Source organism: Salvelinus namaycush, chromosome 37, assembly GCF_016432855.1.
Source record: "Salvelinus namaycush isolate Seneca chromosome 37, SaNama_1.0, whole genome shotgun sequence".
Taxonomy (NCBI): Eukaryota; Metazoa; Chordata; class Actinopteri; order Salmoniformes; family Salmonidae; genus Salvelinus; species Salvelinus namaycush.
This window is the reverse complement of record NC_052343.1, coordinates 19,974,324-20,096,219: the sequence shown is the minus strand read 5'-3', so window position 1 is coordinate 20,096,219 and position 121,896 is coordinate 19,974,324. Positions and strand designations below refer to the sequence as shown.

The following is a 121,896-nucleotide window of genomic DNA, read 5'->3' as shown; positions in this document are numbered from 1 at the left end:
GCTGTATATGCACATCCTCAAACTAAAGTATGAACATTTTGTTCAAAAAATTCAACTACTTTCTGTTATGTGTACCAGCACTAGTAAGGGTGGGTACTACTTTGTGGCACTATGCCACCTAGGGAAAAACTGCCAAGAAAATAGTTAAGGGCAGTTCTGTTGTTTTCTGAAAAGAAATCAGACAATGATGAACCATTATCTAATAAAGAATACACTTGCTAAAATGGACTGCTACACACATTCATAAACTACCTCCTAAAGGAAGGAAGGACATTGCTTCTTATTACGGTACCAATAGTATGCTCCATATTGTCACTTAAAACAATAAATAGGCTACATTTTGTGTAAAATAACAATTTCTATAGAACAATATTAGGAAATGGAACAGAATGACTGATGACACATTTATTACACATTCTCAGACACAATGTTTTAAGTGACAAAAAAACACAAAAAGAAATTAAAATCCTGGAAAATAACACCCCCAAAATAAAATCCTCTGATAAACAAGTGACAATAATATAGGCCTATAAAACAATTAAAACTGGTCCAGCTTGTTTTCTTATTACTGCATTGAGCCAACAGTAGCAACCCATTTTCATTGGTAAAGCAGTCTAACCAAAAAGATTTGTCTAAAACCGCTCAAACATTACTCAGCTTAAATAGCACATCATTCTTACAAGCATACAATGCTTTGTCATTACATGAAATTGTATCTAGGTTTACATGGAAACTAAATCATCTGTTTAAAAACACAGATCAGCAAGAGACACTATGCTGGCTGATTCTTGAATTTGATAGGCTTATGGCTGACAATGCACAGCGGAATGTACTGTTGTCCATTTGCATTTGCATGGCATCCGAAGGGTTATAGCTACAGCAAGTGAGCCATTTCAATATGTAGCTTTGAGAAGCATAATAACCAACTTATGCTTTATCATAGTAACCATACACCAATGTATTATTGGACCACTACATTTAAAGTTATAGGACATACGTACTCTCGCATTGTCGTTTTGTACCACTACAGTTGAAGTGGAAAGACACATAAGCGGCAATATAATCAATTTAATATTACATACTTTAACATTCTCAGATCAGCAGGTGCCACTCTGACAGCAGGTAAGGTAAGTGTGATCCTGTAATGATTATGTACACTATACACCAGGGTTGGGCTCAATTTAATTTCAATTCAGGAAGTAAACTGAAATTCCTATTCCAATTAAACATGTTCTCAATGCTTTTCAATGAGAATACAATTGTGAATTGGATTTTACTTCCTGAATTGAATTTATATGGAATTGGCCCCAATCCTGCTACTAAACACCCCGTCTCTTATGCTGCCTTACCACAGGTCATTATAACTTGACTTGGGGCTAGTGCTACAGAACAGCCAATAATCAAAGGATAAATAATATAGAGAAAGATTGTGTAAGAGAGGTCAACAGTTCACATTCCCACCCAGACACACTAAAACAAAGAAATCGTCATAGGGGACAAGTGGCATTTAAAATCCCCAATGCCCCATGAGACTTTGGTTCGTTTAAATGCCCAGTTCAGTCAAAAACTATATTTTCCCGTGTTTAATATATATTTCCAGGTTGGAATAATACGGTGAAATTATAATGCTCTTCTAGTGTTAGAAAATACTGAAATTTCAGCCTGTTTTGGTGGGATGGAATTTTGACCTGCCTGGCGACATCACCAGACGGTAAAAATGAGTTAATAGATGAATAAGAAAGATTTCCAAACCTCTCTGCCAATAACAGCTAGTTCAGTTTACCCCTCCCCTAAAACCATTCCCAGACAATTATTTTCTTTTCGATCATTTTAATTGAAAACAATAACAGTAAGGTACTTAGCTGTTACCCAGAAATGATTTGATATTGAGATAAAAATGTCTGCATTTGGATGTTTAAATCCATGCTTCATTATTAGCCTAGGTCTGGGCCTCCCAGTCTACTGGTCAAAGACAGATCCTACTCACTATAGTATATAGTTTGATGCTCTCTCACACCTTTTAGTTGTCAGAAACTAATGAGGATTTGTCTTTCCAGCTGTTTCATGAAGCTTTCCATCCCTGGGAAGACTAGACAGCCAGACAGACAAACATTCCTCAGAGGAATCCTCATGTGAAACCCTTTGAGGGTCTGTCTGTGCACTCAGAAGTGCAGTGAGCGAGAATAGTATGGCCAGTTACAATGGCATTAATGGTGGTGGGACACCATAACTAAAGTTCCCTATTGAAACAGTACATCCCATTCTCTCCCCAACTATTGGCCAGCTAGAACATTCTCTCAACAACCATTGGCCAGCTAGCACATTCTCTATCTGACTGTTGGCCAGCTAGAACATTCTCTCCCCAATCACTGGCCAGCTAGCACCTTCTCTCCATGACTATTGGTGAGCTAGTTTTGGGATCATGGCTTGGGCTGGGCCGTCAGACAGCTGACATATTGGGTGCCAGTGGCTATCACACTAAGACACCACGTTCAGATCGACCCTTCAGGGGCAATGACACTGAAACAATATGGCAACCAACAGAGCAAATATGACATGATGTAGCTAGAAGGCGACAAATCAACAAAACAACAACAAAAAAGGCAAGATTTTTTTAAAGTAGTTCCCGTGTCAAGGTTGCTATGGCAACAACAGCAGTGCCAGTTCATATGCATTCCGTGCAGAGGGGTAACTGTGTTACCGTAGTGGGGTATTATAAAATCAGACAGTTTTCAGCTTATACAGTCAGTCTATGGACAAGGGTAGGGTAGGGATCTTCCCCAGCCCCAGCCCAAACAATGTGCTTAGTGGTGTGGACAGCAGCAGGCCAGTGCAGAGCGAGTCCCTGTATGCTTCACAGCCCTACATCATACACCTGGCCTTTCTCTCACCCCACCCTCCTCCTCCTCCTCCTCCTCTTCCTCATGCCGTTGGCTCAGTAATCAGTACAGGCTCCAGGCCCGCTGATGCGGAGGGAACGATGATGAAGAAGAGTGGGATGAAGTGGACGAGGAGAAGTCTGTGGGGCGTAGCTGCTTTCCACACGCACACATTCAGTCCATCTTCTCCTTCTGGACCAGCTTGGGCGCGTCTACAAACTCCCGACCGTTGAAGAGGATGACGCCGGCCGTCACGAAGCTAGCTGTGCCCCAGAACAGCACATACGCCAGGGTCTCCGTCCACGTGTCACCTGAGGGGGGACACTGAGGGTCACTACGGGTCATAACTAAGTACCGAAAAAGTTCCCATTGATAGCACATACTTGCCTAGTCAATACCAGTTTAGTACAAGTGGAAACAGTATTGTAAAATGAAGTACTGCAAAATGTGTTTATGGACCAAATCCTAACTTGAGATCGGTGCAGGTGTAACTAGAAATGTCAAACAAATTCCATGCCCCTAGTAGAATTCAATGCAGAATTGACAAGGGAGTCCACTGCGGTCTTACCAGCCATGAGGAGGCAGATGATACACATGGAGAATGCCACAACCATGATAATGGGCAACTAGATGGGGAGAGGGGAAACAGGAGTTAAATAAGATAACGGAATCTCAATCTACCGCTTGTGACTGAAACCAACACATATTGTAGCCAATATACATAGCACTGATCAAGCCTAGCCAATCAGATCTCACCGTGAGGAACTTCCAGTCTTTGGTCTCGTGAAGGGGTGTGGTCATGTCTGCCTCGTCAATGGCATAGTTACCCAGGAACAGATCAATAGAGTCCTGATGATCAGGAGAGATGTCTCAATTATCAGTTACCACACACACGTCAAGGATTTACAAAAACATGACTAATAACTGGCGCACACGCACACTAGACACACACCTGTCTGAAGCCGTCTGAGAAGTTGTTCTTGTAGTATCTGATCATGGAGTTCCAGCCGTCCATCACCAGCCCCCATTGTGTCCTCTTCCCTGTTCTGAGACATAAGCAACGCTTCAGTCATCCCTGTCATAATCATCTCTCACACATTCTACAAATAATCATCATCATCGTCATCCTCCACCCTTTCCTGAGCACGCTCTTACTCAGTTGTCTTCCTGGTTATCACAAAGGTCACAAGCAAAACATCCTACTCCTCCCTGTTCTTAGGGCACCAGTCCATTCAATACTCATCAGCAAAACCAGTACGATGTTCTGATGTAGTTCATAGCCAATAATGCATGGCCAATTTCATGGGTGTGGGGTGTGACTGACAGTGGGATGGTACTGTGCCAGCAGAAAGACAACTAGTTCTCTGTCATTGTATAATGAACAAGTTCTATTGGAATCCATAATATCCTCCTACAGCCAGGTGAACTCAGTGACTTCCTGATGGAATGGAGTGCGTTTCTATGAAGAGAGCTAGTCCTTTGCCTTAGTTCGCTAATCACTAGATTAGCAAGAAACACGTGAGCCCTTCTCTCTCACCTTGTGAAGTCTGTCTTCAAGGCCCCTGTGCCAGCATACTGCTTGGCACACGCATTGGCATTGTCTGCCCACGCTGCAGCGAGCAAGGGTGAGAGAGGAAGAAAGAGAAATAAACAGATTTAGTCAGTGGAAAAAGGGGAGGATTTCAATCATGTTAAACCATAGTGTTGGAATAATCTCATAAGGAAGACAATGCTTTGCTCGTGCTGGCAGAGGGGTAGGAAAGTGTGCAGATTTCAGCTGAGGATCACCATTTTTGTAGATCTTCTCGAAGTCGGCCTGATCTTCAATTCTCTGGCCCATGTGGAGAACTCCCAGTCGCTGCAGATAAACAAAGATGTTTGGTGAGATACTGCAGTGGCCTGACTACAGGGGGCAAGGCGGAACCAAGATGGTCGCCATCAGATTTAGCACTGTTGTTCACCCGAAAGACCTTGATGCAACTTCCCCTTCATCACCCTGTGGGTCAACCAGCAGCCTAACTACTACACTATTAATAGATGTTTCAATGACAGTTTAACCCACAGTGCTAAAACAGTTTAATAAAAAACACAATGGTACCTGAAGTATTTATTGTACCTGGGTGAGATGAGACCTGACCTTTTCACAGCCCACATAGGGTCAGATAGCTAAACAGCCCACAGTCAAAGTCCACAGAGACAGCAGCTTTAGTCAGAGGCCTTCAACAGAGTTTGGGTTTTCCAGTCTCTGTTTTGTCTGTTTGTTGCTCATTTGCAAATATGGGTCAAGTGAGTCAAGGTAGTATAAGTTGTGAAACGTATAACTTTGTCAAGTCAAAAGGTCTATGTTAGGTCAAAATGGACGAGCTCCTCATAAAATGTACTTTCCATTAAGATTTCTACCATTGCTTTTACAGAATGTAAAAGGGGAGGCTAGGTCTACACCTTTATTGAACTGTAAAACTAAAACTCCTGAGGTAGAACACAGAGGAACATGACATTACTCATTATGTCAAAGACACAGAGAGAGAGAGTGAGTCTAGATGTGGTGAAAGTGTATAGATCAGGAATGTCAAACTCATTCCATGGAGGGCCTAGTGTCTGCTGGTTTTGTTTTTATCCTTTCAATTAATACCTAGACAACCAGGTGAGGGGAGTTCCTTACTAATCAATGACCTAAATTCATCAATCAAGGACAAGGGAGGAGAGAACCCGCTGCCACTTGGCCCTCCGTGGAATGAGTTTGACACCTGTGGTTTAGATGGATGTGGTAGAAGTGTCTAGAACTAGTGGGAGTGTCTATATATTGGACATGTCTAGTCCGTGTGGGCGTGTCTGGTTGGTGGTTCCCACCTCCAGCTGTGACTGCAGTGAGCGTCGTGCCAGCAGACTCTGGATGACGTTGGTACGGTCTAGACAGTCCATGCAGTTACTGCGGAACATCCCTTCCTGTTGCACCAGAACGTTCCCATCCACATCAACCAGGAAGTACCTGACCAACCAATCAAACTATTTGATTCCTATTTGATTTTACAATAACATTTGTCACAAAACAAATCAGCAAACCACAGACAGAGATGAACACAAAGTACACAAACTCATCTCACCGGCCATGCAGACTAAATACTTACCCATACTCATCCTGCATCTCTGTCACCATATCGACTAATAACTGCAGGCGATGCCACCTCATCCGACTGCATTCCTTGTGGAAGTCAAACGCTATGTACCTAGAGGTGCACGGTACAGGGAGAAAAGTTATGTAAAATCCAATTAAATCATTTTCTTTAAGGGGTTATTTGGAGTTCCATTGGCTTTAGACAGAATGTTCACCCCTAAAAAGAAATACATGAATGACGTTAGAAGAAGACGGGCATAGTGGGATCAGAATGAATGATGGGGAAAAGCTATAGTCCTTACTTGACCATGCCGTTGCCCAAGCTGGACACCATTTTGTCAAAGGCCTGTTCCAATTGCTTCTCTGTGCCTTTCTGGTCTATCAGATTTAAAATCACTTGCTTTCCATAAATAATGATCTGCGAGTCAAAATGCCTTTGGAAGCCATCCAGCTGTGAAAGCAGGACAAGACAATAAAAGGTAAGAAAGACTTGACTCAGTATAGTAATACTCAATATCACATACCTCTACTGTATTTAAATGACTACTACTACTACTGTACATTAAAATGTTTTTACATTTGAACATTAAATATGAAAAATTATATGAATATTGTAACAGGTAGCTTACATGGTCGATGGTTTTACTGATCTGAGGTTTTGGTTTGTACTTGAGGTTGGGTCTTTGGGACCAGTAGAAGGGGATGGAGCCTCGGGTCTGTACGAATGAGGCCTTGCCCCCGCTGTACTGGACAATCTGCTCTGTCTCCACAAAGTTAGCTGCATGACCCTCTGAGTCAATGCCTGATGGACCAAATAGACATTATGTAATGATCCGTCTGAGTGAGGAGTGTTTGACAGTAAAAATATAAAGAAGTGGACAGGCCAATATTATCTGCAAAGGGCTGGAGTGTGTGCAGGGTTTTGTTCCAACCCAGCTGTAAAAAACCTGATTCCACTAATCAAAATATTGATTGAAGACCCAGCAAGCATATAACATTCTGAGAACCATATGTTTCTTAGAGCTTAGCGAGAGTGTGGTTGTCCTATGGTTTAGCAAAAAATCTTCCCACAACTATCTGGGAATGGTGCAGGATAGTTCATTGCATTGGAACATTCTCAGCACATTTAAGGAACGACAAAAAAATAAATAATAATAATGTTATTTACTTGGTATTTCATTACCGTAACAGAACATTTACTAAAAGTTCAAACATGGTTACATTGACTTTCAATGTTTGTAATGTTCTAGGAATGTTCTCCAAGTAGTTTGACACTGGGAATAATTCTAATCTAAAATGAACAATTTTGTATTTGTTAGAAAAATATATGGCATGCTAGCTCCATCCTGGTGGCGCAGTGGACTAATTCCATGGATCGAGAACAGAAGAGCATAACTTTGAATCTAACTGACGCCATGCCACAATAAAATAAAATAAACGTTTGAATGATTAATTTTAAGCATATGAATTTCGATGTGTTACATCTGTGCACAAAGCAGTTAACCCAAACTAAGATAGCAGTGTTAAAAGCCCTATTGAAATATTTGCTTAGAACGTTAATAAAACTTGGTAAAAGACCAAGTCCATATTATGGCAAGAACAGCTCAGTTAAGCAAAGAGAAACAACAGTCCATCAATACTTTAAGACATGAAGGACAGTCAATACGGAACGTTTCAAGAACTTTGTGCAGTCGCTATGATGAAACTGGCTCTCATGAGGACCGCCACAGGTAAGGGAAATAAGGAAGGTAAGGAAGACCCAGAGTTACCTCTGCTGCAGAGGATAAGTTCATTAGAGTTAACAGCCTCAGAAATTGCAGCCCAAATAAATACTTCAGAGTTCAAGTAACAGACACATCTCAACATAAACTGTTCAGAGGACACCGCGTGAATCAGGCCTTCATGGTCGAATTGCTCCAAAGAAACTACTACTAAAAGACATCAATAAGAAGGAGACATGCTTGAGCCAAGAAACACAAGCAATGGACATTAGACCGGTGGAAATCTGTCCTTTGGTCTGATGAGTCCAAATTTTAGACTTTTGGTTCCAACCGATGTGTCTTTGTGAGACGTAGAGTAGGTGAACGGATTATCTCTGCATGTGTTGTTCCCACTGTGAAGCATGGAGGAGGAGGTGTGATGGTGCTTTGCTGGTGACACTGTCTGTGATTTATTTAGTATTCAAGGCACACTTAACCAGCATGGCTACCACAGCATTCTGCAGCGATACGCCATCCCATCTGGTTTGCGCTTAGTGGGACTATCGTTTGTTTTTCAACAGGACAATGACCCTGTTGTGGGAACTCCTTCAAGACTGTTGGAAAAGCATTCCTCATGAAGCTTGTTGAGAGAATGTCAAGAGTGTGCAAAGCTGTCGTCAAGGCAAAGGGTGGCTACTTTGAAGAATCTAAAATATATTTTGAATTGTTTAACACTTTTTTGGTTACTACATGATTCCATATGTGTTATTTCATAGTTTTGATGTCTTCACTATTATTCTACAAAAAAGAAAAACCCTTGAAAGAGTAGACGTGTCCAAACTTTTGACTGGTGGATGTGGAGTCAGTCACCTCTGACGTAGTAACGCACTCCAGCCCTGAAGCAGCTCCGCCTGGAGATGATGTTCCAGTCAAAGATCTTCCCATTGATGCAGCAGGACTTCATAATGATGACTGCACAACACATGGTTAGGGACAACACGGTCTTAACCTTTAAAGCCTAACTTTACCTCCTGAATTCAACCTTTCTCTGCATCCTTTTCAGAAAATGTTTTGGAGTTGGGACTGTTGTGATGCTTAGAAATGTGGGCTCCATCACAATATGTCAATGGATCCACTTTCCATTCATTGTCTGTGAATACAATATCCCTAATTTCCCAATTATAATGCGACGTATATGAATCTCTAGCTCCCCCTTGTGGCTAAAGGAGAAAACCGCAAGTTAACTTCTATTGATATTCATGGTCTGTCAAACAGTTTTCAAGTATTTCTCAGGGAAAAGAATGACAAGACTAATCCAGAGTAATGGGCTCTACATCCAGTCACTCAGACCGCTAAACCCCATGCAAAATATGAACGTAAAAATTACCATGTGATCTAGTGTGCTCCCATCACATCGAGGGTAGATTTCCAACCAATGACAGATTACAGGGTTTAAACTGCAATGCTGTTTAACAGTTCAGTCACTCTAAACAACCGCCCCGTAAATGACATCTCTCACATGGGTAATATCTGTTGTCTTACAGGAAGTGGTAATGAGTTCTTCCTGTTTATGAGAATTGAAAAGGAGGGAAAAGTCTTCATCTGGAGTTTGTAACAAAAAAAACCCTGAAAGGATACAGCCGTGGACAACTGGGAAAGCAAACCTGTGCAGCTGTCAAGAGAAGAACAGAGACAATGCAGTTTAGAAAGATCATAAGATCTGTACTGGAGCGTATTCATTTTATATTTACCACAAGTGGTTAACACGTGTCAGTTCTGTCCTTACCTCTGGCTGTGGCATGAATTCTCTCAACAGATGACCATTCCACACAAACCGTTGATCTGCCTAAAATGAGGGCAAGAAAACAACACATCTTTATCATACCATTCAACTTGTTTCCACATGCCCTGCATAGGAAATGTCTGCATCTGTACAGGACACAAGTACAAACACATTACTCGTGTTTTCATAAATGTATCTCCAAATGGAAACATGTTTTTACATTATTTTCCTCCCTCATACAGTTGAAGTCAGAAGTTTACATACACTTAGGTTGGAGTCATTAAAACTCATTTTTCAACCACTCCATACATTTATTATTTACGAACTAAAGTTTTGGCAAGTCAGGTAGGACATCTACTTTGTGCATGACACAAGTAATTTTTCCAACAATTGTTTACAGACAGATTATTTCACTGTATCACAATTCCAGTGGGTCAGAAGTTAACATACACTAAGTTGACTGTGCCTTTAAACAGCTTGGAAAATTCCAGAAAGTGATGTCATGGTTTTAGAAGCTTCTGATAGGCTAATTGACATCATTTGAGTCAGTCGGAGGTGTACCTGTGGATGCATTTCAAGGCCTACCTTCAAACTCAGTGCCTTTGTTGACATCATGGGAAAATCAAAAGAAATCAGCCAAGACCTCAGAAAGAAAACATTGTAGACCTCGACAAGTCTGGTTCATCCTTGGGAGCAATATTCAAACACCTGAAGGTACCACGTTCATCTGTACAAACAGTAGTACGCAAGTATAAACACCACGCAGCCATCATACCGCTCAGAAAGGAGGCGTGTTCTGTCTCCTAGAGATTAACGTACTTTGGTGCGAAAAGTGCAAATCAATCCCAGAACAACAGCAAAGGACCTTGTGAAGATGCTGGAGGAAACCTGTACAAAAGTACCTATATCCACAGTAAAACGAGTCCTATATCGACATAACCTGAATCGCCGCTGAGCAAGGAAGAAGCCACTGCTCCAAAACCGCCATAAAAAAGCCAGACTACGGTTTGCAACTGCACATGGGGACAAAGATCATACTTTTTGGAGAAATGTCCTCTGGTCTAATGAAACAAATTAGAACTGTTTGGCCATAACGACCTTCGCTTTGTTTGGAGAAAAATGGGGGAGGCTTGCAAGCCGAAGAACACCATCCCAACCGTGAAGCACGGGGGTGGCAGTATCATGTTGTGGGGGTGCTTTGCTGCAGGAGTGACTCGTGCACTTCACAAAATAGATGGCATCATGAGGAAGGAAAATTGTGGATATTGAAGCAACATCTCAAGACATCAGTCGAAGTTAAAGCTTGGTCGCAAATGGGTCTTCCAAATGGACAATGACCCCAAGCATACTTCCAAAGTTGTGACAAAATGGCTTAAGGACAACAAAGTCAAGGAATTAGAGTGGCCATCACAAAGCCCTGACCTCAATCCCATAGAAAATATGTGGGCACAACTGAAAAAGCGTGTGTGAGCAAGGAAGCCTACAAACCTGACTCAGTTACACCAGCTCTGTCAGGAGGAATGGGACAAAATTCACCCAACTTATTGTGGGAAGCTTGTGGAAGGCTACTCGAAACGTTTGACCCAAGTTAAACAATTTTAAGGCAATGCTACCAAATACTAATTGAGTGTATGTAAACTTTTGACCCACTGGGAATGTGATGAAAGAAATAAAATCTGAAATAAATAATTATATTATTCTGACATTTCACATTCTTAAAATAAAGTGGTGGTCCGAACTGACCTAAGACAGAGAATTTTTACTTGGATTAAATGCCAGGAATTGTGAAAAACTGAGTTTAAAATGTATTTGGGTAAGGTGTATGTAAACTTCCAACTTCAACTGTATATATATATCCATCCCCTCATTCTCTCACCCTTTCCAGCAGGCTCATCTCCTGGAACTCAGGGCTGGTGTTGGCAAGTCTCTGCAGAGTGTGGGTCAGGTCATAGTCTGTAGCAAAGTAGAAGCCGTCTGTGAGCAGAACACTGTTGATCATGGACAGGAAGGCTTTGTTGTCCTGCATCTGATGGGGTCAGAGGTGAAAGATGGGTCAGGAGGCAGGTTGAACAAGGAAAGCACAGAGGTCAAAGGTGAGAGGTCAGGAGGCAGGTTGAAGAAGGAAAGCAAAACAGAAGTTAGGTGGAACAGTGGTTAGAAAGTATCAGATGACCACTATATTTCTAAAATAATATATACAATGAATCTAAACTGATATCCTATAAATATATACTATAAATAACATATCCTCCAACAGTAATTCAACTAGAAGCGAACATAGAGATGCCCACTAATAGAGAAACACTTGTCTAGACTTGGGGACAGAACAGAGTGTTCTTGTAACAGCTACATGATGATGATGATAGTCTGAAAGCAGTACTTGTTCTGTCTGTGAGAAGGGGTCTCGTTCTCTGACTGATAGACAGCTTTGCCCTTCACATACACTCGACTGTCTACAGACACACTGTCTGTCGTTGACCGGCTCCATAGCCAATTCAACACAGGGCATCTATGTCAGCACAGATGCCTAGCATTCTCTGTCCAATATGCTGCTTTCGTATTGGTCACATACAGTAATGAAGGAAAGTGACTTCTGCAGCTAGCAAATAACCCAGAGTATCAGGCTAGGGTTTTTGACTGGTCAACATCCACATCAAAACAACCCACTGTCATTAACAAGAAATCATTGTGAAACGCTCTCTTCTTGGCCTGAAACATCCAGTCATGTTGAGCTTGGGTGCTTGTGGGCTGGCACTGGGGCCCCAACTCACACCTCCCTACCTGGTTGTCTGTCAGGTGCAGCACAGTCTTCTTGTAAGAGATAACATCAAAGTCCATAGCCTTCCACACGGCATGGCCCAACAGGTCACCCACCTTCTTCTTCTTTGTGATAATGATGAGGTACGTGCCTGGGGAGGGTAGGCAGAGGGGCACAGGTGTTGCTAAAGTAAACACTCACCGAGTTGAGAACATTTGTGTGTAATACACAGGTAAAGTCTTCTCAATGGATCATTTCACTGGAGAGTCTGAACTGACTCACGTTGAAAGAGTGCAAGATTGAACCTACCTGCCACCAGACGGATAGTTCCCATGATCCCACATATTGGCCTGGTGACCGCATGAGGAGGAATGTCCTTCCTCACTAGAGGGACAGAGACAAATAATCATACTTTTAAAAACATTTTAGTAACTTAGCAGACACGCTTATCCAGAGCGACTTACAGTAGTGAGTGCATACATTTTCATATTTTCTTTGTACTGGTCTCCCATGGGGATCAAACCTACAACTCTGCTGTTGCAAGTACAGTGATCTACCAACTGAGCCACATAATTTTTTCATTGCCTTTATGATCACAAACCACCATTCGCTCATCTTTTCAGTTACGACTGGAACGAGCTGCAACAAACACTCAAACTGAACAGTTATCTCAATCTCTTCATTCAAAGACTCAATCATGGACACTTACTGACAGTTGTGGCTGCTTTGCGTGGTGTATTGTTTCCTCTACCTTCTTGCCCTTTGTGCGGTTGTCTGTGCCCAACAATGTTTGTACCCTGCTTTGTGCTGCTACCATGTTGTGTTGCTACCATGCTGTGTGTCATCTTAGGTCTCTCTTTATGTAGTGTTGTCTCTCGTCGTGATGTGTGTTTTGTCTTATATTTTTATTAAATGTAATTTTAATCCCATCCCCACAGGAGGCCTTTTGGTAGGCCACCATTGTAAATAAGAATTTGTTCTTACCTGACATTCCTAGTTAAATAAAATAAATATAAAGTGGACTTTGGTCAGCATAAGACAGTATCATGTCATGATGAACGAGCACAAACACAGCCTACTCAACATACCGGTGAGGATCATTTCTGTGGACACCCTGTCAATGGACAATACATCATTGGTGCCGTCATCACAAGCCTCAATGTAAAACTTCTCTGGGGTAGTGTGCCTTTGGGGGAGAGTGGGCACAGAGGATGGAGATACAAAATCAGTGACCTTGATAGACGAACATCTGGCAAGGTGAATCCCGCCTTATACAAAGGGAAACCATTGGCTTGATTTGGCAAAGCTCAACTTAGTGGCTAACGTCACCACAAGCTAGCTCACACATACTAGCTGGCTCAATGGGCTAACTAACGCTAACAGCTAAGCTAACTGTATTTTTTAGCTAGCTAGCTGCTTCATCAACAAGATCGATTGCATTCTACCACTCATTAAATCGAAAGGCAGATAGCTAGATAAGTACTGTTATGGACAACACAACTACACATCATTGACATAACTGTAAACTATCTACAATACTGTAAACTGAAACAAATCCCGCATACGAATGTCTCCAGCCTGTAATTGGAGTTGAACGTTAGCTAAATAGCTTATCATCTGCTAGCTAGCGCTAGACGTACACCTATGGCAATTTTCTCTCATCAGAATATGGCAATTTTTTTCAGAAAAGTTGTAGTAGTTAGCTTCTGAAAATAAAAGTCTGAAAACGATATATATTTTCAAGACTTACAGGTTGAATTTCTCGTAGGCGGTCGCCATCTTTAGAGGAGGTCTGACCTAGTGACGTACCAATGAATGTGCACATTGTATATTATTGCTGGACCGGAGTTCACGTCCAGGGTCAGACATTTAGCGTCGTAGTACATTTGCAAACTATGATAAAGTACAGGCAGCAACTTATTATGTAGCACACACAAATACATTAGTTGATCAAAGTTACCGTTTAATAATCGTACTATTATTGTACGAACCCTCATATCATGAAAGCTTTATAAGCCGACAGTCCCACAGCAATTGTAAGCGGGCTAGTGGCGCAATGGATAACGCGTCTGACTACGGATCAGAAGATTCTAGGTTCGACTCCTGGCTAGCTCGGTTCATTTTTCTCTCCGGATCTTCTTGGATCTTTTTATTCTTCGAAGATTAAGCTATAGGTTGTTTGTTTGTTGTCATGATGAAGGAAGACATTATTCTTTGTTTCGATGCTATCATGAGTTGTTGATTGAGTTCTACTCTTGGCTGATTCGGACCTTTTCCTCGCCAAGGGGCTACTGCATATTTGATTCTGCACTGCTGCGAGTTTATTGAAAAAACAGCGCTGTCTGGTCTAACGTTACTGCTCATATTACAGTTGTTCAAACTTTTGTATTCATGTTTTTGTGTGTCCTAATAGCCTTAAAAGGACAATCAGCAGTTGCTATATCCATACATTTATGCTCTGTATCCATTGATTATTGAAGAATATCATTTATAAGTGCCTCATAAATTTTGTTTAACTGTCGTACCCCATCAGAACCAAAAATATAAGCTTGTTTTTTTCAAAAAATGTTTTTTTAAGTAAATGTGAATGAACACTGTATAACCTCAAAACATGGGGGAAAAAAAACTAATTTTGCATCCATAGCTTTGTCTATGGATAGGAATTACATTTCTCCAGCCCAATCCATCAATTTTTTACTGAAACAGTGGTGGAGAGGACTTTGTTGTCGTTGCAACTGCTGATTTCCCCTTTAAGGCTACATTTATTTGGATTATCCTAAATACCCGTGTAAAGATATACCTACTACAGGTGTGCAAAAGGTTTTGTTGTATATAGGATACTTGTTCATGAAGAAGAGACAGACAATTTGACAGGCTATTACAATGCATTTTTTAATATATATATATATTTCATATGGACATCTCTCAAATCATTTTTAAATACAGTAAGCCACTGGAATACAAATGAGTAATGATCATGGGAATTTTTTAAAACAAGCATAAATATAATAAATCATGAAATATGATAGACTCAACCTACTAAAACAGAATAATTTAGAGTCACTTTTTTATCACTGCAAACCAAAATGGGTTCAGGGCATTCGGGGGTTTATTGGAATAGAATAAACCTAGTTATCTATTTACTTAGGTGGTAATTGTGTGCAGGGATTTTGGAAACATTGTTGACTCGGACATAACTGCCATATTTGGGTTAATAATGCAATAGAAAGTATATTCTAGAAGTGGTGTATTAGCCCATTATCAGTTTTGGGAACAGAACATCCAGGGTTCATTTAACAATAGAAATGTAATACAACATAATTCCCACTGACATGGAATAATAAAGGACCATGTACAGTTTGTGTATTAAATTGCTAACTTTGACTTTAGACACTGCCTACATATTAGCAATGCATGTATTTCTAGTATAAAATGTAATGGAAACACACCATAACCCACACACAGAGACATACAACAAAACTGAGCAATTTCTCTATTAAGCCATGCAAACTATTTCTACTGTATCAGTATCTACAAATACATTGATTCAAACTGAGCAACTGAAATTGGTGGCACACAAAGGGGAAAATGAAGATCAGGATATTTACACAAGCACATGAAATGTATATTTATTTACACACAATGCACCTAATTGAGACTATGAATTGTATTGTTATAATTCCATGCTTAATTGTCTTGGTATCAGTCATTAAAATATAACTGTGCTTTGGCATTTAAATATATATATATATTTAAAATAAAAAGTTTGTTATTTCCAGATTATTAACATTCGTGTCAGATGAAAGTTCAACACTTTACAACTAATAAACAATGTTTTCAATAGAGAAATTGATTTTTACATAAAAAATAATAACAGGTCATTTACAAGCACACTCCCACACACGCACTCAATCAATCAACAAATCGCACAATTAACGCTTACAGAGACCTCACTTACATCAGGGATGTACAGTAAAGGCATACTTTATCATCCAAACCATTATAGACAGATTTTTGGGGCAGATTGGTTATGGTTGGTTATTGGCAGTTAGTTCAGAGGGCCACCTGGTGGCACCAGGTTCTATCCTAAAACTAGAACTGGTGCTGGTAGGAGGCAGCGGTGGGCGAGGCGCAGCCCGGCTCGATGTGCTTCAGGTGGCAGGCGTGGCAGAGGAGGTGGCCGTCCAGCGGGTAGCAGCGGTGCCCCTCCTCGTCGTTCAGCTCCATCTGACAGTCCTACAGACCAACACAGAGGGATGAGGAAGATAAATAGGAAAAGCCTATAAAATAAATCTAATAACACTTGAACATTACCCCAAAAGGTGATTGTGATTCCATCTACATCTATCCGATTCTATGGGATCTGAACTGCAAAATTTGCATTCAAAACACTGGTTTAAAATACACATTTGTCTATATCCCAGAGGTATAGCTATCTATGCCAGCAAGGTGAATTGTGGGCCATTCTATCCTCCAATCTTTGAGAACAAAACCTTGTCAAAGGCGAAATAACTTGAAGGGATTCTTAAATCCCCTTGAATTGCCCAGCAGGCTTGACAGACTAAACACTGTATGAGAAGGGCAGTGGGTATCCTCTTGTCCTCTCTCCACTCCTATTAATTGTTTAACTGGCTTCCACAGTGGAGCTATTCAGAGAGACAGATCCTCAAAAGCTCTCGTCTCCACACGGCTCACTGCTGTTTGTTTTCAAGTGCTCTCAGAACTCCATATGTCAATCAAATGCTGTTGAGGCGGGAGTCAGGAGAAGAGGCACTTGAGGAGAATCAGACAGTTGACGAGCGAAGCAAATTAACATGTGCTTGAGCTCCTCTTTCTAGCTCGCAATTAATACCAAGACTGTAATTAAGCACTGGGACCACCTTGTCTATGATCTGTGTGCAGTAAATAGCTTTCCAGAATATGTGACCATACGAAGTGAGACTATTCTCCTGACACTTTGATTTTCCTTTAAAATTCTGTTTACTTTATGAGGACTAATCTCAGAACCCATAACCAAATCTCTCTAACGTTTATTTTAAAAGACTAAATGATGACATAACTATGGAGTTCTTGATATGATGAGAAGGCTGACATATGGTATAGGATCTACCCCCTGGTATTTAAGCATATTCATGTGGAGAAATAATGAGGCATTTTATAGTGGATATACTTACTAAGATGACAGCTTGTCTTGTCACCAACAACACAGAACATCCAGTCTCTACAAGGATATAGGGAAAACAACAAGGAAATAGAAAAGGGAATTTGTATCTTAATGTTTACCCACTTCACAGTGATAGCACTCCACGTGGTAGTCTGTATCCATGGATACCACTCGGATGGTTTCATCAGAGCCCTGTGGAGACAAACAGACAGCCTTTTCAGTGTCCACTGAACTAGAGTAGCTATCAGTATAGGCTGGATCAGTTCATTTAAAACAGTTAAACATGGCGTGCATGGCCCGGACAACTCTCCATTTTCTCCTGCGGCCAATGTCAGGTGTGGGAGAAACATGTGACAGGTGGTTCTGTTCAGTGGACTTTTAAAATTATATATAAAAATGTAGACATTTAGCAGCCTCTCTGATCCAGAGCGATTGACAGTTAGTGCATCTTAAGATAGTTGAGACCATAGAGATCTTATTAAATGATTCTATACAACCACTTATCACAGTCATAGTATGTACATTTTTCATCAGTAGTTATCAGCAAAGTTGTTTTGTTTGTTGGTGTATGGACAAAACCATAAGTAGATGTTGGCAGTAACAGAGTGCATTCAATTCAGAGCACTTTTCATCTTCTGCAGGTGCAGGTGACAGTGGGAAATGCATCAGCCAATCAGAGTCCTGTAACCAAAGACATCCTATTCAAATGAGATTCCATAGGTCGTTATCAGAAAAGCGTTCAGAGCGTTTGATTTTTTTTATTTTTTATTTTTTATTATTTCACCTTTATTTAACCAGGTAGGCTAGTTGAGAACATTTTGATTCGCCTGCTGGGGGGCAAGGAGCCACCCAGCTCACTAAAAGCATTGACAACTACTGTACATGGTGTTGTTAAGGGATTGTTAAATAAATGTTAGAACTATTTGGTTTTAATATCATCACCTTGAAGAGTATAGTCAGAACTACACATTTCAGATTATTTCACATTTAGCTCTATCAAAGTTATACAGCAAGTAACTGCATGTTTTTCATGATAAAGAAACATCAATTGATCATGTATTTTCAGATTTGTGAGGGTAGCCGATCCATTTGGCATGTAGCTAGCTGTTGAAAAGGGTTAATGTTGCCTAACTTCACTAGGTAGGCCTACGTTGGTTGGAGAAAAAAGTACATTTGGTCTACTTAGCACTATGTTTAGCCAACTGTACAACGTTTCTACCGGTAGCTTGCAAAGTAAACATTATCAGCTAACAATAGGCTTACATCAGCAAATGTGCCCTTCTGCTGCTTGAAAAGCAGAGCCCACAAAGGATGGGAAATTAACCTAAACCTCTCATTCTTGTAAGGTATAATTCACTTATATTTTAGATCACTCAAATATCCAATTAATGGTGGACAATATTGAGAGATATCATGAGGCTACCCTCCTTGCCCCCCAACAGACAAATCAAACGCTCTGCACCTTATTGTGACGTTTCATTGATAACGACCTACAGTATTGAGATGCTGAGATCGTTAGATAGCCTACAGTACATTTGTTTTTTAATGCTGAGCGTCCATCGATAAAAATATCCCTTTGCAATATATGCCTCTGTCCATTGCTTTTTCATTTAGCCTGATTATTTTTAGGTACAGTAAGCTAATTACTGATGATATATCAACCAGCAGGCAAGCTAATTAGGCTTTGTCCTGACATCCATAGATGTCCTTTTACATCCAACCTTTACAAACTACAGCATTTGAAATAGGCCAAGATTGGCAAGATGGTAGTTGTGTAGAAACTTGTCCTTTGGCCAACACCAGCATTCTGAACAGTACTGTGAACCTTCACCTGAGAAAACAGCCAGGTGTCAAAGACCAAGGCTAAACCAACAGGCAGCATTTGACAGACAGTCTGGGTTCAGCCTGTGACAGCTTCAGAGGGCAGGTACTACAGCTGGAATGTTCCGTATATATCAGACTTTCACCAATTATTACCATCATCACACAAGCTATTCATCATGGACATGTGGTTATATACCATTGTTATGTGATAATGAAGTAAGGCTTGTCAGAATTGACATTGATAGAATTAACTATTCGGCTAACTGACTTCTTATATTCTATATCAGCCAGACACAATCAGCAGGAGGGTATATGGAAGATTTTCAGCTATCTATCAACTCATTTAAAACCAGTTATACACATTAAATAAAGCTATTCTAAACTCTCCCCCTTGTACTGCACTGTGGTCCCTTCTACAAACCATCTGCTAGTATGCATGAATTTATCTGGCCTTTTTCATAACAAAGTACATGCACGTGCAAAACAAACCACCCCGCTGCTCTGAATTCTACCCTTATAGCCTCAGTGAGGAGGGGCAACATTCCTGTAGAGTCAACTCTAATTTTGGACATTTTTTTAAGAGGGAGGGATAATGTTTAGGGTAACAGTCATGCACTGAGTGAGGCGTAGGCTGCAGTGCCTGCATCTGAACCACACACCAAAAAATGCAAACACCCCTCCCAAAACCACCCCACGTAACCCTACACACAGAGGTCTCCAATAGAAGCCCAGCCCTGAATCTACACCTCAATGGATAGTGTCCTAGTAGGGCTTCTGGTTCAAATAGTGCTCTTTCAAATACTTTGATAGTTTGATTGAGCCTGAATGGAGTGCCAGATCGTCTGGGTTTGCTCTTTTGGGACTATTCCAGTGGTTCCATTGCACCAGCTCAATCAACCACTAAATAAATAAATAAAATGTTTGGGGGGGGGGGGGGGAGTCTGCTGACCAGTGTGTAACTATGGTAGCCATTACAACAAGAGATGTTCCCAGGTCTGTTATAAGGTTGGTTTATTGTTTCAGCCCAGACCTTAGACTGAGTAAATAGCTGTGAAAATTGATGTCTTCCTGAATCCTGAGTGTAGCTTGCTTGGCTCAGGAGAGAGCGTGTAACATCTGCTTCCAACTCACTCTCAAACACGTAGATCCCCTGAACGCAGCTCACTTTCCAGCCCACTCTCTCAAACACATAGATCCCCTGAACGCAGCTCACTCTCCAGATCCCAATCACCTGAATTCTGATCACCTGTTCACACACCTGTATGTCATTATCACACACTATTTAGTTCAGTTCTTTGCACCCCATCATTGTGAGCTATTGTTTGTTTTGTGACACACTTCTATTCGGAGCGCTGGGTTTCCGTGATTTACTCCTTCCATGTCTGATAGTTTTTGTCTATTCCCTGCCTGTACTTTAGCCTATTGGATTTCCTGTTATCAACCTATTGCCTGATCTCCCGGACGACGTTACTAGCCTTTTCCCTGCCTGTACTGTTGCCTTTTTGGACCCCCTGTGTATGACCTTCTGCCTGCTCCTGGACCCAGCTACCTGCCTCCTCCTGTGGTCTTTTACAAACACACAACTGCTGCGCCCTGCGCTTGAAACCAGCTCTATCTCTCATCGTGTTCATTACAGAGCGAGACTTCAGAGACGAGTTCCAAATGTTTAAAGAGGGAAAGCTGATCATCATGCCTGAGATCCCTTTCAAGTCCCTCTACATCCAAACAATTGCTTAAAGGGATACCTGCTCGTGTGCAACATGTTAAAACACAGCACACCCCTTCCTCCTCCTGCACTAGAGCCTGACCTAGGAGAGTAGCATACTTGATCGTTTGCTATTGCCTCAGTAGGATACTTGATCGTTTGCTTCTGCCACAGTAGGATACTTGATCGTTTGCTTCTGCCACAGTAGGATACTTGATCGTTTGCTATGCCAGAGAAACTCTCTCCTCACATCCTGTCTCAGGTTCAACACTGGAGTTGGTTATCAATCTTTACCCTGAGGGAATCAGGTCAGGGGTTGCAATGTGACTGTCTATATCGACATGGGATGGGAGTGGAAGTGTTTGCATCGTAAACCATAATATATGCCTGAACATTTTGATTATCATTCATCATTACTACGGACAGGAGTTCTTCCTGTTGAAGTCACTTTGCAGACAGGAACCATTCCAGGCCCTGTTAATTATACTATTAGTCAACCGATCGTTTTAGTATTTTTATCATACATGACATGAAGATGATCAGAAAAACATCTATTTTATGGTTGTATACGTGTAAGTCCTTAGGCTATTACTTGAAGATGTTGTGTTCAAAGACAGCTTACCTCTGAAGGCAGAATGGGCTGGTTACATGCTGCACATTTGGGGGCCAAGACCCTGAGAAAACGAGAGAACAAGAAGATAAATCAATTGATAGAAATAATAACAGTTTCAGACTGAAAATATACGTCTGGTTTATATTGGTTCCCTACAGAAAGACCACCAGGCTTGATATAGATACAGCACTTGTATATGTTACTCTTTTTTCTGGTTAATACTTCTAACCCTTCTTCCTCTCTGTCACGCTCATTGTTGTAAGAATGGGCGGACCAAGGCGCAGCGTACTTAGAGTTCCACATGTTTAATAAATATGAAACTCCCCAAAAACAATACAAAAGAAAAACGAAACGTTCTGGGCTGCTCACAGGCAGCTACACAAAAACAAGATCCCACAAACAACAGGTTGGAAAAGGCTGCCTAAATATGATCCCCAATCAGAGACAACGATAGACAGCTGCCTCTGATTGGGAACCATACCAGGCCAACAAAGAAATAGAAAACATAGATTGCTCACCCTAGTCACACCCTGACCTAACCAAATAGAGAATTAAAAGGATCTCTAAGGTCAGGGCGTGACACTCTCTTTCACCAGTCCCCCCTTTGCCCCTTCTCTCCTCCTTTGCCCTTTCTCTCCCCTTCAGTGTGTGTGTGTATGAGAGCGTTGAGACTGCTAAGGAGAGGTGGTGAGTCTCCAGGTCTGCAGATGTGCTGGCTCAGCCTCACACGTGATTCAACCAATCCAGAAAAATACATTCATTCTTTCCCCACACAAACAGACACACACACCGTGTGCAGCTGGCTGGCACCTGAATGTCTGAGTCTGTAAAACAAAGGTCCTCTCAGTGTAGTGGGCATGACTAGGTCTGATTGAGAAACCACACACATTTCTTGTCCTAGATATATGCGTAATAGGGTATCCGTAATAAATTCCTGTTTATCCTGGACTCTGTGCAGTATTTATATGAGATTTATAGTGTTAATAGCCCAGTGTAACACCACTGACTTTGAATTGCGTTAAAAGGATAGTTCACCCAAATTACAAAATTACACATAGTTTCCTTATCCTGTAAGCAGTCTATGGACAAGGTATAACAGCAATCCATGCTTTGGTTTAGTTTCATTGGCACTGTTTCCACATGCTAACGTTTTAGCATTTGTGGCACAAATACCATTCAAGTCATGGGACCAATTTTAGCATTTTTGGGCATCATGTTCAAAGCATCTATAAGTGACTTTGTTGAGGATGCTGGTTTGAATCCCAGAGCCGACTAGGTGAAAAATCTGGTGGTGCGACCTTGAGCAAGGCACTTAAACCAAATTTCTCTTGTAAGTCGCTAAAATGTAGTCATTTTTATTTTTTATTTTACATTTTTATTGAACCTTTATTTAACTAGACAAGTCAGTTAAGAACACATTAATATTTACAATGACGGCCTACCCCGGCCAAACCCGGACGACACTACGGGACTCCCAATCATGGCCGGTTGTGATCAGTCTGGAATCGAACCAGGGTCTGTAGTGATGCCTCTAGCCCTGAGATGCAGTACCTTAGACCGCTGCGCCACTCGGGAGCCAAATGATGATTCGGACATGATGCACAAAAAATGCAAATATACGGTTTCATGACTTCAATGGGATTGGTGCCACGAATGCTAAAATGTTAGCATGTGGAAGCAGTGCCAGGGAAACTAAACAAAAGCATTGACTGATGTCATTCCTTGTCCATAGACTGCCTATAGATTAAGGAAACCAATGTGTCATTTTGTAATTTGGGTGAACTATCCCTTTAATCAAAGCAACAGTATGCTAGAGAATGAATGCTAGTGACGATTCACCATGAATAGGCGGGAAAAGACATCTGGTGGCTTCAGTACAGTGAGCTCTGATTGCTCTAACATAAGGCCCATGGCTCTTAGTTTCCACATGGTTCTGTCAGTATACTGGGCGGTTGCCCTGGTCTGGCCTGGTCGGCTGCTGTGGATTCCATTGTGACCAGATTCTTGATTCAGTGTGTTTGTTGTGCTTGGCTGAGGTGACCCCATGCTGCTACTCCTTTTGCTCTTCCACAGGAGACTCAGCTCTTCCTACCTAACATCTCCTCTCTCCCCCTTCCTCTCCACGTGGCAAAAACCTGATCCTTCTATGTCCAAATGGAACTGCCGCTGACTTCTGTTATAGCAACATGACTTCAGGCCTTATTGTTAGCGCCAGTTAAACTAATATGTTTATGTTTTGCAGTGTTCATAACGGTTGTACCCACATACCTGTGGTAGTCTTTGACACAGTAAATCTTGTTCTCTGTGTCCACAGTGAAGGGCACTCCGTCCAGACTGTCGTTACAGATGACGCAACGGAAACAGCCAGGGTGGTAGGACTTCCCAAGGGCCTGCAGGATCTATAGAGGTGGAGGGGGAGAGATAGAAAGAGAGGAGAGAGAGAGAGAGAGAGAGAGAGAGAGAGAGAGAGAGAGAGAGAGAGAGAGAGAGAGAGAGAGAGAGAGAAAGAAAGAGAGAAGGGGAGAGGGAGAGAGAGAGAGAGAAGGGGGTGGAGAAGGAGAGAGACAGAGAGAATGGGTGAGGGAGAGAGACAGAGAGAGAGAGAGAGAGAGAGAGAGAGAAGGGGGTGGAGAAGGAGAGAAACAGAGAGAATGGGTGAGGGAGAGAGAGACAGAGAGAGAGAGAGAGAGAGAGAGAAGGGGCGACGGAGAAAGAAACAGAGAGAGAAGGGGATCGAGAGAGCAAGAGAATGGGAGTGAAAGAGAGAGAGAATTTCAATGCGTTATCATATCGAACAAGTAGTGGATCGCTGATCACTCATCCATGGAGCATAGAGTTGATTGTCTTACAGTGAGTTAGTAGCTCAGGGAAGCAGTGTGTTGGAGAGAGAGACAGTGATAATAGGAAAACAGATCTGTCCCCCCCTGCTACAGCTCTGTATGGTTAACATGCGTAAAGCCATGTCATGGTAAATCCTTCATGTGTTACTACACCTGCTGATGACTACTGAACTTGGGTTTTATATTCTCTCTGTGTCCTGGTTTTACCCTAGTGTGTGTGTGTGTGTGTGTGTGTGTGTGTGTGTGTGTGTGTGTGTGTGTGTGTGTGTGTGTGTGTGTGTGTGTGTGTGTGTGTGTGTGTGTGTGTGTGTGTGTGTGTGTGTGTGTGCGTGCGCATGTCCTGAAACCACCACTTCCTCCTAAGCTTTCTCCAGATGTGCCCACAGGAAGTTCTCTGAAGGAGGAGTGACTCCATGTTTCTGCTGCCCAACACACTGATGGAGGGCACACACACACACACACACACACACACACACACACACACACACACACACACACACACACACACACACACACACACACACACACACACACACACACACACACACACACACACACACACACACACAGGGGCAGCAGAAACACTCACCATATCCATGATCAGATGTCCGCAAGCGTTACACTTGTCTGCAGATTGCTGGAATCCAGAATACTGGAACAGGCAGAGGAGAGGGGAGGACAGTGAGGTTACGGCTGCTACATCATCTCATAGGAAACTGCTTGCATCTTAGACTGACTCCTAGTCTTCTTCTCATATGAGCCCAGTCCACCTCATATGATACATGGGGGAATTCTCCCACATCAACTTAATGTTTAATTAGGGATAAATACAACCATGTCCAGAAATAGTCCTCTAATACCAGGCGAGATAAGTTAGACTCATTAGCAGCACAAAGACAGTAGGACAAACTGTAATGTAATGGAGCATGTTGTTGTGACAGCGCAGCAGAGGTAAACATGGATCCTCCTGCTTGTCCTTCTCTATACAAGGTGTCACTGTGCAATGCCCAGGGGCGTATGCCTCTAAAACATGGATAAGTACAAGCTCCAGTTACCCAACCCCCTCCCTAATGCCCCTACAGGAGTAAACTGATCCAGAATCTCTTAGAAACTTGAACCTGGCCCACGAGGTGAAGAAATTAAATGTAAACTATAATCTGGAGTCCAGAGGTCACGGTCACATATAGTCACGGTAGCACACGGTGGAAGACACATATCTGCTGTCAGAAATATAGATAATACCCTACTCACATACTGCTAAACTATGCAGGGTTCGAGATACAGTATCCAGACGGACTACTTACCAGAAAGTCCTCTTCACAGAACACCTTCCCACCGACGTAGTAAAATGCTTTCCCCCGTAGCCTTCTGCCTGGGACGAAGAACAGAGAGATGGGCTTTTAGAGTATAAACTTAACTGAAACAACACTCAACAATTTGGGCTGGGCCCAACCATGGGATCAAACTGTTTGACCATGATTAGACCAAAGAGTACTTTTACCAAATTGCAGCAGATCACACGGGAGGCATCTGGGAGTATTCGGAGAGATGTGTGAACTCCATATGAAATCCTAGCCTGGTCTCAGATCTTCTCGACCGCACAAACTGATCTGTGACCAGGCTAATGAGCCCTATACATCTCTCCTAAGCGCTGTGGTAACTTATTTCAGTTCAAAGGCTCCAGAACGTCAGACAGAATCCATTAAGTCTTGCTAATTCCCAGACACCAACTCAAATAAACACTGAGTCTAATACTGTAGCAGCCTCTTGATTTAATCTGCTTCAGAGAGAGACTGGCCTGGTTGGGCAGCTTTCTGCTGCACTGGGAACTACAGGGAATACATCTGGGGCATCGCTGAGACAATCACTAGCACATGAGGAGAAAATGGTGTGATTGAATACAATGACTAAACAGAGCGTAACTGATTAAAACAGAGTTCTCTAATGGTTTGCTTCACGTGGCAAAGAGAGAGAGAGACCCAGGCCTCAGGCCCAGAGGCAGCGCTAGCTCTTCTTCTTTCCTGCTTTCTGTCTGTTCTCTCCAAGATCGCTCCACACACCGAGAGCACTTCCTGTCTGTCTTTCTGTCTGAATCCCCCATAATATACCCCCTTCTCCCCTCCCCTCCCTCCATTCCTACAGCCCATCCCACAGGAAGGGGAAACATTCCACACATGTTCAGGGAGGAGGTGAAGGAGGGAGGGGGGAGGGAGGGGTTAACACTAGTGAATGGTAGCCTTCTTCATCTCCTGTCTGCCACAGAGCTATTAGCTACACATGTTAGACTAATCAAAAATGTCGAAAGGCGAGTAGAGAGATGGTGCTAAAACAATCACTAACTGCTAAAAGAATCACTAACCAATTAGGAATTAATATGTTTTATTCACAGGTCTCATTGTCAGAAAATGGCTGGCTGAGGGAATGGGGGTCTTAACACAACAGGCCTGGGATGGAGAGAAGAGCAGAGCACCGGTTGCAATGATACCAGTGGTGACCTGAACATGGCATTGAGGAGGCAGCAGAATTCAGACAAACAGCTAGGGCACATTGTAGCGAAACCTTTTGCAATGGAAAACGGACATGTGTGTTCTTATTGACAGTTCAGGTAGTTTTGTCCAATAAGAACACTGAAGTTCAGGTAGTACCTTCCCGTTTCCCTGAGTTAAGGGTTTCTCCCCTACTGAACATGACCCTAGTGACCCCTTCCCCCAGGGAAAATAAGGAAAGATAAGACTTTCCACTGATTCCTCCTCTCTGGTACTTTAACTCTAAATCCGTGATAAACCCAGAACCCACATTATCCTAAAAACATCTAATGCCATGTGGGACCCTCTCAGGGGTAACAACAATAGACACTAAATCACAGTAGAGCTCCTGAAAGCCCACAGCAGCCATCTGAAGGGTTTGATCCTCTTACGGACATGGATAGAGCCAAACAATGAGACATCCTGTACTGTACTTCTATCAAGGCTTTGAACCTACGCATGCAGTAGCATTATGAAACTGGCCAAGCTTCCTGACAAAACTCGGAACTAACGGTCTTATCATGTACAACATTTAATTGAATTACATTGAACTGATTTGAATGGAATGTAACATTCCTTTGTAATAAGTGCCATATGACATGCCTATCCTCCTTGTACTTCAGTGGGATTAACTGACAATATCAAGGTCAGAAAGGCAATCGTTACAACAACAAAAAGACAACCATCTCTGCATCAGGAAAAGGTGCAAAACTGTCCCTTGAATAATCATAATTTAATAACCCTATTTTCCCCTTCATTTCCCTCAGGAACGAAGAAAAGAGTGATGGGTGGAATGGGGGATGCACACTTCTTCACATTCCTGTCTTTTTGGAGAGAAAGAGAGAGAGAGAGCGCGAGAGAGAGAGAGAGAGAGAGAGAGAGAGAGAGAGAGAGAGAGAGAGAGAGAGAGAGAAAAGGCAGGGAGCCTTGTGAGAAGATAAGATGAATGAATGTCAGAAGAAGACTGTGCTGACTGTAATGACAGAGTTCCAGAAGAATGAAGACTATGTCCCCCCTAATATAAATAATAAATGCCTCAGAGACAGAAAACACACAGGCCTGGGCTGTTTTCTAGTGAAAACCTTCTTTAATACCTCAAGGTTGATTCTAAGATCTATCTGTCCACTTCTCCAACACCTTTCATTAACTATGTATAAGTCTGTCTATTACTGTACTATAAACACTAGCAACCTATGAAGACAATCACAAGAGCTACGTGAGAAATGCACAGATCAGATGCCATCACAGCAAAAGAGAATGGACCACATTTCACATGTGCTGAAAACATTCATAATACCCATAACCCACTCTTCCTTAGAAAAGCTGTAATAGTTCTCAAAAAGCATGTGAAATAATGTTTATTTAGTTGAATCCTTTCTAATACTTATTTCCCCAGCACAACAACATGTGTCCAATAGGGCCTATAAGTGTTAATTTGGAGGAAATTGTTACTCACAGCAATGTCCTCCCTTACCTCAATCACATTTATCAGATGTAGAGTGTGGACACAGGGACAGGGTAGGGTGTTTTAGCTTCACAAACTATCCACCATCTAAGAGAGACAGCATTCAAACCACAGCAGTTTTCAGATCACTAACGTCTCCTCCAATCCATGTTTGTGTTCTATAACGACAGAAGATTAATTGGAGAGGCTGATGTTGTAAGGTGGGTTGGGATTGGTTGGGCTAAGGACACAACAATTACACTTCTGTTCTCACAGAAAACCACATCCCCTCCAGTCTCACCTCAGCCAGATGCTCTAGTCCACACACACACTACGCTACTCTCCGCTTGATCAAATCATGCCGAATCAAGTTCCTTGGGAAAAGCTGGGAGATGACAGCCTAACTGTGTGTCGTGAGGGCAGATTTAGACTCTACGTTTGTGAGAACAGGGCCTCTTTATTGAGGGAGACGTGGCAAAGACAACACTTACTTAGACGCAAATATCTCTAGTCGTGCTGGCATTAAAGGTGTTCCATTCTCTCTGGTCCAAAGGTGTGAGCATGATGAGTATTTGAATGAGAATGACGGTGCAAAATAAATAAAGGTCTTAAAAGGAAAATAAAACATTACAATTCATGGTGGCGAAAATATCTTAGGCCTCACGGCGACCAAAACCACTTGCTGCCCATGTCATTTCCCATCCAGTGCGCTTCCCAGCCGTCCAGTCTGCTGATCTGCCCTGAGGTTGAGATGTGTAATCCCCTACAATCCTTCACTATCATTCTCACCTACTCTGGTCTTTAGCGTCCTGCTGGAGCTTTGCTGTCTCTGCTCACCTTCTGGTTTCGTTGCTCCTTCTAACAGCCCATTGACTTGACCAACAGATTATTGTCATAGACTACCTGGAAGCCCACTCTATAGCCCACTTTACTTGACCTGGCAGCCCTTCTCCTCTTTTACAAGCCCATATCTCCCCTGGGTGAAGGGGAGTTCTGAAGGGGGTTGAGTGGTGTTTTGGGCTGCTGTGTGCTGGTGCTTTAAACAGGCATGCTTGTGACCATTCTAGAAGAGTCAATAATTAGCTGCTTTTAGCGTCTTCTGTATTAGACATGCAGCTTGAACTATCCTCCTACCTAACAAAGGATGCACCCCCTGTCTCCCCCCTACCTTCCCCTTTAAGTATTTTAAGTTCAGGGTCATAAAGATTCTGTTATGCAGCAAAAGAACCATGAAGGTGGTAGAAGGCCGTTGTTGTTGTTGTTGTTGTTTGTGTGTGTGTGTGTGTGTGTGTGTGTGTGTGTGTGTGTGTGTGTGTGTGTGTGTGTGTGTGTGTGTGTGTGTGTGTGTGTGTGTGTGTGTGTGTGTGTGTGTGTGTGTGTGTGTGTGTGTGTGTGTGTTCCGGCGTAGATGGAACTTGACAGTGGGTGGTAGGTAGTTCTGAATGGTCCTCCTGTCCTGCTCCGTGCACCCCTACCTCCCTGGATCCAGCTGGCATAACACCAGTCTGTGTCCTCTCCTCGGACTCCCACCCGGAGGAGCCGGTGGAGCCGGCCGCAGCCTCTGTGCCCTCAGATGGAGAAGGGTATGGGAGGTATGTAGTCAGTGTGTATCCACCTAACTCCCCCCAGTTTAGACCCTACCAGCCTCCCTAACTCTCTCCATTCCGTGGCTCTTCTTTTTAGTGCCTCACACACACCCACACGGTTGGGCAGATAAAGGACAACACAGGGTGTGTTAATCAGCGAAGGTAGAGCATGAGCTTTCAGGTCAGGGGTCAGGAGGCCTCACACTGCCCTCTAATGGGCATGGGCGGAGGTCAGAGATCATCTCCGCAGGGGGATTATAATTGGTCGACTCATCTATAGATACCAGAGCAGCAACCATCTAGACAGGATGGCTCTGGAATCCCTCTGAAGTTCTAGTAAGGAGATCACAGTGAAAACACATCTATGAGAGAAGCCAAGGTCAGGGGAGGTGCGGAGACAGACGGGCAAGGGCAGGGGGAAGCAAATTTGGTGCAGCCAGGGAACCATCCAAGCTGAACATCACTAAATCAGTGAGACACTGAACCATAAAGTTGGTGAACTACTGAATCACTGATTCTAAGAATCCCTGAGTAACTGAATCACATCGATTGATTTGATGAATCAATGAGCCACTAAACTGCATCTGTGGTGATCTAGCTTCATGTCCCAGGGTCTGTGTGTTCTGATGTGGCATTCTCTTCTCATTGTGTGGGCTGAAGGAGAGACTGACACAACACGAAACTAAACACCACAGTTCCTTGGTTGTAATCATGGAGCTGACGGTGTGTGTATATGTGTGCAGTATTGTGTGTGTGCCTGGGGCGGGGGATGAGTGTCGGAGAGATGTGACAGTTCCATTTTGTAGAACAGGAACTCAGCATACAATACAACTCATAGCAACATGATCTGACATGAGCTGCATGGGAGCCTGTTCAACACACTGGGTGGACTAGGTCAGGGTTTCCCAAACTCGGTCCTGGGGCCCCCACGTCTGGGTGCACGTTGTGGTTTTTGCCCTAGCACTACACAGCTGATTCAAACTACCAACTGATCAATAAGTTTTGATTATTTGAATCATGTGCACTCAGAGTCACCTAGGACCGAGTTTGGCAAACTCTGGACTAGGTGACTAGTGTGTGTATGTGTGTGTGTGTGTGTGTGTGTGTGTGTGTGTGTGTGTGTGTGTGTGTGTGTGTGTGTGTGTGTGTGTGTGTGTGTGTGTGTGTGTGTGTGTGTGTGCGCGCGCGCGCACACGCATGCACGCACGTGCTTACATGCATGTACACAAAAGGTGAGGAAAGAGTGAGTGAGGCAGGTTGGGTTTGTGTATATAGATCAGTAGGTTTGGGGGATGGCTGGCGTGGTCGTAGCAGTGGTCATAGTAGTGGTAGTGGTCGTAGCAGTGGTAGTGGTCGTAGTAGTGGTAGTGGTCGTAGCAGTGGTAGTGGTCGTAGTAGTGGTTGTGGTCGTAGTAGTGGTAGTAGTGGTGGTAGTGGTCGTAGCAGTGGCAGTGGTCGTAGTAGTGGTAGTGGTCGTAGTAGTGGTAGTGGTCGTGGTAGTGGTCGTAGTAGTGGTTGTGGTCGTAGTAGTGGTCGTAGTAGTGGTAGTGGTCGTAGCAGTGGCAGTGGTCGTAGTAGTGGTAGTGGTCGTAGTAGTGGTAGTGGTCGTGGTAGTGGTCGTAGTAGTGGTTGTGGTCGTAGTAGTGGTAGTGGTCGTAGTAGTGGTCGTGGTAGTGGTCATAGTAGTGGTAGTAGTAGTGGTGGTGGTCGTAGTAGTGGTAGAGGTCGTGGTCGTGGTAGAGGTCGTGGTAGTGGCCGTGGTAGTGGTCATTGTCGTAGTAGTGGTAGTGGTCGTAGTAGTGGTAGTGGTTGTAGTAGTGGTCGTGGTAGTGGTTGTACTAGTGGTAGTGGTCGTAGTAGTGGTAGTGGTCGTAGTGGTAGTAGTAGTAGTGGTAGTGGTCGTAGTAGTGGTCGTAGTAGTGGTAGTGGTCGTAGCAGTGGTAGTGGTCGTGGCAGTGGTCATAGTAGTGGTAGTGGTAGTAGTAGTGGTAGTGGTCGTAGTAGTGGTAGTGGTCGTAGTAGTGGTAGTGGTCGTGGTAGTGGTAGTGGTCGTAGTAGTGGTAGTGGTCGTAGTAGTGGTAGTAGTAGTGGTAGTGGTCGTAGTAGTGGCAGTGGTCATAGTAGTGGTCATAGTAGTGGTCGTGGTAGTGGTAGTGGTCGTAGCAGTGGTAGTGGTCATGGCAGTGGTCATAGTAGTGGTCATAGTAGTGGTAGTGGTAGTAGTAGTGGTAGTGGTCGTAGTAGTGGTAGTAGTAGTGGTAGAGGTCGTGGTAGTGGTCGTGGTAGTGGTCGTAGTAGTGGTAGTGGTCATAGTAGTGGTAGTAGTAGTGGTAGAGGTCGTGGTAGTGGTCGTGGTAGTGGTAGTGGTCGTAGTAGAGGTAGTGGTCGTGGTAGTAGTGGTAGTGGTAGTGGTCGTAGTAGTGGTAGTGGTAGTGGTCGTAGTAGTGGTAGTGGTCGTAGTAGTGGTAGTGGTCGTAGTAGTGGTAGTGGTCGTAGTAGTGGTAGTAGTAGTGGTAGTGGTCGTAGTAGTGTCAGTGGTCATAGTAGTGGTCATAGTAGTGGTTGTGGTAGTGGTCCTAGTAGTGGTAGTAGTAGTGGTAGTGGTCGTAGTAGTGGTCGTAGTAGTGGTAGTGGTCGTAGTAGTAGTGGTAGTGGTCGTAGTAGTGGTAGTGGTCGTGGTAGTGGTCGTAGTAGTGGTAGTGGTCATAGTAGTGGTAGTAGGAGTGGTGGTGGTCGTAGTAGTGGTAGAGGTCGTGGTAGTGGTCGTGGTAGTGGTCGTGGTCGTAGTAGTGGTCGTAGTAGTGGTAGTGGTCGTAGTAGTGGTAGTGGTCGTAGTAGTGGTCGTGGTCGTAGTAGTGGTCGTAGTAGTGGTAGTGGTCGTAGTAGTGGTAGTGGTCGTAGTAGTGGTAGTGGTCGTAGTAGTGGTAGTGGTAGTGGTCGTTGTAGTGGTAGCAGTAGAGGTAGTGGTCTTGGTAGTGGTCGTAGTAGTGGTAGTGGCCATAGTAGTGGTCGTAGTAGTGGTAGTGGTCGTAGTAGTGGTAGAGGTCGTGGTAGTGGTCGTGGTAGTGGTCACAGTAGTGGTAGTGGTCGTAGTAGTGGTCGTCGTAGTAGTAGTAGTGGTAGTGGTCGTAGTAGTGGTAGTGGTCGTAGTAGTAGTAGTGGTCGTAGTAGTGGCAGTGGTCATAGTAGTGGTAGTGGTCGTGGTAGTGGTTGTAGTAGTGGTAGTGGTCATGGTAGTGGTCGTGGTCGTAGTAGTGTTAGTGGTCGTGGTAGTGGCCGTGATAGTGTCGTAGTAGTGGTAGTGGTCGTAGTAGTGGTCGTGGTCGTAGTAGTGGTCGTGGTAATAGTAATGGTAGTGGTCGTAGTAGTGGTAGTGGTCGTAGTCGTGGTAGTGGTAATGGTAGTGGTCGTGGTAGTGTCCATGGTCCTGGTAGTGGTCGTAGTAGTGGTAGTGGCCGTGATAGTGTTGTAGTAGTGGTCGTAGTGGTAGTGGTCGTGGTCGTAGTAGTGGTAGTGGTCGTAGTAGTGGTAGTGGTAGTGGTCGTAGTAGTGGTCGTAGTAGTTGTTCTGGTAGTGGTCGTAGTAGTGGTAGTGGTAGTGGTAGTGGCCGTGGTAGTGGTCGTGGTAGTGGTCGTGGTAGTGGTAGTGGTGGTGTTAGTGGTCGTAATAGTGGTGGTGGTAGTGGTCGTAGTAGTGGTCGTAGTAGTTGTTCTGGTAGTGGTCGTAGTAGTGGTAGTGGTAGTGGCCGTGGTAGTGGTCGTGGTAGTGGTCGTGGTAGTGGTAGTGGTGGTGTTAGTGGTCGTAATAGTGGTGGTGGTAGTGGTCGTAGTAGTGGTCGTAGTAGATGCCGAATTTTAGATGCTGCCCTCTTGGCCGCAGAGACAATATGTTGCTGTTTTATAGATCATTTCCTGCAATTCTACACATTTTGTCATGGGAAAGGGGAAGGAAAGAGGATATCTAGTCAGTTGTACAACTGAATGCATTCAACTGAAATGTGTCTTCTGCATTTAACCCAACCCCTCTGAATCAGAGAGGTGCGGATGGCTGCCTTAATCAAAATGCTGAGAGACAAATGTGCAATTTTAAAGCTAATTTCCTAGCTAAGTTCTTATGCTATCTGAGTAACTATAACGTTATAACAAAATCAATGGGGGCCCCATGCCATGCCATTTTTAGAATTTTAGGCTTTTCCTGTCTAGTTTTATTTTGGCTGATTGTTAGTTCTCAAAAGATGATCATATAAAAAAATGTATAGCTCCATTATATTTTCTACATACTTTATATCTGGTTTAAGTCGTTTAAATTAACACAGAATACAATTTACCATCCATTAAAAAAATATATAAAATAGTTTTAATCATTATAAAATGTTAATTCTATATATTTTTTTTTATATATATATATATATATATTTTTTTTTTATACATATATATTAATATAGGGGGGGAAGTGGTAGGTTACTTACTTCAGGTGAAGTATGTCATGTTAGAGGTAAGGAGAGAGGAGGTGAGGTAGACAGGGTTTACTGTAGTAGTACTTACTGCAGGTGAAGTATGTCATGTTAGAGGTAAGGAGAGAGGAGGTGAGGTAGACAGGGTTTACTGTAGTAGTACTTACTGCAGGTGAAGTATGTCATGTTAGAGGTAAGGAGAGAGGAGGTGAGGTAGACAGGGTTTACTGTAGTAGTACTTACTGCAGGTGAAGTATGTCATGTTAGAGGTAAGGAGAGAGTAGGTGAGGTAGACAGGGTTTACTGTAGTAGTACTTACTGCAGGTGAAGTATGTCATGTTAGAGGTAAGGAGAGAGGAGGTGAGGTAGACAGGGTTTACTGTAGTAGTACTTACTGCAGGTGAAGTATGTCATGTTAGAGGTAAGGAGAGAGTAGGTGAGGTAGACAGGGTTTACTGTAGTAGTACTTACTGCAGGTGAAGTATGTCATGTTAGAGGTAAGGAGAGAGTAGGTGAGGTAGACAGGGTTTACTGTAGTCGTACTTACTGCAGGTAAAGTATGTCATGTTAGAGGTAAGGAGAGAGTAGGTGAGGTAGACAGGGTTTACTGTAGTAGTACTTACTGCAGGCGCTGCAGGTGAAGCAGACATCATGATAGAGGCTTCCCATAGCCTGGCAGGCCTCAGTGGCTCCATACACTGCCTTGTTACACTTCACACAGCTCCCTGGAACACAACACAACAGCCAGGTCAGAGACATGAACACACACACATTGTGCCACCATCATGTACTTTGGCACCACTACTGTCTCAGTCTTAAGCAGTTGTCCTGTTAGAATAGAAAGTTAGAATTGTACGCATTCCATAACATGAATAAAAACAGTCTGATTAAGAGGCTGGATCCATAACAAGCAGCCTGACAAAACCAGACACAAACAATGGAATGAAAAAGGCCTAACAACAGTCAAAAGAAATGAGTTAGCCATGCTGTATCATTGAAAGGGGAAATATATTCCAATCTGCTTGTTTGGTTTGGCTCTGGGCTAGAGGAGTCTGTCACATGAACACAGTGATAAAAGACCTGTTCCTACCAAACGCTGCTCCCTGCACACACTGCTGCTAGACAGACGGCACACACACACACACACACACACACACACACACACACACACACACACACACACACACACACACACACACACACACACACACACACACACACACACACACACACACACACACACACACACACACACACACACACTTCAGACAGACTGAAAGACACAAACACAAACGTCCCTTTCGCCCTCCCCTTTATAGACCACCAGTCAGACAGGACAGGAAGTGAGAGGTTGGTGGTAGAGACAGACAGACAAGAGAAGGAGAGAGAAAGGAGTGAGAGAAAGAGGAGAAAGGGATAGAAAAGTAAGAGACTGTAATGCAAGTTGGAGAGCTGTCCCAGCTGGTGTGTATACCTGTGGTGGGTGAGGTTCAGTAGTTCATATGGGCCAACTGTGTTGTCACCCAGAACATGAACATGCCATGTCTTAATCAATGTATAATGTTGGGTCTTCACAGCCAGTGGTTTGTTCTGTCACCATCTTCAATCATGCATGTGCATGCTGCAGTGCATAGCAACGTACACACACACAGCTAATCATGCAGTATAATCTAGTCAGCTGACAGGCAGCGGAGGTGGAACGTTCCATAGACTGATAGAGAGTGTGAGAGAGCGAGAGAAAGAAAGACAGAAAGAGTGAGAGAAAGAACGAGAAAGAGAATGAGAGAGAGTCCAGTGAAAATAGAAAGAGCTCTTGTGTCATGTGTCCTCTGAGGTGTTTTGTGTGGTGTGGCCTTCTGACTGAGCTGAGAGGTTGGCAGTGTGCTGAGAGCTGAGAGAGATGTGGTAACAGAACAACATGAGCCCACAGCAGCATGGCCTGGCACTGTGCTGAAACAACAGTGTGTTACACACACAACATTCCCCAGGGGGACGAAGTCCACGCCAGGGACAGTACCGCCTCGCCTGGCCACTCACAAAGAAGCTTCTGTCTCTGGCCTGCTCTCCTGCAGACAGACATCACCAGGCACTACGTCTGTACGCCTCCCCTAACCCACTGACAGCATCCCCAATGCTCCCCTACTCCCTACATTGGGAATAGGGGACCATTTGCAACACATCCACTGTCAGCCACAGACAAGAGACAACATTAAGTTTCACCTTTTCATACTGACACACAATATAGAGCTATACACACAATATAGAGCTATTGTAACGCTCGTCGTTGGAATGAGGTGAGGACCAAAGCGCAGCGTGGTAAGTGTTCATCATTATATTTATTAAACATAGAACACTAAACAAAATAACAAAGGAGAACGAAACGCAACAGTTCTGTAAGGTGACATCCACTACACAGAAAATATAATCACCCACAAAACACAATGAAAAACAGGCTACCTAAATATGGCTACTAATCAGAGACAACGACTGACACCTGCCTCTGATTGAGAACCATACTAGGCCAAACGCATAGAAATAGAACAATAGAACAAAACATAGAAAAAACAACATAGACTGCCCACCCCAACTCACGCCCTGACCAAACTAAAATAAAGACATAACAAAGGAACTAAGGTCAGAACGTGACAGCTATACACACAATATAGAGCTATACACACAATATAGAGCTATACACACAATATAGAGCTATACACACAATATAGAGCTATACACAGTTTATTATGTACACCACCATGTTCACAAAAATGGATCGCTCCTACAGACAGTGAGTCACGTGGCCGTGGCTTACTATATAAAGCAGGCAGACAGGCAGATAGGCATTCAGTTACTGTTTGATCGAATGGGCAAAACGAGTGACCTAAGCGACTTTGAGCGTGTTATGATCATCGAAGCCAGGCGCGCCGGTTCCAGTATCTCAGAACGGCCGGTCTCCTGGGCTTTTCACGCAGGACAGTGTCTAGGGTTTACCGAGAATGGTGCGACAAACAGTCAGCAACAGTCCTGTGGGAGAAAACAGCTCGTTGATGAAAGGTCGAAGGAGAATGGCAAGAATTGTGTAAGCAAAGAGGCGGGCCACAAATAGCGGCGCAGTACAACAGTGGTGTGAAGAACGCCATCTCGCAACGCACAATTCGTCGGTCCTTGTCATGGATGGGCTATTGCAGCAGACGACCACACAGGCTTCCTCTCCTATCAGCTAAAAACAAGAATAAGCGGCGGCTCCAGTGGGCACACGATCACCAACACTAGACAATTTAGGAGTGGAAAAACATCAATCCCGGTTCCTGTTGCGTCATGCTGATGGCAGTGTCAGGATTTGGTGTAAGCAGCATGACTCCATGGCCCCATCCAGCCTGGTGTTAATGGTACAGGCTGGTGGTGTTAATGGTACAGGCTGGTGGTGTTAATGGTACAGGTTGGTGGTGTTAATGGTACAGGTTGGTGGTGTTAATGGTACAGGCTGGTGGTGTTAATGGTACAGGCTGGTGGTGTAATGGTACAGGCTGGTGGTGTTAATGGTACAGGCTGGTGGTTTTAATGGTACAGGCTGGTGGTGTTAATGGTACAGGCTGGTGGTGTTAATGGTACAGGCTGGTGGTGTTAATGGTACAGGCTGGTGGTGTTAATGGTACAGGCTGGTGGTGTAATGGTACAGGCTGGTGGTGTTAATGGTACAGGCTGGTGGTGTTAATGGTACAGGCTGGTGGTGTTAATGGTACAGGCTGGTGGTGTTAATGGTACAGGCTGGTGGTGTAATGGTACAGGCTGGTGGTGTTAATGGTACAGGCTGGTGGTGTTGATGGTACAGGCTGGTGGTGTAATGGTACAGGGTGGTGGTGTAATGGTACAGGCTGGTGGTGTTAATGGTACAGGCTGGTGGTGTTAATGGTACAGGCTGGTGGTGTTAATGGTACAGGCTGGTGGTGTAATTGTACAGGCTGGTGGTGTAATGGTACAGGCTGGTGGTGTTAATGGTACAGGCTGGTGGTGTTAATGGTACAGGCTGGTGGTGTTAATGGTACAGGCTGGTGGTGTTAATGGTACAGGCTGGTGGTGTTAATGGTACAGGCTGGTGGTGTTAATGGTACAGACTGGTGGTGTAATTCTACAGGCTGGTGGTGTAATTGTACAGGCTGGTGGTGTTAATGGTACAGGCTGGTGGTGTAGTTGTACAGGCTGGTGGTGTAATTGTACAGGCTGGTGGTGTTAATGGTACAGGCTGGTGGTATCATTGTATAGGCTGGTGGTGTAATTGTACAGGCTGGTGGTGTTAATGGTACAGGCTGGTGGTGTAATTGTACAGGCTGGTGGTGTAATTGTACAGGCAGGTGGTGTAATTGTACAGGCTGGTGGTGTAATGGTACAGGCTGGTGGTGTAATGGTACAGGCTGGTGGTGTAATGGTACAGGCTGGTGGTGTTAATGGTACAGGCTGGTGGTGTAATGGCACAGGCTGGTGGTGTAATGGTACAGGCTGGTGGTGTAATGGTACAGGCTGGTGGTGTAATGGTACAGGCTGGTGGTGTAATGGTGTGGGGAATGTTTTCCTTTCACACGATTAGGTCCCTTGAAACCAATTGAGCAACATTTCCATGCCCTGGAGAATTCAGGCTGTTCTGAAGGCAAAGGGGGGTCCGACCCGGTACTAGATGGGTGTACCTAATAAACTGAATGTACACGGAGTATACAACACATTAGAAACACCTGCTCTTTCCATGACATAGACTGACCATGTGAATCCAGGTAAAAACTATGATCCCTTATTGATGTCACTTATTAAATCCACTTCAATCAGTGTAGATGAAGGGGAGGAGACAGGTTAAAGAAGGATTTTTGAGACACGGATTGTGTATGTGTTCCATTCAGAGGGTGAATGTGTCACGCCCTGATCTGTTTCACCTGTCCTTGTGCTTGTCCTTGTGACAGTTCGTCCTGTTTGTCAAGCTTACCAGCATTTGTCCTGTCAGCTCCTGTCTCTTCCCATCCCTGAGCCTGCCTGCCGTCCTGTACCTTTGCCCCTACTCTGGATTACCGACCTCTGCCTGCCTTGACCTGTCGTTTGTCTGCCCTTGTTGTTACAATAAACATTGTTACTTCACACAGTCTGCACTTGGGTCTTACCTTGATACCTGATAGAATGGGCAAGACAGAAGATTGAAGTGCCTTTGAACGGGGTATGGTAGTAGGTGCCAGGCGCATCGGTTTGTGTCAATAACTGCAACACTGCTGGGTTTTTCCACGCTCAAGAATGGTCCACCACCGAAAGGACATCAAGCCAACTTGACACAACTGTGGGAAGCATTTGAGTCAACATGGGTCAGCATCCCTGTGGAACGCTTTCAACACCTTGTAGAGTCCATGCCCCAACGAATTGAGGCTGTTTTAAGTGTATATACTCAATTGAATCAACATCTCCTGTTAACTACAACACAGTCCTCTAGTCTGGCCTTATAACCTATGACTAGCTTTAAGCCATATGTCCTGCCTATCATGACTCTCAGAAACTGTAACACAATACAGGAATACCTCTGATACTGTAACACAATACAGGAATACCTCTGATACTGTAACACAATATAGGAATACCTCTGATACTGTAACACAATATAGGAATACCTCTGATACTGTAACACAATACAGGAATACCTCTGATACTGTAACACAATATAGGAATACCTCTGATACTGTAACACAATATAGGAATACCTCTGATACTGTAACACAATACAGGAATACCTCTGATACTGTAACACAATATAGGAATACCTCTGATACTGTAACACAATATAGGAATACCTCTGATACTGTAACACAATATAGGAATACCTCTGATACTGTAACACAATATAGGAATACCTCTGATACTGTAACACAATATAGGAATACCTCTGATACTGTAACACAATACAGGAATACCTCTGATACTGTAACACAATATAGGAATACCTCTGATACTGTAACACAATATAGGAATACCTCTGATACTGTAACACAATATAGGAATACCTCTGATACTGTAACACAATATAGGAATACCTCTGATACTGTAAAACAATATAGGAATACCTCTGATACTGTAACACAATACAGGAATACCTCTGATACTGTAAAACAATATAGGAACACCTCTGATACTGTAACACAATATAGGAACACCTCTGATACTGTAACACAATATAGGAATACCTCTGATACTGTAACACAATATAGGAATACCTCTGATACTGTAACACAATATAGGAATACCTCTGATACTGTAACACAATATAGGAATACCTCTGATACTGTAACACAATATAGGAATACCTCTGATACTGTAACACAATATAGGAATACCTCTGATACTGTAACACAATATAGGAATACCTCTGATACTTTAACACAATATAGGAATACCTCTGATACTGTAACACAATATAGGAATACCTCTGATACTGTAACACAATACAGGAATACCTGTGATACTGTAACACAATATAGGAATACCTCTGATACTGTAAAACAATATAGGAATACCTGTGATACTGTAACACAATACAGGAATACCTCTGATACTGTAAAACAATATAGGAATAACTCTCATACTGTAACACAATATAGGAATACCTCTGATACTGTAACACAATATAGGAATACCTCTGATACTGTAACACAATATAGGAATACCTCTGATACTGTAACACAATATAGGAATACCTCTGATACTGTAACACAATATAGGAATACCTGTGATACTGTAACACAATACAGGAATACCTTTGATACTGTAACACAATACAGGAATACCTCTGATACTGTAACACAATACAGGAATACCTCTGATACTGTGGAATACCTCTGATACTGTAACACAATACAGGAATACCTCTGATACTGTAAAACAATATAGGAATACCTCTGATACTGTAAAACAATATAGGAATGAGCTATATACACACCTTATTGAATTAACCCTCCCCTCAAAATGACAATAAACCACTGTAGCCTACAACACACCACATCTACCTATCCCCTTATATCACAATGTCTGGAGATCCTACTCCTCTCATCATGTGTTCCTCCCTCCTCTCCTCTCCTCTTCCTCTACCCCTCCTCCTCCTCTTCCTCTACCCCTCCTCTCTTCTCCTCTTCCTCTACCCCTCCTCTCCTCTCCTCCAAAATCTGGCCTCAACCCTGGAATTCTAGGTTAAATCCATCATTAGACAGACTGACAGACAGTCAGTTCTACTGTATGGACTCAACAGGGTTGGGTTTGTTTAGCTCAACTTTGGTTTTACTTGGTGACTTTTCAAAACTGAGAATTGTATTATTTTCTACCAGAGTTGAAAGTCACAGCTGTTGTTTGTAATGCACATGCCATTGAAACTATAAAATGCACTGAAAAGTAAGAGGAATACATAAACAACCAAACAAACTGGTTCCTGTTTAGGACAAACATTCTTAGGTAAAGAAGCAACATTTTCCTCCCTGATTACAGTCCCATATTCCAAAACCCCTGTGATTTTATAGGGGAGTGCTTTCTTTAACGGTTACGACGGCATGGGTGAGGGGGGAATGGAATCAAAACACAGAGCCAAAACTTCACCCCCCATCCTCCCCCTCACCTCACCCCCCAAACACCAGCCCAGCAGCCCAGCAGTCAAAACGTCTACTGCTTCCCAACGGCTCACAACAAACACCAGCCCAGCAGCCCAGCTGTCAAAACGTCTACTGCTTCCCAACGGCTCACAACAAACACCAGCCCAGCAGCCCAGCTGTCAAAACGTCTACTGCTTCCCAACGGCTCACAACAAGCCTCTTCATAAACCTCCACAATCTCTGACAGGAGCTTCATATTATGGTAGATGACTTGTCATGTTAGAGGCCAAATAAGACTACTGCACTTAGTAATAGTCCTTATGGTAGTACTAGTTATTGTTTTGTGTGTATATCATATGGCAGTATTAGAATCCAAGGCTAGGACATTATGAAATCACATCAACACTGGTCCCACCCAAAACAGCAGCCTAACATCACAAGAACATTATCTCACTACACTAACACACATTTACTTATACAACCAATCAAACACTGAAGCAAGGCCCCAGGCCCAGACACAGAGAGAGATAAAGAGGGAGGAGAGAGAGGAGAGATGCACACACACACACACACACAAAGGCTTCCTGCAGGACTTGTCAGGGGTACAGATTGAGTGCCAAAGCAGAAGCCAAGACACCCTGGGAAGAGTTAAGGCAAACTGTCCAGTCCACAGACAGACTACATCCTGATAGGAGAAAGCCATCCTTAATCACAACACAATACAAACCACTCAACCTCTACTATCTCTGTGTGTGTGTGTGTGTGTGTGTGTGTGTGTGTGTGTGTGTGTGTGTGTGTGTGTGTGTGTGTGTGTGTGTGTGTGTGTGTGTGTGTGTGTGTGTGTGTGTGTGTGTCCATGCGTGCGTGCGTGTGTGGGGACAGTGATCCCCTCCACCCTCTGTCCTGTCCCACCACTCACCCTTTCTGTCTGACCTCCCACCCATAAATCTGATCTCCGCTCTGCCTCTCTTTCCCTGCTCTACATCTCGCCCTCTCTCTCTTACAGCCAAAGGCGCACCAAAAGGTTCTATAAATTAGCCCGAAGTACCTTCTGCTAATCTAATCATTTATGAAACTAAGTGTGCTCCCCACCCGCTCTTTATATTCCTCAGCCCCGTCCCGTCCTCCAGACATTCCTCTGTGTTCCCCTGGTGCAGCCGTTTGGCACCACACTCAGTTTCCCAGACATCTAGCTGCAGCTCTGCCAATCAGAACAGAGAGTATATGATATGAGAGACCCCAGCCCTAGCTGGCTGGAATTCACTAGGCATGGATCTGAAATGGCACCCTATCCCCTATACAGTGCACTACTATATGGGCCCTGGTCACAAGTAGTGCACTAAATTGGCAATAGGGTATCATTTTGGAGGTGACCCATATGAGCCTTTAGGATGGCCACATTAATCTCCCTTTTACATGAACCTACTAAATCACTAGGTATATGCCCCCAGTATAATATGGCTTACATACTTAATAGTCTATCGTCACATTGGTAAATAATATACTGTATCATACAAATTAGGCAATCCTTTAATAAATGACACCAAATATTGAACTGATAACCCTGGAATTGAACATCATTCCCATAGTATTATGGTTCTTCATTTAGCCATAGGTTAGCTTGGTAAAGAGGAGTAGCTCAACACAATCTGGCCGTAATGACCATATACTCTTATAAACTTCACCCGACACAGCCACCCCTCGGCGCCTGGTTCCTCTCTAGGTTTCTTCCTAGGACCCTGGCTTTCCAGGGAGTTTCTCCTAGCCACTGTGCTTGCTCTTTGAGTATCCAGACCTATGGATCAGGCTGAGAGAATACTCCTCTCCTTTCAGTGGAAAAAGCAGGTCAGGGATGGAGCTTCTCATTCAGTTCAGTATGTAGACCAGGCCAGGAACTGCATCTGTCTGTCACGCAGGCTATTTTCTGGCACGACAGCATGACGCAGAAAATGAGTGTGTGCTGGGTGTGTGTGCTGTGAGCGTGTCAGCATTACAGTATTGTCATACACAAAGGTTCTACCATCTTCCACTGCGGCCCCCCACAGGAATCTCTATAACATGTTAACATGTGTGCTTATGAATCTGTGTGGGTGTGTTCAGCATGACAGCAACATGCCCCAGAACATCTTCCCTTACATACTGAATGAGTGGACTCTGGGACGGGGTTTGAATTACAATCCTGACTGACATCGTTCCTGCAGGAAATTCCTTTTACGAGGCGGCAGTGAGATGCTTTATGACCCAAGGACAAGTGCACTCTCTCTCTCTCTCTCTCTCTCTCTCTCTCTCTCTCTCTCTCTCTCTCTCTCTCTCTCTCTCTCTCTCTCTCTCTCTCTCTCTCTCTCTCTCTCTCTCTCTCTCTCTCTCTCTCTCTCTCTCCCTCTCCCTCTCCCTCTCCCTCTCCCTCCTCATACTAACTGTATGTATGAAAATGTAGCTTATTAAGGACCACCTTATAGCTACTGCATTTGACAGTATCTGGTGTTTGGGAACTCTCCTGGACGTCCCGTTTTGATGACTGGCCTTGCCTCAACATGCCGAACCCAAGCATCCATGTGAACTAAACTTTCTCCCAAATCAACATTGTCAGTCACACACAAGTCTTAATTATGACTGTACATACATGGTAGTACATACTTCGGACAAGGAGTCATAACCTTGTCATAACCTATGACAACTAGCGTCTGTAGTTTTTCCTGAAAGGGTCATCTGGTGAGGAGGAAAAACTCCTGGCCTTACCTACAGGACATAGTATACCGTACGCATATTTTCCATGGGTACCGTGTCAGTGTGAGTAACAGGACTAGCCTGGAACTGGGGTCTCAGAGCAGAGTAATAAATACCTTGTCAGCAGTTTATAACTGCAGCACACAGAGTACAGGTCTGGTACGGTACAACAGTACAGCAGTATAGCTGGGGGAAAGACAGCCAAGCACTTATCTTCTCTCCCTTATTTCCAGATAACAATTTCCAGAGAGCGCGCAAACTGGGTGCTGCGTGGCACTAGCTTAAAAAAAGGATCAGAAAGCAATGCTCTTGGGCCATTTACGAATCTGTTTCTGCTGACCAGTTGAATTCCTCCTCCTGCCCTACCTCTTTCTCTCTTCTCCTCCTCCTGCCCTACCTCTTTCTCTCTTCTCCTCCTCCTGCCCTACCTCCTTCTCTCTTCTCCTCCTGCCCTACCTCTTTCTCTCTTCTCCTCCTCCTGCCCTACCTCTTTCTCTCTTCTCCTCCTCCTGCCCTACCTCTTTCTCTCTTCTCCTCCTCCTGCCCTACCTCTTTCTCTCTTCTCCTCCTCCTGCCCTACCTCCTTCTCTCTTCTCCTCCTGCCCTACCTCTTTCTCTCTTCTCCTCCTGACCTACATCTTTCTCTCTTCTCCTGCCTTACCTCTTTCTCTCTTCTCCTCCTCCTGCCCTACCTCTTTCTCTCTTCTCCTCCTGCCCTACCTCTTTCTCTCTTCTCCTCCTGCCCTACCTCTTTCTCTCTTCTCCTCCTCCTGCCCTACCTCTTTCTCTCTTCTCCTCCTGCCCTACCTCTTTCTCTCTTCTCCTCCTGACCTACATCTTTCTCTCTTCTCCTCCTGCCCTACCGCTTTCTCTCTTCTCCTCCTGACCTAGCTCTTTCTCTCTTCTCCTGCCCTACCTCTTTCTCTCTTCTCCTCCTGCCCTACCTCTTTCTCTCTTCTGCTCCTGCCCTAGCTCTTTCTCTCTTCTCCTGCCTTACCTCTTTATCTCTTCTCCTCCTGCCCTAGCTCTTTCTCTCTTCTCCTCCTGACCTAACTCTTTCTCTCTTCTCCTGCCTTACCTCTTTCTCTCTTCTCCTCCTGCCCTACCTCTTTCTCTCTCTCTCACTCTCCTTTTCCTCTTTCTTTCTTAACCAGTTATATATTAATCTGTACTTAAACTAAAGAGACTGATGTCATGTATCCTAGGGCAGCTACAGGCTACATGGAAAAACACTAACAGGTGCTGTTATTCAGTTGTCATTGTCTGTATTCCCCAGACTGTGGCTGCATACAAAAGGTGTGTGTGTGTGTGTGTGCCTGTGTGACTTTGTGTGTGTGTGGATGCATGTGCGTGTGCGTGCATGCACATGGTGGTTTAGAGCAAGAATGTGCAAGTCCGGGTCTGTGCTCGGCCATGTGATGATGTTATTTGGAAAGACTGAGTCAAACAGCCAAACACATGACAAGAGAATGGATGTGATCGGGGAGAGAATGGGGATGTGATCGGGGAGAGAACGGATGTGATCGGGGAGAGAACGGATGTGATCGGGGAGAGAACGGATGTGATCGAGGAGAGAACAGAGAACGGATGTGATCGGGGAGAGAACGGATGTTATCGGGGAGAGAAGGGATGTGATCGAGGAGAGAACGGATGTTATCGGGGAGAGAACGGATGTGATCGGGGAGAGAACGGATGTGATCGGGGAGAGAACGGATGTTATCGGGGAGAGAACGGATGTGATCGGGGAGAGAACGGATGTTATCGGGGAGAGAATGGATGTGATCGGGGAGAGAAGGGATGTTATCGGGGAGAGAACGGATGTTATTGGGGAGAGAACGGATGTTATCGGGGAGAGAAGGGATGTGATCGAGGAGAGAACGGATGTTATCGGGGAGAGAACGGATGTGATCGGGGAGAGAACGGATGTGATCGGGGAGAGAAGGGATGTGATCGGGGAGAGAAGGGATGTTATCGGGGAGAGAACGGATGTTATCGGGGAGAGAACGGATGCGACGGGGAGAAAACGGATGTGATCGGGGAGAGAAGGGATGTGATCGGGGAGAGAACGGATGTTATCGGGGAGAGAACGGATGCGACGGGGAGAAAACGGATGTGATCGGGGAGAGAACGGATGTTATCGGGGAGAGAACGGATGTGATCGGGGAGAGAATGGATGTGACGGGGAGAGAACGGATGTTATCGGGGAGAGAAGGGATGTGATCGAGGAGAGAAGGGATGTGATCGGGGAGAGAACGGATGTTATCGGGGAGAGAACGGATGTTATCGGGGAGAGAACGGATGTGACGGGGAGAGAACGGATGTGATCGGGGAGAGAACGGATGTTATCGGGGAGAGAACGGATGTGATCGGGGAGAGAATGGATGTGACGGGGAGAGAACGAATGTTATCGGGGAGAGAAGGGATGTGATCGGGGAGAGAAGGGATGTGATCGGGGAGAGAACGGATGTTATCGGGGAGAGAACGGATGTTATCGGGGAGAGAAGGGATGTGATCGGGGAGAGAAAGGATGTGACGGGGAGAGAATGGATGTTATCGGGGAGAGAACGGATGTGATCGGGGAGAGAACGGATGTGACGGGGAGAGAATGGATGTGACGGGGAGAGAATGGATGTTATCGGGGAGAGAACGGATGTGATCGGGGAGAGAACGGATGTGATCGGGGAGAGAAGGGGTGTGATCGGGGAGAGAATGGATGTGACGGGGAGAGAACGGATGTTTTACATACAATGACGAAAGCGCAGCGCTGATCTAACAAAAAGCATCCTGCATTCTGTTACTAATGAATTTAGTTATTGATGTGTCCTCCACTTAATCCACCAGGCTTATTACAGCTGAGAGGAGAAGACAACCTTCTCCTGGTTGGCCCTGGGCCGAGCCTCAGTCGGAACGATTAAAGACATTATTACAGCTGAGAGGAGAAGACAACCTTCTCCTGGTTGGCCCTGGGCCGAGCCTCAGCCGGAACTATTAAAGACATTATTACAGCTGAGAGGAGAAGACAACCTTCTCCTGGTTGGCCCTGGGCCGAGCCTCAGTCGGAACTATTAAAGACATTATTACAGCTGAGAGGAGAAGACAACCTTCTCCTGGTTGGCCCTGGGCCGAGCCTCAGCCGGAACTATTAAAGACATTATTACAGCTGAGAGGAGAAGACAACCTTCTCCTGGTTGGCCCTGGGCCGAGCCTCAGTCGGAACTATTAAAAACATTATTACAGCTGAGAGGAGAAGACAACTTTCTCCTGGTTGGCCCTGGGCCGAGCCTCAGTCGGAACTATTAAAGACATTATTACAGCTGAGAGGAGAAGACAACCTTCTCCTGGTTGGCCCTGGGCCGAGCCTCAGTCGGAACTATTAAAGACATTATTACAGCTGAGAGGAGAAGACAACCTTCTCCTGGTTGGCCCTGGGCCGAGCCTCAGTCGGAACTATTAAAGACATTATTATTACTGAGAGGAGAAGACAACCTTCTCCTGGTTGGCCCTGGGCCGAGCCTCAGCCGGAACTATTAAAGACATTATTATTACTGAGAGGAGAAGACAACCTTCTCCTGGTTGGCCCTGGGCCGAGCCTCAGTCGGAACTATTAAAGACATTATTACAGCTGAGAGGAGAAGACAACCTTCTCCTGGTTGGCCCTGGGCCGAGCCTCAGTCGGAACTATTAAAGACATTATTACAGCTGAGAGGAGAAGACAACCTTCTCCTGGTTGGCCCTGGGCCGAGCCTCAGTCGGAACGATTAAAGACATTATTACAGCTGAGAGGAGAAGACAACCTTCTCCTGGTTGGCCCTGGGCCGAGCCTCAGTCGGAACTATTAAAAACATTATTACAGCTGAGAGGAGAAGACAACTTTCTCCTGGTTGGCCCTGGGCCGAGCCTCAGTCGGAACTATTAAAGACATTATTACAGCTGAGAGGAGAAGACAACCTTCTCCTGGTTGGCCCTGGGCCGAGCCTCAGTCGGAACGATTAAAGACATTATTACAGCTGAGAGGAGAAGACAACCTTCTCCTGGTTGGCCCTGGGCCGAGCCTCAGTCGGAACTATTAAAGACATTATTACAGCTGAGAGGAGAAGACAACCTTCTCCTGGTTGGCCCTGGGCCGAGCCTCAGCCGGAACTATTAAAGACATTATTATTACTGAGAGGTAGGCGGGCGGGTGGCAGTCAGTGACATACACAGACGGGAGGATTTAAGAAGAACGAGAAGAAACAAATTAGACAATTATTCATTCTAGACTAAAAGACGGAGAAGAGAATAGAAGAGAGGCCTCTGGCTAAACGCTCTGTCTGTCTGTCAAGTTCAATACTGAACAACAGTATGAGCCATGATGATCAGAAACATACACAGACTGGCCGCTAGGACGCCCTCACAACTATTCCACTTGATCCGGCATGAGCAAACCAAAACATACACACGCATACACAAAGATAAGGTTAAATGAACGAGGTGAAAAGTTTTGAACAGTGGGCCATTTTCGCACTCAGTGACCCACACAGAGACATAATGAATTTGATTAAAGAGAGACACCAGGTCGATCAAAATGTCAAACTAAGCTTACCGAAGTAGTCTGCCTTTGGCTGGGCGTCCATCTCCTTCTCCAGACGCTTGGTCAGGGCTTCTAATTTGATCTCGGCGGCAGACGGCCCCTGCTCCGGCTGAACATGGAGAGTCTGGCTGGGCAGTTTGAGAGCTCTGGGGGTGCTGGGGGCTTCAGACTGGGGTTGGGATTGGAGTTGGCATGCCTCACCACCAGAGGACAGCTGGCTGTCTAGGCCAGAGGGCACATCCACCCCCATGGCCACTTGCCTGCCCTGCGCCTGGCCTACACCTTGACCCTGGCCAAAGCTTCTAGAGACACTGATTCCAGAGGGAGAGGCAGAGGCAGGGAAGTAAGCTCCAGCTGTGGCTTTGGGCTGGGCTGCCTCAGTTGGGGGTGCAGGTGGGGCTGGGACAGCCACTTGAGCAGGGGTGGGGCTGGGGGTGAAAGCCACAGGACTCTGAGAGAGCCCGTTCTGGTCTAGATTTCCATGGTTGGCTGTTGATCTTGGGCTCATAGAGGATGCTGCTGAGTAAGGGCCTGTTGGCGGTGTAACAGGGGCAAGTTGGGGAGACAGCTGCTGGTACAGGTCAGCTCCACCAGTGAAGGCACTCAGAGGGAGCGGTGCTAACAGGTCTGGGTTCCCCAAGCTCCGCATCCAGTCTGCTGCAGCCCCAGCATCAGCCACCGTGGGGGGTCTCTGCTGCACTAGTAGGGTGGCAGCCTTGCTCTGGTGCAGTCTAGTGGGGCTCGGAGACTGTAGGCTGTCGGAGAAGGAGGGATATGGTGAGTGGTGTGGGGGCTGCTGAGATGGGCTAAACATAAGGCCTGATGATCCACCAGGGCTGGAGGATCCTGAGGAGGCCTGGCCACCCCTGGAGGAGTAGGAGGCCGAAGTGCCCGAGGGACTGGCAGGGTGACCAGAAGCAAGTGTGTGTGTGTTCCCAGGGCTGATGGGACTCAAGGCGTGGTGGTAAGAATGCGGCTCAAAACGCTCCTTGTTATCGTAATTGTTTCCGTAGCCGTATGACTGTTGACTGGGTGAATGGTGTTTCAGAGCGTCATTGGGCGCGTACTGACTCGCGCCACTGGCGGTGCCTGGCATAGGGCCAGAGAGTATGGGAGGCTTGGCTGCAGCTTCTCCTGCCTGTCTGTAGCTATTGATAGGCGGCCTGTCTTTGGTGTAAAACGTGTTGTCTGCCGCTCTGTTTTGACCCCCGTTCATTCTCACTACCAAATTGTTTTTGGCAATTTCCTCTTGCTGTTTCTGTATGTGGATTTTTGTCATTTTGGAGGCAAAAACTCTCCTGGTTTCTTCAAAGTCGGAGTTGTTCCGTGCATCCTTCTTCATTCGGAACAACCCGTCCCTAGATGCCTCATACATATTGAGGTCTTCTAAAAACTTACTTGCCTCAAGATCCAAATCGTCGTATTTATCCATCTTGAAATGAATTACAAAATGTGTATAAACTATGATCTGATGTAAGGTTCGAGCCACAACTTTCACAAAAAAACGTTCTGTCCAATTTTTTTTTAAGTAGGCTAGCCAATAAAAACAACGTTAAACACAGTAAACAATTGAAACGAAAATATTAAATACAAACCCTCGTTACTCCCAAAGTAAAATATTACCGCAGTCTACTGTCCAGTCCAGGCAGCGGAGAGAGAGCACTGTCACGCGGTATTCTGACGTGGAGATCCCAACCCGAAGTTAAAGTACAGTTTCTCCCGTAATGTGTCAGCTATCCCGCGGAAGCAATTATGCCTAGGCCTACTCCGGAATGGACAAAGATCCGAATAATAGCGAGAAGAAGCTCCGTCCTTTCCTCCGTGAGCCAGCTGACTCTGCTCGCAACAGGATACTGTCTGGTTATAAAGTCAGATCAGATAGCCTACGACCCAGCCTGCACCCCCTTTCCGAACTTCACTATGGCGCTCACAGCCGAAGCCTCCATTCAAAAACGTTGTTTGCAACTTTGTAGCGAGTGAATAGGTTCCAAACTTTTCCTGCAAGTTGCTGAACAAATTCCACCTTGGTCCTCTCACAACGCCAACTAAGCTCGCCTATAATTAAACGGTTATTACAAGTGCGTAGGCATAACACTGAACTAAAGCAAACCTCTTGATCCGAGGGTGGATAGTGTGGAGTCGACCGTGGGATTAGGGTGCGCTGTTTGATTTTAAAGGCGCAGTGTTCACTTCATTCTGGGGTAGATTTTTTCATGATATCCGGACCCCCAGATAACTCAAGGCACATAGCATAACAACCATTCACCTTTAGGCTATGTTCTTTTTTATCACACATTGTTTATTGATAAGTTTACTTTATACCCACAATCTCTTTGGCTACCTTGTTGGTGCAGGACCAACTGAATTCAAGTTAATTATGAATCAACAGTGTAATAGCTAAGGAATCATGTAGGGCTACAAAGTGTGATTTGCAATCTAAATTAGTATTATAGTCCCTATAAAAAAAATTGTCCACATATGGTTCATGTGGATTTATATGTTCAGATGACTCAAGTTCATATGATGTGCTGACAGATGCATATCGGCTGCTTTGACATGTTCACATACATGTTTTTAACAGATGTTATTGCGGGTGTTGCGAAATGCTTGTGTTTCTAGCTCCAACAGTAAAGGAATGGAATTAAGAAAATAGAAATATTTGGACGAGCAATGTCGGAGCGGCATAGACTAAAATACAGTAGAATATAATAAAATACAGTATATACATATGAGATGAGTAATGCAAAATATGTAAACATTACTAACTGTGTGTGGAAAAGGAGGGGGGGTTCTTTCTCAAACTGACAAGTTGGGATACATCTGTATTTTTCTGTGTCCTTGGTGGGGAGTTTAAGTACTGTGTATGAATCCCAATGTCTGTGGAGCCGAGCTGTATACATAGAAGCATGGAGACTGTGAGAGGGTGGTTGGCTGTCTCAAAAGAGAATGTTTATAAGGCACCGTCAGTAACCATCTGTACATTAATTAGGAAACAGTCACCACAAACAGCCATCCTCAAAAAGGAGCTGAGTACACTTGTTTATAACGTTCTCATGCAAATACCCACCAACAACAGACAGGCACTAGTTTGAGCTAATTAAGATTGTGATTGAAATCTTGTTGGAGAAAATCATGTTGTTTTACTGCTCGGATTAATCAGCTCTAACAATTAAAATATGGATATTTATTAAGGCAGAGCTCTCCCTTCCCAGCAAATGGTACAGTTTCTGGCAACAACCATTAGCGGTGCGTGGGTAAAATCACTGGGAAAGCCAAGCCATAATAGGTTGTTTGCTCTATAACCTGTTAGTTCATATGCCTTGACACCGTGAAATATACGCCTAAGGCCGAGACAATAAGAAGACACAATGGCAAAATAAATTCAACAACACATTTGTTTCATCACAAAACCAGAGAGCAACCTCTGTCCGGTGAAGTCCACAAAGCATATTGCATGTAACAAACAGTTACATGACCTACAGCATGGTCAAGCAAGTTAATGTTTCCCACATTTTCGGACCACTAAACAACTATTGATTTAGAACCACTGAGAGTTACTGCAGGTCCCAAAGAAAACAGGAGCTGCCTCCACTTTTCCAGCAACATTTTAACATCAACATTTCAACATCAAATCACCTATGTGTGTGTGTGTGTGTGTGTGTGTGTGTGTGTGTGTGTGTGTGTGTGTGTGCGTGCGTGCGTGCGTGCGTGCGTGCGTGCGTGCGTGCGTGTGTGTGTGTGTGTGTGCATTCGTGCAAGTAGAAAAAACATGTCGACTCACCCTACTTGTAGAAAAATGCCATCCTCCTCTCTTTCATGTTGACAAAATCGTCTATGACTCTGTCGTACAGTACACAGTTTTAGTTTTTGTTGTCCTAGACTACCTGGCTAAAATGCTTGCTCACTAGCCTAACTTCCTTTCATGGAGAACGAAAGGGCCAGCTAGTTAACATTAGCCTACTACATCTAGCTACATATTCAACTTCCATCCTCTCAGGCCAGGGGCACAATGTACGAATTTTTGGTTGGATCAGAATTACCGTTATAATCATTGGCCAGTATGGAGAAATAAGTAAAACCTCAAGTCCAAATCTCTATCTCCATCCATGGCTAATTTAGGAAAGGGACAATTTTATCTACAGTAGCTAGCTAGCCATCAGGACAACAACACAACGAGATACAACAATTTAAGTTGTTTCTGTCAATTACATTTTGCTCTCAATGTGATGTGATTGGTGTGAAGCCAAATCCAAACTGGCTTCACTTGACACTTCTTTTTGGTGCGCCAAGACCATTCACAGTTGAGCTCACTCAGTTTAGCGCAACTCTGATTGGCTCTTATTTTATGTCATACTATTTTTGACCAGACAGCATCAGATAGATGAGTTACACATACAGAGACAAAGGGGGACTGTTTCGGATGCTTTCTCCGGTGAGATACAGTACATTCAGCCTCTTGCGAATTTAAGGAAAATTATGAAACACAGAGAGACTCATTTGTTTTTTAGGAAACCTGGGTTCCCTTGGCTTTCATGAATACACGCCACTGGCAACAACAGAGATTGTCACGCCCTGACCGTAGAGATCTTTTATTCTCTATGTTTGGTTGGTCAGGGTGTGACTCGGGTGGGAAACTCTATGTTCTGTGTTTCTATGTTTTGGCCGGGTATGGTTCTCAATCAGGGACAGCTGTCTATCGTTGTCTCTGATTGGGAATCATACTTAGGCAGCCTTTTTTCCTGTTGTATTTGGTGGGTAGTTGTCTTTGTTAGTGGCCTGTATAGCCCTAGTAAGCTTCACGTTCATTTTTGTTGTTTCTTGTTTTGTTGGCGACATTTATAATAAAGAGAAATGTACGCTTACCACGCTGCACCTTGGTCCGATCATTTCGACGATCGTGACAGAGATGTTACGTTTTCATTTGGAAAAGATGAAATTAGCAATAGAACTGAGACCTAATTTCATAATGTATGTACAGTTAAAAACATGAAATTGGAATGTAAAAGAACTTGAGCCAACCTGCTCCAAGTGATGTGTTGCTATGGAGAGGTAAACAACAGAATAACTCTGGCTTAATGTGGTCCTTTACCCTTGAGCCAACCTGCTCCAAGGGATGTGTTGCTATGGAGAGGTAAACAACAGAATAACTGTGGCTTGATGTGGTCCTTTACCCTTGAGCCAACCTGCTCCAAGTGATGTGTTGCTATGGAGAGGTAAACAACAGAATAACTGTGGCTTAATGTGGTCCTTTACCATACATACCAATGCTTTAGCTTTATCATCAAAACAATTAAATATAACAAACAAACCTCCTTGGATTACCAAATTACCCGATTTAGTTCAGTCTCTGAGAGAATTAGCCAGCTCCTGTATGTTTTTAGCCTCGTACAACCACACTGATTTGGTGAGCTTATATATACAGTTTGCCAGATCAGTCTGGTTGTACCAGGCTAGTATGTTTTATCCCCTTCAAACAATTAAGCAGGCTGGAATCAGCCTAGTGAAATGGAGAATGCTTGTGTGACTAGCCCTCATACTCCACCCTTTAGTTTCCACCAAGTCAAGCTTGGGGCGGGGGAAACTTTCAAAACCATTAAAGACTATGTTAATGTATGCCTTCTGTAAGTCTTTGGAGAGGGCCTGCTGCTAGGTTTGTGGTCTTCCTCTGGTAGTTGAGTCACAGAGGAATATTGTTGCCTATTTAATGACTTACAGTAGCCATGGAAACAGCTGCGCTGATGAAGGTGTCAAATGTCTCGGGGGCTATTGCTAACACAATCAAATGTGTGTTCAGGGGAATTTCGGTCTGAACTGTGTCAATATACTGTATGATAACTGGGCAATGAAATGTATTTATGTGAGCATAAAGTAATACCTGACTTTTTTTTTAATCACTATTGACTATCACAAGCCTTCCTCTGAGACACTAGCTATGTCTCCATTAAATTATCTAGAGATTTTTTTGTCAACATTTAGAAAGTTTGCATAGAAAATAGATGCGACAATTGCCTGCTAGGGTGCTTTTCCATTTAACTATCTTGTGTGTCGATAAAAACAGCTGGACGTAATGACGTCATACCTAAAAAATGATCTTGCAAAAACCTATATTGTCGAATAAAAATGTAGTGGTTGAAGTGTTTCCATTGCCCATTTAGGCAAATTGCGCATTAATAAATTGCCACAGCCCATATGTCCTGACACCTGTTTCATGTCTAGGTAGCCCGCGAAAGTCAGCATGGATAGAATGCAATAAGTGACTATATTTGCCATATTCTAATGTCTCAATGGCCCGTGCCATTGTGAAACTTGCAAATCTGAAATAATTGGATTGTGAAACTTCCCGGCCAACCAGAAAAGCAAAGCGATTCAGGCAGTCTTGAAAGTCAGGACAATCCTTCTCCTGCAAAGCAAATGTGTTTAGCAAGCAGTAGACTAGGCATTTAGAATTGAATGTGGAGTTTATAGTTAGGCTACCTGACATCACGTGCCCCGCGTACCTTTAGAATTATTCGTCAATCATCATTTATTATAAAAACAACATTTTCATCGTCATTTGTTTAAAAGAAGTTATAAATAAATCCACCCGTCGAACGTATAAAACTGTTTTCGATCTTTAAATATTTATATATCTGCCGTTTCCATTAGATGGCGCAATGATTATTATATATTGTTTTTACAATACTTTTGTCGAATAAACCTGGGTCAATGGAAACCTGCCTAGTGTCTCTCTCCTCCACGAAGGCAGTGGGCAGGGAGCTCAAAACACCATGAGAAAACTGCTGAAGTTGGCTAGCAAGTGTGTCCATTTCACTACATTTGTGTGATATTCAGTGTGGATTCCAGGCTAGAACACTTGTGGATCCAGAGAGAGAATGTAACTGCGAAGGAGCAATAACAACACAGAGAGAAAGGGGAGGGAATCAGGTGGCTGATAACGATTCACAACCATCTCCCTCATATCCCACACAGCCCTGAGTCATGCCTCAGCAGTGTGAAACAAAACACACCACATGTGCCAAAAGAGAAACACTGATAGGACTGAATGAGAGTAGCTAGAATGTATCTTTCTCTCCTTCCCTATCTCTCTTTCCTTTCTCTCCATTTTGTTCTCTCTGATGACATCACCAGTAAAGAGAGTACTAGCCAGGTTGTGTTCTGTTATTTCACTTGTAACACCATGAGAATAAAACATGTTTGCACCTTCTCATAAAACAGCTATGGTGTCTGTCAACTAAAAAATAAATCAAGTACTCAGTTCAGCTTGAGTCATTTTCAACAAGAGGTCATAACTGTTTATAACTGCTGATTACTGCTAGTCTGGCTGACACCTAACTCAAAGTCTTCTTCACTTCAGTCTGGGAAGGCTCCATGATGTTGTAGGCAAGATGAGTCGATAATGAAGGGGGCTGTGCTTTTTTACTGATTGGCTCGCCTTTGTGTTTCTCACTCAAACACCCACAAGGGCAGCTACACACAGCCCACAAGCCCCACCCCATTTTCAATACAACTTTTGGATTTTCAAATCCAAACAATGAGAGTTTTCAACCCCTCAGGGGGAAAAAACTGTTTGAGAGAACCAATCAAAGCTCAAGCCAGCTTCTGCATTAACAACGGCTCCTGTCCTGTTCAGACCAGTGTGTCACAGCTCTCCCTCGCATCAGCCTGACAACATTACTGCAACATTAGGATAACACCTGCTTATTACTGCTCGAAACTGCACCATTTAGGGTATCTCAGCCAGTCATTATCAGCTAATAAGTATCCAACTTAAAATCGAGTGAAAACGCTTTCACCAAGCCAATTCCGTCAAATCAGCTGCAACTACTTCAAGGATTGTGGGGGAATTGTTTTCTAAAAGGGCCTTTGGTCCTTAGCTCATCCCTTAATTCCTGGTCATTTTTCTAACTTCCTGTTATTCTGTCTCTCCTGTGAGGAATTTCCTGTCCACCTGATGGTCAGAGATACACATGGAATGTCCAGGGGGTCTGCGTCAAAGGTCAGGGGCTCACTGAGGCAGAAAGGCTTCCTATAGTACACCGCTCAGCCTCTGCCATTCTTTAAAAGCAACCATCTTCCCCCTTCCCCTATATTAATCCGTCTCCCTTATTCCCTGTAATTTAAATGTTCCACCTGATCACATTTCACACTGTCTGACCGTGTCAAATCTAAAACAACAACATCAGAATAGAATGACAGACAGGCTTCTCCTTCTCTGAGCTGACCCAGAGTTTCAGACCATACATTATAAGGTCTGTTTATCAATTACATACATACAATGTCACCTTGAACATTCACACAGTAGAGGCCACAGTAGGAGACAAAAGGAGTAACATCAAAACAGGCATAAGGCTATACAATTCATATAAAAGGACCATAGAAGGTCAGGGTGGAACAAGAGATGGGTACTGACAGACTGATCTTGAGACTGGCACATCACATAGAGTCCGGTAATCAAATGACAACTTCCTGATTGCTCAGAACGCATGTCTAATCCTGCTGAAGGGAGCTGTCCATTTTGTGGTGGACCCTTTAAATTGCTACTGGAATAAAACATCCTGCCAGCAACATGATCTGAGTGACTCACTTAGAACCAGTAATGGGTCTAGTCAGTAGATGTTAGACAGAAAACTCTGTGCTCAGTCACTGGGGTATACATGACAGGGAAGGAGAGTCCCATTTACAAGCCATGAGGTGGCTCACTGATAGATGATGTTAATGACCGGTAATGAATGGGCTGTGGTAAGGGAAGACTGGATTCAAATATCTTGTGTCCTCTTCACTTCATGTACCTCTGTCCCATTCCTATGACCTCATCAATCCAACTCAGCCGCAACCTGTATCCAATGGCCAATACACTGATGACATCATCAGTCAGACCAGAATACCAGCTGTGATTCCAGACGCCAGTCAAATTCCTCTATGTTCTCGTAACACAGTTACAGACTGGAATCAACACCTTTCAGTCTGTTCTCTGGTCTGGCTGACTCACCCTGTCCTGAGTCCTGTCTTATCTGTCCCTGTCCCTGCTGCAGTCTGTCTCAACAACATACATGGAGTTCTGTGTGGTTATGGAATTAGTGTTCTGAATGGAACGTGATTGTGTTCCCACTGAGGCCAGAGGTCCTGGTTCTGGAATGTTCCTCAGCACTTCTGTTCAAACTGGAAGCCACTGATGGAGGCCAACATGAGTGGGACCTAATCACACCACAATATCAGCATGTATCAGTGGACTCTACGTGGCTTAACCCTCACTCACCTGTTGAATAGCTGGGGACAGATGTTAGAGATACACTGGAGCCATATCACCTCGTAACCATGCATGACCGTATATTAACAAGGTGACTTCAGATTGCAAAACAACTCTCTGCACTGGAGTAGGGTCTGGTGTCACCATGGTGACAAGGGGAAAGTGATACACATGTCATTCAGTCTGAAAACACTTCCAGTCTCAGTGTATGACTCCTGGTATCACATCTGACAGACGGATGTTTTATTGCACTCATCAGCTTTTCATGATGCTAGTTTCAGCACTCTGTTCTGTAGGCTCTATAGCACATACTATGTGAGCACAAACACCACACTTTCATCTTCAGCTTTATACATTTCATAAAAGATCAGACCAAATGCTAAATATATCATTTTATTCACAAAGATGTTTTTTTGTTGTTGTTTTTTTTACAAAAATGTCTGTTGATACTAGTTACTGTTTTAATTTACAAATAGTCTTTCATCCTTCCGTTCACATGATGTCCCCGCCTTCAAGTCTGTGAGTGGCTGTGGTCTTCTGATTGACATGACAGTCCACCAATCAGCATCCAGAGTTGAGTGGTCACTCCTCTATGAGGAAGTTGATGAGGGCGGTCCTAGGGAACAGAATGGCCTTCTTGATGGTCCGGTATCCTAGGAGATGCTGTCCCAGCTCGCTCCCCAGAACCAGTGCCCGTACCTGCTCCGTATCCTGGGCCACCTGTTGAGGCACCAACACCTTGTTGTTGATCTGAGAGGTGAAAGGGAGAGATGGAAGGAAGGAGAGAAAACCCAAAAGGTTAAGAGTACAAACCTGAATACTTTGACCTCCATCCCATAAAACACTCTACATCGCTAGTTAACATTGAGTGAGAGCAAACTTTGGTCCAGACATATTAAATAATGTACACTGACTGAGACAACTCTTAGTGGAGGCTGTGGCTGCATCGAAAGCGCTCGAATTACATCAGGGACTATAGAACATGCATATGCCTTTCCTCCACTCCTTTCAGTAAACTGTGTGTGTAACCTGAGCTGTCTAAAAACAACCAGCTTGTGGTGAAAATGGGCTGGGCAGTCAGATCCTCTACAGCCGAGTAGGAGGAACCTTTATTCCTCATTTCCAGTCTTTGTATGTTTGTGTATCAGTGTGTGTGTCTGTTTGGGTCAAGCCTAAGCTTTCTCCCAATTGTGAGTGTGTGTATTATGTGTGTGCGTATGGGATCTGTATATTTGTGTGTGTTAAGATATGCTCATAATTAGTCAGTGCATGTGTGTACTTTTGTGTGTGTGTGAGAGAGAGAGCAAAAGAGAGAGAGAGTGCGTGTTGGCCTGCTCTGTGGGCCTTACCCAGGCCTCAGTCTGTCAGAGTCCCAGTGAGATGGAGGTTAGCAGCGCTAGGCTGAGGAAACACACATCAAGGCCTCAGATTGTCAGAGTCCCAGTGAGATGGAGGTTAGCAGCGCTAGGCTGAGGAAACACACATCAAGGCCTCAGTCTGTCAGAGTCCCAGTGAGATGGAGGTTAGCAGCGCTAGGCTGAGGAAACACACATCAAGGCCTCAGATTGTCAGAGTCCCAGTGAGATGGAGGTTAGCAGCGCTAGGCTGAGGAAACACACATCAAGGCCTCAGATTGTCAGAGTCCCAGTGAGATGGAGGTTAGCAGCGCTAGGCTGAGGAAACACACATCAAGGCCTCAGATTGTCAGAGTCCCAGTGAGATGGAGGTTAGCAGCGCTAGGCTGAGGAAACACACATCAAGGCCTCAGATTGTCAGAGTCCCAGTGAGATGGAGGTTAGCAGCGCTAGGCTGAGGAAACACACATCAAGGCCTCAGATTGTCAGAGTCCCAGTGAGATGGAGGTTAGCAGCGCTAGGCTGAGGAAACACACATCAAGGCCTCAGATTGTCAGAGTCCCAGTGAGATGGAGGTTAGCAGCGCTAGGCTGAGGAAACACACATCAAGGCCTCAGATTGTCAGAGTCCCAGTGAGATGGAGGTTAGCAGCGCTAGGCTGAGGAAACACACATCAAGGCCTCAGTCTGTCAGAGTCCCAGTGAGATGGAGGTTAGCAGCGCTAGGCTGAGGAAACACACATCAAGGCCTCAGATTGTCAGAGTCCCAGTGAGATGGAGGTTAGCAGCGCTAGGCTGAGGAAACACACATCAAGGCCTCAGATTGTCAGAGTCCCAGTGAGATGGAGGTTAGCAGCGCTAGGCTGAGGAAACACACATCAAGGCCTCAGATTGTCAGAGTCCCAGTGAGATGGAGGTTAGCAGCGCTAGGCTGAGGAAACACACATCAAGGCCTCAGATTGTCAGAGTCCCAGTGAGATGGAGGTTAGCAGCGCTAGGCTGAGGAAACACACATCAAGGCCTCAGATTGTCAGAGTCCCAGTGAGATGGAGGTTAGCAGCGCTAGGCTGAGGAAACACACATCAAGGCCTCAGATTGTCAGAGTCCCAGTGAGATGGAGGTTAGCAGCGCTAGGCTGAGGAAACACACATCAAGGCCTCAGATTGTCAGAGTCCCAGTGAGATGGAGGTTAGCAGCGCTAGGCTGAGGAAACACACATCAAGGCCTCAGATTGTCAGAGTCCCAGTGAGATGGAGGTTAGCAGCGCTAGGCTGAGGAAACACACATCAAGGCCTCAGACCAGATCCCAACCAACACCAGCATCATCATACAGGTGCCAAAGGGTCAATGGGAGAAATAGTATATGTGTGCGTGTGTTACTCTGTCTGTGTGTGGGGGATGACCGTGGAAAGGTAAACGGTTGTGTGTCCTTAATGTGTGTTAATGTCTTTCCTTAATGAGTGTTTGAAAGGATTACAGCTCCCTCATGGGACAGGCCATAAGAGGAGGAAACCATCTACTTCAGATGAGCGCAGTCTTTAGCTGGCTATTATCCATTATCGGAGTCAATGTTTAGAGATGTGTGTGTGTGTGTGTGTGTGTGTGTGTGTGTGTGTGTGTGTGTGTGTGTGTGTGTGTGTGTGTGTGTGAGGACTTTGATTCCCCCCAGCAGGGATCTCTCAGAGACTGATCTTTGAACAGCTGACTCTGTGACCCCGCCCACCACAGCTGGACTGCCTGCTGATTGCCTAGGCACCCTGGGCTGCACGCACAGACACACACACACACACACACACACTTTCCCTCTCAAGCCATATGATCATAGGCTTTGTGTAAATTACAGACAGTGAGCACATGAATGGGGCTACGGCTGTTTTGGTTCAAGGGAGTGTGAGTGCCATTTTGAGTATACACAAGAGTATGTCTGTGAGTGTGTGGCATTTTCTTTCAGTCTGTATCATTTTCTGTAGGGGTGTGTGCCTTGGCATGTGTATGGGCATGTGTGTGTGAGTGAAAGGGGAGTGAGTGTGTGAGAGGTGTGTGTGTGTCAAATCAAAACATTGTTTAGTTGTTGCGTACACAGATCAGCAGATGTTAAAGCAGGTGCAGGGAAATGCTTGTGTTTCTAGCTCCAGCAGTGCAGTAAGTTTCTACAAACACACAAACAATCCCCCCCAACAAGAAGAAACAAGTCTGGAATATAAACACGTGGTGTGCATAGACAGTATGAACAATATACAGTGTATAAGTAGGAAGGTATGTTCAGCAGTAGTTATATGGATGAGATATGTTGAGAATACAGTATGTACTGATAAAGTAAGTCATCAACTAGCTTCATTTCTCAGCGATCAAAATAAATGATTTCAGAACAATACGATTTCAGAACAATAAACATTATATAAACATTATTTAAGTGACCACTGTTTAATGACTATGTACATAGGGCAGAAGTCTCTAAGGTGCAGGGTACAAATCTGTCATTCTTCCCGAGCAAGGCAGTTAACCCACTGGTCCCCGGGCACCGAAGACGTGGATGTCGATTAAGGAAGCCCCCCCCCCCCCCCCCTGCATCTCTCTGATTCAGAGGGGTTGGGTTAAATGCAGAAGACACATTTCAGTTGAAGGCCTTCAGTTGTACAACTGACTAGGTATGCCCCTTTCCCTTGAGTACCGGGTGGTAGTGTGCGTTTGACAGCCTCACCCGTACATCCAGCTCCAGGGGTCTCCAGGTACAGAGGGTCTGGGGTGGGCCAGGGCTGCTGCAGCACGTCTTCTCCGCGGTAGAGGAGAGGGCTCAGGGGGTTCCTCACCTGGCTCAGCCCTGAATGGAGGGGAAGACAACAAGTCACAAACTAGCAATCAACCAATTATATTTAATTTTTTATAGCCCTTTATAGTACTTTACAGACACTCAGCCTACACGCTCCAAGCGTCAGCCACTACATAACTTCACCACACTGACTGACCATCTCACCACTGTGATCTCTATGGTCATGCCTCATGTAATAGGGGACATTCATAACTTTTCAAAACTCTAGGAAAGCTGTCAAGAGCTCCCTACAGATTGAGGATTAACAACAGTCCTTCTGTTTGCCCACCCACCGCCTCCTTACACTAATGTGGGGGGATCCACAGGGGGCTTCCATGAAGGATATTAACTTACTCTAGTCCTTTCTGTCTATGAGGGAGAGATGAAGAGAGATAGAGAGAAAGTGAGCGGGCGAGAACCACACACACAGTTTATCTTGTCCATGTTCATCCCTCAAATTCCCTGACTGTGGCTATCAGCAAAAGGATGTTGCCTTTTCCTGCCTTTTCCCAAAAAGGCCCTACTCCCGATCCCAGCCCCCCGCTCCTTCCAGCCCCTACTCTCAGCCCCCTAGCCCCTACTCCCAGCCCCCTAGCTCCTACTCCCAGCCCCCTAGCTCCTACTCCCAGCCCCCTAGCTCCTACTCTCAGCCCCAAGTCCTTCTAGCTCCCAAGCTCCTACTCCCAGCACCCAGCCCAGATGTTCAGCCCCCTAGTACCAGCCCCTCAATAGAGGGCTTGTTTCTGTGTGTTTGACAATAGGGGGATGTTCTACTGGACAGTACAGGAGACACTTCCTCTTCCGGCTATTTTTATACCATCAGGTCACATGGGTCAGCCTTTGTCCTGACTCAGCATCAGCTACATTGTTCATGTGATAGGGCTGGGGATTCTCAGTTTGGGTCAGGGGATATTTGGTCACAATCACATTCTGGAGGAGATTCCTGTGAAATTATTGTGTACTGAACTCGTAGACCTTGACTTTGCATAGCTTTTCATGTCAATTTTGGTTCGTCAACTCAGATTCTTGAAGTATTCACATGGGTACACCACACACAAACAAATTATCTCAATGGACTCTGATGACATCACCAGGGCGTTGCAGAGCGTTGTGTGTGTTAGATAAGAGGCCCCATCAAGATGACACCCTGAGGTAACTTCCTGTTGGATTCTTTCCAAACCCACATCATCATTCGAGACGGTCCTCTCATCTCCTCTCCAGTCGGTCTCTGTTTCACTAGAAGTGTAGCAGACTATTAGTTTTCCCTCTCTGGAATGGGATCGTCATAGCAACACATCATGTGACACCACATGTGACACATCATTCATCTTTTGATACAAACAAATATCATTCATATTATTGTCCATTATTTATTTATTAATTCATTCATTCCCTCAATGTGTGTGCCCAGAGTTCGGAGGCCAGGTGTGGGTCCATGGGACACAGCGTGGACAGAGCCTTCTCAAACTCCACGCTGTGCTGCAGCATGCGAGACGACACGTTCTGAGAGGGACAGAGAAAGATGTCAGAGATCAGATTGAATGCACGCACACACACACACACACACACAATGACACGGTGTCCACTCACAGAGAGTGTGTTGGTGAGTCCCATGAGTCGAGAGATGGCTGCATTCAGGAGGAAGTCCTCTGTGAAGTGAACTGTAAACACAAGACAGGTTGGTCACAGTGGCATCCTAACCAGCCATACCGTCTCTCTCTCTCTTTCTGTGTGTGTCTCTCTCTCGCTCTCTGTGTGTCTCTCTCGCTCTCTCTTTCTCTCTCTCTCTCTGTGTGTGAGTGTGTCTCTATCTCTGTGTGTGAGTGTGTCTCCCTCTCTCTGTGTGAGTGTTTGTCTCCCTCTCTCTGTGTGAGTCTGTATGTCTGTATGTGTTTCTGTGTATGTGTCTCTATCTGTATGTGTGTGTCTCTGTGTGTCTGTGTGTGTGTCTCTCTCTCTCTCTGTGTGTCTCTCTTTCTCTGTGTCTGTGTGTGTGTTTTTCTCTCTTTGCGAGTGTGTGTGTCTCTCTCTCTCTGTGTGTCTGTGTGTGTATCTGTGTGTGTGTGTCTGTGTGTCTCTCTCTCTGGGTGTGTGTGTCTGTGTCTCTGTGTGTGTGTGTGTCTCTCTCTCTGTGTGTGTGTGTGTGTGTGTCTCTGTGTGTGTGTGTGAGTGTGTCTCTGTGTGTGTGTCTCTGTGTATGTGTGTGTGAGTGTGTCTCTCTGTGTGTGTGTGTGTCTCTGTGTGTGTGTGTGTGTGTGTGTCTCTCTCTGTGTGTGTGTGAGTGTGTGTGTGTGTGTGTGTGTGTGTGTGTGTGTGTGTGTGTCTCCCTCTCTGTGTGTGTGTGTCTCTGTGTGTGTGTGTGTGTGTCTCTCTGTGTGTGTGTGTGTGTGTGTGTGTGAGAGTGTGTGTGTGTGTGAGAGTGTGTGTGTGTCTCTCTGTGTGTGTGTGTGTGTGAGTGTGTCTCTGTGTGTGTGTGTGTGTGTGTCTCTGTGTGTGTGTGTGTGTGTGTCTGTGTATGTGTGTGTGTGTGTGTGTGTGTGTGTGTGTGTGTGTGTGTGTGTGTGTGTGTGTGTGTGTGTGTGTGTGTCTCTGTGTGTGTGTGTGAGTCTCGCTCTGTGTGTGTGTGCGTGTCTCTCTCTCTCTGTGTGTGTGTGCGTGTCTCTCTCTCTGTGTGTGCACGTGTGTCTCTTTGGAAAACAACAATAGGACCAGAGGATAAAATATTTTTCTCGATGTCATCACTATACATGGTTCTGATAACTGGTTGGCTCACACTGTGTTTAAAAACAAGAAGGCTGTGCATGTGAACATTCCACAGTTAAGTTAAGTCAAAGACAGAGGGTGGATCAAAGGATGGCAGTGGCTTTGGGGGGGGCTTAGGGTGGGTCGGGCCATACACACGCACACACGCGCAGGGCCCTTTAACAGCACGGACTCTGAAGGGCGAGAAGAGAATCAAACCCCACCGGCCACACTGAGGGAGTCGGAACAGAAGACGGCTATTTATAAAAGTGTGAACGCGTCACTATTGTATATCAAATCAATTTCCATTCTCTGCTCCTCACACCCGCTAGGCTACTCTGGGCTGTCAGACCTGAGAGTGGTCTCAGGTTACCATATAGATCCCAGGATGAAATGACAACAGCAGCTTCTCCTGTTATGCAACGCTGAGGCTAAAATGTATAGTATGGATGTAGCCTATAATTCCTCATGCAATACGATAAGGTGCTATAGCTAGCACAGTGTCAATCTTTTCTTATTTTTTATATTTATTTTTAGAGAAAAAAAATTCTCCCCTTTATTGTGCTATCCAATTGGTAGTTACAATCTTGTCTCATCGCTGCAACTCCCGTACGGACTCGGGAGAGGCGAAGGTCGATAGCTGTGCGTCCTCCGAAACACGACCCAACCAAGCCATACTGCTTCTTGACACAATCCCCACTTAACCCGGAAGCCAGCCGTACCAATGTGTCGGAGGAAACACCGTACACCTGGCGACCGTGTCAGCGTGCATTGCGCCTGGCCTGCCACAGGAGTCGCTAGAGCGCGATGGGACAAGCACATCCCTGCCAGCCAAACACTCCCCTAACCCGGACGACGTTGGGCCAATTGTGCACCAGCCCATGGGTCTCCCGGTCACGGCAGGCTGCGACAGAGCCTGGACTCCAACCAGAATCTCTAGCGGCACAGCAACACTGCTCTACTCGGGAGGCCTCCAGTGTCATATTCACACTTCAAGTGAAACCTGCAGCACTAATTGAACATTTGATGACAAGCTCCGCAGCGGGAACATAAGAGAGAGACTAATACTGGTATGACAAATACCCATTTCAGATGTCACACGTAAGAAGACCCGGATGATACAAATGTTCAATCCATTTACATATTGAGGTATAAGGTCCGAGCATGATAAGGCAGTTTCAGTCATCTAGTGACTGCAGTTAGTGACACCTACTGGCAAAGGCGAGTAGTACAGAACAAACAATAGAATAATGAAACCACGACTTCTCTTTGTTTAGGAACAGTTTAATTAAACTCCCCCACAACATACAGTAATTTGACTGCAAAATAAATAATGCTATGCCACACAGTCTATTGTTGGTTGGGTAGAGGTGGGGGTTGGGGTCACAGGGTGCGTGTAACTCACTCTTGACGTCCCCAGAAGATGTCCTGTTCAGGGGGAGCAGCGCAGAGGATGTCCTGTTCAGGGGGAGCAGCGTAGAGGATGTAAAGACGGACAGTGTTGAAGCCATACTTGCTGCACCACCTCCTGAGGGTCCAGGCCGATGTGTTTCGACTTGGACATCTTCTCCCATGTCACCTGTAGCCCGGCCTTACTACCCACCTGCACCGGCTCCTCACCTGACACAGAGGACAAGGCAATGGTTAGCACTGGACACCTCTATATATCTCCAGCAAACTGGCCGTTGTCTGAAATGGCACTCTATTACTACTTTTGTAGTGCACAATATAGGGTGCTATTTCGGATTTGCCTGCAGGTACATGTAAAAAGCAAATACTGACAGTAGAAGAAAAATAGTTTAAAAAAAAGCCTCCTGAGATAGACATGAATGACCTTTCAGTCAATTCCTTGATCAGTCTGTTTACTCAGGGCTAGAACTCATTTGTGCGCGTGTCCAGTGTGGAAGCCCGCAGAGAGTGATATAAAGCCTCACCTCCATGAACAGAGCCAGTGTTCGTGTTTACCCAGTTGCCATGCAACGGGAAGAGGAGGAGAAAAGCCACAAAAAAATCCAGAAAAACATTGAGGAAGAGAATGAAACATTTTAAAATATGTTTTTTAACCCTGTACCTCTCATCCGATCTACGAACATAGACAGGGCTCTAACTCCCCTGGCTTGGCTCCACAATGAGATAGGGTGCAGGCAAGGGTGCAGGCCAGGCAGCAGGCTGTTAGCCAGCCTGCCAGCTTAGTGGAGTCTGCCACTAGCACAGTCAGTGGAGTCAGCTCAGCTATCCCCATTGAGACTGTGTCTGTGCCTCGACCTAGGTTGGGAAAACTAAACATGGCGGTGTTCGCCTTAGCAATCTCACTGGAATAAAGACCTCCTCCATTCCTGCCATTATTGAAAGAGATCGTGATACCTCACATCTCAAAATAGGGCTACTTAATGTTAGATCCCTCACTTCCAAGGCAGTTATAGTCAACAAACTAATCACTGATCATAATCTTGATGTGATTAGCCTGACTGAAACATGGCTTAAGCCTGATGAATTTACTGTGTTAATGAGGCCTCACCTCCTGGTTACACTAGTGACCATATCCCCAGCACATCCCGCAAAGGCGGAGGTGTTGCTAACATTTCTGATAGCAAATTTCAATTTACCAAAAAAAAAAGACGTTTTCGTCTTTTGAGCTTCTAGTCATGAAATCTATGCAGCCTACTCAATCACTTTTTATAGCTACTGTTTACAGGCCTCCTGGGCCATATACAGCGTTCCTCACTTAGTTCCCTGAATTCCTATCGGACCTTGTAGTCATGGCAGATAATATTCACATTTTTGGTGACTTTAATATTCACATGGAAAAATCCACAGACCCACTCCAAAAGGCTTTCGGAGCCATCATCGACACAATGGGTTTTGTCCAACATGTCTCCGGACCTACTCACTGCCACAGTCATACTCTGGACCTAGTTTTGTCCCGTGGAATAAATGTTGTGGATCTTAATGTTTTTCCTCATAATCCTGGACTATCGGACCACCATTTTATTACGTTTGCAATCGCAACAAATAATCTGCTCAGACCCCAACCAAGGATCAAAAGTCGTGCTATAAATTCTCAGACAACCCAAAGATTCCTAGATGCCCTTCCAGACTCCCTCCACCTACCCAAGGACGTCAGAGTACAAAATCAGTTAACCACCAAACTGAGGAACTCAATTTAACCTTGCGCAATAACCTAGATGCAGTCGCACCCCTAAAAACATTTGTCATTAGAAACTAGCTCCCTGGTATACAGAAAATACCCGAGCTCTGAAGAAAGCATCCAGAAAATTGGAACGGAAATGGCGCTACACCAAACTGGAAGTCTTCCGACTAGCTTGGAAAGACAGTAGCGTGCATATTTTTTTGATTATTATTTTTGATTATGTTCATTTGATTGCCGTGAGGACGCAGAAATTGTAGGCTAAGGGTTAAGACGGTGCTCCTCCATTCTTTCTTCTAGGACCTGACCAGGAAAAACTTCTGAGCAACCTCAGGAATCCATCTGTGAGGGATGTCTACTAACTCTAACCTGTGAATGGAGACGTGTAAAGTCCCCACCCTGCTGTGCCCACCTGTGAAGTCGATATTGTCTCGCTTCCGGTACTGTCCGCTGTCTGCAGCTCTAAACGTCTGGCCCTTGATGAGGCCCTGCACCAGCAGGTTCTTGAAAGGCTCCCTGGAGTGGACATTCAAAGAGTTTATTTCATTTTGCCGTTTTTAACATTTTTTTTCTGCAGAGGATAATTATACAAACGTTACAAAGACGATTTGGTAATGGTGCCTTCTTCAGTTAGCTTCCACTTACTTTTAAGTGGACATTTTCACATGATGTCAATGGGAGACTAAGTGAAAATTCAGATTCATTGGAAGTTAGGATTCACCCCTAAGTGGGTACAACATTTTGGCACAATAGTTCTATTGATATCGACTAGTGAAGAATAGTTGCTGTACCTGTGTCCCACTAGGCCCTGATCCCTACAGAAGTGACTGAGGAAGCGTGCATAGTACAGGTGCATAACAACATGCTCCTTCCCCCCCAATGTACACGTCCACAGGAAGCCAGTGGTCTACCAGGGAGCGCTCAAAAGGCCTGGGGTGCAGAGAGGTGGGCACAAGTTAGTTTGAGTGAAGTAAACTGTTATCACTCCAATTTATATTTGGTGTTTTCTGTCGATTTGTTCTTCTTTAAACTTCTTTTTACAGTATAGTGAGAGAATAATAATAATGTGAAGGAATTCACCAATATAACAAGTAGCTCAACTATAGAAGCTGTTATAGTAAATATGACTACATTGTGTAAGGTGTCTGGTCTTTGATATTACAGTTGAAGTCGGAAGTTTACATACACCTTAGCCAAATACATTTAAACTCAGTTTTTCACAATTCCTGACATTTAATCAGAGTAAAAGGTACACAGGTACACCTCCAATTGACTCAAATGATGTCAATTAACCTATCAGGAGCTTCTAAAGCCATAACATAATATTCTGGACTTTTCCAAGCTGTTTAAAGGCAGTCATCTTAGTGTATGTAAACTTCTAACCCACTGGAATTGTGATACAGTGAATTATAAATGAAATAATCTGTCTGTAAACAGTTGTTGGAAAAATTACTTGTGTCAAGCACAAAGTAGATGTCCTAACCGACTTGCCAAAACTATAGTTTGTTAACAAGAAATTTGTGGAGTGGTTGTAAAACAAGTTTTAATGACTCCAACCTAAGTATATGTAAACTTCCGACTTCAACTGTATGTGTAGATATATCCTCTAGGGGGCACCCTGGGCCTAATAACATCTATCCCACAAGGCGCACACACACACACACAAATAAATGTATATCCTGATGATGAGTAATCAGAGCTCAGAGAGGAGAGGTGAAGTAACCCTCCCTCTCAGATAATTCCTATCTGAAGGATCTGTCTGGTTGTAGATCTGACCAAGTCACCAGAAAACAATGAGGAAGAGGATGAAGACGTAAGTTTGGCTGGCTGGGAAAACACTGTACCTCGGCTCAAAACTCCCAATGCTCCTTAGATAGTGCTATATCACTCTGAGTGTGTGTCACCTTACACAGTACACACAGTCCTCTCTGCCAGTGAATGATGTCTCAGAATAATTGAACTGGCTAAACGAGTTAGACTCACTGGGCAGAAAATGACCTACCCTCCCTGTGTGCTGGTGTCAGGCCAAAAACACATGCACACGCACACCCGCGCACACACACACAAACACACTAAACTCTTGGTGGCCCCCACCCTACCAAAACCTCAGTCCAGGCCACAGCAAGCCAACAGGATGCTCAAACAGTTTAATTGCTTTTTCAGTTCTGGCATAATCTGTCCGGCTAAGAAATAAAAGAGGAAGAGGCCAGCACCCTCTTAAAGCAGCTTTACAGCAGGATAAATCCATTTGAATTCAATCCAATTTTGATGTGTTTCAAGCAGACCACCATAGTTCCTGTGCACAAGAAAGCAAAGGTAACCTGCCTAAAATATTATCAAATGTTATGAGTCACATGCACCGAACACAACAGTGAAATGCTTACTTACAAGCCCCTAACCAACAATGCAGTTTAAAAAAAATACAGATAAGAATAAGAAATACAAGTAACAAGTAATTAAACAGCAGCAGTAAAATAACAATAGCGAGACTACATACAGGGTGGTACCGGAACAGAGTCAATGTGCGGGGGCACCGGTTAGTTGAGGTAATATGTACATGTAGGTATAGTTATTCAAGTGACTATACATAGATGATAACAGAGAATAGCAGCGGTGTAAAAGAGGGGGGGGGCAATGCAAATAGTCTGGGTAGCCATTTGATTAGGTGTTCAGGAGTCTTATGGCTTGGGGGTAGAAGCTGTTTAGAAGCCTCTTGGACCTAGACTTGGCGCTCCGGTACCGCTTGCCGTGCGGTAGCAGAGAGAACAGTCTATGACTAGGGTGGCTGGAGTCTTTGACAATTTTTAGGGCCTTCCTCTGACACCATCTGGTATAGAGGTCCTGGATGGCAGAAAGCTTGGCCCCAGTGATGTACTGGGCCGTTACCCTCTGTAGTGCCTTGCGGTCGGAGGCCGAGCAGTTGCTATACCAGGCAGTGATGCAACCAGTCAGGATGCTCTCGATGGTGCAGCTGTAGAACCTTTAGAGGATCTGAGGACCCATGCCAAATCTTTTCAGTCTCCTGAATGGGAATAGATTTTGTTGTGCCCTCTTCACGACTGTCTTAGTGTGCTTGGACCATGTTAGTTTGTTGGTGATGTGGACACCAAGGAACTTGAAGCTCTCAACCTGCAGCTCTGTCGATGAGAATGGGGGCGTGCTCGGTCCTCTTTTTCCTGTAGTCCACAATCATCTCCTTTGTCTTGATCACATTGAGGGAGAGGTTGTTGTCCTGGCACCCCACGGCCAGGTTTCCAACCTCCTCCCTATAGGCTGTCTCGTTGTTGATCAGGCCTACCACTGTTATGTCATAGGAAAACTTAATGATGGTGTTGGAGTCAACACTGAGGGGCCCCTGTGTTGAGGATCAGCGTGGCGGATGTGTTGTTACCTACCATTACCACCTGGGGACGGCCCGTCAGGAAGTCCAGGATCCAGTTGCAGAGGGAGGTGTTTAATCCCAGGGTCCTTAGCTTATTGATGAGCTTTGAGGGCACTATGGTGTTGAACGCTGAGCTGTAGTCAATGAACAGGATTCTCACATAGGTGTTCCTTTTGTCCAGGTGGGAAAGGGTAGTGTGAAGTGCAAAGGAGATTGCATCATCTGTGGATCTGTTGGGGTGGTATGCAAATTGGAGTGGGTCTAGGGTTTCTGGGATGATGGTGTTGATGTGAGCCATGACCAGCCTTTCAAAGCACTTCATGGCTACAGACGTGACTTGATTGTGCGTTTAAACAGCTTGGAAAATTCCAGAAAATGATGTCATGGCTTTAGCAGCTTAATTTAATTGACATCATTTGAGTCAATTGGAGGTGTACCTGTGGATGTATTTCAAGGCCTACCTTCAAACTTAGTGCCTCTTTGTTGACATCATGGGAAAATCAAAAGAATTTTCCCAAAAGCTCAGAAAAAAAATTGTAGACCTCCACAAGTCTGGTTCATCCTTGGGAGCAATTTCCAAACGCCTGAAGGTACCACGTTCATCTGTATAAACAATAGTACGCAAGTATAAACACCATGGGACCACACAGCCGTCATACCGCTCAGGAAGGAGGCACGTTCTGTCCCCTAGAGATGAACGTACTTTGGTGCGAAAAGTGAAAATCAATCCCAGAACAACAGCAAAGGACCTTGTGAAGATGCTGGAGGAAACAGGTACAAAAGTAGCTTTATCCACAGTAAAACGGGTCCTATAACGACATAACCTGAAAGGCCGCTCAGCAGGGAAGAAGCCACTGCTCCAAAACCGCCATAAAAAAGCCAGACTACGGTTTGCAACTGCACATGGGGACAAAGATCGTACTTTTTGGAGAAATGTCCTCTGGTCTGATGAAACAAAAATAGAACTGTTTGGCCATAATGACCATCGTTATGTTTGGAGGAAAAAAGGGGAGGCTTGCAAGCCGAAGAACACCATCCCAACCGTGAAGCACGGTGGTGGCAGCATCATGTTGTGGGGGTGCTTTGCTGCAGGAGGGACTGGTGCACTTCACAAAATAGATGTCATCACGAGGAAGGAAAATTATGTGGATATATTGAAGCAACCTCTCAAGACATCAGTCAGGAAGTTAAAGCTTGGTCGCAAATGGGTCTTCCAAATGGACAACGACCCCAAGCATACTTCCAAAGTTGTGGCAAAATGGCTTAAGGACAACAAATTCAAGGTATTGGAGTGGCCATCACAAAGCCCTGACCTCAATCCCATAGAAAATTTGTTGAGCAGAACTGAAAAAGCGTGTACGAGCAAGGAGGCCTACAAACCTGACTCAGTTACACCAGCTCCCTACAGGAGGAATGGGCCAAAATTCACCCAACTTAATGTGGGAAGCTTGTGGAAGGCTACCCGAAACGTTTGACCCAAGTTAAACAATTTAAAAGGCAATGCTACCAAATACTAATTGAGTGTATGTAAACTTCTGACCCACTAGGAATGTGATGAAAGAACTAAAAGCTGAAATAAATCATTCTCTCTACTATTATTCTGACATTTCACAGTCTTAAAATAAAGTGGGGATCCTAACTGACCTAAGACAGGGAATTTTACTCTGATTATATGTCAGGAATTGTGAAAAACTGAGTTTAAATGTATTTGGCTAAGGTGTATGTAAACTTCCGACTTCAACTGATATATATATAAATAAATAAAAATCCATAAATTATTAAATAGTTTGACAACCCTGTTTGTAAGCTTTTAAATTATATCAATCTCAACTGTTTATCTTTTCCAGTGATGAAGACTTGGATGTATCCTGGTATTGTGCACTATACAACAATGGGTCAACTTTGAGCACCTTTATCTCTTGACTGTTTGGGCATTCAGGTCCAAAACGTCACTTTCTGAGCACTTCCACAAATGGGCAAATATGTATGTAAGGTTTCGTTCGAATCAAAAGGGGTGTTGTCAAAAAGTGATTGAATTGAAATGGATTTACCCAGCAAGGTCAGTGAAGGAAAGACAAGTCCTGCCTTTGGGGAAATTAATCTCTTTTGTTAAAGCTCTGGGTATCGCCACCGCCCCAGCAGCTAACGGCCAGGAGTTTAGAATCTCCATCAGCAGGGAATACAAGTTAACGGTATGCGTGCGTGTTTGTATGTTTATGAAATTGACTGTTTGAGAGGAAGTGTAAAATGGTGCGCTGATGTGTGAGTGGAAAAAACATTTGTCAGTGATTAAATGGACAATGCATATTACATTTGTAATATTTGTCTAGATTCTCGTTGTTTACAAAACTGTTTACGTAAGGTAACTTTTTTTTGCCTAATTACCTAAGGTGACTTTTGTCTCTACTTCTCTTTCATTTTGGAACAGTCCCAAAAAATATAATCTCTAATCTTCCCTTTTAAATCAGTCAGTACCTGGTCCTACAACACTCCCTCTCCCGCTCTCTATCCCTCTTTCATGTTGTAGGACCTGGTCCTACAACACTCCCTCTCCCGCTCTCTATCCCTCTTTCATGTTGTAGGACCTGGTACTGGCTGATTTAAAAGTAGAGATTATATTTTGGGGGGGATAGGAAGATAGATAAGACAAACAGAGAGAGCGAGGAAGAGAAAATCCCAGGTCACTGTCTTGGTTGTAGGGGTCAGTATCTGAAATAGTACCAGGATGAGTCCACAAACGTGTCCATGGTGTCGGAATCCCATCTGGCCGGCCCTTTACACCTGACAAGACACAACAGGAGAGAGGGGTCAAATAGAATCAGAACAACATTTATTTAACGTGCATTTAAAACAATGCAACAAATATAACAGTTAGCGCTTGAACCTAATTTCCCGCAGGAGGGCGATAGCGCTGGAGGGAGATATGACTCCAAATGTCAAACACAGTATAATGATTGAATATGACACGGCTCAAGTCTTGGTGGATATTTTGTCATGTAGCTACAGTAGCTAGCTGGTTTGAATCACCGTTTCTTATTCATAGTGACACATGAAAGAGGTAAGAGTGCAGTCATTTTAGAAACTATAAACATCTCCTCCATTATCCTATTGTGAAATTACTTTTGTTAGTTTAGTTTGTAAGCATAAAGTGTCCAGAGGACTGGCCTGTGTAGTGTGTATCTAATGTGAGCTGGAACCATCTGTCTGTGGAGATCATGTCCCGTAGGAGATGCCACAGTGAGGCTGGAACCACTACACAGCCATCAGATCCCTGCTCCTGTGCCCTGACTAAAGAGCACTGCCAGAGGGACACAGAACCAGCCAGCACCATGCCAGCTTGGTGGGTGGGTGGGTTTGTGTGTGCACCAGCTTGGTGTGTGTGTGTGTGTGTCTGTTGGAAGTGCCATCCCAGGCCCTTTTCATCCAATCCAAACAGAGCTCTCTGTACACACTGCTCATCTGGCAGCCTCACTGAGAGAGCAACACATGACACTGGCGAAGGCGAGTGACAAAAAAACAACTATTTTTGTACCTACTTTCAACTTGCACATTGGAACTGAGAATGTGTCTCCCTGTTTAATGAGTCTCCATAGAATAGAACCACCCAGTCAGAATCACCATGCCAGGAAGACAATCAGCAACACTAGAGAAGAACACTACAGCACCATACCTGGTCCCCTGTAGTATGACGTTTTTAATGGCACAAACAGGCACAAGTTGTCACACACAAGCATATCAACACACCCTCACACTTTTACTCTTAAAGTGAGATTACCCCTCTTCATAAACAATCTCTCTCACACACACACACACACACACACACACACACACACACACACACACACACACACACACACACACACACACACACACACACACACACACACACACACACACACACACACACACACACACCCTGCCAGTCTATAATAAGGCAGAGGGGTTGCTTAGCAACAAGGCTAAGGTGTAGCAGGTTAATACCCAGGTGCCATTTCATGAGATCAAAATGCACCATCATACCAAAGAGCCTTTCATGACAAAATAGCTAAATAAATGGAAAACCCTCACAGAAGAGCCATTATAGTATTCCAAGAATTCCATGTGGCTGCACACCGCTCTCCTGTGGTTTTCCCGCTCTCCGATGACCATTCAGGGTACAGATTATTGTAATTTGACAGACATACAGTTTCAGACTCCTGGGGGGGCTGTGATTGTTGGACACATGTGCTATCTATGACTATGGTTATGCCCTGTCCTGCTGTATATAGGCTGATTTCAGGAATGACTGGGAATAGCAGAGCTACAATTCCAACCAGATAGCAAAAATAAACTGAAAGTGCATTGCGGGTGTGTGTGCCAGATTGGGGGAGAATCCTATCAAACAGATGTGGCATCAGAAGCAAGAACAATTTAGTTCCTTACTGTAATAGTTTTGCATTAAAATGGTCAAAAAGAAGAAAGCAAGAATTTATCTACGACATATGGGAGTGAGGGACCTAATTGGAGGGGGCCTGATGGGAGGGATGTGTAACCTGATAACCAGCTGTTATTGGCAGAGAGGTTTGGAACTCTCTTTGTTTTTGGTCTATTAACTTATACTGCCTGGTGATGTCACCAGGCAAGCCAAAACGGGAATCAAAAACACTGTCTCGGTGTAGCAAGCTAGCTGGACTAATTACACACAGAGAGGGGCCAATTCACAGCAGTAGGCAGACAGGGAGCAGAGACAATATCAGCGGTGGAGGAAATTACTTCTCAAGGACGAGACAGACAGATAAAACTCCATCTCCCCCACCATCTCTCATCAAAAACCTTCTGTACACTCCACCCGACGGTTAATTGGACATGATCGTTGAGTTAAGAGAGCAAATTTCCTCAGACGCCGTCAACAAGAGATGGAGAGACAAGGAAGAGGAGGAGGAGACCGTCTCTGGATATAGCCGTCAGACCAGACGACCCCATCTCTCTCGCTGTAAGGAGGAACTGATGGAGTAGAAAACTGAAAGCACCAGAAATAATTGCCTGAACCTAAGAGCAAGAGAGCAAGAGATAGAGAAAGAGAGCGATTCAGGGGAATCCCAATTAATGGCAATTTAAATGGACAGAAATACCATGAAGTGATCCAGAGGCCCATTGTGAGGCCCATTTCTTTTAAGGTATCTGTGACCAACAGATGCATATCTGTATTCCCAGTCATGTGAAATCCATAAATTAGGGCCTAATAAATGTATTACAATTGACTGATTTCCTTATGTGAACTGTAAATCAGTAAAATCTTTGAAATTGTTGCATGTTGCGTTTATATTTTTGTTCAGTAAAAATGTGCCATTGCTCTGACAGAGTTACAATGGGCCACATATACTAAATATTTATTGTAAGCCACTTTGGATTAAAGCAGCACTTAAAAAATTATCACAGACTACCAGGTCTGGACAGTGGTTCCTTCCTACCTCTACCTGTCTGCAGGACTCTCTCCGGGGCTGAGCGGACTGGGCTGGTACCATGCAGCAGTCTGTGGGAGGGGAGGATGGACAGGTAGGCAGCCCCAAACACTGCCTCTGGGCTGGAGGTGTAGCCTGCTAGAGTCTCCCCCGTCTCCTCCCCATTCACCTGCATGGAGGAAAGGAAAGAGAAACACACACAGTTTATGGATAAATACATGACAGGACAGTAACTTGGCTACATTTGTTGTTGATCAGGGTAAAGGATAGTTTAAAAACAAAACATAACACTAGTTGGTAAGAAAAAAGAAAACACCGTAGCGAGGTTTGTATGCAATATTTAACAATAGATCATGTTTTAACGCTAATGCGTTAACATGCTATCGCCTGACAGAAATCCCATTCAATTGTCACCAAAAATACAGAATCCTAATACAGCTACTCTGGGAGTCATTTAGTACAGAACACCCATGACAATGTTAAAGATGTAATGGGACTGGTTCCTGCTTCCCATCTACAAAACCACCGCTGGCACTAATTTTAATTACCCACTCTGCCAGGATCTGACTGATTTATGAGAACCTACCTCACACACACACACACACACACACACACACACACACACACACACACACACACACACACACACACACACACACACACACACACACACACACACACACACACACACACACACACACACACACACACACACACACACACACACACACAGAGAGAGAGTGAGAAAGAGTCACAACCCCCCCTTACCAGAAATATGATTACGATTTTAATAAGAAATGAAGGCATCAACCTAATACATTTCCTCCGTCTGCTGCAAGGAATTCTTTGACTGGGGTGACTGGAGCTCACAATAGGCTTTTAGTAAAACCATTTTAGAATGTCAATACTCTTTCAACATTCTAAAAGTGCATTGGATATTTCAATGGAAATAAACACACAGCCACTATGTTTGATTAAATTGCTGCTTGCAGAGAGACGACTGGTGCTGCTAGCTGAATGAGAATGATGTAGCAGGTGAGAATCTCTGCGCTAATCCTAGTGATAATCCTAGAAAACCTTCAAATGTTTATACCTGGAAGACTAGGTAGTCTAAACTAAACCAGGATGGACTGACAAGAAGGAACAGATGAGACATGTGAGTCTAACCTTGAGGTGGAAGTGGAAGTAGCAGCCGCTGCAGTCTCCAATCCAGTTGGCCTGCAAGGCCTTGACCCCGTACCACTCTGGCAGCTCCGCCAGGGCGTCCAGGAGGGGCTGGGAGAGAGAAATACATCATACATTTTTTTTTTTAAATCACATTGATGCTAAATATATCCTAAAGATGTTAAATCATATTGATGCTAAATATATCCTAAAGATGTTAAATCATATTGTAATGTTAGATGAAGATACTGTGTACGTTTGGGGAACACCCACTGGGTTCAAGTCCCAGACCAGCACATCATCGACTTTTCCTCTTTACCCTGAGAGGCTCTTCCAAAGCTCAATCAATCTCCTGGCACAATACCACAGTCTACCTCGTCTCATATTATGTAGTCAAAGAGGGATTTTAGAAATCCTGACCTCTACACGGCCTACTTTTGCGTTTATCGCAAAGCAAATCGCTCATGACTCAACAGTTTCATAACGAGAGGGAGATACAGATGTAGAGAGAAAGAGAGAGAGAGACACACACACACATTTTTAAAAGGAAGCTATGCATAACAAAAAGGGGCAGGCCAGAAAGCCCCAGCTGGGTTCCTCTTCTGTCTGAATGGAGAATATAAAAAGGCAACAGCACCAATTTGATATACCTCTCCCCCACTATCACAACCCATTCCCAAACCACCCTCTGAGATCTCTACCCAACACACTGTAATTACACTAATAACAGCAATACAACCAATACTAACAATGGCGATAAGGATGATTGTAATTGCAGTGTGTATCAATGTTATTTCACTGTTTCTAAAGCATGGATGGAGAGAGAGAGAATCAGAGAGAGTGAGAAAGAGATTGGTGTCTTGCCATAAATGCTGGTGTCTTTGCGTCAGTCAAGCAGCCTAACAACAATGCCAGTGAGAGCGTACTGCCTGGCTGCCAGCAGGCTGTGGTGTCTGAGACACCCCGCCTTGAGGTGTCACAGCGATGTCATCAAGAACAAACGCCCGCTGAGGGGAACGGAGGTGAGGTGGTACTCTGCTCAAACCATGAGATGAAGAGAAAAAAACAAAACTAAATTGTGTCTTTGTCTCCAGAAAAGAAACAACATCATTGGAGCCACATAAACCCTCCGGTTTAACCAGAGATGTAGGCCTATGGCTGAGCCAATTCCAAGGGTTTCCATGACAACCTAGCAAAGCTGTAAAATTCTATATCAATAAAGTGAGGGTGGCTAAGGTTTTTTTGTGTGTCCGTGTCAATGTCCGTGTGGGTGAGTGTGAGTGTGTGTGTGTTTCCCTGCATCTTTTGGAGCATCTCTCCTACATGCGTTCATACATGAAATATTTGATCACCTTAACAAATGCATGTATCTGAGGATGCTTATGGAACAATCTAGCAAAGCTTAATAGAGTGTGTATGTCCGTATGCCTGTGTAAAATGATGAATGTATGTGTAGCCTGTGTGAGGCTGGTAATTGAAGTGAATGCCATGTTGTTGATTTACATGACACTAGTGTGATGTGTTCAAATGAGTGAGTCCATCAGTGTGTGTGATTATGCATGAAATAGAAAACATCTATTGTCAATGTAAGTATTAATTGTGTTCATCGCGTGTGTGTGTGTGTGTGTGTGTGTGTGTGTGTGTGTGTGTGTGTGTGTGTGTGTGTGTGTGTGTGTGTCTGTGTGTGTCTGAATCTCAGAGATAAAGTGCAGTGACAGGTAGGGTTGCACATTTTGGGGAATATTCAGAGGTGGAAACTTTCCGTGGGAATTAAAAGGAATATATGGGAAATAACGGGATTATATGGGAATTCATGGAAATATATACAAATTAATATTAATACCATTTAAATGTAGATGTTTTTTGCATTGGATATATTTACCATATCATATGGAGACAGAAACAGAAACCTTTTACCTTATCATAAGTAGACATAACTGCAAATTATTAAATTCTTCCAATTGAAATTAAAAAAATAATTTAGTTACGAATTTAAATTTAATTAAATGAGTTGACTGTTCACATGGGATGATTTCACTGAACAACAAAAGAAAAGGGAATATTGAATGATCTCCAATGATCCATCGCATCTCCCAAAAACGTTTTCAACATACATCTGTAAAATGATAATCTAGAAACTAAAGCTTTGGTTGTTTATTTATTTAACCTTTAACTAGGCAAGTCAGTTAAGAACAAATTGTTATTTACAATAACGGCCCAGGAACAGTGGGTTAACTGCCTTGTTCAGGGGCAGAACAACAGATTTTTACCTTGACAGCTCGGGGATTCGATCTAGCAACCGATCTAGCAACCTGGCCCAACGCTCTAACCACTAGGCTACCTGCCGTCATCCTCTCAGGCTTCCATGTCTTCTCCCTGGACCTCCTCAATGTCCACCTCTTGAACATCAGGCTCTGAGACCTCATCTTCACTGTCACTTTCCAACCTTGTTGAGGATGGCTCGTTGTCAGGCTCAAAAAGCTTCAAATTTGTCCAGATGGCCAACAATTTTTCAACCCTTGTATTGGTCAGCCTGTTGCGTGCTCTGGTGTGTGTGTTCCCAAACAAGGACCAGTTGCGCTCTGAGGCGGCTGATGTTGGTGGGATTTGGAGGATGATGGAGGCAGCAGGGGAAAGAGCATCAGATCCACAAAGTCCCTTCCACCAGGTGGCTGATGAGATATGTTGGCACGACTGCCATATTGCATCTCCATCCCAAAGCCCTTGCTTGGAAGTGTACTTCGCCAGACTGCCACGAACCTTGCCCTCATCCAGGCCAAGGTGGCGAGACACAGTAGTGATGACACCATAGGTCTTGTTGATCTCTGCACCAGACAGGATGCTCTTGCCAGCATACTTGGGGTCCAACATGTACGCTGCAGCGTGTATGGGCTTCAGGCAGAAGTCTTCACACTTTTTGATGTATTTCAGAACTACAGTTTCCTCTGCTAGCAATAGTGAAGTGGGCAGGGCAGTAGGTATTTCTTCTCTTACATCTGCAAGCAGTGTCTGAACATCAGACAGGATGGCATTGTCTCCCTCAATCCATGCAATGGCTACTGCTATAGGTTTCAGGAGTTTCAGGCTGCTTACCACTCACTCCCAAAATACATCATCCAGGGTGAAGGGTTGTATGCTGGGCGAAGAACATTCAGAAATCTCTTCCAATTCACATTGCCTGCGAGCATCAGAGGTGAACCAGTTGCATACACCGCTTGAGCAAGACATTCATCAGCATTTCTCTGACTACGTTCCTCCCTTGAGTCAAAAAAACTTATAATTCCAGGAGGACCATGAGCTGTTGCTATCGATAAGGGGTCTGATTCATCATTTTCACCTTAAATAGAAGTAGAGGGACTTCTGTCAGAGGTTGCTTGTTGTGAGTGCTGAGGGAACTTTATGCACTTGGCCAGATGATTCTGGATCTTTATTGCATTCTTCACATAGGATTTGGCACAGTATTTGCACACGTACACAGCTTTTCCTTCTACATTAGCTGCAGTGAAATGTCTCCACACATCAGATAGTGCCCGTGGCATTTTCGTGGAAAGATTCAAAAATATTTTTTTGGAACCCAAATACAATTCCATGTACAGATAAATAGTTAAACAGTTAGATTAAACAACTCCTTTGTAAGATAAATGTTTTAAAATGAAACATGTATGGAAACAGGTGAATAAACACTCCTCAGTTAGTAGGCTCAAGCAAGCTAAAACCCACATGGTAGCAAAAACTAACTAGCAGAAATTGTTAACAAGTTAGAAATTATTTAAACACAATTTGCTGTTCTCTACTATTTACTAGTTAACAAAATATCATGTATGTCATATAAAATATATTCACCCCACCCAGTATTGTAATCAAAACTTACCAGAAAGCATGTAGTCCTTGGCTCAGACAGTGTAGTAGTGTGGGCTCAAAAGCATCTCATTAGTGTGCAAGATCTTGAGAATCAGCTGTACATGGGATGGAAGAGTGCACTGCACATGTGATGGAAGAATGCACTGTGCATGCAGAGGGTTGCAATTCCACTGAATTGGGGATAGTTTAACCAGAATATGCCACAAGACCAAGAATTGCCTTATGTGTATCCCACAAAGAAAGCTAAGCTAATTTTAAAAAATGAATTTAAGCAAAATTCCCGGGCTTAACTTCCCATGGAAAAATTCAGACCCTTTACAACCCTAGTGACAGGGTCATACTGCTGAAGCCTGCTGGTTAATGCATGAGTGACTAGTGTATGTCTTTACCAGGGCCCAGGGGAAGTGGGGAAACTGGAAATGTTACCAGAATGCACGCACACATCAATCAACTCTTACCAATCAAGGCTCTAGCAGCATAGGGAAGCTGACCTTCTGGCCCACCAATCAGAGAAGTTTGGAAGGCTTCCACTCAGAGCCTCTCAGTACCAACCATTCCTCATCTGGAGAGGTTTGAATCAGTGCACCTTCAGTTACTCTCACTCCATGTGCACAGGTTCAAGCTGCCTGTGTGTGTGTGTGAGTGATTGCATGTGTTCACGCTCTTCCGCCTGTGAGTGCACCGCCTAACCCATGGGTGGAATAAATCTCCAGAGAGGGTAATTTCAACTCAGAGGGTAGCTGGTAGTGGCTGGTAGTGATTATGAGACCCTGCTGCTGGAGACGTGGAGGTTTCTCATCAGTCAGACTGGCCAGGCCAGGACCGGCGAGGCCAGCCTGGGAATGACACTCTCAGCAGGCTGCTGATTACACAGCCAGGGCTGGGTTCAAGTAGTATTTATTTTCTTTCAAATACTCTGAGCATTTGATTGACCCAGTCTAACGTGCCAGATGGGTGGGCTTTGCAGTTTGCACTTTTGGAACTATTCCAATGGTTCCATTGTGCCAGGTAAGATCACTCAATCACAGCTAAAGTATTTGAAATAAAACAGATCCTACTTGAGCCCAGGTTTGTTCCACAGCCAGCCATGGTTTCTGCAGTGATTGATGTCAGAGGGGTCTCCCCCCCTTCCATTCTCACACAGCCTCTAATGTAGCCAGCCAATCAGATTATGCCAAAAGGCGCAGGTGGTGAGATTGATGTGATAGGACGCCCTTTGACCCTTGACGGGCTTATCACCAATACACCCTCCATGCGCACGAGACACACACACCTACCTTGGTGTAGTTGGTGATCTTAATGAACCACTGCCTGAGTCATTTCTGCTCCACTAGAGCTCCAGACCTCCAGGAGCGCCCGCTGTCATCCACCTGCTCATCAGCCAACACCGTCTGGTCCACAGGGTCCCAGTTCACCACCGCCTAGAACACACACACACACACATGCACAGATTACAATTACTACAAATACACACAGACACAAAGACAGACATAAGCCAATATCACAGGAGCTGATCGAATCAGAAAGAGACAGATGTCTACTGATACGAGTTCCAAAATACCTTGCATCTTATTAAACTACATGACCTCTCCACTACAGCACAGATTTTCCGATTTTCTGTAATCTACTACACAAAATGTGTTTTCCTCACAAAGCCAAAGGAGGCTCCATAGTTACTGAAGACTGTTCCCCAGGCCACTGAGCCTCTGTGGCCTGCCTGAGACTCATCCTCCTGGGATGTGTCTCCTTCATCCTGCCTCCCTGGAGCTCTACACACGGCCCATGACAATACCAGGGGCATGACTGCATCACATTAGTCCAAAGTGTTGTCATCTCCTCGTCAGCAGAGATGGAAAGGAGATGAAGAGAGGAAACCACTTTGGACTATTGAGACACAGCCTATGAGCCTATGACAAGGATTGGACAGACTCAGACTCAAGGACCTACCTCTTTCTGATAGGCCAGTCCTGCCTTGAAAAGCTTGACAAACAGCCACTGGGTCCACCTGTAATAGTCTGGCAGGCAGGTGGTCACCTCCTGGTCAGAGGAGAGGGAAGCAGAGGGATCCACAAGATGATTCATACACACACGAGAGAAAAGAGAGTCATCCACCCACACAGAGCCTCCCACTGGAAGGTTAGAGGTGGTGCTCAGCTCCTCCCATTACTCACCTTGTCCCAATTAAAGCAGAGCCCTAGGCTGCTCCCGCATGAACTGGATATTACTGGGGGCGGAGACAGACAGGGGAGAGGAGGACGTTAGGGGGAATGAGAGAGAGAGAGAGAGAGGGGGAGAGGTGTTTGTGTCATATCTTGTATTGTACCTCTTCGTCCATTCCTCCGGGTCAAGGCCTCTCTCGATGGCAGCGTTCTCTGCTGGGAGTCCAAAGCATCCCAGCCCATTGTGTTTAGCACCTAAAAACAGTTACACAGAAATCAGTTACATATCACACCTGGCTGTTCTTCCCTGCCCATTGGGTTTCTACACGTTACACACAGCCCCCAAGACAACAGTTCAATTCAATTTAAAATACTTGATTTGTCCCCTTAGGCTGGGAAATTACTAATACAGCTATAGCTCTCTGTTCTATGCCAGAAGGCATGTAATGTACATACAAGCTGTTAAACCCAACCTGAGTGTAAGGCAGAGAGGTGAGGGAACATATCAACATCTAATGCATGTAGAGTGGCTGTGCACAGGCCCATAAAGGCCTAATGTTGTAATGTGAGTTATACATTAGAATAGAAGGGAACATACTGGCGCTGGTCTGATTGGATGTGTTAAATGGAGGATGGTAATAGGAATCAAGGCCTCTCTGTTTGCATCATCATCAATATTTAATTCACACTAGTATGGGGATGTTGTGTTGTAAGGCATTGTACTTTGCAGCACTGACACATGTGATCAGAGGTTTACACAGGCTTCCAGCTTTTGCTTGCAGACAGACAGACAGACAGACAGAGACAGACAGACAGACAGAGACAGACAGACAGACAGACAGACAGTCAGTCAGTCAGTCAGTCAGTCAGTCAGTCAGTCAGTCAGTCAGTCAGTCAGTCAGTCAGTCAGTCAGTCAGTCAGTCAGTCCCAGTCCCAGTCCAGTCAGTCCCACCCTTCTCCTCCTCATAATGTGTTTTCTCACTTATTTCCACTTCTTCATACCAGTGTCTCCCTCCTTCCCTCCGCTTCTCACAACACTATTAAGAATTGATAACCTCCTTTCACCCTTCACTATTCCTTCTTCATCCTTCGCTTTCTCTTACTGAAGAGAAAGAAAACAGAGGAGAGGCAATAAAGGGGGGAGTGGAGAAGAGAAGAGAATGGAAGAGCAGTGGAGAGAGAGAGAGAGAGGTGAGGGAGACAGGGGAGGAGAGCAGTGTGCATCGACTAACGAGTCTGACGCTTCAGACAAAAATCGGTATCCTTGGTAACTGCCTGGGCCTAATTTGTAAAGCCGAGTGCTGGATGATATCAGTCTATGTGAGCGCATTCGTGCCGAGGTAAAATATACAGACATTGACTAGAGAAATGAGTACGTGTAGATCTAGAAATATAAAGAAATCCCTACGGTCATTAAAATAGATGTGCTTGCCGTGTTAATACACCGTTTTTCCGGTTTAAATGTGCCCATTATCTAATGTAGTGAGGAGGACCTTTAGCAGATCTGTTGTCGAGAAGAGATGAACTCCTGACGGACAGGACAGGCTGTCTGCCTCGGTTCATTTCTCAAAGTTACATCAGCACAAAGAGACTGTCAGAGGCAAACCATCATCCCTTTTTAACAGTCGATGCTCCACAACAACCCCAGGGCCAAAGTCAAGTCTCTAACTCCCCCACTACGACTGTACTGCCTACATTCAACCTATGGATAACCTATGGATGGAGGAGGAACTAAGAGAGAAACCTGTCCACAGAGTGGAAGACTTAGATGTATATTAGGGAGTGACTTGTCCATCCAGGCCAGCAGGACAGCCTGACAGACAGGAGTCCCAGGGGAGGGGGCTGATTTTGGGCATGCAACACACTGGCATGGCTATGCTAAAGTGTATGTGTGTCCACCCACACACAAATCCCAAAAGCTCTGGTTCCATCTGTGAAGAGACGAGCTGCAGGCTGAAAGGAGAGCAGAGCCACAGGCAGTATAACCACTAAACATCACACCACAACTCGGCTACAGGGAAGGGATTTTACTAAACATCACACCACAACTAGGCTACAGGGAAGGGATTTTACTAAACATCCCACCACAACTCGGCTACAGGGAAGGGATTTTACTAAACATCACACCACAACTCGGCTACAGGGAAGGGATTTTACTAAACATCCCACCACAACTCGGCTACAGGGAAGGGATTTTACTAAACATCACACCACAACTAGGCTACAGGGAAGGGATTTTACTAAACATCACACCACAACTAGGCTACAGGGAAGGGATTTTACTAAACATCACACCACAACTCGGCTACAGGGAAGGGATTTTACTAAACATCACACCACAACTCGGCTACAGGGAAGGGATTTTGTCTCTAAAGTGTAATCTCGTTGAATGAATGAACTAGTTGAAGACAACTTGTTCTCTCTCTGGTGTGTGTGTGTGTGTGTGTGTGTGTGTGTGTGTGTGTGTGTGTGTGTGTGTGTGTGTGTGTGTGTGTGTGTGTGTGTGTGTGTGTGTGTGTGTGTGTGTGTGGACACAGTAAATGGATTATCTTTCTCTCTGACAGATGCTGACAGACAGATATCCCCTTGGACAGCAGCGTGTAGCTGTCTATCCATGACAGTCCATACGACAACTGAAATAATAGTGGTTAGGAAGACAGCATTACAGCCTTACTGCTGGTAGCCCAGATGCAGCCTACCTGCTAAGAAAAATAAAGTCCATATGAAGACAGAAATGTAGCCAACACTGTGCCCCTCTGAGTGGATGAGGGCATTTGCTTAGTAAACAACCAGCAGGGCAAAGCTATGAGCAGCAAATACACAACAAACACACCTGCAGATATATTCAGTCACAGTCACAGCTGCATGACATACAGCAGGTTGTTAATGGATTAGTAAACCCTGAGGGCTTATTGACTCAAGTGTGATGGATGAAACATCAGGGTTGTGTTCATTAGGGGACGCAACGGAAAACAAAAATGTGTTATTGCACCAGTCCCTCCCTGCTTCAATATGAACACGACCCAGGCGATAGTGCTCATAATTACTCTACTCCTCTGTCTCCTCTTTGCTTCTCCTGAACCTTAGTCTCTCTCCAACCCCTAGCCATCTCTCTCTGAGTGCTGCTTACAAAACAATGACAGGCCCGTTGTGCCACACTCACACAACACTGACAGCACTTTGTCAGGCTCCATTAAATCAGCCCCAGGGGATTCATCCAAAATGGCACCCTATTCCCTATATAGTGCACTACTTTGGACCAGAGCCCTATGGACCCTGGTAAAAAATAATTCCCTATAAAAGGGAATCTGGTGCCATTTGGGACGTAGCCTGAGAGAGGAGGGCCTACAACACAACACACACCAAAGAGGCGCTGTCCGTCTCGCTAAGGAGGGGGAGTGGGTTATTATTGTGACAAAGAGAAGAATGGCTGGAGTAATGGTTTAGAACAGTATACAGAGGGAGGGAGGGTACGAGAGGAGGGAGAGAGAGAGGGGGATGAAGAGAGAGAGAGAAGAAAAGAGAGAAAGAGAGAGATGAGTGAGGGTCACAGTGAATTCTTTAGTAACCATTTCAAGCTGTGGGTGACTGGCTGCAGTAGGGGACACAGTGACAGATCCGAATGGTGTCTCTGTGGAGTCATTTGTCACCAGGGGTTTGTAGGACACCAACGGTCAGATCATCATCTCTCTTAAAACACCAACACACATCTTTCACACGTTTCTATGAGGAGGAGAGTCATCAACACATTAGAATGGATAGTGGGAGCTTGCTTCCCTCCCTGTCTTACCCCTGCAGAAACACTTAAAGGCAGATGTCTTAGAGGGGCTCACCAACTGAAAGAGTCATTGTTTTGACATGAAACCTTTTAATGCCGTAATCATGTCTGATAATGTGCCATGCGTAGGTAGTCCCACTGAAAAGTGGTCTTGTGGCTAAGAGCACTTAGATAAGCACAGTGTAGCGTAGGGCCAGGGAGAATGGGGGCACTCTCAAAGCTACAATATGCAAATCCTTTTTCAGAAAAATGGCAGCCCCACCAGTTGATGCTGGGGAAATGTCCTTTGAAATGACAATTGAACTCATTCCCAGATCCCAGTTCGACCTTTTAAGAGCGGCGTTAGAAGGCAAAGGCAGAGCAGCATCTCTCTCAGTTTAAACAGCCTCCACACACACCTCCTGCAGAACAGATGCCAACTGTGATTCAGACTAGACAGAACATCAAGGCCGTAATGACGATGGATCAGGGCTTCCATTACAGGGAACATGTAAAGAGAGCGAGAACGGACGGTGACCTTGTGGACTGCACACAAAGTGCTTCACAGTGGTATGCTTCTACGTGACTAACCTGGAGTCGTGACAGTACAGTTTGTGTGAATGCATAGAGAGCGAGAGAAAGAGAAAGCCATAGAGACAGACATGCATAGAGGGGTGGAAAGGAGAAATGATCAAAGTTAACAGTATGGGCAGCTAAGCTTTTCACAGTTGAATCTCCAGCTACTATCAGGGCCAGTCGCTTTGGATAAAAGCGTCTCCTAAATGGTATATATTACTATTACCTGGTGGCCCCTCATCCTCTGGAAGTGTCCGATGGTGTCACTGATGGTGTAGACCCGTACATGGCCCATGTGGAAACGGCCGGAGGGGTACGGGAACATAGACAGGACATAAAACTTCTTCCTACGGGAACTCTGGGGGAGACAACAAACACATGCTCAGGGAAACAGACTTCACGAGGCTCGTGAGAGCCTCACCATCAATAATTATAGAAACTGTTTGACAGGAACTAGCCCTACAAATCTGTGTCTGGCAACATGTGATTGGCGTATAGCTTCATGTACAGTTGAAGTCAGAAGTTTACATACACCTTAGCCAAATACATTTAAACTCAGTTTTAATTTTTTTTTTTATCTTGTAGAATACTGGTTGAAAGGTGGAGATGATGTAGTTAATTATTCCTTACCCACGAACAGTCGACCACCCATCAGAGATGATTGCAATAGTCTGCTTTCTCTATGATTTGCTTGACATTCACTTGAACTCTGTTGAACTCTGCATCCAGAAAATGAGTATATAAAGCATGTCTGGTTGGAGGGGTGTATGCTGGGTGAAGACCTTTCAGAAATCTCTTCCAATACACATTGCCTGTGAGCATCAGCGGTGAACCAGTTGCATACACAGCTTGAGCAAGAAATTCATCAGCATTTCTCTGACTACGTTCCTCCATTGAGTCAAAAAAATATCTAATTCCAGGAGGACCATGAGCTGTTGCTATCGATAAGGTGTACGATTCATCATTTTCACCTCGAATAGAAGTAGATGGACTTTTGTCAGAGATTGCTTGTTGTGAGTGCTGAGGGAACTTTATGCACTTGGCCAGATGATTCTGCATCTTTGTTGCATTCTTCACATAGGATTTGCACAGTATTTGCATATGTACACAGCTTTTCCTTCTACATTAGCTGCAGTGAAATGTCTCCACACATCAGATGGTGCCCGTGGCAGTCTCGTGTAACGATTAGGAAAAAAATTGTAAAAAAAAAACAAATACAATTCCATGTACAGTTAAATAGTTAAGCAGTTAGATTGGTGGTGCTCTGTACTGGTGGTGCCCCGATCCCGCAGCTGAATCAACTTTAGGAGACAGTCGTGGCGCTTGCTGGACTTTCTTGGGCGCCCTGAAGCCTTCTTCACAACAATTGAACCGCTCTCCTTGAAGTTCTTGATGATCCGATAAATGGTTGATTTAGGTGCAATCTTACTGGCAGCAATATCCTTGCCTGTGAAGCCCTTTTGTGCAAAGCAATGATGACGGCACGTGTTTCCTTGCAGGTAACCATGACTGACAGAGGAAGAACAATTATTCCAAGCACCACACTCCTTTTGAAGCTTCCAGTCTGTTATTCGAACTCAATCAGCATGACAGAGTGATCTCCAGCCTTGTCCTCGTCAACACTCACTCCTGTGTTAACGAGAGAATCACTGACATGATGTTAGCTGGTCCTTTTGTGGCAGGGCTGAAATGCAGTGGAAATGTTTTTTGGGGGATTCAGTTAATTTGCATGGCAAAGAGGGACTTTGCAATTAATTGCAATTCATCTGATCACTCTTCATAACATTCTGGAGTATATGCAAATTGCCATCATACAAACTGAGGCAGCAGACTTTGTGAAAATTAATATTGGTGTCATTCTCAAAACCTTTGGCCACGTCTGTACATGTGATAGAAGAGTGCACTGTGCATGTAGAGGGTTGCAATTCCATTGAATTGGGGATAGTTTAACCAAAATATGCCACAAGACCTAGAATTGCCTTATGTGTATCCCACAAAAAAAAGTTCACTGTTATAAGCTAACTTTTTTTAATGAATTTAAGCAAAATTCCCGGGCTTAACTTCCCATGGAAAATTTCTGGAAATTTCCCAGAAAGTTTCCGACCCTTTGTAACCCTAGTCTGTATGTCTGAGTGCAGCTGCAGCAGGTTTCCAGAGTGTGTGAGGCAGCAGTTCTTTAATGATTCCCAGTGTCTTTGAGAAAGGCCAGCCAGGCCAGATAGATGGCAGAGTGAGATGGCAGAGTGAGGGGCTATCTGGACTACACACAGCCTGCGTCCTGAATGGCACCCTATTTCCTACGGTCCATGGTCAAAAGTACTGCGTTTTTCGTCATGAATCTTGTTCTGGAGGCAGCTCTGCATAGTGGTAACTAGCTGGCACAGCCACACAAAGTAATAAAATCTGATTTTAAACTTAATCTTTACCCTAACCTCACCCACACGGCTAATCCTAATGCCTAACCCTAAACTAGGACCAAAAAGGGTAGTAAGTTTTAAGTTCCTCGGCGTACACATCACGGACCAACTGAATTGGTCCACCCACACAGACAGCGTGGTGAAGGCGGCGCAGCAGCGCCTCTTCAACCTCAGGAGGCTGAAGAAATTCGGCTTGTCACCTAAAACCCTCACAAACTTCTACAGATGCACAATCGAGAGCATCCTGTTGGGCTGCCTGGTACGGCAACTGCTCCGCCCACAAACGTAAGGCTCTCCAGAGGGTTGTGAGGTCTGCACAACGCATCACCGAGAGCAAACTACCTGCCCTCCAGGACACCTACACCACCCGATGTCACAAGAAGGCCATAAAGATCATCAAGGACAACAACCACCCGAGCCACTGCCTGTTCACCCCGCTATCATCCAGAAGGCGAGGTCAGTACAGGTGCATCAAAGCAGGGACCGAGAGACTGAAAAACAGCTTCTATCTCAAGGCCATCAGACTGTTAAACAGCCACCACTAACATTGAGTGGCTGCTGCCAACATACTGACTCAACTCCAGCCACTTTAATAATGGAAAAAATGATGTAAAAAATGTATCACTAGCCACTTTAAACAATGCCACTTAATACAATGTTTACATACCCTACATTACTCATCTCATATGTATATACTGTACTCTATACCATCTACTGCATCTTGCCTATGCTGTTCTGTACCATCACTCATTCATATATTTTTATGTACATATTCTTCATCCCTTTACACTTGTGTGTATAAGGTAGTTGTTGTGAAATTGTTGGTTATCGTTGGTTATTACTGCATTGTCGGAACTAGAAGCACAAGCGTTTCGCTACACTCGCATTAACATCTGCTAACCATGTGTATGTGACAAATAAAATTTGAGTTGAAAAGCACATTTTGGTTTTCATACATTTTTACAAAATAGCCAATTTTGACTTTGCAGCTGGCCCATCTAAGGGGCAATCGCTCAGTTCTGCCTCCATGACAAAACTCATGACAATAAATGTCAACCTGTGCAATAAATAGGAAATAGGTTGCCATTTGGGACTTCACTCTGTATGAATCACCCAAGGCCAAGAGGGGCCTGAATAACTCAATGAGCTCAGACTGACTAAACAACCTTTACATAGGCAAAAACAACAGTTTAAAATATCTTGAAAGAGCTCATTGATGGTCTGAATACTTTTGTGTGGAAGGCCTGGGCTGAATCATGACGCATTGTGGGGTGGTAACAATGTCGTAACACAAGGTTGGATGTCAGGGTCAGCTACAGTACTACTTGCCTTGGAGGACTGTTGATGGTTGTGACAACAGTAACTAAAAACAGAGACGGACAAACAGGAGACTGTGAATAGGTTACTTCATTACTAAGCATATTACACCTATGAGTCAAGAATATTAGACAGTAAGTGAATAATTTAATGAATGTTTTAGAGTCTATGCAAACCAGAAGGCCTCCCAGAGGGAACACTAAACAGGGTTCAACCAGACAGACACACACATATAAACATAGAAATAGGCCCAGGTACTAATGTCCCATGATGACTATGGTTATTCTGAAGGATCCTTAATGACCAGAGTATGGTTTAATATTAGGCTAGATTATAATTGGAACTAAAGCCAGGGGTGTTTTAAAATATTCATCTGACAATCTTTCCCAGAAGTCTCTACTAAGGGCCAACATAAAGCAAAGAGAGAACTTAAGAATTGCTGCCAACTACCTCCTCCAGGGTATCCCTCTGCCACTGCTCCATGATACGGGGGTGCCACCACTGCTCCACCCTGCGTCTGGTGTCCGCTTTATAGTCCCTGTCCCAGACCCCTGTCTCGCTAAACAGGGTCCGAACCCCGGCTCTGGGGCAGGGGGAGCGGAGGTGGGGCAGGGGGGGCAGGGGGGCCATGAGGGCACGGTCAGCCCTGGACCTGGGTCTGCCCAATCCCAACCTGAACAGGCCACTGTCACGCGGGCAGAGAGACACTCTGTACGCTGCCATCGGCATGCCTCTGTTACCTAGGCAACACAAGGACACAGTTCTATTAGTCAGTGCTCTGCTCACAAGAAAAGACAGCAGAGCACACAGAAGCTGCAGCCAAAGCCTCAGTCAGCTCGTACCCATTCTTAAGGAAAATAGGCTGCTAGGAACAGGATGAAAATAACAGTCTGGAGTTTGATTCTGGTTAACAATAGTTGTTGAGTAATACCTGTTCATTAACACAGTAATAGATGTTCAATAACACCTGAAGGCATCAGATCACATAAGGCAAAAACTTTGCTGAAAAAAGGCACACACATTCACACAGTCGCCAAGGTAACCCAAGAAGATATTATTAGGGTAAATCCATTTGAATTCAATCCGTTTTTGACAGCACTCCTTTTGATTTCAACTAAATCTTCCATACATATTTGCCCATTGTAGAAATGCTCAGAAAGTGACCTTTTGTACACGAATGTGCTCAAAGTTTACCCATTTTTCATACCCCATACCCCAATGCCAAGAGTGTGCAAAGCTGTCATCAAGTCAAAGGGTGGCTACTTTGAAGAATCGCAAATATAAAATATACTTTGATTTGTTTAACACTATTTTGGTTTCTACATAATTCCATATGTGTTATTTCATAGTTTTGATGTCTTCACTATTATTCTACAATGTAGAAAATGTAGAAACACTGGAATGAGTAATTGTTTCCAAACTTTTGACTGGTACTGTATATATCTAAAAAATAAACGTATATCCCATGGTGAGAGAAGGACGATATGAAAATCTGGATACTGCCCATCCACTTCTTCCATGCCGGGCAAACAAGTATAGAACGTTATTTAAATCAAAAGGGATGCTGTCAAAAAGTGATTGAATTCAAATTTAGCCTATATTATTATAATAACAACCCTGGGAACAGAGTACACACACATAGACTCTCAAGTGACACCGATGCTGCTGACATGACACATCATGAAAATATTTACCAAGAAGTGTTCCATCCCACACAGCATATAAGTCAAGGCCCTTGGTAACACAAGTGGGTCAGACGTGTCAACCTACACCTGCCTCTAGTAATAGGGTCCTCTAGTAATAGGGTCCTCTAGTAATAGGGTCCTCTAGTAATAGGGTCCTCTAGTAATAGGGTCCTCTAGTAATAGGGTCCTCTAGTAATAGGGTCTTCTAGTAATAGGGTCCTCTAGTAATAGGGTCCTCTAGTAATAGGGTCCTCTAGTAATAGGGTCCTCTAGTAATATGGTCTTTTCCTGGTCACTAAATCATCATTGCAAGACTGCCATAGAAGACAGCGAGTGGTTGTCACTTTATACAGTATGCTAGACTATATCCCTGAGCTGGTGGACTGTGCCTATGGACTGACCCCCTGGGAACTTTTCTAAAGAGCCTATAGCCTAGTGGTAGTTAGCTCATCCATATTTATACAGGTGACGACACACTGATACACTCAATGAATCTGTAAGCCTACTGATATGGATTACTTGAAGGAGTTGTTTCACATAAGCTATCTATGTTTGAGAATTCAACAAAATGTTTAGTCCCTCCAAATATGACAAACAAATGACAAAAAAAATCACTGCATGCACAAACAGTATATGTCAGTATCTTTCATGCACGACCAAGTCAATAATATGGAAACATTTGAAATTATGATTGTCTGCAGACTGTAGAGTAAGTGTTGCTCGCTCACCAGTCAGCAGCATTCATTCTCCTTAAACACCCACTCAAACCATAGATAGAGACATCTTCTCTGCTGTAGCCTAGCTACTCTATAGTCTCTATGGGACATCAGTGCAATGCCACAAACACACTATCCTCCAGCTAGAGCAGAGAGAGATATATAGAGAGAAAGAGACATAAACAAGGTTGTGTCTGTGCATATGAGAGTGTGTAGGAGAGAGAGATAGGGAATGAGATGTTTATATGGTTACATTGACCCTTGTGAATGCCATATCTTTACCATGGAGAGCCTTGCATAAACCTTGAGAGATTCAGGCGATGCAAATCACGTTGTTCCAAGTTCACATTGGGTAAACACATTAGCATTTGTGTAAGATAATAGTTTTATGTGCTTGTTAGTTATTCAAGAAATGAATCACGAATACCGTTAATAAGAAACATAGCTAGCTAGCTAGCTAAGTTAGATCGCGACTCGAGCTTTCCATTCTTGACATGACACTGACAGCCACATTAGCTAGCTAGTGACATTTGTAAGCTAGATGCATTGTTGAACGTCTGTTAAAAAAAATAAGCTTTGATCACAGGGTTTGAAGTTACTCACTGTGTTCAATTTCCAAATCCTTGCGTTAAGCGATATGGATTTTATCATAATCCATTATCTATATCAGATTCAAAATGTTCTTGTGCACGTAAAGTCGTTGTATTCCCCCTGTTGTCATAGCTCACACCTCCTCCATGTGCACCGCCATGTTTGTTTTTAAAAGCTTTATTGACAGCTTCCTCTTAGAATTGTAACAGGGTGGATTCCAAAGTAATTTATTGATAAACACGAATGTTTTTAGTTTTTTTGTTTGTTAATTACTATGAATTTTAAATTAAGAGGTTAAATATACATTTGAGATATCATTTTCTACATGTAGGGGTTAATGCGTTCTTCAGCTGTCCCCATAAGATAACCCTTTGAAGAACCCTTTTTGGTTCCAGGTAGAACTCTTTTGGTATTAGGTAGAACTTTTTTGGGTTCCATATAAAACCCTTTCCTAAGAGGGTTCTACATGGGACCTAAAACAGTTCTACCTGGATTCAAAAAGGGTTATCCTATTTGGACAGCCAAAGAATACGCTTCCTTCAGCTGATCACTGATGAATGAATGAACGAACAGGACACTGGGCACATAAGTACAGTACTTATGTACTTGATACATTCATGAAGGTCAAAATTCTCCTTCGATTCAAGGTGGATTGAGTACTATTCTATCATCTGATCTTAAAAACAAAGAAACGAGGCCAATAGGAGGATTGTTATGAAACTATAACAGGATTGCCTATGAGTTGTATAGATAGACAATGGATTGTATTTAGAATATTGAGAATAGCATGGGTTTGTCTGAGTGTCACTAATCCTGATGTCAATTTCCATTGATGTGCTTTGATGTTGTGGTTCAATACAGACCCTTAGCTAAAGACACAAGGTGAAACAGCCTGGGAGTTCACATCACAGTGTGAGGGAGTTCTCTGTGTGGGCAAGGGATTTATCTTCCTGGACTCTGTACTGTTAAAATAGAAAAACTCAAAACACTATCATTGTGTAGTAAAACCATAGATAGTGCACTTAAACTGCGATCTGGGGTTTGGAGGGTGTTTGAATGTAAACAAATAGTTTTACATGTTTAATTTGTTTATAGCATAAATATTGACTGATAATTTTCAGTCAATATTTTGTTAACATTTTAAAGAAGACTGTGAAATGAAAATTGTTCCTATATGGTAGACTTTGGGACTTGTTATTGGCAATAGTTGCCAGGCCCATTGTGAGATTATAAATAATGTTACAATCAAAATGTTCAGGACTGTCACGCTCGTCTGATGAAGAAGGAGTGGACCAAAGCGCAGCATGGTACATGTTCATGATAATTATTTAAAACTGAACACTAGAACAAAAATAACAAAAATAACAAAGCGAGAAACGAACAGTTCTGTAAGGTAACTAAAACTATACAGAAAACAACTACCCACAAACACAGGTGGGAAAAAGGCTACCTAAGTATGATTCTCAATCAGAGACAATGATAGACAGCTGCCTCTGATTGAGAACCACACCTGGCCAAACACAAAGAAATAGAAAACATAGAAATAAAGAAACTATAATGCCCACCCTAGTCACACCCTGGCCTAACCAAAATAGAGAATGAAAGCCTCTCTATGGCCAGGGCGTGACAGTACCCCCCCCAAAGGTGCCTGACTCTAAAGGGGAGGGTCCGGGTGGGCTTCCTTTACGGCGGCGGCTCTGGTGCGGGACGTATACCCCCCTCCGCCCCTGGCTCCCCCCACTTTGGTGGCGCCTCTGGTGCGGGGACCCTCGTAGTGTGCCCCGGACTGGGCACCCTCGTAGCGGGCCCCGGACTGGGCACCCCGGACTGGAGACCGTCGCTGGAGGCTCCGGACTGGGGACCGTCGCTGGAGGCCTGGTCCTTGGAGGAGGCACTGGATGGGCCGGGCTGTGGGGGAGCACTGGAGATCTGGTGCGTATCCCTGGCACCACTCCTCTCGGCTGAATGCCCACTTTAGCCCGGCACCTCCAGAGTGCAGGCACAGGTCGAACCGGGCTTTGGGGGAGCACTGGAGATCTGGTGCTTAACACGTGCACCTCTCCTTTTTGCTGCATGCCCACTTTAGCCCGGCACGTGCGCGAAGCTGGAAGCGGCCGCACTGGGTTCTCCTGGAGAACAGGGGATCGTAGAGCTGGCGCAGGATAACCCGGGCCGAGGAGGCGCACTGGAGACCGGGTGCGCTGAGCCGGCACCACCCTACCTGGCTGGATACCCCTCTTTACGCGGCAGGTACGGAGAGCATGTACTGCGCGCACCGGGCTGTGACTTTGTACTGAAGGCACGGTGCGTAAAACCGGAAAACATGGCACTGGAACCGTGACCAACTCCGCTCGCCCCGCTCGCCAACCCGTGTGCCCCCCCCAAAAAATGTTTGTGGGGCTGCCTCTCGTGCCTGCTTCGAAGACTTGCCTCCTCATACCGTCGCCTCTCAGCTTTAGCTGCTTCCAGTTCCTCTTTCGGACAGCGATATTCCCCAGCCTGCCTCCAAGGTCCTTTCCCGTCCAGGATTTCCTCCCAAGTCCAAGAATCCTGAACCCGCTCCACCTTACCACGCTGCTTGGTCCGCTTGTGGTGGGTAGTTCTGTCACGCTCGTCTGATGAAGAAGGAGTGGACCAAAGCGCAGCGTGGTACGTGTTCATGATATTTATTTAAAACTGAACACTAGAACAAAAATAACAAAGCGAGAAACGAACAGTTCTGTAAGGTAACTAAAACTATACAGAAAACAACTACCCACAAACACAGGTGGGAAAAAGGCTACCTAAGTATGATTCTCAATCAGAGACAACGATAGACAGCTGCCTCTGATTGAGAACCACACCCGGACAAACACAAAGAAATAGAAAACATAGAAATAAAGAAACTAGAATGCGTGACAAGGACTATGTAAGTTATAGCAGAGGTAACACTGATATTCATGTGAGAAGGTAGATGTGGTAGAAGGTAGATGTGAAACACTGCCTTAGTTAATTTTAACAGTGTGGGAGGTTATATGAGATCAAAGCAGGAGGACTGTGGGTTCTTTCAATGGCTGCAATGAACCAGGAATGTCATTTTATTGTGGTTGTTGGAAGGTTGTTTTTGGTTTGGAGGGGACACACAGAATAAGTGGTTGGGATAAGACTCTTTCACCCTTCATTTATTTTTCTCTCAACCTCTCCATCTTAGTTTCACAATTATTACATGTGTCACGCCCTGACCTTTGAGAGCCTTTTTATGTCTCTATTTGGTTTGGTCAGGGTGTGATTTGGAGTGGCATTCTATGATCTTTATTTCTATGATTTGTCATTCTATGTTTTGGCCGGGTATGGTTCTCAATCAGGGACAGCTGTCTATCGTTGTCTCTGATTGGGAATCATACTTAGGCAGCCTGTTTTGCCACTTTAGGTGGTGGGATATTGTTTTTGTTAGCTCTGTGTAGCCTTCAAGACGTTACGTTTGTTGTTTTGTTTGGTGTTCGGTTTTTTAATAAAGAAGCATGCTGCACCTTGGTCTTCTTCCGACGAGCGTTACAACATGATTCCACTTCTTTAATTTGCAATTTAAGTAATAGATCTCAAACCAATATAGGAAAATAACACAGCCATCTATTCATCCACAATTACTCTGGGATGAGCTAATGACTGACAGATTTGATCAGCTCCCTCTTTGCCTTTGAATGTCAGTTCAAACACTTTCTCTGATGCCTGTTTTCAAACTAAAGTCATCTCTTCTGCAAGCAGAAGTCCACCTCCACCTTCACCCACACCCCTCCTCCCTCCCACCGCTCAGGCTCAACCATGACAAACAACACATGTTAATCACACCCTCTCGCCATGTTTCGGAGGGTGCTTACAGTTCACACACACACACACACACACACACACACACACACACACACACACACACACACACACACACACACACACACACACACACACACACACACACACACACACACACACACAGAGAGAACCAGAAGACAAACAATCACACAGCATCAGAGAGAAAATGTTCATCCTCTGTGTGACTGGATAGAGGAGAGGATGCTGTGGGTGGAAGGTGGTGGGGGGGACTGGTCGGTTCCCACCTATCAAAAGGTGACCTTTTGGGGGACGGCCATGTGATTCACATCCACGTCAGCCATGCTGAGAAGTGGCGGCATCGGCGCAGGCAAGAAGCAATCTCACACCATCTTGGCTCCCAGAGTCCAATGAGGAAGGGCCTGATCAGCCTCTGCCTGTGACCATTGTTCAGAGGGTCTGATAAGTGTGGTGTTATTTCCAAGGCCTATTTCACGTCGACAGCCCCTCAGCAGGCGCCCGGACATCCGTGCACTGTGTCCTTCATTGATCTTTTCCCAGAGAAGACAAATATAGAAAAAGAGGAACACGGAAGACGGATGGTTCTGAAAGGCAGAAGGAGTAGAATTGTTAGTTAGAGACCATAGAAACGTCGGGGACATCGACATCCAAGCTCATTACCATGTCAACTGTAACATTTCCCTTGGTGTTCAAGCAAGTGTGTTAACTATGACCCTGGTGTTCTTATTTGTCAGATGGAACAGCAAGATCAGTTCTATTTTGAGAACGATTACTTCTCAGAAGCATTGTTATACAGTTTCTTACTTTTCATTAACAGTGGTATGCATTCTGACAAACCATCATAGTACTGTAGTAAGAAACTGCATAACAATAAACTCAAGATACAAACTTAACAAAAAAGTAGTTTGGTATTAGTGCCTATACGTCACGTGCCAATACATGAGTTTCTAATCAAATCCATAATTTGCCCCAAACAGTATTGCCCCATACTAACCCATCCAGCCCACAACAACCACTGAATCTCCTGAGAGGGCCTTATCAAGAAACACAGAGACATTATAGTTGGTATCGTTCCTCTGATCTTTCCCATGCCATTATAACAGGTTGACATGGGAGTTCAGATTCACATCGTCTTGTTTTAATTAAGTGTCTTGATGTTGTGTGTCTAATAAACTGTGCTGCTTTGCCTCATCAAGGCTGATAGTTCTGTTTCCTGGGAGAGAGATGAGCACTTCCACATACAGTACATAACACAACGCTTCCTTCCTTCCTTCGCCCGCCATCCCGCACGGCTCCTAACAGGACTCCTCGTTAGTTAATGCTACTAATTAGTGCTCCTCTCTGCTATGGATCCCTCTGCAGTCTCACAGACACGGGGGGTAGGGGGAGGGAAGATTGTGTGTACCCTGATCTCTGCAGATCGAAACATTTTGTTACTCACCACAATCACAATATATGTTGGGTGCATTTGAGTCCGCCTGTCCAACACTCAATCTATATTGTAATCCATTTGATTTGATTTGTTTATTTGAATCCCCATTAGCTTTCACAGGGGCAGCAGCAATTCTTCCTGGGGTCCACAAAAAACACAAAACATGATAAATAAGAAAACAATGCTACACTAATAGACAAGGACAGTCACACAAATGTAAAATACATCGATAAACAAACAATACAACAACAACAAAAATAATGTATGTGTTAGAGTGTCTGTGTGTGTGTGTTGGTGTGTCAGTCCCCTCATTTATAGTGGTGTTGTCTCTGTTGTTGTTTTTTAAGGCATATACAAATGTAATCATATCAAACTTCTCATTCACTGTATGAGTACACACAAAACCACTCCAGCCACATTGTCTCACGTCAGATGGCGTCACTTCTCCGCGACGCTCGTCCCTCAATCGGTGCAGGTGGAATCGACGTGCTATCTGATGTAAGACAATGCACCAGCCTTGCAAGTAGCTATAGAAACTAACATAAACCCTAACCTGAACACACATCCTACTCAGAGGCACTTTACGTTTCTCCTAAAGATAGAATCAGATGGACATTAATAATATAACTCCTCTCTAAATCTCTCCACTTCTAAATTGTCCCTCATCTCAACCAATAAGTAAAGGTCAGCTGGTTACCATGGTGATGGGTCAGGGGACTTGCCTTGCCATTGTTGGAATGAAAAGTAACAGCAGAAGTAAGAAGAATCAAGGGACTCAGTCACAAGGCTCAGATCCACAAAAGGAGTGAGAGCACGGAGGATGTGAAGACAAATTTATCCAATAGCCAATATCTAATGTAACAGGTTGTCTATGTGAGCCTATAGTACAGAGAAATAGTGCCTGTCTGCTCCTGCACAGTGAGAGTGGATGGAGGAGAGACCAGAAGCCACGAACAGGTCTCTTTTTAGATACATTTTGAGAAAATTAATCTTTTATACATTCTCCTTTGGCACAAGAGAGACTTATCTCTGTCCCATTAGCATTTTTGGCGCTGAAGCAATTTACATTTTTATAGCATAATTAACGAACAAGAAAGTAATTTACATTTTCGCTCCATTCGCCGGGCACAGTCTGGAGCATATTTGATATTTGGAGGGGGCCAGTATTTGGGAATGTGTGGGCGAGTTGGTGTGTCAGTGTCTCTGTAATTGTGTGTTTCGATCAGTGTGTCAAGCAGTGTGTGTGTGTGTGTGTGTGTGTGTGTGTGTAGTGGAGGAGGAGTGTGTGTGGGAGTTTTCAAGGAAAAGATGGAACAGAATAGGACCTAATAAACAACAGGGGAGGAATAAAGGAGGAGAGGTGTTTTCAGGTGCAAATTGAGGCCAGAGGTGACCTGTCTTTTACTTCAGCTAGTGCTCACATCAAAAGGCTGGAGGCAGTCCTTCACAGCAAATTAAACCATTCAAGCAGTTCAAAGGGAAATATAATTCATACAAGTGTCATACATATTCCCGACAAACATAAAAAGAGAAACTGTGTCATTATTGTTTTGCTTTTTTCTCTCTCCAAGTTGATGACCCTTGTGACAGTTAACCCTGTAAAGCCTGGCTCTTATCTTTTGAAAAGGGCTCTCACGTTGATAGTGGTTTTCTGGCTTAAACATTAAAGGGAAGTTAGAATAAGGAATATCCCATATGACATTAGTGTATATCAGTAAAAGACAGTGATCCGGCTCCAAGTATTTTACTGGTTTGTGACTCACTGACATCGTCCCCTGGTTAGAGGGGAATAAAGCAGCCTAAGAGTTAACACACAGGAACTTTATTTAAACACACTGAGGAAGATTAATATGGGGATGCACATAAAGTGGGAAAGATAGTGAAATGGTACACTCTTAGAAAAAAGGGTTCTTCGGCTGTCCCCATAGGAGAACCCTTTTGGTTCCAGGTAGAATCCTTATTGGCTCCAGGAAGAACCTTTTTGGGTTCCATGTAGAACCCTCTGTAGAAAGGGTTCTACATGGAACCCAAAATGGTTCTACCTGAAACCAAAAAGGGTTCTTCAAAGGGTTTTCCTATGGGGACAGCCGAAGAACCCTTTAAGGTTCTAGATATCACATTTTTTTCTTAGAGTGTAATGGTTCTGTAATGGACAGAAACAGGGGTAATTAATACACACATACCGAATGAATACACCAGGGCACAAATGCATAGATATAGAATATAGCAGTAGTAAATGTGAAAGGACTGTATAGATTGCATATGCCATCTGCAGAGTATCACACAGCACAGTAAACTCAGAGGAGTGACATACAACAGACAATCATAGCAACTAACTATGAAGAACAATATACAAATGTCACACAACTCACTTTGGACACCCACACCATCCCACCAGTCCAGAGATATGAGTGAGTCCAGTTGTTGATGGGCAGAGACAGATGTTGCTCTCTGCCACTGCTTGAGGGAGACTGACAGTATAGTGTAACCTGCAGAGTCAAGACGATGGGCAGATGTCCGGACCTCTAGTAACCTCCCTAGCGATCTATCAGGGCACAGGTCACACAGGTCATACAGGTCAGACATAGTTTGAGGGGCAGGTTTTTGTTACCCCCTAGAGTCTAGACTCTCAGGCTCCGGTCATGGGGGATGGGGAGTGGAGTGTGGAGCTTAGAGTTGTGAGTTGCTGATAACAGTCACCGGCAGGGAATTCGTAACAATCATCTTTAGTTTATTTGACCCTGCAATGAATGTGATTTATGCATACCTGTGGTCTAAATTATGAAGTGTTTTGTGGGGTAAATTCTCTGTTTTGAAACTGTCAACTGCAACAAGACAAGCAGCCAGGATGTGTTATTTTCTCTTCAGCCAGGCTTCAAGCCAGACATGTGATATAGACGTCCATGGGACGTCTTCCATTGAACTCTGTGACACTGCTATGTGTGTGAGCGTAATCTAATCAGATCTATACAAAACCTGAAGGCACAGAACAGAACAATAGCCTACATGGTGGCAGAGGAGAGGTTTCGGACAACCTTGATTAAAAAACCCTGCCAACACTGCAGCCAGCTCTGTCCCCGTACTGTGGCTGTAAATCTAATCAGGTTTCCCCACTCACAAAACGGAGGTGTTCCTAACACATTGAGGTTCTGTCAACGATGGGTGTAGCTGGTGCATAGAAGTCAGGCGCAGGAGAGCAGAGATGAGTGAACACAAAGTACTTTACTGAGGCAAGTAGTAAGACCAGAACGCAACAGCGTCACCAATGCCAAATGCCCAAAACAAGTAGTACAGCACACAGTACCACAAACAAAGTACAAAGTACCGGCTGCCACAAAACACAGGTAATACATAAAACCTGGCGCTAACCAGCCGGCAGCGTGCCAACCTCGACAATAAACAATACCCCACACGGACATGGAGGGAACAGAGGGCTAAATACACATAGTAATTATGAGGAGACGTAAACCAGGTGTGCAGGAAAACAAGACAAAACAAATGGAAAATGAAAGGTGGAGTGGCAATGGCTAGAAGACCGGTGACGTCGACCGCCGAACGCCGCCTGAACAAGGAGAGGGACCGACTTTGGCGGAAGTCGTGACAGGTTCATTGTATTTTCCAACATCAAATACAGTCAAAAAGTAATCCAATGTGTCACAGAACAGCTGAGTTATTCTCACAAGGTGCCCTACCTATGCTTATAGAGAGTGACAGAGGTTTACTGATGTGCCTGGCTACCCTTGAGTGCACCATAGCTACTCCATAACGGCTGTCTGTCACAAACTGTATATAGCCTCGTTATTGTTATGTCATTTTGTTGTGTTACTTTTAGATAACTTTTTTTAAACTTTAGTTTATTTAGTAAATATTTATTGAACTGCAGTTGGTCATTCGGCGCATGTTGCAAATAAAATTTGATTTGATTTGATCCCAAAAAATGGCATTACTGAGTCTGCTGGTGGTAACACATCTAAACATGCACTCTAAGCAGTCTGACTGGGGCTGAAATATAATTAATTAAGACTAAATCCATTATCATAAAGAGAGAGAATCTAACTTGATTACTTCCCCTTAAGGCAATTCATCTCCGGCACCTGCTTTGATTTGATATGCCTTGCTCCTGGCATCCTAAGGGGGATTTCATTGCCATCTTATGCTTGTGTAATTACCATCAACTGGTGTGCACACAGACTCACCCTGAAGAGGCATTTGAGGATAATCAATGGATTGACTGGTTCTGTTGAATGAGCACCAATTATGGGATTATTATACCTTCTCATAGAAAGGATGAGGTAGCGACAGGCCAGGAATCACTGATGGTGTGGCCGGGATTTAAAACATTTTTTTGTTGTTGTTTATTTGCAGATTTATACCCAATTATTTACTATAATATAGGTTTATTGTTTTAAATATGGCTGAACAGTCTAGCATGGGAGCCTTCCCCTTCAGGACTTCTTCTTAGCAAGGCCTTCTGGTTTGTAGGGCTTCTTGGAGTAGGGGCGAAGACAAGTTGGTCCTTGAGGCTGATCTGGGAGAGTTTAGCATTTTCCCCATTAATGGGGTCAGGGGAGGGGAAACTGATCCTAGGTCTGTACCAATGGGAAATGTCACACTGGAAGGGAATTCTCCCAGTCCATTGTCCAGCGGTGCTGAACTGTGGAGTTCATGGGTTGCTTTCCGGTTCAATGGTGCTGAATCTCGAATCCGCTTTAGCACCATTGAACATTTTACTCTTTTGACAAAGTCCAAATTTGAGTCATAAGGAGACATATTTTTCTGCATCACAATTCATATTAGAGGCTTTGGGCATAGGGACTCAGTTGGCCAAATAGAAAGCAATAAGGATGATATGTTTTGACACAATCATACATTACACAATAACTTATCCGTCCCAGGGTTGCAGATATCCTACAGGGAGGGAGGAAGAGGGGAATGCCTTGTGTTTGCGCACAGCATCTTCCACCCACCCTGTCCCTGAAGCCGCGTCACGCATTAAGTAAAGAGAGGCGCTAAGGTTGCAGTGCATGTTCCCAGATAGGGCGACTCCTGCTTTTCTTCCTCACACACCTGAGAGAGCGAGAGAGAGAGAGACTACCAGGGTCTTCGCAGCACACCACAGCCTATCTCTTGCAAAGTAGCGCCCAGTAGCAGTTTGGCAAGAAGCCAGTTACTTTCGGAACCAAATCGAGGGAGGGGGCGCGCACGGTGCGTGTGACGGGCAACTGACGTTTCCAACTGTCCTCTCCGGCAACGGAAGATGCACACTATGGATGTTTGTGTACGCGCTGGAGACGGCCGTTTTCTGCATTTTATTAACGACGGACACGCCTCGTCAGTTGCCTTGCATCCCCAAGGAACATCATGCGAGTAGGAGCAACGCACCCAATGCCATGCTGAGCAACTCCCCGACTTTTCTGCTGGCCCTAACCACGGTTGCCGGACTACTCCAGCGGTGCCACGGCTGGAGCGACGAGGACCTCCTGTTACCCCCCATCAACTCCACCAACAGATTCTTGGCCAATTTGGAGGTAGACGTGCACTACTCGAAGAGATCCGTGGAGGAGAGCGAAGCCTCCTCGTCAGACACTTCGTTACAGCCATTGCCACAGTGCAACGTCAGCGTGCAGAGACTTTTCCCCACCTCGCTGGTGGCTCGTTGGGACAGCAACTTCGGTTTCCAGTGCGATGTGTTTATATATACCGCCAATAACAATGGAAGGGCTTTTTTCTCTGCTGCTATCAACAGAGCCATCTCACCTGTTCTCATCGAACACCTCGGAGTCACCGGCGGCCAGCAGGAGTTTAGACTGTGTGTTGGATGTGGCATGTCACGATACCGGCGATTCGGCAAGTCAAAGGCTCAGCAGACGGGGGATCCCATCAATTTCTGCTGTGTTGACTTCAGCCTTGACGAACTAAATGGGGACAAAAGTTGGAGATTGAACCGTAAACCCATCGAGTCAACTCTAGTGGCTTGTTTCATGACTCTAGTGATAATAGTGTGGAGTGTTGCTGCCCTCATATGGCCGGTGCCTATTATTGCAGGATTTCTGCCCAACGGAATGGAACAGAGAAGGCCGAGATAAAGAATTCTGGAGATAAACCCCCAAACCAAGAGGCAAAAAATACTGTAGAATACATATTTCAACGTTTTTTTCACATCCTACCCGTATGAAAGAATGTCCGTTTCCAATTTTACCGTTTAGAATGAAAGAGTGCTTTTTGGTTTTGGTCTATTTCCTATTTATAGGCCTTCATTGTAAGAAGACCAATAGTTTTAAAGGTAGGCTGTGTTATTGTATTACATTGGCTATAGAATAGGTGCATATGTAGAGTGTGTTAACAACATTTCACTGTGAACAGTGTTTGTATGGTTTTACATATTTTTAGGATTATTGCCTATAGGCAGTGGTGTAGTGGTGCCTGAAGAATAGGTATACTATTCATTTTGGCAAAAATGTCCCAAACGGCCTGCCCGGCGAAGGAAATGCGCTCTGTGTGAAAAATTCTATGAGAAACAGTGACATTCAATCTGTATTACCTAAAATTATAAATCCCATATTGGTCTTTCACAGTCAGGCCAACCCAAGCTGTACTGTGCAAGTAGGCGAATAGTAGGCGTACTATTGAAACAGATAAATTAGGCTGTCAACTAAATCAGAAATTCAAAAGTTTCAGTAGTATTTTTTCAGATTTTCACTTTCAAAATCATACTTTGTTTTATAGAAAAACAACCAAATTGGATGTTCTAAGTCTATAAAAATGCTTAAACCACATCAGGTCTGGGAAAAATCTAAGATAAAACTATTTTTGTGTAGTTACTCTTTAATTCCAGTGTGACGGCACCTAGCACTGTTGTTTTGTCAGTGGTGTTTCTGTAGCACATGAGATGGAGTTTGCAAGACAAATGGCCACTGGATTAATGCAAAGAATCATGATTTCATTCTGCCAGGTAGACATTGGCTACTTTGTAGCTAGTTAACATTTAATTGACAAGGTTTTTGGGAAAGCCTTTCCATCTACCAGAAGACGGTTAGGCCTATCATTAGCATCACTATATTTTTCCTGTTCCTTAATTGTTTGAAACCTGGACATTTTACTTCATATTATGAGGCATGTCTTACCATTGCATAGAAACATGGAGGTAATAATTTTATAAAGACTTCCTCATATGCGTTCACCTGTTCTACTGGTTTTCTTTCAACTGTATTTATTTGTCTAGCAGCCAAATGCATTATCCTATTCATATTAGAAACTGATGAAGGTTGTTGCGTCTTTAGATCTCCCTCATATCTAATTTTCTTATGGATATTTCAATCGCCATCCATCAAACCTCTCACATATGCTGTGCACATTTTAGAATGGTGTTTTCCTGCTAATTGCATTTTGGAACATACCCACGTAGGCCTACCGCCATTGCTGCATCTAAAATGTGAAGAAATAATAGTTTATCAACATTTAAGCTAAACATTAAGAAATACACGCAATGCCCACTGAAAAAGAAGTGGGTGTACGGTGTAAACCTGCGCATACCCTCCGCTACACACACCACTGAGGCCTGCTATTTGTTGTGTTTATGTAGAGAGAAATTGCAGTTTTTCTCATGAACTTGAGTTAAAAAGTGTGCTGTAATACGTGGTGGGTATATCTTGTCAAGAATAAATGCATAAATGTCATAGGCCTACCTGAATTTATTTTGGATGTTGTATCAAATATTTTGACGTAATGGCAACCCCTCTCTGATATTGTTTTATATTATTTATAATGTTAGATTTAGATATATAACACAATTAAAACTAAGCTGGTAACATATTTGTATGAAATAACATGAATTAATAAATAAATAAAATGTATTTGTTTTATATAATACGGAGGTGAGGAGACCTATTTATTTTTAACGAACTGCTTAGTGACCGATTACGCAAATAGACTGGGTCGGTGAAATGAGCTATGGCCTGTAACTGAAAGAGAAACGATAAAGCTCCATTCTTTGTTTGAGAAAGCTTCAGGGAATAGCAGCTGGGAATTTGTATTCATCTTTCAAATGTGAGTAGGCAATGAGAATATTTAGGTAAGCAAGTTGATGTGCTTATGTGTTTCTGAGTAACACACAAACCACTGTGTACAAACTGGTTGAGTTTGTCAACATATGGTGACATGGAATCTACAGCTATTGTTTCAATTCAACTCAGGGTTCAACAAAAAATAGACCATACATATAGGCCTAGGGTTTCAAGCTTTGGTTGAGTTCAAATTTTATCTTCAAGTTAATCATTGAAATGTTGGACTCACGTCTCCATCTCAACCAAAAATCATGGTTAAAGAATAGGACTAAATCAAACTAAACTTTATTTAAACTTTGATTAGATGAGGTCTTATTATTTAACTTAGATTTTTGTCTGAGATGGAGACATGAATCCAACATATAAATGATAAATGTTTATACAAACTGGGCATTGAATTGTGTTTGGTTGTCAACGCAACCAAATATCACCATTTGAAGGAGATGTATCTTCTACTTGGATAGTTCCATCTGTGCCACTGAATAAGTCTGCCTTTAATTCCAATTTGTCTAAAAATTAATTATTGATATGTTGGATTCAAATCGTCATCTCAACCAAGAAAAGTTAAAGAATAGGACTAAATCAAATCAAACATTAAATGCACTTTAAATAAAGTTGATATTTGGTTGCGTTGACAACAAAATACAATTCAATATCACTTTTGCGATACAGTAAATAGCCTATTAACTTGTCGACAAGTTAACAAATTGTTTGTTGGATTCACGTCTCCAACTAAACCAAAAATAAACGTTAAAGAATAGGATTAAGCCAGTGGCTCAGATGAAACTATCAAAGCATTAGATATCCTTTAAATTTTGATATTTGGTTGCGTTGTCAACCAAACACAATTCAATATTATTTTGTAATAGAGTAAATAGCCTAAAATTAAGTATATCTTACAAACTAATGTAATTCAACCTTAAAATGAGTAACACATCCATGGTCACAACGTGAAGTTAGCCTACTGTAGCTATAAATGGCTTCTTATGTCATCATAGAAAGTGTGCATGTTCAAGATAGCACGCAAAGGTCGCAGGTCTGTGGAGATCTTCACAACTGCTATAATAATCTGTGCAGAATCTCGAAAAGCATTGATCACTTGCACTATGTACTTTCATGTAATCTCAACTGCAATCCAGGTCATTTGGTTGTGCTATGAGATTAAGCATATAAATGTACTTTTAAATGGTTGAAAGTGCAGTGATAACACATTTAGATGACAACTAAATAACTCATTGGAGTTTGGTTGTGCTTTTAAAATGTTTGAAAGCACAGTGATACATTGGGAATTCAAACAAATTATGGCTGTCATTTTGAGTGGGTGAATAAAGATTGAAATCTCATTGATCAACATCTCAAACAAATATGACCCACATTTCCACGTTGAAATGACATGGTGTGCCCAGTGGGAAGCATCCTTGTGTTCAATTATGTTTGTGAAAGGAGAGAAGAGTCTCTCTCAACAAGCTCCTCGCAGCCCCTTTTGTTGATCCTCCTTGCTGCTCCTGTTCACAGTCATTATCCCCGTCATTGCTTATCCTCGCAGGGAACAGTCCTGCATCTCAGGCCCTCACCACCATCTATCTCTCTGGTGAATTCACGGATGGATGCTCGATTTGAACATTAACAAGCGTCGCTTGCGGTACGGTTTTGGAAGCATAAGGACCTTGTCTTTCATTTCGGCTAAATTGATACACATCTTTATAGGGTTAGGATACCCACACAATCATACTTCCCTGTTATAGATTGAAGACATAGTGGACTACCTGTGCTAATTAACTATCTTCTCTGAACACCTGTGTGTAGATGGAAGGCAGATGCCACAAACATGTTGTAATTTAAAAATACTGTCTGCTGCAACTGTGTTTAAACCAATGAAAACTGTGTACAGTACAGTAACTTTGTATTTTGCATTTGTGAAATTATTTTAATGTGATATAAAATTAGAGGGATTTATGTTTCTAGAACCGTACCTTAATTGAGATTCGATTCACGTTTAGATGGAGTATTTGGCTGTTTTGGCTTCCAGAGCCAATTCACCCATTAAACAGAACATGTAAGGTTCTTGAACTAAGGAGTAATGTTAGGCTCCTTTAGTCCAATATAGGGCTAGTCACTGTTGAGTGTCAGTAAACAGAATTATCATTTTAAGATTTTGGTAATTTGGTAATAGTTTTAAACATTTAGAAGTGAACCCTAATACATTTGTGATTATTATGATTCTGTAAAAAAAAAAAAAAAATGAAGAATAGGGAAATTATTTGATTTCCTTTTTATTTCATGACTAGGTCATTGCAATTGTCTATGAAGATTGAAATGTAGATATGTATACAATGATATGTTCTATGAAATGTTGCCCATGATAACACTTACTGATAGACACTAACAGTATTATGAAGTTGCAGGGATATTCTTGAATTGGAAGAGGATGTATTCTATAGGTAGACTGTGCATTAAATAATTGTTGTTGACACTGGCACAACCACACACAGACCTTTGAAAGGCCAGTCAGTTTCCTAAATAAAAAGTGTGTAGATGGGATGCAAATGACAGACAACATAGATGTTGACTGGCCCATGTTGTGCTTTATGAATAAACATAGGAAAACATCTTTAATGCATCAGTCTGGTTCAGTGGATAAATAGGAATGATGGGAGGACTGTTGATGCATTGGTTCTATCCAAAGGCCAACTAACTCTTGAAAGAACTTCCAACTCATCTAATATTTTGTTAGGAATCAGGTGGAACAATGGCTTATCAATTTCTATATGTACACCAGGGCCGCTGAGCTTGCATTGAAGATTACAGGAGGGAGGGCAGTATTTGCATAGGTCAGACAATACTGTAGGATCAGCATAAAAAAACAAGGAGGTCGAGGACCAGGCACTCTTCATATATTTAAAAGGCCTTAGAGTGCCTTGGTCCTCCTTGTTTTTAGGATGACCAATTAACCCCTTTATCAAGAGCACCTTCAATTTACAAATAACTACTATTGTATCCTAGCTGCACATCCCTTTGTTCTTTTTTCTACAATCTGTAGGAGCAGTTTGGTTTGTAATGATATAGCTAGGTAGGCAGAATAATGTTTAGTCAAGCCCCCGTAAGTTGTGGCTTACACATCTTATCCCAGTGTCAACAGTGACAGCTGGACTGTAATAGCTGTACATGTAACAGCGAGGGACAAACAGGGCTTCCCAGTAACATCTCCATTGTCAAACAGTCACACAATCAGATTATATCTCGGCTATGTTACTAGGTAAGGTTTTGGGGAAAGCATAAGTCAGACAGATAGAAGGAGAGAGAGAGAGCGCTTGTGTGTGTGTGTGTGTGTGTGTGTGTGTGCTTCAGAGAGAGAGGAAGAGGAAGAGAGTGATTGTCTAAAGATAAGGACATTTATGGATACAGCATCACAGATATATGGCAGTTTGAACTGTTGAACGGCCAGGCCTATGTTTGTTCAGTAGGACGTAGCTCACAGACGTGGAAGTGGAGTCAAGCTGTTGACATCGACCATCTCCCTACCCACTCCCTCAGTCATAAGAGTCGTTTCTAACACACTGTGGTAAAAAGGACTTCTGGTCAGGCTGAGAAAAACATCAGTTGTCTTTTCTGTCTGCTGAGTAGTAGTCTTCATTGACAGTCAGAGAAAAAAATGACATTTTTTTGTATTCTAAGACTCTTGTCTATGTTTTGTACAAATTAATATAGTTTTGACAGAGGTGTGGTTATGTAAAATACCCATGTGGTATAGAACAACCCTGCCTCCCCAACTGATGCCACTCTTCTACCATAATTCATCAATCCCTTCCTTGGTTGTTGTTCTTTCAGAGGGTGTGACACTGACCCTCACCCCTGACGAGGGCACTAATGTCAACATCAGCTAGAGTTCAGAGCGCAGCAGGGGGTCAAAGTGTACTGTATGCACCGGTACAGGCTTGAAGAAGTCCTGCTCCAGGGCTGGAATTGATTATGTGGTGCTGCTGACAGACCCCAAAGCTGCTGTGAACATGGAGCTCACCTGCCCCAAACCAGAGGAAGTCTTCACTGTGGAAGTGGTCAGGGAAATAGGTACGAACTTTATGAAATATATAATGGTTGTGGTCCCATGGTATTTAGAATGTCCATAGTGTCCTTAGAGTGTCTATAGCTTGTCCACATGGTACAGAAATACAGTGTCATTACAGTATAGGCACATTGTGCACTGTAGTTATCCTGTTTGGGCTGCAGGGGCAGTATTGAGTAGCTCTGATTAAGGGTGCCCATTTCAAACGGCCTCGTACTCAATTCTTGCTCGTACAATATGCATATTATTGTTATTATTGGATAGAAAACACTCTCTAGTTTCTATAGCCGTTGGAATTTTGTCTCTGAGTGAAACACAGCTCCTTCTACAGCACTTTTCCTGACAGGGAGTCAGATTTCAGAAATCTTGGCCCCTGATCTGGGGTCGGTTTTAAGGTCCCTGTAAATGCTATGAGGATACAAACACTGCTTACGTCTTCCCCTGGATGTCAGTACGTGGTGACGCTTTGAATGGAGTCGATTGCGCAATCATGGCCTGTATAAAACAAGAAATACCGGAAGTAGCTTTCTTTTCCTGCCTGCGCCTGACGCACGAAGGACGTTGGACCTCCTCTCTTTCCAAGCTTTGGTTTAGCCACTTATATATCGCCGGTCATGTTTTTACTCGTTATTGGTGTTAAAAACATCATAAGGTAGTTAATTTAAACCGTTTTATAGCAATTTATATCCGTTTAGTGCGATTTTGAGGCATTTTCTTTGTGGTGCACTTTGAAGCGATGGGCACGTTTCCAGTACCGGTCGAACGTTAGTGGGCATTTCGACGGACAGAGGACATCTTTCGACCAAAAGAAGATTAGACCCAAGAAAGGATACATTGCCCAAGATTCTGATGGAAGATCACCTCATAGTAAGAAATATTTAATATGATAAATCGTTGTTCTGTCGAAAAAATTTAAACGCATATTCCGCCATTTTGTTTGGTATAGCTTCGCTTGGCGAACCCTGTATTGCACAGTAAGGATAATTTTAGAAATGTAATTCAGCGATTGCATTAAGAACTAATTTGTCTTTCGATTCCTGTCAACCCTGTATTTTTTAGTCAAGTATATGATTAGCTATTGATTAAACTAGATCACTCTGAAAGATGGCGACCGACATTTTCAGGCTTGTTTTGCTACTATTTTCATTGTATAACCACGTTTTTTTATGGCTAAATATGCACATTTTCGAACAAACTCTATATGTATGTTGTAATATGATGTTACAGGAGTGTCATCGGAAGAATTCTGAGAAGGTTAGTGAAAAAATTAATATATTTTGGCGATGATTACGTTATCGCTCTCTTTGGCTTGAATCGATGCTCTGGTAACGTTTGCACATGTGGTATGCTAATATAACGATTTATTGTGTTTTCGCTGTAAAACACTTAGAACATCTGAAATATTGTCTGAATTCACAAGATCTGTGTCTTTCCATTGCTGTGAGTTGTGTATTTTTAAGAAATGTTTTATGATTAGTAATTAGGTAATACACGTTGCTCTGTGTATTTATTCTAGTCGAGTTGTGATGGTGGGTGCAATTGTAAACTAGGATTTCTACCTGAAATATGCACATTTTTCTAACAAAACCTATCCTATACAATAAATATGTTATCAGACTGTCATCTGATGAGGTTTTTTCTTGGTTAGTGGCTATCAATATCTTTATTTGGCCGAATTGGTGATAGCTAGTGGTGGAGAGAAAAAATGGTGGACAAAGAAAAATGGTGTCTTTTGCTAACGTGGTTAGCTAATAGATTTACATATTTTGTCTTCCCTGTAAAACATTTTAAAAATCTGAAATGGTGGCTTTATTCACAAGATCTGTATCTTTCATTTGGTGTCTTGGACTTGTGATTTAATGATATTTAGATGCTACTATTTAATTGTGACGCTATGCTAGCGATGCTAATCAGTGTGGGGGGGGGTGGGGGGATGTTGTCATAGGTGTACCGATGTCGGGACAGCCCGCCTAACAGGTTATATTGCTATTACATAGTGTTTACAAGTGGGATACCTGTGTGCATTTTCAAAATACATAGTCCATATGTGACTTTGTGTGTGAGCATACCTGTGTGTTCGTCTCTGTATTGACTTCCTCTAACTCCTACCCTCCTTCCATCAGATTGTACCACACGGTCCTGTAATGGAGACATCACCCCCATTGAGTCTAGAACCGGAACGCTTCCACTCCAGAACTTCAACCGTACCTTTATCTGGAACCTGAAGGCCCCGGTACCACGGGCGTTCCATTTGGACTTCACCCAGATGGGGCTGAGACAGATCCTGCCCTCTGAGAGATGTCCAGACCAGCACACGTATACCCTGCTAGCCCTCCAGAGGACAGGGGAGGCTGCCATCGGGACGTACTGCAGGACCAGCAGCGTCTCTGGGGCTCAGGTCTTGAACCAGGGCAGGCTCTCTCTGGAGGTCACCGGAAGACGGAAACTGAACCCCACCATGTTCAACGTGTCTGTTGGAGAGGAAATCAAATGTGAGTTGGTCAGACAGTGGTTTCAGACAACTGACGTAAAATCACATTGTTTTCATTTCATTAATATAAATGGATTACTTATGTCTGTATGTTTTTAGTCATGGCTACAGACATGATTTAATGGACCTGGTTAACCTTGTATTTTCTGACACTTCATCAACATATCATTGTCCCTCAGCACTTGCTGTCCTCAAAGTGACTTTACCGGAAGGGACGTCATCTTCGGAGTTGCTCTCTCCAAACTACCCGAATAGTTTCCCTGACGATGACCTGATGGAGGGAAAGTTTGTGGTCCCTCCCAAACACAACGCTACGGTTGTCTTCCTGGGTCAGACCCAGCCACAGTGCCTGAAGAAGGAGCCGGCCGTGGAGTATCACCACGGTAACGGGCGGTTCGCGGTGGTGAAGAAGCTGTCGGACCCCCAGCCGGCCAAACGCCGGGACTCCTTCTCCCTGATCCTAAGGAACTGTGAGATGAACAGGATCGGAGACGGCTCCACTGGTCTCTCCCTCCGCTTCAAGGTTTCAGCCAAGAGGAAGAGTCTTCCAGGTCGGTACAGGACACTGATTACAATAAACTAGATGGCTTTAGAAAAGTTTTTCCAAAACCATCCTTGAGTATCCCCAGCAATTTGACCGATTTGATATTTTCCATTACCAGCATGCCTGATTCAATTGGTCAACTACATCAAGCTCTTGATTAGTTGAATCAGGTGTGCTGGTACTGGAATAGGGAAGTGGAATGGCTAGGTGTGCTCCAGGAAAGGTTTGGAAAACACAGCTTTAGTAAAAAAGGGAAGAAGATGAATCATACTGTATGTGAGTTTGTGGAAAGCCCTGCTCTTTCCCTCTCAATTCCTAACACAAATGAACACAGAAGGAAATCTGGGTTAGGAGATTAGACATGGTATGACTGCAATCCATGCTTTGGTTTAGTTTCCCTTGCTCTGTTTTTAAATGCTAACGTTTTAGCATGTGTCACAAATCCCATGCAAGTCATGCAGAGGAGACTGGTGGGAGGAGCGGTAGGAGGATGGGCTCATTGTAATGGCTGGAATGGAATAAATGTAACAGTCTAAAACACAAACATATGGAAACCACATGTTTGACTTGTTCCATTTTTCCATTCCAGACATTACATTGAGGCAACCCTCCTATAGCTCCTCCCACTGAGCCTCAACTGAAGTTATGGTACCTACAGTGCATTCGGAAAGTATTCAGACCCCTTCACTTTTCCCACATTTTATTACATTACAGCCTTATTCTAAAATTGATTAAATTGTTTCCCCCCCCCCTCATCTATCAACACACAATACCCCATAATGACAAAGCAAAAACCGGTTTAGGCGATTACAGCCTTGAGTCTTCTTGCTGATCCTCTCAAGTTCTGTCAGGTTGGATGGGGAACATCCAACCTGAACAGCTATTTTCAGGTCTCTCTAGAGATGTTTGATCGATTTCAAGTCCGGGCTCTGGCTAGGCCACTCAAGGACATTCAGAGACTTGCTCCGTTCATCTTTCCCTCAATCCTTACTATTCTCCCAGTCCCTGCCGCTGAAAAACCTCCCCACAGTATGATGCCTCCACCACCATGCTTCACCTTAGGGATGGTATTGGCCAGGTGATGAGCGGTGCCTGGTTTCCTTCAGATGTGACGCTTGGCATTGAGGCCAAAGAGTTCAATCTTGGTTTCATCAGACCAGAGAATCTTGTTTTTCATGGTCTGAGAGTCCTTTAGGTACCTTTTGGCAAACTCCAAGCAGGCTGTCATGTGCATTTTACTGAGGAGTGGCATCCGTCTGGCCATTCTACCATAAAGTCCTGATTGGTGGAGTGCTGCAGAGATGGTTGTCCTTCTGGAAGGTTCTCCCATCTCCACAGAGGAACTGGAGCTCTGTCAGAGTGACCATCGGGTTTTTGGTCACCTCCCTGACCAAGGCCCTTCTGCCTCGATTGCTCAGTTCAAGGCAGACCGGTGGGACCTGACATAGACAGGTGTGTGCCTTTACAAATCATGTCCAATCAATTGAATTTACCACAGGTGGACTCCAATCAAGTTGTAGAAACATCTCAAGGATGATCAATGGAAACAGGATGCAGCTGAGCTCAATTTTGAGTCTCATTGCAAAAGGTCTGAATACTTATGTAAATAAGGTATTTAAAAAAATGTAAATGTACAAACCTGTTTTTGCTTAATCATTATGAGGTATTGTGTGTAGATTGATGAGGAACACATTTATTGTAACCATTTTAGAATAAGGCTGTAACTTAACAAAATGTGGAAAAGATGAAGGGGTCTGAATACTTTCCGAATGCACTGTATATTAGCATTTTTTGCTCATCTTGTCCAAATTATCATAAAGTATCAAAGGGATGGGTGACTATCCCTTTAAGGCCAATTGTTGTGTAGGGTCACAGGTATTTAGATTATGTAGTAGTAGTGGTAATAGCTACTATAGTTGTACAGATCCAACATACTACATACTCCACTCTCAAATCAAATCAAATCTTATTAGTCACATGCGCCGAATATAACAGGTGTAGACCTTACAGTGAAATGCTTACTAACGAGCCCCTAACCAACAATGCAGTTTTAAAAAATGTGGATAAGAATAAGAAATAAAAGTAACAGGTAATTAAAGAGCAGCAGTAAAATAACAATAGCGAGACTGTATACAGGGGGGTGCCGGTACAGAATCAATGTGCGGGGGCACAGGTTAGTTGAGGTAATATGTACATGTACTGTAGGTAGAGTTATTAAAGTGACTATGCATAGATGGTAACAACAGAGAGTAGCAGTGGTGTAAAAGAGTGGGAGGGGGAACAATGCAAATAGTCTGGGTAGCAATTTGATTAGGTGTTCAGGAGTCTTATGGCTTGGGGGTAGAAGCTGTTTAGAAGCCTCTTGGACCTAGACTTGCCGCTCCGGTACCGCTTGCCGTGCGGTAGCAGAGAGAACAGTCTATGACTAGGGTGGCTGGAGTCTTTGACCATTTTAGAGCCTTCCTTTGACACCGTCTGGTATAGAGGTCCTGGATGGCAGGAAGCTTGGCCCCAGTGATGTACTGGGCCGTACGCACTACGCTCTGTAGTGCCTTGCGGTCGGAGGCCGAGCAGTTGCCATACCAGGCAGTGATGCAACCAAATCTTTTCAGTCTCCTGAGAGGGAATAGGTTTTGTCATGCCCTCTTCACAACTGTCTTGGTGTGCTTGGACTATGTTAGTTTGTTGGTGATGTGGACACCAAGGAACTTGAAGCTCTCAATCTGCTCCACTGCAGCCCTGTCGATGAAAATTGGGGCGTGCTCAGTCCTCTTTTTCATGTAGTCCACAATCATCCACTCTGTCTTGTGGTTAATGTTTACAACCACAAAAGGGGATTACTGTAGATCACATATACAGCTTTTAACAATGCAAATTGTCACTGGGGCAGACTCTTGGTAGTCTTCTTCCTAAATGTGAAATCCTTGTCTTAATTTTGCTGTGGGCCTGCATGAGTTATAGTAAGTTAGTAAGTGGAAGTGGATGTGCAGCTACAGTTGAAGTCGGAAGTTTACATACACTTAGGTTGGAGTCATTAAAACTTGTTTTTCAACCACTCCACAAATTTCTTGTTAACAAACTGTAGTTTTGGCAAGTCGGTTAGAACATCTACTTTGTGCATGACACAAGTAATTTTCCCAGCAATTGTTTACAGACAGATTATTTCACTTATAATTCACTGTATCACAATTCCAGTGGGCCAGAAGTTTACATACACTAAGTTGACTGCCTTTAAACAGCTTGGAAAATTCCAGAAAATTGTCATGGCTTTAGAAGCTTCTGATAGCCTAATTTACATAATTTGAGTCAATTGGAGGTGTACCTGTGGATATATTTCAAGGCCTACCTTGAAACTCATTGCCTCTTTGCTTGACATCATGGGAAAATCAAAAGAAACCAGCCAAGACCTCAGAAAAAAATTGTAGACCTCCACAAGTCTGGTTCATCCTTGTGAGCAATTTCAAACGCCTGAAGGTACCACGTTCATCTGTACAAACAATAGTACACAAGTATAAACACCATGGGACCACACAGCTGTCATACCGCTCAGGAAGGAGGCACGTTCTGTCCCCTAGAGCGTACTTTGGTGCGAAAAGTGCAAATCAATCCCAGAACAACAGCAAAGGACCTTGTGAAGATGCTGGAGGAAACAGGTACAAAAGTATCTATATCCACCGTAAAACGAGTCCTATATTGACATAACCGAAAGGCCGCTCAGCAAGGAAGAAGCCACCACTCCAAAACCGCCATAAAAAATCCAGACTACGGTTTGCAACTGCACATGGGGACAAAGATCGTACTTTTTGGAGAAATGTCCTCTGGTCTGATGAAAAAAGAAATAGAACTGTTTGGCCATAATGACCATCGTTATGTTTGGAGGAAAAACGGGGATGCTTGCAAGCCGAAGAACACCATCCCAACCGTGAAACACGGGGGTGGCAGCATCATGTTGTGGGGGTGTTTTGCTGCAAGAGTGACTGGTGCACTTCACAAAATAAATGGTATCATGAGGAAAGGAAAATTATATGGATATATTAAAGCAACATCTCAAGACATCAGTCAGGAAGTTAAAGCTTGGTCGCAAATGGGTCTTCCAAATGGACAATGACCCCAAGCATACCTCCAAAGTTGTGTAAAAATGGCTTAACGACAACGAAGTCAAGGTATTGGAGTGGCCATCACAAAGCCCTGACCTCAATTCTATAGAAAATTTGTGGGCAGAACTGAAAAGCGTGTGTGATCAAGGAGGCCTACAAACCTGACTCAGTTACACCAGCTCTGTCAGGAGGAATGGTCCAGAATTCACCCAACTTATTGTGGGAAGCTTGTGGAAGGCTACTCGAAACGTTTGACCCAAGTTAAACAATTTAAAGGCAATGTTACCAAATACTAATTGAGTGTATGTAAACTTCTGACCCACGGGGAATGTGATGAAAGAACTAAAAGCTGAAATAAATAATTCTCTCTACTATACTTTGCAGTGTTGTGCAACGTGGACCTGAGGAAAGAGCGGAGTCTTTCTCTCCATATTGAGAAGACCACCCCATGTCTGACTGTGAGCTGAAGCTGAACTCTGTCATCCAGGAGAAAATCAATGTTCCCTCAGCGAAAATCTCTCAGCTGTCCTTCCAGGACTGCCCAAGTCAGGAGCTGCTACTGACCGCCATCAGAATCATAGGTAACTAAGGCCTAACTAGTAACACTGCTCTGCTCTGAGTTATATAACCATAAGCATTATTATTAACACTATGCTGCTCGCCCAGTCATTAACTTCTCATTGTGTTGGTCTGGCTTGATGTCGTGGAAGAATAACATGATATACCGTTCAACATGTGTGACTGTGGCCTTAAGCCCTAACTAAACAATCACTGCAATTCAATGCTACTTTTTTGGCTTCCCTTACACTTGAAACAATATCTGGAGTGTGATAATTAGGATGAACAAATACTTTGTCCTTCTTTAGATCCTAAGGCACCACAAACATTGTATATATTCAACTTTATTTTGGTTTGTATCCTTTACCTCTTCTCCATTTCTCAGAGTGCCGTCACTGGAGGGGCTGCCCAGCAGCAGCAGCCCCTGTCCCTCTGACGGCGCCCGTCCTGGAGAGGTGTCTTCCCGCTCCCCTGGGCAGTGTCACCTGGATCCTCCGTCCCCCTCTGCATGGAACGGTAGAGCTCCTGCCCACTACTGGCAGCCTCAGGCAGTTCCTGCCAGAACAACCCTGCAACTGCTCTGTCACTCTCACCGTGGCCGAGGACGATGGCGGCACCACCGTGGGTCAGTTCTGCCCTCAGTGAGCCATGCACAAAGTCCAGGTCCACACTAACGTGTCCATCACAGCTTCAGCCTCGACAATGGGAGGGAAAGAGAGGTGGCCATTCTCTCACCCTTTACTCAACATCTCCTTCACCAGGGAGATTGCAGGTAAAATGTTTTAATTAAAGGTGTAACTGTGCTGTTATTGTGAAGTGGAAACGTCTAGGAGCAACAACAGCTCAGTGGTAGGCCACACAAGCTCACTGAACGGAACCCCAGAATGCTGAAGCGCGTAGCGCGTAAAAATCGACTGTCCTCGGTTGCAACTCACTACCAAGTTCCATACTGCCTCTGGAAGCAATGTCAGCACAAGAACTGTTCATCGGGAGCTTCATGAAATGGGTTTCCATGGCCGAGCAGTTGCACACAAGCCTAAGATCACCATGCACAATGCCAAGCATCGGATGGAGTGGTGTAAAGCTCACTGTCATTGGACTCTGGAGCAGTGGAAACGCGTTCTCTGGAGTGATGAATCATGCTTCACCATCTGGCAGTCCGACGGAAGAAT

At 44.0% G+C, this 121,896-nt stretch overlaps 3 protein-coding genes, 1 long non-coding RNA gene, 1 other non-coding gene and 1 pseudogene across 8 annotated transcripts; 2 read left to right on the top strand and 4 right to left on the bottom strand.

The window, feature by feature from the left end:
* Positions 1-390: 390 nt before the first annotated feature.
* LOC120031120 (phosphatidylinositol-3-phosphatase SAC1-B) lies at positions 391-14,055 on the bottom strand. Of its 2 annotated transcripts, XM_038976702.1 has the most exons (18): positions 13,986-14,055; positions 13,324-13,421; positions 12,545-12,619; positions 12,259-12,386; positions 11,354-11,503; positions 9,481-9,540; positions 9,333-9,366; positions 8,565-8,666; positions 6,624-6,796; positions 6,297-6,445; positions 6,008-6,106; positions 5,730-5,868; positions 4,668-4,737; positions 4,417-4,489; positions 3,832-3,925; positions 3,636-3,728; positions 3,448-3,505; positions 391-3,190 (listed from the first exon to the last, which is right to left on the bottom strand). In XM_038976702.1, the coding sequence occupies exons 1-18, from the start codon at positions 14,012-14,014 to the stop codon at positions 3,054-3,056; spliced, it is 1,761 nt and encodes a 586-aa protein (XP_038832630.1). In that variant the 5' UTR covers positions 14,015-14,055; the 3' UTR covers positions 391-3,053. The 2 variants fall into 2 exon arrangements, with proteins under 2 accessions (XP_038832630.1, XP_038832631.1); XM_038976703.1 differs by lacking the exon at positions 13,324-13,421 and having other exon boundaries at positions 13,986-14,027.
* Positions 14,056-14,277: 222 nt separating this feature from the next.
* trnar-acg lies at positions 14,278-14,350 on the top strand. Its single transcript has one exon. It is a non-coding gene; the product is annotated as a tRNA-Arg (tRNA).
* Positions 14,351-15,108: 758 nt separating this feature from the next.
* Positions 15,109-51,422, bottom strand: LOC120031232 (LIM domain-containing protein 1-like). 3 transcript variants are annotated; one of them, XM_038976894.1, is made up of 9 exons: positions 50,880-51,422; positions 49,297-50,039; positions 35,013-35,114; positions 25,686-25,753; positions 24,971-25,033; positions 23,810-23,940; positions 21,551-21,602; positions 17,523-17,591; positions 15,109-16,471 (listed from the first exon to the last, which is right to left on the bottom strand). In XM_038976894.1, exons 2-9 carry the CDS (start codon positions 49,931-49,933, stop codon positions 16,328-16,330), a joined length of 1,266 nt encoding a protein of 421 aa, XP_038832822.1. In that variant the 5' UTR covers positions 49,934-50,039; positions 50,880-51,422; the 3' UTR covers positions 15,109-16,327. The 3 variants fall into 3 exon arrangements, with proteins under 3 accessions (XP_038832822.1, XP_038832823.1, XP_038832821.1); XM_038976895.1 differs by having other exon boundaries at positions 50,908-51,422; XM_038976893.1 differs by having other exon boundaries at positions 49,297-51,422.
* A 7,489-nt stretch (positions 51,423-58,911) lies between these two features.
* LOC120031030 lies at positions 58,912-63,231 on the bottom strand. The gene is made up of 2 exons (XR_005473702.1): positions 62,587-63,231; positions 58,912-59,281 (listed from the first exon to the last, which is right to left on the bottom strand). It is a non-coding gene; the product is annotated as an uncharacterized LOC120031030 (long non-coding RNA).
* A 63-nt stretch (positions 63,232-63,294) lies between these two features.
* On the bottom strand, positions 63,295-95,804 carry LOC120030897 (annotated as a pseudogene).
* Positions 95,805-106,178: 10,374 nt separating this feature from the next.
* Positions 106,179-106,994, top strand: LOC120030896 (transmembrane protein 158-like). The gene has a single exon (XM_038976407.1). The coding sequence runs from the start codon at positions 106,179-106,181 to the stop codon at positions 106,992-106,994; it is 816 nt and encodes a 271-aa protein (XP_038832335.1).
* Positions 106,995-121,896: the final 14,902 nt, after the last annotated feature.

What these genes read in the sequence shown, in the direction of transcription:
- LOC120031232 (XM_038976893.1), bottom strand. Translation starts at nt 50,716, where the DNA reads ATGGATAAATACGACGATTTGGATCTTGAGGCAAGTAAGTTTTTAGAA. An exon ending in GCCAAAGGCAGACTACTTCG is followed by an intron (nt 35,115 to 49,296) that starts GTAAGCTTAGTT and finishes GTTGTGTTCCAG; the next exon opens with GGAGCTGTGTGAAGTGTAAC. An exon ending in TGTGTCAAAGACTACCACAG is followed by an intron (nt 21,603 to 23,809) that starts GTATGTGGGTAC and finishes TCGTTTTCTCAG; the next exon opens with GGTCTTGGCCCCCAAATGTG.
- LOC120030896 (XM_038976407.1), top strand. Translation starts at nt 106,179, where the DNA reads ATGTTTGTGTACGCGCTGGAGACGGCCGTTTTCTGCATTTTATTAACG.
- LOC120031120 (XM_038976702.1), bottom strand. Translation starts at nt 14,014, where the DNA reads ATGGCGACCGCCTACGAGAAATTCAACCT. An exon ending in AGTGCGTTACTACGTCAGAG is followed by an intron (nt 6,797 to 8,564) that starts GTGACTGACTCC and finishes TTGGTCCATCAG; the next exon opens with GCATTGACTCAGAGGGTCAT. An exon ending in TCAGTAAAACCATCGACCAT is followed by an intron (nt 6,446 to 6,623) that starts GTAAGCTACCTG and finishes CTGCTTTCACAG; the next exon opens with CTGGATGGCTTCCAAAGGCA.